The 144,179-nt window shown below is 47.5% G+C and overlaps 1 protein-coding gene across 1 annotated transcript; it reads left to right on the forward strand.

The window, feature by feature from the left end:
* The first annotated feature begins 59,162 nt into the window (after positions 1 to 59,162).
* Positions 59,163 to 106,607, forward strand: LOC149328904 (venom metalloproteinase antarease-like TserMP_B). The gene is made up of 9 exons (XM_089559735.1): positions 59,163 to 59,249; positions 63,476 to 63,547; positions 64,086 to 64,207; positions 68,215 to 68,264; positions 77,001 to 77,109; positions 94,643 to 94,810; positions 100,628 to 100,763; positions 102,611 to 102,742; positions 106,506 to 106,607. The coding sequence occupies exons 1-9, from the start codon at positions 59,163 to 59,165 to the stop codon at positions 106,605 to 106,607; spliced, it is 978 nt and encodes a 325-aa protein (XP_089415861.1).
* Positions 106,608 to 144,179: the final 37,572 nt, after the last annotated feature.

Below are 144,179 nucleotides of genomic sequence, written 5' to 3' on the forward strand. Positions count from 1 at the left end.
AAAAGGTACATAAAGGGTGCAAAAACAGGAAGCTTCATGGTCACAATCACAATCACGAAGGCGAAACCAAAATACCGTTTCGTTTTTTCGTTTTTTGGTATTTTGGTTTCGCCTTCGTGATTGTGATTGTGACCATGAAGTTTCCTGTTTTTGCACCCTTTATGTACCTTTTGCACCCTCAGCACTCTTCAGATGTATCGCCCTCTAAGGTTTATCTTGACCATATCATGTTTGTTTCTTCTTTTTGATTTACTTCACGAGATGGGTATATATGTTATGTGTTCTTCCATTAAAGTTTTAGTTGCGAAAAAAGCGCTCGTGTTGTGTCTTCACTCCTTCTTTGTCCTCGTTTTTGGCGCTAAACTTCATCATGGACACACACAGCAAGTGTTGCACAAAAGTTATGTGTTCGAGAAGAATACTTAGGATTTTTGAAAAGCAAGCCGAGTGATACGGATGCATGCTTAGGTGCTAGAGAGATTACGGGCGGTGACCGGGACCCTATGGGCTGACGACAGCGAGAGCGATGTTACTGCGGCAAAAAGATAAGTAATTTCTGTTAATATTTTTAAAGTAGAGTTTGCTTAGATTTAGGCTAGTTATGGGAAGTGCAGGCAAAAGGGTAAACTTTAGGTCTGGGACCTATGACGGCCGGGTCAATTCTGGCCGCCAGCCTTAGATTTGAGCGCTCATTTGTGAGTTGACTTCTTCATAAATGCAGTTATACCTTTTCTAGGTGATCGGCATTTGCGGTTAGCAGAATTTTATGTGAGCACTTGTTTGTGAGTGTTTTTTTGAGCCTGTATTTATTCTAGAACTTCGCGGTTGCAATAATCCAGTCCTGCTGAGATGGTGAAGCAAGTAAAGGTTATATGCAAGGAGTGCGTGGCGTCAGTAAATTTGAAGAAAACGTGGTTTGATTGGGTACAGGAGGCCGAAGGCTCGAATTTTTATCCGAAAATGTTGCGTATTAGGTACATGCCTGGGCAGGGCTAACAAGCGAGCACAAAACTTTGTGCCTGCTCTATAGAGACAGCTACAGGTAGAGAGGCTATTAGAAGGATTATTAGATGTATGACTCTGCGCACGTGTGCCCATTTTTGTAGGTAGAGAGAGCAGAGAAGGGCGAACTTCAAGAACAGCTTGGTCAGTTGGAAGCGAAAATGGCTGACACCGCCAAAGGAAGCCACGTTGGCGGACATTCTAGCGCCAGCCGCGTCGATATGGCTTGCACTTGCATGGACAGCTATAAAAAATTAAGTCGGGTAGGTTCAGACAGGAACAGCTACGCACAGGTGGCATCTAGGAAGTCTGGAGGCAATGGAAAGAAGGGGCCCAAGCTAAACCCGAAGAATAAGGTTGCCGTCAATGATAAGAGGCAGACAGATAAGGAAGTTAGGAGGGAGGGAGAGAGTACCCTAGTGCTTATCGCTGGTGACTCAAACATGAGGAGCTGCAAAATTGTTATAATGGAGCGTGCAAAGAGTGATAGGCGGGTAGCCCTCCGAGTATTCTGGGCCGCTTAGGTGTCTCAGTGGTTATGGTGCTCGGCTGCTGACCCGAAAGACGCGGGATCGATACCGGCCGCGGCGGTGTAATTCCGATGGAGGGGAAATTCTGGAGGCCCGTGTACTGTAATATTTCAGCGCACGTTAAACAACCCCAGGTGGTAGAAATTTCTGCAGCCAATCAGTACGCCGTCTTTCATAGCTGAGTCGCTTTGGGACGTTAAATCCCATGAACCAACCAACCAGTCGGGGCATTCTCTGGGCAGAGAATAGATGCGGTACTCAGATATACGAAAAGTTAACTTTCTGAGAACAATGCAGGGTCTAATTTAGTAGCAGCAGCGGTGGAGCTAAATGATGTCCTGAATGATGACGCCACGCAAGTAGTGAAAACTTTAGCTAAGAGAGTTGACGATACAAGTGCGATAGCACACCAAGGGCAGATCGTGCTGTGCACTGTGCTGGAGCTGCAAAGTAGGAACGGAGAGGTCGCTAACGACGTTGTGACTCTACATGAAGATATAAGGAAGTTAAACCTGGAGAAAGGCTTTGGAGTGGCAGTCAAAAACAGGGAAGGGCACAAAGCAGGCTTTCGCAGAGACTTTACACCATATGGCACCCATTTTAGTGGACGGGTAGGAGCAGAGATCGGCTGGCGCCTCACAGGCTGGGTGGTAGCTCTTTTAGGGTGTCCACAACGGCTCAGGGCGTAGGAGTAGGTAGAAGAGAAGTAGAAAGCGTAACAATGGCAGCTGATCCCAACAAAATGGCACGAGGAGGCCCAGGAAAAAAACTAGTAAAAAGAAATTTAATGCCAGGATCAGTTACATAAATATGCAAGGGGGTAGAAAGCGAGTGGAATGGCTAGAAATAGAACAGCGGTTAAAGGACGAAAAAGTGGGTGCGTACGCTCTATGCAAAAAAAATATGAGGGATCTAGAAGATTCACCGTTAATTGATGGCGATTTCTGGGAAGGAGCAACAGAATAACAACGGTGAATAAGGAAAGAACGTAGGTATGCTGATACATCAAGGAACAAATTGCCAAAGAATAAAATCTTCATTCAAAAAGCAGATCTGGGTATCAGGTACAATTGCTGGTAAAAGGGGCAAGTGTAGGTGTAGTTTGTTTAGGGACAGGGGAGAAAGGCAGGAAAGAAAACAAAGATCTTATTAAGTGTCTCAATCACGATATAAAGCAGTTTGGAGACGGTGCCGATATTCTTCTGGTGGGTGACATGAATGGCCACATGAAGGATATTTATGGATACACAGATTGTAACGGGAAGTTACTGCTAGACTTCTGTGAGCGACACAAACTAGTTATTCTAAATAGAAAAACTAAATGTGGGTTACAAATCACGTGGAAAATCCGAAGCAGGCCTAATGTTGCTAATGTTGTTGAGACGAAGACGACAACGAAGTTCTGGCTGGGTTCTCGGTGCCGCTAACAGCTGCTCTCTTCGTCTGTGTAACAACTCCTGCCTAATGTTGCAGGGCATCTGTAGCAAGCTCACAATAATGAAAACAGACGAAGAGGTGAAGTACAGCCTGGGAACTGAAGTGATAAAAAACACATTAGTCAGCAGTTGGGAGCCCTGATCAAAAGAGAATTGCAGAAAAGTAAAAAAAGAGCACAAAATTAAACGATGAACAATAGCGCTTTTAGGAGCCGACATAGATGAAACAATGGAGAAACGCCCCATTTAAACATTATATTATAATCAGTTACAACTACTCATCAGTACAAAAATGAAACAAGTAAAAGGAGTAAACCACGGGAGAGGAAAGAGGAAGCCACGAAGCTGGTGGAATATTAAAACTAATGAGTACATCAAACAACGACGTGTGGCTTCTGGATAGCGCCTTGATAGCCCGCCAGAGAACTCATGCCTCACATGTATGCTCCATAACTCTCGACGATGACTACCACCACCAAGGTACCTACCTTCCTAGCCAGTTGGTCTGGCTTCGGCGTCTAGTAAGGAAGCGTGGCTGAAGCCAAAATTCTTGCTAACTGTATTGGTCCCTATGTAATAGTAAAGAGGATCAGTGGCGTGACGAACCAGAATTGGTGACGTCCGCAATCCATGCGGATGACACCCTGTCCCAATCGCGCAGATGCCTCACTCGCCCAGAGGAATACGCCCGCGGTGGGGGAAGGTTTTTGGAGCCCTAAGCAGGACAGCGGACAGGTAGCACAGAAGAGGAAGCTGACGGGTCTTCGCACAATTCGATCATATTGAAGTGGGTAGACGACGACAACGACAATGAGCGATGGAACGAGCGGGAGGAGACGAAGACGACAACGAAGTTCTGGCTGGGTTCTCGGTGCCGCTCACAGCTGCTCTTTTCGTCAGTGTAAATATCTGTAAATATATTTTCCCCGCAATATATTTGGTGGAGGTGCGGATTGCCTTACGCCTACCGACGACGGAGCTCCGCAGCGGTCGTCAGCTGCCTTCGCTAACCATGAACCAAGACGCCTCCCAGCAAACATCAGCACCGGCCATACCATCTCTTGTTCTTTCTCTCCCTCGTGACCCTCTCTCCCTCGGATACACATGTACAAACACGTGAGTACCTACAACCGCTGGGATCCGACCGTTATGCTCGCAAATGTCATCTTCCTCCTAAAAGAGACCGCCTGAGTCTGGTATGATATCCACGAAGATTATTTGACCAGCTGGGACGTGTGCAACCAGAAACTACGTGAACTGCTCGGACGGCCGCTCGGCCTAACGCTTGCCGCCAAGAGGGACCTTGCCTCCCGAGCTCAAACTTCTACGGAGTCGTATGTTCCGTACATTCAGGACGCGTTGGCCCTCTGTCACATGGTTGGCAGTAACATGCCCGAATCTGACAAAGTGAGCCAAGTGTTAAACGGGGTCGCCGACGATGCCTTCAACTTGCTCGCTTACAAGAACTGCACTACAGGAATGTCGACGCTTAGAGGAAGCCAAAAGCAGGCGCATTAGGCATCCGTGTACACGCCTCCCCAACATGACTGCGGCTTCCTCATGTGCAGACCTGTGGCACCGGAAAACTCCAGCGCCTCCAAAAAATGCGACCTGCATCATTCGACGCGAACTCGAAGCTATGTCCCCTACCTCCTGCGCCTACGTGATGGCGACAACCACTTGCCCACCATCTCTCTGGTACAAGCTGTGGTTCGTCAAGAGCTTGCAAACCTTGGTCTCCAGCCCGTCAGCCCCGTACGTCCTTCACCACCACCCGAAATCACTGCGATTGCTTCTGGACAACCTTCGTGCTTCACTCCAAGTCGACGAAACGCTCACCACAGGCGGAAAACTGACGATAGACCCATTTATTTCCTCTGCCACCGCACTGGACACATCTCCCGTCACTGTCGCAATTATTGGTCCCGTCTTAGCACATACACACCTCTAAGCTCTCACTGCGACGACGAAGAGCCCAGCCACTACATGCCCCCTCCAGCCAGCAGAGTGCTACCGTCGACGGCCAGATTCCCCGCTCCAGCCGCTCCCCCTCCCCCCTACGCCAGCAGTCTCGCTCGCCCCAACGCCGTCGCTCCTCTCCTGGTCCCTACGGATGCTCGCCAGCGGAAAACTAGACGCTGCAGTGTCTGGAGGTCATGGTTCAGTACAGCCCCAGTACCGAAATCCTCGTTTAGCTCTTTTCGCACACCAGAATTTGCTCGCCATACATGTCGATGGAGTCTATATGAGAGCCCTGGTCGATACGGGCGCGCATGCATCCATCATGAGTTCAACCCTGCGACGCCACCTCAGAAAAGCACTGACCCCTGCACCAACAGCCGCTCTCCGCGCTGCTGACGGCAGAACACCTCCTCTGGTTGGACTATGCACAGCCCGTGTGACAATATCCGGCTGCCATACATCCGATCTATTCTCTGTTCTGGACCAGTGCCCTCATGAAGTCTTTCTTGGCCTCGACTTCCTGTCTGAGCATTCAGCCCTCATCAACTGCCCCGCCAGTGTTGTTCAGCTTGACCTTCCTCTTCCTGCTTAGTCTCCGTCCCCAGTTATACTTCGTCTTTGTGCTGTCGACTTTGTCCGTCTACCACCTCAAGCCGCAACTTACACTTCTTTCTCATCTGTTCTCCCTGTCCCTGATTGGCGCTACGGAAGGTCGTCCTCACGCGAAACGTTGCGCTTGCGCACACTGTCTTTACTATGCTGGCGAACCGAGCGTTCGTTCCGGTCCAGAAGTTTGGCCTGTCCATCCAACCACTCCCGAAAGGCATCTCACTCGCCACGCTGTGCCCTGATGCCGAATGTGTCATATCAGTGGTGGACAGCTGCCTACCTTCCACTCATCAATGCCGGTTTGCTGCAGCCACATCAACAGAGAAACCAACGGACTGGTAAGCCGACATGATCGCTTCTGACCTACTGCCAATACCAGCTCACGATCTTTGTTGCCTCTTATCATCTTTTCGCGACATCTTCGAATTGGATCCCCGTGTTTTGGCTCGTACCTCTGTGGTGACGCACCGCATAAACACCGGGGATGCTGCTGCTCTCCACAGACGTGCGTACCGAGTGTCCAGCAACGAACACACCATCATAAACCAAGAGGTGGACAAGATCCTCGCAAAAGACATCATCGAGCCCTCGTAAAGCCCTTGGGCTTCAGTCGTTCCGATATAAGAGAAGGTCGGCAGCTGGCGCTTCTGCGTTGATTATCGGCACCTCAACCGCATCACAAAAAAAATACGTATATGCTCTCCCGAGGATCTATGATGCTTTAGATTGCCTCCGCGGCGCGAAATATTTTTCTTCAATTGATCTTCGATCAGGGTACTGAAAAATTGCTGTTGATGAAAAGGACCGTTAAAAAACCCTTTTTGTGACAACTGATGGCTTATACCACTTAAAGTCATTCCGTTCGGACCCTGCAACGCACTGGCTACCTTTGAACGAATGATAGACTGTCTTCTTCGCGGCTTTAAGTGGTCTACCTGCCTCTCTTACGTAGACGATGTTGTGGTGTTCTCGCATACTTTTTCAACGCACCTCGAACGCCTCTCCAGAGTTCTTTCAGTGTTCCGTAACGCCAGACTCCAGCTGAACTCATCGAAATGCAAATTCGGTCGCCGCGAACTAACTATTCTCGGACATATTGTTGACGCTTCTGGTGTACGCCCAGATCCCATAAAAATTCAAGCCTTGAAGTACCTTCCTTCAAAGGTTGTCGAAAGCTGTGCGCAGCTTTGTCCGCTTGTGCTGGTATTTTCGCCGTTTTATCAAGGATTTCGCCGGCATCGCTCGTCTCCTAACCGACCTTCGTATGAACGACAACCCCTTTATCTGGGGCCCTGCTCAAAAGAACTCCTTTTCGTCCCTCGTTCATTTGCTGGCCACTCCGCCAATCTTAGGCCATTTTCTCCCGTCGTCTCCCACAGGGGTTAGCAATGATGGCTCCCAATATGGAATCAGCACCGTGCTTGCCCAACTTCAACAGGGTCAAGATGGAGACATCGGTTGTGCCAGCCGCCTACGTTCCGCCGCACAGCAAAATTACTTCATTACTAAGCGCGAATGTCTCGCCCTTGTGGGGGCAGTAGCTAAATTCAGACCCTACGTGTTCGGCCATTCATTCGTTGTTGTCACTGACCACCACGCTCCAGTGTTGCCACGACACATAAAAAAATAGTAGTAAATTTTTTCGCTGAAAATCAGTTGAAATCAGCAGATTTTTAATTACAGTTTTTGTACTCAGTTTATGAGCCCACGAATTCAGCGCTTATATTAGTACTCTGCTGTTGTATTGTAGCTTCTAAGAAATAGTACAAAAATTGGCCACGAGATTCTTGGCGATACTTTTGAAAAATCCGGGGATCCAGAGAGCCATTGTCGAGCACGAAGTGAAAAACAGTGAAGCCCTCTGACAGCATATTCAAAGGCGTCAGATGGTAGTTAGTACCTGAAATCTTTAGATTATAGTATCTTCCAGACAGGGGTGATTGGGAGATCGCTGGGAGAGGCCTCCGTGCTGCAGTGGACATAAATATAGGTTGATCACGATGATGACGATCCAGAAATAAGAAAACATGAGTCCCTTATAGCTTACGTAAATAAACTTTATTACGCGTGAACAGTCAACTTCAAAATGGCCATGTATATGACTAGATATGCTGTGAAATTCCACAAGTGGCTGTGCCAGCAAAGCCGCATTAAATACACTCATGCTTATCCTTGTGCCAGTCGTCCATTCTCCTTATCAGTGGCCTGCCAATGTTGAAGCTGTGACATGCTGAAGACGTCATCAGGCGTTTCGTGTGCAGAAAGCCACAGATAGTCTCCGTGCTAAGCTTGTTCCGCAGCTTTGTCTTCAGGTTGTTTACAGCAGAAAATGCCCGCTCAACTGCTGCACTGGAATGCGGTAAGCACAGTATAGACCAGATTCTTTTACCCTCACACGCAGGCTGCTGGCGCGCCCCTCCTCTCGACACCAGTCGCCATCTATCGGCGCGCGCGGCCCGATGGACTGCGGGTCGCGCCGGCGCCGCGCGTAGAATGCATGTTTACGTGTTCGCTTCTGTCGTTGTAGTGCTTCGTCATAACGTGTGAGGGTGTGTGCTGTGCGTCAGTACTCACATTTTCCGTCTACCAGATAGTACTCACGTTATCTTGCGCGCAGTTAGTCGTTAACGTGACATCTCCGAGTTTGTTTTTTTTTCCGTTCAATTGGATGTGAGTAAGTGCGGCGAGGCAGTGCGCGTCTGTCTCGTTGTTTGTGCCCACCATGATGATATTGATATTGATGATTAGCGCTCGTGTCCTGTCTTCACCTTTTCTGTGTCTCGTTTTTCGCGCTACGTTTTTCAATGATGATATTCTGCTGGCTCAGTATTCTAAACGCTGGCACCGCAGCGGCGACGCTGCTCCACCGAGCCGCTGGTGCGGCGGCGCTGCTCAGGGAAATTCTGGAATAGTATAGCAAACAGCAAGGATTTTTCCCGCGGAGTAGTCGGCCAGGTAGCGTATGGACTGGAAACTGGCACTTCTAAGCAGATTTCTGCGCTGGCGTGTCGTTTGTTGCCGTCTTTTACCTGCGCTATCATCTATGATAATTTTAGGCACAGGAATGTATATTTATTGATTTGACTCAATGGTGTAGTAACTGGATAGGCGAGCTGCAGACTGAATGTTGTCCCGACGAAGCGCGTGTTTTCGATCACCTCCTTGCGCTGAGCTTCCTATAGTTACCATTAAACACATTTCATGCACAGGACTGTAAGCACGATCGCTACCGATTTCAGTTGCTCTTTCCGCACGCATGTCATAAGAATAAAAGGGGGGGGGGGGGGGTATAGGGTTTACCGTAGTGTCTTTCTGCTTTTGCTATCTACCTTAATCATAGGAAAATATGCGCGATTTTAATACATTCATTCGCACTTAGCCAAACACCTACGTAACGCTGTCACAAGCGGCGAGAGCTACCGAATAAAATGAACGCGACTTCGGACTTCAGAATTCGTGAAAGCTGGTTTCGCTGTTAATATCTATTCAAACTTTGATCATTTGAGCAAAAGTACGTTTTTATGCACCAGGTTGCATAAAACATGACAAATTTGTTTTTTTTTTGTTGGCGCTGCGACTCAGTTAAGCTCACAGCGGTAATTTGTTGATAAACTAGCGCATCACGCATGCGACAAGAAAGCCCTGTTTGTGGGTGGTACTTTATGGCCGAAGGATTAAGAGTGCATGAGAATTGGAACTGCATGCTAGCCGCACACCTAATACTTGATATCGAACAAAAAGTATTTTTTTTTTGCAGTGCAGCACCAAGACGGTAGCGATATAAGCACGAGCGCGTTCTCAGCGTCAGCACAATTCACGTGAATGTCAAACTAAATGTCATTAAAACGCATAATGTGCTCCCTTTGATAACGTTAATACTTCCTGCAACACAGCCACTCTGCGGAAGTATGCTCGGCAATGTTTTTTTAGCACCCGCAGCGCGGCTATATGAAGGCGCGGCCGCGGAGCTGCCGCAGCCCCGCAGTCCCCGAAGAAACGCCCGCACCGCGGCGCACCAGTCGGCGGAAAATGGCCGCGCCCAGGAGCGGCTCTGGATTCTGGTCTATAGCCGTCACAAACTCGGTCAATGCAGGAAAAGCGGCGCTTCCATCACAATGTTTTTGAGAAAACACGACTGCCCAAAACTCGTGCAACGAGGTATCTTCGCTTGTAGGGATATCAGCGTTTCTTAAATATCGCCATTCGGTATCCAAAGATTGCAAGGCTTTGCCGGAGACTAAAAAAAGTAGCAGCTTTTGTTTTTGTTTCAGTAGAAAAGCAAGAAAATCAGTAGATTCAAGTCCTTTATCACTGAATCAGCAGAAAATTTTAAAAATCAGTAGATCTACTGATAAATCAGCAGCCGTGGCATCACTGCCACGCTCTCCGCTGGCTGCATTCACTAAAAGATCCCACCGCTCGCCTTGGTCGCTGGGCTCTGTGCCTCAAAGAAAATTCATACTCCTTCGTGTACAAGTCAGGAAGTCATCACCAGGACACTTACTGTTGATCCCAATACCCTGTGGAGCCACCTGACCTAGAAGACGCTGAGACCCTGCCCTGCTTCTTAGCTATCCCTGATTTCACCGATATTGCCAACGAAGAGCGCTACAACTCATCTTTACGACCTATCATTGATGGTATCCTCTCTGCAAACCGATCTCCATCTCTGAACCTTTATGTGGTCCAGAATGGCATTTTGTATCGCCGCAATCTAAGCTCCGATGATCGTTCGCTGCTACTCGTCATACCCCACGTCTACGCTCTTCTTTCCTTGAAGAATTCCATGATTTCCGACAGCCGGCCACTTTTGCGTGGCCCGTGCGTACGCTCGGGTGCGGCATCGCTTCTTTTGGCCTGGTCTGTATCGTTCCGTCAAGCGTTACATTGCCGCTTGCGACTTGCGTCAACGTCGAAAACGGCCCTCCACTTTTCCTGCCGGTATTCTACAACCCATAGACGTAACTCCAGAACCTTTTCACCGTGTTAGCCTCGACCTTCTTGGCCCTTTTCCCACGTCCCTTTCCGGCAACTAGTGGATCACTGTCGCAACTGATTATACGGCTCGGTACGCCATCACGTGTGCTTTGCCTACCAGCTGCGCGTCCGATGTCGCCGATTTTCTTCTACAAGATGACATTCTTCACCATGGCGTCCCTCGCGAACTGCTCCCCTACCGTGGTCGGTATATTCGGTTTAGAATAGTTCATGACATTTTTCGTTCGTGTTGCACGCAGCACCAGCTCGCGACAGCTTGCCATCCACAAACCAATGGGCTTACGAAAAGTTCAACCGCACGCTCACCGACATGTTATCCATGTACGTCTCGCCAGACCACCGAGACTGGGACGCCGCCTTGCCTTATGTGACGTTTGCGTATAACTCTTGCCTTCATGACATAACAGGCTATTGCCCTTCCTACCTTTTGTTTGGTAGGCATCTCACCTTGCCTTTGGACACACTCATGCTGCCTTCTTCAGTCCGCACCACTGCTTACGCTCTGGACGCCATTGCCCAGGCCACACTGGCGCGCCAACTAGTCCGTAGTCTGCTCCATTGCTCTCAAACTTCCCAGAAGTCCGCTCACGACCCCTGTAACCGGGCAGTCTAATATAACTCAGGATCACGCGTCCTTATCTGGACGCCGTCTTGCAGCATCGGGCTCTCCGGGAAGCTTCTTTTCCACTACCGTGGCCCTTAACGTGTGGTGCGCCGTGTAGCCGACGTGAACTATGAAATTGGTCCCCTTGCGTCCTCGCCATCGTCTTCTGGCCCCACCATCGACATCTTCCACGTATGCCGTCTTAAGCCTTATCACGAAGCTCATATGTCGCAACCTCAACGCCGAGGCGGTGTTTCAGTAGCCAGTGGTCCTGAAGCGGGTAGACGACGACGACAATGAGCGATGGAACGAGTGGGAGGAGACGAAGACGACAACGAACTTCTGACTGTGTTCTCGGTGCCGCTCGCAGTTGTTCCCTTCGCTTGTATAAATATGTGTGAATAATTTTTTCCCGCAACAATGCCATGCGGCATCCATGTTCCTTCCTGCTGGCTGTGTACCGCTGGTCTGCCGATGTCACAAAATTCGGCCCAATTTTGAAAACAAAGAAAGAAAAAACAGCGCCGCGCCGGCGCGAGCCGAACGGGGCAGAAGGAATCCCCAGCGGAGTGAATAGCGTGTGTGCGTGGCTCCCTCTCCCCTCCACCACCGCTCACCGAGACGGCTTGCGCGGAGGAATGAGTCAACCATGCCGAAGATTTCTCTCGAACGTCCGAGTAGTTTCTACTGCTAACCGGGGAAAAGGATGGAGCCTTGCGTGCGTTACATGTCCCCCTCCTGTGCGCTCGGACGTGGGTGAAGGCGCCATGCCAGAACTAGCCCGAACCTTCGAGATGCGGGCCCCGACCTCTGACCAATGGGGACGCGCGGCCGTCGAGAGAAAGGGAGGGTGTCTGCACAGGCGACACAGCGTGTATGTGCGCGCCTACTCTGGCGCGCAGAACAAACAGACGTGGAAGCGAGCCTATAAAGGAAGGGCGTTGACCGCTGTCAGATTAGTCCGGACCGCCGTTTAAGCTTCGGAGAAGCGCGCCCGTTCGACTCCCGGGGAAAACACCACTCGGCCAGCCACGGACGAACGAGGCAACGTGCGCCAGTCTGCGGGACGGCATCGTCGTGGACCTCTGGTCGTCGGACTGTCGCAGTGCCCGGCGAACAAATTGTGTTTGGTTTGTTTACCTCTCTCTCTTGTGTTAGTGCACTTTAGGTGCAATATTGCCTTTGTATTGTATTCTCTCTCGAGTTTAACTTTGCACGAGTTGCATTGTTTTGTTAATCACTTTGTATGTGTTTGTACTAGTGATTGTGAAATCCTCTGTATCGTCTCATTGCTGTATAAACTTTGTTTTGCTTGTGATCCTTTGGCTCCGACCCATGCTCTGGCTTGCGACCGGCGAAAGCTGGGCACCAAACGACCAAAAACCTCTTGTCACTTAGTAGCTGGTCTCCGCTGAGCTTGCCACGCTGAGTCGAGGGCATCTCCTTTGAGTCCGAGACCGCTGCCCCCACACGCTCTAAGGGTGTCTGTGAGCTTCACGCTTAACAGTGCGCGAAGTGTGGGTGACAGGCGAATTGGCAAGAACGGCGCACCACTACGTTCGAGACTAATCTATATATGCCCGCATTTTTTGAAATATTGCCTCAGTGTGTCATAAAAATAAGCTCCTTGTACCACTGACAAGAAAAGTTGCATTACCAGTTATGTAACGGACCTCGGAGTTTTTTGTTTCCAACCATATCAGGCAGTATGTTCACTCTCCCGAACAATTACCCTGCAACCGTATCGAAGCCAAAATGCAAGAGTTCACCGCACATAACATTCAACCCCGTTTGAACTGGGTTAAAGTTTATTTTTTGACTCCCTTTTTTACACATGTACCAGGAGTCGTCTCTATTGAACAGATGTTTTGATTTGAAGGGTGCTTATGATGTATCGCATGCCAGTGCAATGCTTGCCGTATTCTTTATGCATCTTTTATTTGCGGCAATAAAAGAAAAGTAGAAGGCTACAATATATAAAGCCCACTAAAGAGACTCGCTTGACTGGGTAGTGTGCAGATTAAGGCCCTGGAGAGAGGCAGAATGAAAATAGCTTTTCTTTTAGTGGCCATGTTTGATATTCTAGCGGTGGAGTTTAGTACCGGTGAGTTGCTTTATTAGTGCAAATTTTTCTCGTGCTAACTTAGATAAAACGTAAAACGCTCACAAAACAGGCTAGGTCTTCATCTTAGGCAACTTCGGCAGCGTTCTTAAGCGATTTAGACATCACTTGCATCTCAGTAAATGGTAGTTGGCTCTGTTATGTTTAAGGGAAAGTCCAGGTTTCTAAATCTGAAACCATACTCTGAGGGGGGGGGGGGGATCTTTTCCAACCTTTCAAATTTCTGAAAACGCCACCATCATACGCTAAGTCACCGCAAGAACTATGTCCAGACCAGGATTGCTGCCTCTCGCATGTTCCTCCAATCAAGCATTTTAGACCCGCAAACTCCTTAGCTCCACCGCGCCCCTTATTTCCGCCCCCTTCTACGCTGGCCTTCTCCTGGAAATCAAGCCCTTATCCTTGACCATCGGTTGTCTACATTTTCTAGCTAGATTTTCTTTCGCTCGCCTCCGCTTCTTTACCCACACTTTCCCTACCTCTTAACGTTACACCTTTCATTTTGTTTACACAGCTCGCTGCACTGACCTCAATTTCAGTTCAACCCCTTTCATAGCATCTATGTTCAATGCCCCATACGTGAGCACTGGTAAGGAACAGCTGTCATGCACTTTCTTGTTAAGATATATTCGTAAACTGGTTTGGTTTATGGGTTTTAACGTCCCAAAGCAACTCCAGCTATGACAGACGCCGTAGTGAAGGGCTCCGGAAAGTTCGACCACCTGGGTCTTTAACGTGCACTGACATCACACAGTACTCAGGCCTCTAAACTTTCGCCTCGATCGGAATTCAACCTCCATCGAAATACCTTGTAGAAAAAAGACACTAAGCTGACCGATCTACAGTTTTTGACTCCCGGCACGTCCCCTTATTTATGGATTAGGACTACGTTAGTGTACCATTAGATTTTGATACATTTGACGCGATATCTGGCGGTACCTAATTGTCGGAACGAGCTTTGCGCATACCTTCCGCATTCGCAAATCTTTAGTGGCAATTTTATTAACTTGCCTTTACGGAATCTCCAACTCATCTGCAATAAGTGTTTATTAAAGCGCGCACACATTCAACATTAGCGTCTTCGTTAGCATGATGATCATTAGTATCTTATACCATCTTCACATTCATCAGCAAAACCATGATATAATAGTTCATACCCTTCCTTTAGCACCCTGTATGCTTCATCTTCCCAATTAACCTCACTGATCTCTATCAGATCCGATTTATTTCGCGTTAGGTCATCGATACTGATCGCTTGCATTTATCGACCCCCATCTAGTGAAAGTGCCGAATTTATCAAGTTTGAGCGTGATCTTCTTGAATATGCTTGTATCATAAATATCCCTGTTGTTTTGGTTGGAGACTTTAACATTGATCTTTTGACAAACAGCTCCCCGCGACGTCTTTTTTGTGAAGCCATTGATGCATTTCTCTGCACCAATGTTATTCAGTCACCAACAAGAATAACCTTAGAGAGGGACTCATTATTAGATTTATATGCTACAAATCATGAGTTATCAAGAGTGCTATCAGGTGTGCTTACATTTGATTTGAGCGACCATCTGCCTATATTCTGTTTTTTTTCCTCGGGCGATAAAAAAAGGAAGCAAGTACCAACTCCCCATATAGTATATCGCAGTTTCAATCAAGAAAACTTAGCTAGGTTTAGATCCATGATAGAAAGGACTGCCTGGAGCGAAGTTTACAATGAGTTAAATCCTAGTATAGCGTACAATATCTTTCTTCAGTTAGTAAAAAGCAAATATGATACCGCATTTCCTTTGACAGTGGGAAAAACTCACAAAAAGTCTCGAAAGCCGTGGGTTACGAGAGAGTTATATCGACGAATTCAAACCCGTGACAGGCTTTTTGACAAATTCATCCAATCAAAAGATCCAGTCATACTTAAGGAATACAAAAAACTTAGAAATAAGTTAGGCTCTGATATTAAAAAAGCTAAGAAACAGTATTATCAGAATAAATTTTCAGCAGTCTCCAATTGCCCTAAGAAAATATGGGATTGTTTGAGCGACCTCATGGGAAGGGCGACAACCCATATTCCCTGCACATTAACATTCAATGGTGTTGAATACTGTGGCGCTGCTTTGGCAGACAATTTTAATGCTCATTTCCTATCCTCTGGCGAATCATCTCAGAAGCAGGATAGAAATCATGAAATTGCTCAGTATATTGCCTCTCCAATTGGTAGTTCCATATTCTTGAATTCTTGCAGTGAACATGAGTATTCACATTCCTAAGAAGCCTAGACAAATCCAGTGCGGCAGGCGCAGATGAAATTAAGGCTGAGCCTATTATTGCTGTTGCCGATCTAATTAGCTTGCCCTTGCAGCATATATGTAACAACGCGTTAGTTCAAGGTATTTTTCCTGATGGTATGAAAATTACCAGAGTGGTTGTTTTACACAAAGGTGGCCCTTATGACAATATAAACAACTATAGACCTATATCTGTACTCCCTTTGTTTTCTAAACTGCTGGAATATTTGATCAAAATCAGACTGTGTAAGTTCTTTGACGACAGACAAATTTTTGTTAACGAACAGTTCGGATTTCGTGAGAAGAAGTCAACAGAAATGGCATTGCTTAGAATAAAGGAAAAATATTTTCTAATATGGATGACAAACAATTTACAGTTGGACGTTTTTTAGATTTTATGAAGGCATTTGATTCAGTTAAACATGATATTTTATTTAATAAGCTACCGTTTTATGGCATTCGAGGAGTTGCCTTAAATCTGATCCGTACTTATCTTTCCGGTCGCGTGCAGTATACATGTTTGAATGGTCATCAATCACAACCTGGACAATTAATATACGGTGTTCCACAAGGGTCTATTTTGGGTCCAATATTTTTCATTCTTTATATTAATGATATAATAGCCATCCCTCGAACTCCCATAATAATTTTATATGCAGATGATACCAGTGTATTTTTTTCTGGCATGCATCTTAGTAATATTCAGGCTGAGGCAAATGCATGGTTACAAGAATTGTCTTTATGGTTGAATATAAATAAACTAGAGTTAAATGTTAATAAAACAAAGCTTATTGTATTTAAGGCACGTGACAAGCCTGATAACAGTGAAATCAAGCTTACATTCAAAAATAGCGTAATTGAACGTGTTTCTTCCTACAAATTTTTAGGCATAATCTTTGAAGAACACTTGAGTTGGACCCTGCATATTAATAATATTCATGCCAGCATATCAAGGTCATTATGTGTATTATATAAACTTCGAGACCTTGTTCCAAAATGGCTGAAGTGGCAATTATATTATACCCTAATTCAATCACATCTTCATTATTGTTTACTTGTTTGGGGATCTACAACGAAAACTAACCTCACGAGGCTGATAACATTACAGAAAAAAGCAACACGATATGTCGAAAACCTTGCATACAATGATCATACAGGTTTGTACTTCTCTAAGCATTCTATTCTAAAAGTCAATGAATTGTTTGAGTTGAAACTGCTTTCTTGTGTGTTTAACGATTTCAAACATCATCCCACTAAATATGTTCAATTAAACTCTAGTAGTGACGCGCCTTATAAATTAAGACACGTCAGTTACAGAGTACCATTCGTAAGGACTAACTATGGAACCGAAATGCTTTCATATTTAATTCGCAGTCTTCTAAATAAACATACACAGGCCATAGAAATTATTCAGAAATCTGTTTCCCAAAAGTCTTTCAATAGAAATGCTAAAGCTTACCTCCTTTCTCGCCGGAATGATTAAAGGGTTGTTCACGCAGAAATTCTTGATGTCCCTGTGCTTTCGTCAACTCTGTGAATTCTCGTGTTTTTCTTGTTGTGATGTGCCTTGTAATTATTTACTTTAAATATGTCATTGCAAAAGTATGCACCTTCCTCCTACTTTTACCTTGTATAATTATGTTTTTTTTAATGTTCTTGCTTCTTGTATTGTTCTTGCTTGTAATGTAAGTTCTTGCTTCTTTTGCCCCTTGTCCTGAGCATTGTGTCGGGTGCTTGGGCCCCGTCAGGCAGAGTGCATCTGCCTTTTGCCCCTGTATCCGAGACCTTGTTGTCTGAAATGAAGATCTATATCTAGAACGTCACTGCTAGACCAGCCTCACTTGACATGGTTCCAGCGTTAAGCGCTGCCTGGTTCATTTTCTAATAGCTGCCTGTCTAGAACCAGAAATTCTTAGATCCCACCACTACGTCACAAGCATCATCGCCGCCGTGCTTGCTGCACAGCCGGTATGAAAAATGAAAATGGCGGGGGGGGGGGCGGCATTTGCTATTTTCGTACAAGAGGTGGTGGCCAATTGCTTAAAAGGGTGGCCAAATCATGTTCTGGTAAGTGAGAGCGCTGGCGGCTGAGGTCAGTGAGTCAACAAGTGGATTTTTGTTCTTTTTTGTTCATGGGGAATTGTGCATGGTCTCCAGGCACGCAAGTTGAGTGTTCTGCCTCTAGGCTATCAATTAACATTAATCTCCAGTTCTTCCCTATCAAGTTTTCCGAATGCCTAATGTCAATACGGTGTGAAAGTACCACACCGACCACGTCTCCTTACCTGAAACACTTTCTTATCAATATTTAATCACTCCCGTTGTGAAGGACAACGGCCGCTGGGCAACTATTGGTTGCACCCTGGTCACTGAAGGAAACTACAGATCTTTCGAATTATTGAAATGCTTCCTTATATTCAATGGATACTGACCCAGCTGTTTCTCCTAAGAGTTCTCCAATTTATAAAAAATGGCTTGTTGAGTGTGATGAGTGCTCCTTTCGGCATGACGTTCTGAGTAGTGTAACTTGTCAGAAAGAATTTTGATAGATGCTGCTTAGTTGGCTGGTTAAGTGCTATTGAATAGTTAACTTATTTTATTACTTTTGCTTTCATATTTATTGAAAGGCCTGCAGCTATAACAATATCGGTTTTTATAAATTCAACAACGAACTTATCTTCGGTTCTGTGTCACAATAAATTTTGGCTATTTCGATGAGTTACAAGCGCTCAAAGGGATGCCTCCCTTTCAAGCTTTTCATCTGCGCATGTATTTTTGCACAGTGCGTTCAAAATTTGTGGTTCTAAAACACGGAGGGTAAATACTTTTCGAAATTCTCATAACTGATAGGGGCATTACTTACGGTGGGGCACAAGCCTTACAACAAATAGATTTACAGTTAAAAAGTAAGGTATTCAATATTGCATAACCAACCGACTAGTTAGCAGCTCCTAGCAGTATTCTGATGTGCTACACGCTGGCAGTACTGGTCTAGATGGTTTAATGTCCCAAAGCAGCTCAGGTTATGAGGGACGCTGTAGTTAAGGACACCAGAAATTTCTACCACCTGGAGTTTTTAACCTCAGTTCACAGGGGACAGTACAAGGGCCTCTCGAATTTCACCTCCATCGAAATTCTACCGCCGCGGCCGGGATCGAACCCGCTTACATCGGGTCAGCCGAAATTCTATGCCAAAGAAAGAGCTCTTCTAGCTCAATATGCCTATATCCTCTTTCCTGGTGCGTCATACGCCTTTGTTTGTTATATTCTTGGGTGTCTTAATGAAGTTCGGTGCCTGGTTGGTCTGTGGCTCGATTCTATTTACGGAATCAGAGGCGGGACCAAAACCGTAGCACTTTTCCCTTACGAAGAGATTGTCGAAATAAAGCTTAAAGCTGAACATTTGGAGCCGAATGACTTGTATTAATTTTGAGCGAGTGAGTGGAGTGGACTATAAAAAGTCTTCTCTTAAATCAAAGTGCATGTTTTGGAATTTATGACCAAATGCAAGCATGCTTTCATTTACCTTGGCAGGGTCGATTTTGACTATTCTGACCGCTATTTTAGAAAGGCCCAATGAGGTAACCGTCTTCGGTCGCGGTTGGTTGAAGCTATATGTCTAATTAATCTAAACAGAGCGCGATAAATTTTTTGCGATTAGTTTTGTTTTTTCGCAGTGATTTAAGGCAAGAAAAGCAGGTTTTCTGGTGCTTTGTGTTGTTCGCGTCAATACTGGAAGCCTTTTGCTGAAAAATATGCTGTTTAATTTAACTGGTGTCTATCGGACTTGTGTGTCAGGCCGTTCTTAAATCGTGTGATTCAAGAGCATCTACTCGGTTCAAATAGATGGTCAGTAGTGTTTAATATCAAGCTTGGGTTGTTTTCGGTTGGTCAAACTCGCAACGAATGATTGCGTAACAGTCTACTAGTCACTCAAGAGCATCGAGAAAGGAAACAAGTTGGTATGGTTCGAGCCCAGGCTTAGGCTGAACGTCTTTCTAAACCAATTGTATTACCTAAGAAGGTAGATGCGCGGCTAGATCGTAACATGAAACCTGAAGTAGAGCACGTCATTTCATGTCGGAGGGGCACGACACCGCGAAAAGATAACGGCCACTTCGAGCCTCCTTAACAATGCAGGTAAATAACCTGAAAAGTCAGCACATTCTTGTAATCGGTGTTGTGTCCCGACGAGATGACGTCAGTGCGCGGGATAAATACTGCTTGTCCTGTTCATGTGATCGGAGATGTGGTTGAAGGCAGCCGTTTCTGGGCGACTGTATTGTCTGTGCGAAATTTCGCTGGGCTTCTTGATTTGGGGCTACAGATGACTTTTCGGGTGTCCACGAAGTTGAGCCCGGGTAAAGCAGTCTGGACGACGGAGAGAGACCTTGGAAGGGGCACGTACTAGGAAGGGGTAGCTGAACGTATGCTGATTTCGAAGTTAGTTTTTTTGTCCTGTGTCTCTTTCATGTTCTTCTTTCTCGTGCGACGCCCCGCTACAGATTATAACATACTAACTAGCCCAAACTTCCAATTTCCTCAGGGCAATGAGATGTGGAACTGTCTTTGGCAGGCGTTTGGCCACCTACCCAAAATACGTGTTCCAGGCTCCTTTACATAGTTGCGCCCACTTTTCTTGAGGGGGTCGCGTGTACTGTGCGTCGCGTTTTCATCGGCAATTTCGCATCCTTTTCACCGCCCACACTATCGTCGCTGCCTTTACGCGATGGCAACAGAAAAACTGCAAAAGCCGCCTCTTTCGGCGAAACTCGGAATTAGCAAGCGAGTTGAATGATGTTATAAGAAATGCAAAGTCGCCGCAGAGCGTATGATTTGCAAACGCCCCGAGTGCTACTCTCAATAGCAAGTCTGACGTTCTGTCTGAACGGGATAACAATCCCGTCACTCGCAGCGCCAGACGTGTAGGCACTGGTACGTTTGAAAATGTTGTAAGTTGTTCATGGGCGTTCGATCATAAAACATTCCCCTCTCCCGCCCCAAGACTGAGCAGCAAGCAAAGGAATTTGCTTTTGTTCTCAACAGACCCGAATTCCACAGCGGCTCCGGTTGGCTGCCACGCTTTCCAGAACGTCATGAAATTGTCGGTGAGGCAATCACCTGCGGTAGCCCGGCAGCGGGCGTCAGCACCGTGAACAAGTGGATTGAAGAAACTTGGGGCGACATAAGAGCAAAGTAGCAACCGTATAATATTTTAATGCAAAAAAAAACAACTTTAATCAAAGCACCTAGATTATACTGCTTTATTTTGACAAATGCTCTCAAAAAACAGGCAAGCATTTGGTGATTTCTAGTTCCTGACGCCGAAAATGAGCAGAACAAGAATATAAGTGTTGTTCACCATCTGCATGGACGGATAGATGAGGCTTCGACCATTCGGTATCAAAAGAAACAGGCCTATGCGATTGTTGCTGCGCCTAAGTATTCAGTGACATGCAGGTGTAGTTGAAAACCGTGGACCACATGCGAACTTTACCTCAAGTGGCTTAAACCCTTGATCAAATATCGTGTAGGCCAAGATCGAAACCCCTGCCACCTCTAGACAACTGCTTTGCTTTAGCTCTTTTAAAGCTTCCTTTTGCGGCATTTCCCATTTAAAAGGCATGTCCGCCTTGGTAAGTTGGGTGAAAGGCTCAGCGATGCTGAAAAGTTCTTGACGAATCGCCGGTAATAAGCGCACAATCCAAGAAATCTGCGTATAGCTTTCTTGTCATTAGGCTGTGGAAACTCTGCGATCGCAGCCGTCTTCTGAGCGTCTGGGCGAACTCCATCCTTGCTTACGACGTGACCAAGGAACAGCAGCTCCTCGTAGGCGAAGTGGCACTTCTCTGGTTTCAGTGTTAGGCCTGAAGACTTGATTGTTTTCAGCACGGTCCGAAGCCTTCTGAGGTGGTCTTCAAAGCGTGTGAAGAAGACAACAACGTCATCTAAGTAGACTAGACAAATTTGCCACTTCAAGCCTGCGACCACCGTATCCATTACTCGCTGGAACGTCGCTGGGGCAGAGCAGAGGCCGAATGGCATCACCTTGAACTCGAACAGTCCGTGTAGTGTGATGAAAGCAGTCTTTTCGCGATCTCTTTCGTCGACTTAAATTTGCCTGTAGCCGCTCTTCAGGTCCATCGATGAGAAGTACTTAGCGTTGCACAGCCGGTCTAGTGTATCGTCAATGCAGGGGAGGGGGTAGACATCCCTCTTCGTAATGCTGCTCAGGCGGCGGTAATCGACGCAAAAGCGTAGGGTGCCGACTTTCTTTTTCACTAGGACGACTGGTGCTGCCCAGGGGCCCCTCGATGGCTGGATGACGTCGTCACGAAGCATTTCCTCAACTTGCTTGCGGATAGCTTGGCGTTCTAGCGGCGATACGCGGTAGGGGCTCTCTCGCAGTGGTCGGGCGTGTTCGTCTGTGACAATGCGGTGTTTGGCAAGCCGGGTTCGTCGCACATTCGATGGTGATTAGAAGCAATCGCTGTACTTTTGAAGAAGAGCGCGTATTTGGTCTTATCTGCTCCGTGGTAATGCTGGGTTGATATCAAACGTTGGTTGATGGCGTTGGACAGATGGTTCTACGGGTTGGTCGGGTAGGGCAAATATGTCTCTGATGTCTGCCAGCTCGTCGAGGAAAGCGATCGTCGTACCTTTGTTTAGATGCTGGTATTCTTCGGTGAAGTTGGTTAGCAACACCTGGGCTTGGCCATGTCGGATTTCGGCGACTCCCCTTGCGACGCCCAATCCTCGATCCAGGAGTAACTGGGTGTTCCCCTCGATGACGCCTTCGGCATTTTCGATGTCTCCAGTACCTATGCAGGCGAGGACACTTGATCGGGGCGGCACGCTCAATGCTTCGTCGAGGACGTTTAAGGCAACGTGATGAGTCGCGCTCGTCGCAATAGGTATGGCTTTGTCCGTGGAAAGCTTGATCGACTTAGATCGAAGGTCGATGATCGCTCGATGTTCATGCAGGAAGTCCATTCTCAAAATCACGTCTCGCGACCACTGCTGTAGGATCAGGAAGGTTGTCGCATAGGTTCTCCCGTTTACAGTAACTCTCGCGGTGCAGCGTCCTGACGGCGTAATCAGGTTGCCACCTGCGGTGCGGATCAGCGGGGCATCCCAAGTTGTTTTTACCTTCCTGAGTCGGACAGCGAGCGGCCCACTCATGACGGAGTAGTCAGCTCCGGTGTCCACCAAGGTAGTAACCGCGTGATCGTCGACCATAACTTCAAGGTCACTTGTTCGCGTTTTCGTATTGCACGTTGTCTTCGGTGTACGGTCTCGGCTTTGTCGGGCAGTGAGACTGCGGTGGGCGTATTCCAACGTTACTTCTCTGGGCGGTGGTATAAGGTTCAAGTCCGGCCGCGTCGTCGTCGTCGGCGTCGTTCGGTGTAGTCGTCGTAGTTGAGGCATGGTCTTGCGTTTTCGTCGATGGAGGATCTTTGTTCTTGCGCTCAGAAGCAACCTCACCTCCAGAGGCTGCTTTATTTAGTTTAACCTCCGGGTGCTGGGGGAGCGTCCACGCACTGCGTAGGCTCGGCTAGCAGATATATAGCGCGGTGACGATCGCGATGGAGAACGCGATAGGAGGCTCGGCGATGAGTATCCTTCCCGACGCAAAAACTCCTCGATTTCGGCTGGTCGCTGGCCGGGTCGGGGTCGTGGAGCGTCGTAAGAGAACCCTCGGATGCCCAGTCTTCTGTATGGGCAGTGGCGGAGGAGGTGGCCGGCTTCGCCACAGTGGAAGCATAGTGGGCGGCGCTGGTCGGGAGTTCTCCACTCGTCGCATTTCCTCGGCTGTGTGCGACGCTCGTAGGACGGGCGGGTTGGGGCGAGAGGGCGGCGGTTCAGCGCAGCTGGCTGAGGGTGATAGGGGCTTGGGTCCCGTCGTCGAGGTGCAGGACGGCGCACTGCTGCGGCGTAAGTCATGGCTGGGGGCTCCGCAGGCTGCGTGGTGGTCGGCGTCACACCCAAGGCCTGTTGAACCTCGTCCCGAATGACGTCAGTGAGCGATGTAAGCTGCGGCTGCGTTGCTGTTGGCAGCAATCGTCGGAGCTCTTCTCGCACAACTTCACGTATAACCTCCCGCAGGTTATCGCTGTTAGCGGTAGCGGTATCCAGGCTGCTTGCTGACAAAAAGCGCTGCTGGCGGTCAGACTGGCGGCCTCTGGCATCAAGTGTTTTTTCCATGGTAAATACCTCTTCGACGAATTCCACGATGGTTATCGGTGGGTTCCGTACGAGGCCCGCAAAGAGTTGGTCTTTAACTCCTCGCATAAGCAGCTTGACCTTTTCTTCTTCCTTCATGCTTGAGTCGGCACGCCGGAAGAGACGCTTCATCTCCTCAGTGTACACTGCAACGGTCTCGTTTGGGTGTTGTATGCGAGACTGTAGCAGCTGCTGGGCTCTCTCCTTTCTCACGACGTTCGTGAAAGTCTTGAGAAGCTGCTCCTTGAAGGTTTCCCAATCCGTAAGGCTACCTTCCTCATTCTCAAACCTGACTCTTGCTGGTCCCTCCAAGGCAATGAAAACGTATCTAATTTTCATGGCATCGTCCCAGTTGTTAAAGACAGCCGCACGGTCGAACTGAACCAGCCATTCGTCGGGGTCGGCGCCATGCGAAGCGTCGAAGGTTGGTGGCACCCGGGGCTGGTGAAGAACGATTGGAGTCGTCGTCTGGGGCAAGCTAATGGTGGTTGTTGCTGCTGGCTTTCGCTTCCGGGTAGGGTCCGGCAGAGTCCCGAACTCAGGTGCGTCGCCTAGCAGACGTCGGCTTTCGCGGTGGACTGGAGTCAGGTCCTCCGGTGAATGACTCAGAGGGCTGGCGTCACGACTTTCTGGGGGTGTTCGGTACATAGAAGGCTACCCCGCACCTCCAACAAATCTCACGTTGTAGTGACGGCAGTCCAGCGGTCAGGAAGACACCAGAAAGATTTGCAAACGAAGCTCTTTATTTGGGCTGACTTGCGCCCGCAAAAGAACTGAATCACTCGGTGGCGGCTTAAGCAACAAGCGTGCTCGTCAATCTTCGAACTACGAATGTCCGCCGCTCGCGGCATCGCTCAATTTAAAGAAGGCAAGGAAACTTCCAGATAGCAGGACAAGATCATCTACAGTAATCTGGAAAAACCTAGATGCAGCCTTTCATGGCTGTGATCAATCGAGATTAGACTGGTCGCTTCTCGCGTCACGAACAAAAATGATAACAGTCCTTTCCTGCAGCCTTGAGCGTGAACGAACAAACACTACAATGATACGTGGCAATATCTGAGTCGTCAGGTTTACAACCATGAAAAAATTCGTCGAGGACTGTACCGGAAATGATATGCGTGAACAAATTAGCCTAATGCTACAGCCGGCTGCCACTCAGTCCTCAAGCCGCAAATTCCCGTCAGAAGCGGCTCTAAAGTAATTGGTGTCGATCTACTGTCACGACATAGAGTGGTCCAGCAGGCGCAGGACTGTTATAGTAAAACAGTGTCATTGGCCGGACGGTTTTTCTAGCTGGCATTAGCCTCTTTGTTCTCGAGTGGTGTTCGCCTGTATGTAACATCGATAAATGTCGTCGCTGATGAAAAAAACAATGTAACGCGTTTTTGCTTCGTGCGTTATTTTTTTTTCCTCAGAGAAAATCTCGGGCACGTGAGATTGCTGGAACTTCATGAAACTTTCATTTTTTTTTACGTCCCCAGGTGTGCTAGTATATCCGAAGATCCTGGAACCTAGCAGGGACGACAATACTCTACAGATGCATATTCACGACGGCCTGACCCTTAACCTGCAAAAAAGTTCCATCCTTGCGGAAGACTTCTACATCACTTCTTCAACTGGCACCGACTTTGACTCAATAGTCGTGAGTGCGGTTTAACACAGCTACAGCATTCACGTATAAGTTTGAAATAAAAGCCTGGGAGTAATCAGTACTTTTGGCAGAGCAATAGAAAGAGCACATAAAAATATTATATAACACAAATATAGACTCAACATTTTTTTCGCAAATTTTGTTTTCGAATTGGTTGTTTCGCACGTTACAGTGGCAATCATTTATTATAACAATTTTTTAGAGACGATCCGTTTAGGGTTTACGCGGTCGCAGATTTCAATCAAACCGTTAAGTACGTCTGCGCATGTAAGTGAAATTGAAGAAATTTCTTATGCTGCAGTGCTTTTAACGCATTTAAAAATCATACCTTCAATGCGCACGAGCCATGCACTTACACAGGTTTAGAACGTGGAAAAATTAGCACCCTGCATAAAGCGTCTTAGCTCATTTGTTGCAGCAAAAATGAATGCAGTACGATCGTTTAGGTATATTTTTTAACCGTTTTTCAAACGTCAACGCTCCCTCGACAGCAGTACAAGTGAAAAAAATTTCTTTCTCGCTATCTGTTCTGACGTGAAAGCAAAAGCAGCCATTGATGATGATGAGGAGATCATCATCAGCCTTACTAATCCCACTGCAGAGCAAAAAGCTTTCCGATGTGTATTGAAGTAACTCTGTTCTTTGCCAGCTGTGGTCCCTGCAAACTTCTTAATCTCATCTGCCAACCTAACTTGCTGCGGCTCCCTAATACGCTTGCTTTCTCTTTGAATCCTCTCGTTTACCCTCAAAAATCAGCGGTTATCTTCCTTTCGCAATGTATGCCACGCCCAAGCCCTTTTCTTCCTCTTGATTTTGACTAAAACATCATTAACCTGTGTTTTTTCTCTCATCCACTCCCCCGTTTCCGCTCTGTTAACGTTACTCCTTCCATTTTTCTTTCCATAGCTCGCTGCGCTGTCGTTAACTTAAGCTGAACCCTTTCATTGGCTTCCACGCGTCTGCCCAATAGGCTAGTACCGAAGAAATAGAGATGTGCACATTTTTCTCTTGAGTGATATTGGTAAACTGTCATTCATGATCTGAGAAAACTTACCATAACCGCCACCCTCTGGTTAACACTTTAGAATTCCTCTTTATTAATAACTGTATTCTGATTGATGACGAATTGCACACCTAGTTCGCGTCTGTGCACTAATTGACGATAGCCGGCCAATGATAGACTTAAGAATGATTCGACAAACAAGGACTTACAAAATATGGCTCCTGGCATGAATGCCCGAGCTCCATACAATCAATCAGGATTTTGTTTTTACACGCTCGCTTCTTTATTCATTTCATGAATTTTGCACTATTTTATAATCATTTGAAATTGCCGAATATTTTATGGATTGTTTTGTAGGTGCCAGTCATATTTTCAAAACAAATTTTGCACAATCCATGTCATTACTCTGGTGTTTTTCATGTCCACTGGGAAAGACTGTAATTATTGAAACCTCATGTGGCACGTCAGTCTACATGTTTACGCTCAGGTATTACCATTATGATTGTTAATTTCTTTCTGTGCTTTTCTCTGGTGTGCATTTTCGAAACAAATTTTCTGCATGACCTAACCAGCAGATAATTCATCTACAAATATTTATGGTTTGGTTTAGCAGTGTGAAGTGATTCAAAAATATTGGGAAGTATTTAAGGAAAATTGACGGATCGGTTGTTCTTTTTATTGCAATTTCAAGTTGTAACGTGCAATTTGCATTTGGAAGATGAAAAAGGATTTCAGAAGCAAATATACCTAGAGGCGCTTGCAAGCGTTTAACACTAGGCGCATACATGCAACTTGCTGATGTGTGCATCAGAGAAAGCACTCCTTTAATGAACCACAGTTCGCGTTTCTGTTACTTGTTTATGACAGTATTACTTTCTGGAATTCTTTCTGCAAATATATTTTATTTAGAAGCCGCATGGTGGCTCAGTGGATACGGCACTCGCCTGCCGACCCGAAAGACGCAGGTTCGATCTCGGCCGTGGCGGTCGCATTTCAGAAGAGGCGAAATGCCAGAGGCCCATGTAATGTGCGAGCTTTAGTCGCTTTGTGGTGTTAAACCCCCTAAGCCATAAACGACAGATTCATTTGACACTACGTTCTCAGAAATTAATGAGATCAGCGAATGATTGTTAACAAGAACTTCAAATACACACGTCTGGCAAGCAATCATCAGCCCAAAAGCAATGAAATTTTAAAACAAAGCCGTCACATGAAATTTAATCTTGGTAGCCATAATGAATTGTTGTTTAGGCAAAATTAGCAAAGCTGGCATACTGTCGTTGCCTTAAATTATGAAAATAATCTCGGTAAACTGCATCTTCGTCGTAACAATGCTCTCATGAGGCCAACAAGTGCTCCTGAATTCCTAACTTGGACTAGAAAACGGTGCGAAATGTTCATTGGAACATCAGGAGTGAATAGAATGTTCTAATAATGTTAAAAACAGGGGGAAATACAGGACAAAGAAGAGAAACAACCCGCACAGCTGCGTTCTCTGTGCCGAGTTTCACTCTGATTTCGATATTCATCTTGAACCAACTGGCCCAACAATTCTCCCTTTTGAGGTAGAATGTTCTGTTTTAACTACATTTCCAGCGCACATTTTGTTTAATTCGTGCAAGTCTTTGAATGTTGAAAATAAAGTAACCATCTATGAAACGTAATATTGCACGACTTAGAATGACTAATGTTCGCAAATAATGGTGTACTGTACTCAACTGCCACATGAAGTAAGAAAACATTAAGGCCGGAAAGTTGACTCTGCCTTGTGATTGCGAGATGACAGGATTAAACTTTTTAAAAACGTAAGATTGCTACGATGTCAACCGTAAGCTTGGAAGTCACACGGAGACAGGAGTTTTTGTGTTAAAAGTAAAACAGGCCTTTTTTATACTACTTGAAGCAGGAGGAAAATATTTTCAGAGAAATGTGCTTGATGACCAAGTCCGCTTTTGGAGATCCCTTTAATTAAGTTTATTTATGGCTTACTGTTATAAATTTACCACCATTTTTCACTAGCCTCCTCTGTAAAATGGTTGCTTCTAGAATTGTACTGAAAGAAAAGTTTTCACTCGTACTATTTTGCCTTATTCTTTAATAGGTAAATGGAGCACTACTGGAAAAGAACTTATACCATGACAGCGAGCGGAAGGCATCTGTTTATATAAATCCACTGGAAGACGGCTTGGAAATCGTATGTATCTATTCTTCATCAGACGTGCAACATAATTAAACATTACTTTGTCATTTTTGTGGCACTAAGATCATAAGTAGCTTCCTTGCCAGAGATTTCCTTAGCAAAAACATGTCAAACACTCTCGAACAAAAGCTTTGAAAATTGTATTATTTTAAGATATTCTCATGGAAATGTTAAAGGCAATGGTTCATTCTTCTGATATGTAGCGAAATCTTAAAACCGTTTCCATCGATCGCATCGTACAATTAAGGGTGCCGTAGAAAACCGATGGGGAATGCTTTTGATGACAGCAAGAACCGTCATAGAAAAAAGTACAACACTTCTGTGGGGTGATCTACGAATATAATGATTGTTGTGGTGAAATATGATATGAAAAAATAGTGTTCTCAAATGGCTTCCAGCTCAAAAATGCTTTCGACCAGAATCGCGAGGTATGAGAAAAGGTACTTGCGCCTAGAATTGCTATACAAAAGTGCCGAGGGCAATTGGTAGTTTCAGCTGTTTCTGCATTTCGGGCGATTTCAATTCCAAATTTCTACAAAACGCCAAGCGGAAAATACAGAAAAAAACAGAGAGAAAAAACGAGAGCGGAGGCGGATGAACCAGTTCAAGGTTTAAATTCTGCTATGCTAACAACTAATTAGAGCGGCTCATCAAGCGAAGTTTAAGACATACTCCTAGCGCGAACTTCACTAGCTGAAAAAATTGGTTCTGAATGCATGCTAGATGTTTCTGCCCCTTGTTTGTTTTGATTCTAAATTTCCGTACGAAGTTTTTACTCTTTTAGATATTTGTTTTTTGTTGTTGTTGTAAGAAAACAAGATTACTGACATGTATGTAGTCACTCTCCTCATTAAGAAAAGAGCATTAACGTAAACGCCTGCTTACACATTATACAGGGTGTTTCACCTAAGACTTTCTGCAATTTTTAAAAATAAGCTATTTGAATTAGATGCGCGCTTTTTCTGGCATAGCATTGTTAGTGGTGTAGTACATCATAATGCAGCTAAGACGTGCTAACTAGCAGGCTTGTTAACCAATATTTGGTAGTTAACTTTTAAACTATTACGGTTGGGCTCCTTAATTATTGAGAGGCATGTAGCCCACGGTAAGTGATGCCCATATCCGTTTTTAGAATTTCGAGAAAGCGATTATCCTCGGCGCTGTGGCCCAACACATTTTGGCTATTTCGACGAGTTACGTGCACTGGAGAGGTTGCTTTGCCTGCAAGCTTCTCAAACCGCATGTATTCTGGCGCGATGTAGGCGAAATTTGTTGGTCCACAGCGCCGAGGATAATCGCGTTCTCGAAATTCTAAAAACGGATATGGGCATCACTTACCGTGGACTACATGCCCGTCAAAAATTAAGGAGCTCAACGGTAATAGTTTAAAAGTTAACTATTGAATATTGGTTAACAAGCCTGCTAGTTAGCACGTCTTAGCTGCATTATGATGTACTACACCACTGACGATGCTATGCCAGAAAAAGCGCGCATCTAATTCAAATAGCTTATTTTTAAAAATTGCAGAAAGTCTTAGGTGAAACACCCTGTATAGAGGAGAACTTCAGGGACATTCCATTTCTTTATTTTTACTGCTATTTGATAAAGAGTGAAAACAAAAGAACTTTATTTGTTAAACCAGGTTTCTATCGCTAGAATGGGGTCTCCTACTTGTTCACACCAACGCAAAATTTTCCTAATGCCCTTTAGGTGTTCCTCAATGGAACTCTCACCTCCCGAGGTATAGCAGTTGCAACACAGGGACAGATGTTTGAGCAATGAAGTTCACTAGGCTAGCCCTTGTCGAGATGAAAACATCGAAAAGGACCCATGCAGCTAGAGTTCCAAGAAGCTGAAGAAGAAACTTCACTGGGCTATTTGGCAGATGAAGAAAAAAATGTGTACGTTGGCTCAGCCGTACTGAAGAGGCAGTATTTTTATGCCAGTATAGAGGGCAAAATCAAGCGTGCAAACTTAGCAAAGTAATCATCACAAATGGTTCACTCTCGACAGTGCTGTCATGTATTCCTGCAGCACATTATGTGAACAACTAAAAGCGCTCCATTCTGGTTTCAGCGAGGCATTCTTAGCCAGGACATGAGGATTGCTCCCGTTGTTGGTGCCCTGAGATCCGACGAAGGGATTATACAGCACCGACTGGTTAGACTCCGGGAAAGACGAAAAGCTCTCCTCAATCCAAGTAACATTTAAATTTTCTTCAAAGAATTTTCAGCTTGCACGCAAAAATGTGTATATCGCATAAAGCCATTCTTGTTTCAGAACGACTGTGCGTACTTTAGCACACGATAATAAATTTTCAGCCTTCAATTTTGCTGGGAAAGCCCGTGCGCTGCAACCTGTCCCGGTGCCCAAGAGCAAAATGTCTCAAGTTGCGCTGTCTTTTTTCCAATTGTAATGTCAGCAATATCGCTGAGTCTTTGCTTAGGTTATAAGGTCACCCTCCGCTGCACTGGGTCGGGAACCGACAGTTGCCATGCAGAGATAGCATGCTGGCGTCATGTGCGTCTTAGCTGGCCAGGCAATGCGCATGGACGGCTAGTGGCGCCAGAAAGTGGCGATGATAGACAGTACCTGCTACCCTTAAACTAAGCAGTTTAACTCTTTCCCTACCATGGGGAAAATGACCATTTTCTGAAAGTTTCAGTACGTTTTTTTTCTGTAAAAACTACTGAATTCAGTATTGATTGCGATACCTAAAAACAAAGCTGAATAAAGGTGCTTTCTATTAATTTACGTTTAAACAACAAATTGCAGGTTGTAACAAAAATATTTATTTGTAAAAACGAGACTTTAGAAAAAAATTGAACAAAACTTGCAAAAACACGCTTGTATATTAAAAGGAAAATGTTAAAAATTTTCTGAAATATGCAAAATGTTTGTCTACTGGCCACTCTCTGCAAAAAAAAATCATTTCTATCTTGAATAGTACTGTTGCCACAAAAGAATAACTGGAAACCCTATCGTTGTGCATCGGAGCGCGCCCGCCTTTGTTTCAGGCTGGTTTCCATCATCACCGATGTGAAAACTGAATCATCTTCAGCACCTTACAACATTTTCAGGCTCGTTGTTGCACACGACGTCGATTAAATCACTCGCAGACGAAACGGAGTCCTGAGATTTGATATGTCTTAGAGCGCGTGCCGCGCATGCGGAGGCTGCCAAGCGACTTCGATGGCACCGCATCTTCGGTGTGGTTTCAAACAATGCCGTTTTGTAGGGGCAAAAAAAAACTACATCGGAAACAAAACTTCAGTTCTCCGGCTATAATCCATATGCGCATCGTGCCTGTAAGCAACGCGGAAGGCTCCGAAGTCGAGCGGCGAAGGCGTCTTCTGCGGGGTACATGGCAGGCAATGAGCGCAGGTCCGCGTCTTCATTTCTTCGCAGCGCGTTAAAAAGTGCCCCCTCGCGGGACAAAAGAAAACTACATCGGAAACAAAACTTTGGTTCCTGGCCTACAAACTACATCTGCAGCGTGGTCATTAGCAACGTAGAAGATTTTGAAATCGGGGCATGAAATTATGGTTAGCGGGCTAACGATGCTCAATGGGCGCGGTAGGGAAAGAGTTAAATGTGTGTCACCTGCGCTTACCGCAATCTCCATACCTTAAGGTAAAACTGAAGGATTTTAGGTCATCTTATAACATATACCATCGGCGTTTACAGCACTCTGCAACCGCTAGTTTGCAATCGCTAATAGTGCCGGCAGTGTAGAACAAAGCAAGCTGCTTGTACACATGGAACCCCTGATCTCCCAGCGTACGTGCGCTGGAAGTTGACGGCCGCGTTAGCGCCGGTGATAGATGACATGGGCTACGCTAAAATATCTCGTCTCTAACTCTTCGCTGGTACAGCATTCCGGTTATACAGCAGGTCATCAATAATGCTAGCAGGTCATCAATAATGCTAGTCTCACTCTATGAATCAATCTAGGCCAACTAGTACACGTGCTTAGTGCGACATTCTCCTTTAGATGTCTTGCGTTAGTTGTGTTTGGATATCTTCTCCTGTTCTTCTATGGTAGAAAGCAGCCGTTTCCAACCTTTCGAGAGCGTGCCTCCTCCGGTTCCAAACCCACAAATTATGTCAAATCAATTATTCGCATCACTGCAAATTCCTTGCTGATAACCTATTGAGATGGTATGTCGCGATGCGTTGTCTGTACATCACTTTGTCGCCTGTTTGCACATGTATTAAGTGCTGGTCGCCCGCACTGTAATGCGACTTGGGGAGCCGTGGGACTCGCATAAATATATAAATAAATGCACTGGCAAGCGGTGGAGCACTGCTGCCTTCCAACACGTGGACGTACAAGATAATTCTACCAGGCGTATAGATGAGCGATTATAACGATAATGATTTTGGCCATCACACATACTGTCACTGCAGTACACGGCACCAGCTGTGCATTCAGGCAGTCACTTCAAGCGCGCCTGCAGCACCGCAACTTGAATGCTCGGCACTGAACACTCGTGATATGGATGCACCATTTGTTCAAGGAAGACAAGTTACAACCGCTTTATATTTGGATGATAGATGAAAATGTGTTACAAAACACCTTATGTTCAGAATAGCCACAACTTTGAGTCAAAATAGACGGCCGAAACATGTCCAGACTGTCATAAATTATCATCCTGTTGTTGCGACGGATTTCTCCGCAGTATTGTACTATTTTTTCAGAGTTCTGTCGCTACAAAAAGATATTGCATTAGTACAGGAAATTCGTCCATTCCCCAACATATTAGTAAGAAATGGTTGTATCGATAGAAATTTTGGTGTAGTTTTTCGATAGGGCAGCTGAAGTAGTGAATCCTGCCATGGTCCAGGTCTAGTTTGTTTTAAGGTGGCGTCTTTTCTGCAGTCTGTAAAACACGCATGTTCTAGAACCACGAGGTTGCGTTTGTGTAGTAGAGGCATCATGGGTAGAAAGCAATCAAATGCGTCCCTCTGACACTCGAAGGGAGCGCATTCATTGAATCTGGCGGAAAACTGTAGTAGAAAAGTCCTAAAATAATGAAAATTCTCTGGTCTGAAAGAAAAGTTTATGCAACTAAATATTGCCGTGAATCTTTGTAATATTCCTTTGTTCATGTTCGAAGTCACCTGCACGCCTGTTACGGCATTGTAATTAGAGAAACAACCAAATATTTGTAGAAAAGTTGTTGTCACGGCCATGTGCTTCTACGATGTTTGTATTTCCACACGAACTTTCTGTGCCTTATCTCAAGGTCATATCATTCGCTCTACAAACACGCTCGACGTCATACAACCAAAGGTAACCAAAAGACAGAACTTTGATGTCGCCCCCTACCGTCAGAGACCAGCTGCGCACCGAAGCTGTGTGGTACAGCATACTAACAAGTAAAACGGAATACAATAGAGGTGCAAGAGGCTGGGTTTGGACACCCATTCGCCATCAGAGGCTCAGTAAAAAATTGCGCCGCCGGTTAGCACCGTACTTGATTCCGCTTTGGTTTATGTTTGATTCATGCGAGTGAAACGTCCCAATGTGAATCAGGTTATCAGGGACGCCGTAGTGAAGGGATCCGGAAATTTCCCCCCAAGGGTTCTTTAATGCGCACTACATCGCACAGTACACGGGCCCCTAGCATTTCGCTTCCATCAAAACGCAACCGCCGTGGCCGTATCTAACTCGCATCTTTCGAGTCAGCAGCCGAGCATAATAACTAGAGCTACCGCGGTGCCCATCATCCTGCGTGGGGTTGTGGGTTGCGTTGGCTTTTATGGCACCTAGGCAACTAAGGCTGTTATGTGCCATGATAGACTGTGGAAATGTTTGCTGCATATTTCTATAGAAAGGTGAAAAATCACCCGTGGTATAGAGAGCCTGAAAGAATATTTTATACTACCTATAGTGGCGACAAATAATAAAATTTAAAAAATGGCTGCTGCTAAGATGATTTCAGAAGGCCCGGGAACCTCAGCAACGATCCTTGGGTGGGTGAGGATCGTGAGGCTCCCAACAAACCGAATAAAGATATCAGCCTTCTTCGCAAGATTAAGAAATTGGTTGCGGTGTATCATAAAATCAAGCGATGGATTGGGAGTGCATGATAGCGCCTAGACCAAAAAAAGAAACACTACTAAGATGCCATTCCCGACACGATCAGAGGATCTCAGTGATGCCATGCGCTCACAGAAGTGTTACATATCTGCAGCCGAAGGCGCAACTATGGGCGCTAATGAACTCAACTCTAGCTTTTCTGTTTACACCGTATATTTCGGCTATCTTTCGTTTCCTTTAATCCGTACAGCCGAGGCTACTTTAGGAGGTGGGTAACCAGGCGTAGTACTATATTTCTTCTATTTATCACTTTGTTTCTGCTGAGAGAATCGACCCTATTTCTCTGGCGAGTTTTGCAGCCATGGTCAACTGCTCCTGCAGTGTTCAATATTACAGTTCTTCACCGATTTCAAATGGAACGTGGTTGAGAATCGTGGTGGTTCTGTGCTTAATTGACTACTGAGCGAACTAACCACTGTTGCCGAACTGTTTGCGCTGGCTAGCTCAAGATCACCCATTAAACAACGTTCAAGTCTGACGCAACTCTGCCGGTCTACCTTATCGACAGTCATGTGTCGCCAGTCCGTGATATTATTGCTTGCTACAAAGCAGGCGACGAAGTCGCCGGCAGTGGCGTAAGTTGGAGCAGTCACGCTCGAGCTAATTAAATTCCGTCCTATTATTTTGTTTCATCATCATCATCAGCCTGACTACTCCCACTACAGGGCAAAGGCCTCTCCCGTGTCTCTCCAATTAACCCTCTGCTTCACCAGTTGCGTCCACCGTATTCCCACAAACTTCTTAATCTCATCTGCCCACCTAACATTCTGCCGCCCCCTGCTACGCTTGCCTTATCTTGGAATCCACTCCGTTACCCTCAAGGACCAGCGGTTATCTTGCCTTCCCATTGCCTGCCCTGCGCAAGCCTATTTCTTCCTCTTGATTTCTACCAGGATTATTTTGCTTGCCACCGCCTAAAATCTTGCGGGTCGACTGTCCATCTTCATCACAGCCCTAAAGTTTAGACGCCTTTTGTCTGGCTCAGTCAAAGGTTGAGCACTACTGGATCACACCACCCAGCTTCACCTAAGACCGACCTGACCTCAACAAATCTAGCCACTCTTCGCTGCCACACCCCTGCACCGACGATTCGAGACCATGAAGAAGCGAATATCCTACACGGTACATCAGACGGCCTCACCACGAATGGACTGCCGCCACCACACTGCGAAAGCAAAATAGACGGCACCAACCGCTAATGCTTGGCAGAGCATCCATGGGCAATCATCACCTTCGGCGCTTGTCGTCTGCGGGTCATACATCCCCGGGGTCGAGAATATTTGAGATCAGCTCCTCATTCATTGACGTTCTGTTCCCTCCATTCTCTTCTGCCCTTTATTCATGATCTCCATAGTCTCGACATCAATCAGAATCCAAGTCACCAATCGGGACCACTGGTTGCGGCCCCGAGTAATTATACGAGCAAATCTACGACGAAGCAAGCTTTGGCGCGGGGCGGAATGATCGCGTTACGCCCTTTGGTCATTGTGAAACTTTTTGCCCTGACAAGCTCTTGAATATTTTTTCTTTAGTGCCACAAAATAAAATTTATTGCACTTATTCAAGCAATATTCACATAATATTCCTTCTGAATCATGGGCGCACTCGGCATGTTTTATCGATTACAAAGACAAAATATGAAACATTTATTTTGTCTGCGAACAAGGAATCAGCCGAATGGAGCTAGTGTATGAGCTGTTTTACAGGGAAACTGTGCTTCTGTGATCATCGAGAGGTTCTTTATAAAACAGATGACTTTCTACAATTAGAACTTGTCTAGGTTGTCGTGTACGCGCTCATCTTGCAGACAAATGAACAGGACCTTGTAAGCAGCTACCAGAAAAGGTAGGAAGTAAACATGCAGATCACAATGAAAACATGAAGCAAAGGCATGAAAAATATTTTATGGCGAGGTAAAAACTGGTAATTATCTCAATTTCCCATGTTATCGAAATGTTTAAATGTTTAGCGTTATTCCAGTTGTATCTGAACATAATTCCTTGGCTTCGATATGGCAGAAAGTGTTGAAGGGAAAATGCAATTTTTTAGTATGAAACTTGTGCAAAGAATGATTTATCGACACCAATATTTAAAATTATGACCATTTGCTGATATTATGTGTTTCACAAAGCAGAATATTATGTATATCCCCCGCCACTGATATCGGTCTGAGCATTTATTATTATTCACTTTCGTGCACGGGTACACTGCCACAACAAAATAATTTATGTTTTTGCCAGGTTCTGATCCAGAAATCAAAGAGCGCGGACTATCGGAGCAAGAGGACGCTTATGAAGCTTCTGGTAAGGTTCTGAAACGCATGTCGTTGTTGTTACGAAACCCCCATTCAAAAGTAAAACCAGTCAGGTTATCCTATGGAAAACGTGCTGGCCTAGCAAAATTATTTCGACGGTAACATGATTCAACTAAAATTCTCCTTCCTTATATATTTTTAACGTTCGTCCTACTGTGCTGAAGAACATCAACTGCGCTGACTGTAAGCATTTACTATTTGCTGCGCAATACCATCGATTATTCTTCTAGTGAATATACAGGCCTACGCCGGTGGGCTAATAGTTTCCACAAAACTTTTGCCTTTAAATGTACGGTGTGCAGGAAGCTGAAAAAGTTAAAGTGACAAACATGCTTATCTCGGCGTGCTTGCATCAAATCTGCGCGCTATTTTGGTATTTCTACGGAATGCATTATATGCATCTTCGTTGTGACTATCTTCCTAATGCCGCAAATCTTGTGCCACTCAGTGGATAAATGCGCTCGAAATGCTTCGTTATTATACACGGTTTAGACGTTTGTCGATAAAAATTGCTGCTGATGGGGACACTAGCCCCAAAGTGCTTCCAGTATCGATGGCACGGTGTATGAAGGTTTGCACCTGTGCAGACGACGCGTTTCCCGAAGCCATTGAAAAAGCGCTGATTCAAGCAATGCGTGACGCGCTGGTATTTATGAGGCACTATGGCAAGCGCTGCATTTGGCGCGGTGTTTGATTAGGCGCCGGTGCGGGTGACGCGCCAGCATTTTGCCGCTTCTCTTTAAGCACGAAGTGGTCTGACGCTACATTACAGTGTTCCCGGCACAAAAAAAAAGACCCTTGCTTAGCTCAGCTAAGCCTGGATACACAAGGAACAGCGTTATAATGCCGTGGTTATGCCTGATTAACTGCTGTTTAGACAGAGACAGACTAAGATTAGGAAACTCCATAGCTACAGCCTCCAGGTCTCTTCCTTGTCTTCCTTCGGCGTCTTTCAATCGGCGCTGAGCCAGGTGAGCCAGGTAATGCTCTCGCTCTTCGCCACGCCGCGGTGACTCGGTGGTTACAGCGCTCGGCTGCTGACCCGAAAGACGCCGGTTCGATCCCGACTGCGGCGGCTGAATTTCGATGGAGGGGAAATTCCAGAGGCCCGTGTGCTGTGCGATGTCAGTGCACGTTAAAGAACCCCAGATGGTCGAAATTTGCGGAGCCCTCCACTACGCCGTCCCTCATAGCCTGAGTTGCTGTGGGACGTTAAACCCCAATAAACCAATAAACTAACTCCCGCTCTTTGTCAGTCTCTGCCGCCATCTTGGTACCTTTCCGCTCGATTCTATTCGCTAAATCCATCGAATAGTTGGCAATGTCAGCTGGATGATCAGACTCGGCTTGCCGCCTGCGAGAAGAAGACGTCTCCAACCGGCTCTCTTTATCCATACCGAGAAACTGGCAGCTGCGCACGCGAGAGCGCCGCCTTCGCTTTTTCAAACGAACGGAGTCGTGTGGTTAGGCGCGTGACCACAGCTAGCAAGAAGACGGCGGGCGTAGCGGCGGCGGCGGGCACGCGGCTGCAGCTGCGGCGAATCACGTGGTTAGTCACGTGACAGACGCACCCGCCTCCCGTTAACCATGGCTCCTGCAAGGCCAGTAAAGCTTTCGCTTCAAAAGCGTTCGACCAAACCGTGCATAGGCTTACGCATTTTTTTAGGGTGTAAGAATTGCGACCTTATCCACTTCTTTGTTTATAATTAACATCGACCTTCATTTATTTGTTTTCACATGCAGTCCCTTTTGAAACCTAGTCAGCGAAAAATTCGGAGATAATTTCTTGTTACAAGCACGGGATACAGGTTCATTTTTTATAACAAAAGCAGAATGGCACCCCGACCTTCGAAAGGCATGAATTGTTAAAAAAGTTTGGAATTCTTTCGTTACTTCCTATTTTCAATGTTTGGGACACGTACATAAAAAAAGAAACTGGGTTTTAGCATGAAGACTTGTCGTCTCAGAGGCAATTTTCGTTGCTATAAACGAGCTGATGGACAAAAATTTCAATAAAATCGAGGAGGAAAGCATATTCCAGTATTTACTCGTAAAATATGTCAGCGTCACTTTATAGAATACATTTTATTTAATATCGTATAATAGTAGCACCTAATTCACGGAAAAGTGTAACAGTGCCCGCCGAAAATGAAGGTTGAGAACAACTAATAACTTACTAAATCAAGCTCTTGATCATGCTCAAATTACTTTAAAAACTATCATTCTAATCGTTCCTCCAAAGGTATGTTCTCCAGTGAGTGTGTGCGCATCATAATGTATGTATAAAGTTTTAAATAAAATCTTAACATTGCAAGAAGAATGAAAGGAGTCAAGAATTATTACGAAGAAGGCGTGAAATCCTGAGCTGCGGAATATTTTGTTGGTAAACGATGTCTTTTACAGTTAAAAAAATAACCAATTTCATAGAGGAGGAACGCAAAAGGCGCCCATGTTCTGTGCGACATCAGTGCACTTTAAAGATCTCCAAGTGGTCAAAATTATTCCGGAGTCCACCACTACGGCACTTCTTTCTTCCTTTCTTCTCTCACTGCCTCCTTCATTCCTGTGCTAGAATGTCGCTGGCGGTCGAATTGCGATGGAAGCAAAATTCTACAGGCCCGTGTACTATGCGATGTCAGTGCACGTAAAGAACCCCGGGTGGTCGAATTTTCCGGAGCCCTTCACTACCGCGCCGCTCATAGCCTGAGTCGCGTTAGTACGTTAAACACCCATAAACCGCAAAAGCTGTCGACATATTTTTTTTCTCTCGCCACATAATAAAATTTATTGCCCTATTCAAGCAATCTTCACATAATTTCCCGTGGGAAACTTGGCCGTACTCGACGTATTTTAACAATCACAAAGAAAAAAATGAAATATTTATTTTCTCTACGAAGAAGAAATCAGCCGAATGGAGCTGCTGTAAAGCTGTTTTACAGGAAAACTGAGCTTCTGTGATTATCAAGAAGTACTTTTTAAAACTGATGCCTTCATACTATTTGAAAGTCTCTAGGTTGTCGCGTACGTGCTCACCTTGTAGACTCATCAACAGGACCTTGCAAGCAGTTTAAAGAATTCAGAATAAGTAAAAATATCAATCAAATGAAAACATGACGGAAAAATATGAAAAAAAAAACATTTTATAGAGAGCGACAACTATGTAATTATCGAAAGGTCTCAAGTGGTCAAATTTTGTGAATGTTTTTAGAATCATTCCAGGCTCACTTGAATGAAATTCCAACGTTTCAATACAGAAGAAAGTGGCGAAGGCAAAAAACAAAGTTTGTGCTATGAAACTTATTCAAGCAATGATATGTAGATACTAATATTAAAAATTATTACCAGTTACTGATATTATGTGTTTAACAAAGCAGAATTTTATGAATATCCATTGCTGCGAACATCGCTCTGAGCAATCATTATTATTTTCTTTTGAACGCGTACACTACCACAGCAAAATTATTTGTGTTTCTGCCAGGTTCTGATGCAAAAATCGAAGAGCGCTATCTATCGGCGGAAGTGGACGCTCCTGGTAAGGATATGAAAAGCATGTATTTTTTGTTGTTGTGAATCCCTCAGTCAAAATTTAGAGTCTGGTTATCCCATAAAAGACGTCCTCGCCTAGCAAAATAATTTTGATGGTATCATAATTGAACTAAAATTCTGCTTTATTATGTATTTCTAATATTATATATATAATACTATGCTGCACAACATCCACTGCGCTGACCAAAAATTAACTAAATGCTCCGCAGTACGCTAGATTATTCTTCTACTGAATAAACATTGCCGGTGGGCTAATCATTTTCACTCAGATCTTGTCGTTAATTTACTGTCCGCAGGATGCTTACAAAGGTGGTGACGAAAATGATTAGCTTTGTGAGATTGCACCAAAGCTGCGAGTGATTTTGGTGCTTCTACGGAATGCATTATATGCGCCTTCGTTGCGACTATCTTCGTAATAGCAGCAGATCTCGTGCCACTCAGTGGATGAATGCCCTCGAAATGCGTCGTTGTTATACACGTTTTAGACGTTTGTCAGTAAACATGGCTGCTGATGGTGACATTAGCCCCAAAGCGCTTCCGCGATCGATTTCATGATGTGTGAAAAGGTTTGCACCTGTGCACCAGACGCGTCTCCCGAAGCCATTGAAAAAGCTATGATTCAGGCCACGGGTGTCACGGTGGTTTTGATAAGGCAGCATGGAATGCGAAGCATTTAGCGCAGTGTTTGATTTGGCGCCGGGGCAGGTGCCGCGCCGGTTTCGCTGCTTCTCTTCAAGTAGGAAGTGGACTGAGGCTAACTTAAAATATTCCTGGAACAAAAAACATACATGTGGCTTAGCTCAGCTATGCCTTGATGTACAAGCGAAAGCATTATTATGCTGTGGTTATGCTTGATTAACTGTTGTTTAGACAGCGACATAGACTAAGATCAGAATCCACCACAGGTGCAACATCCACGGCTCTTTGATGCTGTCTTTCGGCGTCTTTCAATCGCCGCTGGGTCATGTGATGCTCCCGCTCTTCGTCGGTCTCTGCCGCCATCTTGGCACCTTTCCGCTCCCTTCTATTCGCTAAATCCCTCGCATGGTTGGTAATGTCAGCCGGATGGTGAGACTCCGGATGGTGGTGGAGCCCTTCACTACGGCGCGGCTTATACCTTATGTTGCTTTTGGATGTTAAACACCCATAAACCGTTGAAGCTGTGGATATTTTTTTAAGGCGAAAGCCTTTAATGCCTCACACTATCGTGACCAAGGAATGTTAGCAAATATGGCCGCGTTTCGGCGTCACTACTTGAAAAATAAAAACTGTGTTGAGGCTGGGAATCGAACCAGGGCCTGTAGTGCCGGAGCTCCTATTTCGCTGACAGGCCTGTCTAAACCAGCGCTGCGCGCCCGCCGGCGCTCAAAGCAGGCCAAGACTTTCTCGGACAAGTCGCGACATGCAGCGTGACTCATCCCGCCGCCGCGGCGCCGACACGGACCCTTCCTCCTCTCCTCCTCTCCGTCGGTGCGAACTCCTCCGACGCTCGCCGGCTCTCGACCATTGGTCTAATTTGAACGGTGGCCAGTGATTGGAGGATTTGAACGGCTGGCTGCCGTAACCGTTACCAGCGGGTTTAAAAGCGGAGCCGCGCTGAACCCGAGCAGCAGACGGGCAGCAGAAGAGCCATCACGCCGGAGCTACGCTCGCCGCCGGGGCCGCTCTTCTTCTTTGTGCTAGCCCGTGGTGCTCTTGGCCCTTGTATCATGTAAAACCCCTGTACATACTGTACATAAAGTTCATTTGACTCACCGTCGCCTCGACCGTTTCCTGGCTCGGATGCCCCAGTCCCAACAGTGGTGGCAGCGGTGGGATCGACCGGCGTCAGCTACCTCGGCGCGGTGAGTGCCTGATGTTTTCCCCTCAATTCGCCAGACTGCTCTAGCACACGTGATTGTAGTTTAGAGTAGGGCTGTGTGTTGCACTGGAGAGAGCTTTGCTGTTTCGAGCCAAGTCGGAGCGCTTTGAAACGAAAGCTGGTGCAGAGGGAGTAAACGAGGCGTTTTGGAAAGAATTACTTGCGCGTGTCATACTAGTAGCGCTATAGTAGTGAACGGCAAGGGAATTCTAAGAAAAGGGCAAACTACAAGAGGCTATTGTGAGCGATGGAGAACTTCAAAGTGAAGGAACTCATCGAAATTTGTGGAGTTGGGCATTGATTTGGGCCCCGCAAAACGAAAGCATGCGATTCTTGAGATCATGCGAAAGGAGAATGTAACGGCTGAGGAAGCCAATGAGGCCTGGGAAGAGATCACAGAACACCGTGAGCGCGAGGAGGCAGAAAAACAGAAGCAGCTTCAGAATAAACGACGTGCTCGCGCTAAGAAACTGATGGGCCTGGAGTTTGAAGCACACGAGATCTTTTATGAGAGAGATAGAACATTGTTCGCTCTGCGTAAGACCAACGGTCATCAGCTGAGATACAGGCCGCAGCCCTTCGTGATCGCCGAAGATATGGCGAAATATTTGGCGGAGTTCGAGCGCGTCTGCGAGAGAAAGCGCGTTGAGCGGAATGGTTGGGCACAGAAGTTGGTAGCCCTGCTATCCAGCGAAGCGTATGACGTTGTCAAGCGCGTGTTGGACGACGGCTTGGCGGACTACGATGAGCTGAAAAGCTTCTTACTGGCGAGATATAACGTGTCACCGCTGGACCTTCGCCAAAGGTACCTGCGTGAGAATAGCACCCCATCGTTTATCGATTTTCCGTACCAGTTTAAAGCCGACATTTTAGAGTGGCTCGAAAACGCTGAAGGGTCGGAAGATCGTGACGCAGAGGTAGAGTGCGTAGCTGTAGAGCAGAGCTGCCAGTGCGGCACAGAGGAAGGTAGTCCGTACGTGGCAGATGTAACTGCTGCTGTAACATTGGGAATTGCCCTGCATTCGCCAACTGAGAAAACCTCTACACCATCGGATAAGGTAGTCACAGCATCGGACGATGCACTAACAGAGGTCTCGCCCATTGAGATTGTGGCGGAGTTACCGGAAAGCAAATCTCCTAGCGTGTCGAAAGAAGGAGAAGTTGCCGAACAGGGCAGAGAGGACGTCCGTCTGGACATTAGTGAAAACACTTGCGCCGACGCAAGCGAAGTAGATGAGGACGGCACACCGTGTTGTGCAGCGCGTTCGGCAGACATGCAGAAACCCGAAACTTACGATCAACGGAAGCAGGCGCATGGAGAGTTTGCGGACGCTGAGTTGTGCGTTAGTGTCTCTGGCGAGGAATGCGAAACGAGTCCCGTGCTTTCGCACTGCTCTGAGCTTTGCGACTTTCCAGAAAGCAGCTGCAGTAGCGGGAACACCGCGACTGAGTGAAGAGCCGACCCTCATCCGCAATCGGCTGAAACGCGTCAGGAGCACGACGCGAGCTGCGTGTCAACACTAATGTCAGGAGCAAACACTAGTTCGTCCGCGCCTGTAGAAGCCAAGGTGCTGGACGACAGTGGTGTACAGAACCTCCCAGACGACATGGAGCTGTAGACGTCGTTCCTTCCGAGAAAGATGAGGACGAATGCGCACTCAGTGACGCTGACAAGGAAGAACGCAGTTTGGAGGAGGCTAGTAAAGGCGCCAAAGACAGGCCTGATCTAGGTAGCACATATGAATCAGCTGACAATCAAAGCGGCGTTGTCAGAGAGCAGAAGCTTAGGCGACGGAAGCAGAATGTGATTTCACAGGCGAAAGTGAAAGGAAAGCTCATGATAAAAAGCTGCCACCGGAAAGAAAGGCACCGCCAGTTCAGGAATGTGAGCTATCGCCACAAGGTGATAGCGAAACAAGAGAAACAGTGCTGCCGTCGAAAGGAGAGGAAAGGCAAGCTCAAGAGAGAGAGCTGTCACCGAAAGACGATGGCAGGCAGGCAAAAGAAAGAGTGGTGCCGCCGAAAGATGAAAGGCAGCATAAGAAAGACAGGCGCCGCCGAAAAGAGAGAAAGGGCAAACGCGCGAAAACGGGTTTCCACCATCGGAAGCGCCAGCGTCGCCGGCAAAATGACTTCAGTAAAGTCAGTCACGTTGTCAGCCCTGAAACTAGCGTCAGAACCAGAGCTAAAGAAATGTGCGAGGCATTACTATCGCGCAAAGCGAAGCGCATAAATGTGTCGGGGCACATAGGTCTGGGCAGTAGAATAAACTGCAAAAAGAAATCGTGCAAACATTCGCGCGGAAAAGTGCACCAAGGCACCAAACCGAGATTCAAGAGAGCGCTGCCCGGGAGGCGAAAAATTAAGGAGCGGGACAAGTGTGAATCTTGCCGCCAGCACAGAGAGAGCGAGACGCGCAAAGGCACGTGCTCTCATGCGGGCTCTCGCTTTCCGCTGCATTCACGGGAGAAAAACCGCGCTCCCATAGAAAGCGGCACGCGCGCGGAAAGAAAGCGCGTGTACGGCTCAAAGAGCGAAAGATTGTACGAGGCCGCAGTGACAGGGGCAAGAAAATTGCCAAGAAGAAACCGTCTAAGCGCCCAGCCAAGCACATTTATCGCGATAGAAAGCCGCGATTCGAAATGACGCCACTTAGTAGGCGTGAAATCAAAAGGCCGTGTAGAGGCGAACTACACACCAAGCGGAAAGGCAAACGGATGCGCGAGAAAGTCAAGACTCGTGCAAGGTCTGACTTGCCCCCACGAACAGAGAGAAAGAAAGAACGGTCCCATCGGAAGCGTTGCGCACTCGCTATGGGACGTCGCGACTGGCGCGCGAAGCGCAAAGAAAGGGACAAGTTGCCAGTCTATGAAAGCGAATCGCTCTCGTACTGTAGCTCCCGTAGAAACTGGAAAGACAAGTACAGAGAGAAAGAAAAGCGCGTATACCGCGAAAGAGGCAGAGACATTAGCTACCGCGGTAGTAGAGAGAGAGAGAGAAAAGCGCAGCACAGCGAAAGAGGCAGAGTCACTAGTTTCCGCTGTAGCGGGTGTCGTTTACCGTCCGTTAGAAGCGAGGAAAACGCGAACGTAGACGCACTAAGCCGTGTGTTCTAAGCAAGGCTGCCTTCGCCTCCTCGTGACCTACATTTTGTCTCTTCGCGAACAGCTCTTAAGGTCGCTCGTAGATCGGGGAAAAATTGATATCCTCATTTGTGGCCTCAGCTGAGTGTCTTCTGGCCGAGTGATCTCAAGAGAGCGAATTTATTTTGCATACATTTCATTCCGAGAGTTTCATGTGTTTGACACTTTGTCTGAGTTAATTACTTTGGAGTTCTTGTATCCCACATGTGTCTCTTGTAGAAGAGGGTACAAAAAGGGGACAGAAATATAGCCAGCAGAGTTTTTTTGACTTGAAGTCTGGTGTTTTGACGAGTGACGGAGGGCACTTGCTCGTGTTGGGTGTTGCCTGTTGTCGGTCGGTTCTTGGCAACCTGCAGAACGATCAACGACCGATGTTGAGAAGCAAGCTCTTCCGAAGGACCGAGCGAAGCTGATCCAGTCACCTGGGCGACTAAGCTGCGGAGCAGTGATCCTGTCCTGACGAGCGGGACCCGTTCTCGGAAAGGAGCCTGGAGCTACCTGCGGCTGAACACCGGACGAGAACTTGGAGGAGCCTGGCGTACGAGCGCGCCCCGCATCCGAGCCACGCGGAAGTAGCTCGTCTTCGTGGCGCATTGTCTGGCGGCGGTGGTGCTGTAGTGCCGGAGCTCCTATTTCGCTGGCGGGCCTGTCTAAACCAGCGCTGCGCGCCCGCCGGCGCTCAAAGCAGGCCCAGACTTTCTCGGACAAGTCGCGACATGCAGCGTGACTCATCCCGCCGCCGCGGCGCCGACACGGACCCTTCCTCCTCTCCTCCTCTCCGTCGGTGCGAACTCCTCCGACGCTCGCCGGCTCTCGACCATTGGTCTAATTTGAACGGTGGCCAGTGATTGGAGGATTTGAACGGCTGGCTGCCGTAACCGTTACCAGCGGCTTTAAAAGCGGAGCCGCGCTGAACCCGAGCAGCAGACGGGCAGCAGAAGAGCCATCACGCCGGAGCTACGCTCGCCGCCGGGGCCGCTCTTCTTCTTTGTGCTAGCCCGTGGTGCTCTTGGCCCTTGTATCATGTAAAAGCCCTTGTACATACTGTACATAAAGTTCATTTGACTCACCGTCGCCTCGACCGTTTCCTGGCTCGGATGCCCCAGTCCCAACAGTGGTGGCAGCGGTGGGATGCCCCAGTCCGAACAGGCCTCTGGAATTTGAAGTGGAGACGCTACCACTGCGCCACGAAGGCTCTTGGTTTTAGCATGAATAAAGGTGCATCTAGTGAAAGCATGGGTTTCATAAACAAAATAAAGGAAAAAAATATGAAAAATAGCAAAAAATAAGAAAGTAAAGTAAAAATTAAAAATCAAAAACCAAAATTATAACAATAAAGTGCGCCAGGAAACGCTTTCGCCTTGAGGCACTTTAGAGAGCCAAAGTGCCCCCTGAGTTTTGCTTTTGCCACCACGTAATAAAATTTCTTGCCCTATTCAACAATGTTCACATAATATTCCATTTGAAACTTCTGCATACTCGACATATTTACCAATTCCAAAGACAAAAATAAAATATTTATTTTGTCTACTAAGAATGAATCAGCCGAATGCAGCTGCTTTAAAAGCCGTTTTACAGGAAAACGGAGTTTCTGTGATTATCAGGAAGTTCTTTACAAAACTGATTACTTTATGCAATTGGAAAGTGTCTTGGTTGGCGCGTATGTGCTCATCTTGTACACTCGTCAACCTGACCTTGCAAGCAGTTGCATGAAAAGAGGGGAAGAAAAAATGCAGAACCCAATGAAAACTTGGAGGAAAAACATGAAAAATATATTATAGATGGTGTCAAAGCTGGTATTATCTAAAGGCACCATGTGAGAGAACGTTGTAATTTTTTTAGCATCATTCCAAGTTCATTTGAATATAATTTCTTGGCTTTATTATAGTAGAAAATCTTGAAGGCAAAATGCAATTTTTTTTACGGGAAGCATGTTCAAGGAACGATGTATCCAAAGCAATATTTAAAACCATTATCAGGTGCTGATATTATGTCTTTTGCAAAGCAGAATATGAATATCCCTTGCCGTTTATATAGCTCTGTGCTGTAATTATTATTCATTTTCATGCACTGGTGCACTGCCACGGCAAAATGATTTGTGTTTTTGCCAGGTTATGATCCGGAAATCGAAGAGCGCGGTCTATCGGATGAAGACGATTCTGGTAAGGATCTGAAAAGCATGGTTTTTTGTTAAAAATCCTTCGCTCAAAAGTTAAACGAGTCACGCTGTCCTATAAAAGACGTCCTGGCCTAGCGAAATCATTTCTATGGTATCATAATTAAACTGAAATTCTGCTTCCTTATGTATTTTTAACATTTGTCCTACTGTGCAGAAAAACATCAACTGCGCTGAGTAAAAATTTACTATGTGCTCCGCAATACGCTGTATTATTCTTCTATTCAATAGGCATTGCCTACGGTGGTGGGCTAGTCATTTTCACTCAAATCTTGCCGTTAAATGTACTGACCGCAGGCAGCTCACAAAGTTATCGCGACGATAATAATTAGCTCGGCGAGCTTGCATCAAAGCTCAGCGCGATTTCAGTACTTCTACGGAATGCATTTAATGCATCTTCGTTGTGTCTATCTTCGTAATTGTTACAAATCTCGTGCCACTAATACGATGAATGCCCTCGAAATCGTCGTTGTTATACATGGTTTAGACGTTTGTAACTAAACACGGCTGCTGATGGTGACACTAGCCCCAGAGAGCTACCGGTATCGATGGCGCGGTGTTTGAGAAGGTTTGCACCTGTGCAGACGGCTGGTCTCAAGAAGCAATTGAAAAAGCGCTGATTCAGGCGACGCTCTGGTTTTGGCAAGCGAATCATTTGGCGCAGTATTTGATTAGGTGCCGGGGCAGGTGACGCACCAGCTTTCGCTGCTTCTCTTGAAGCAAGAAGTGGTCCGAGGCTCAATAACAATGTTCCCGGAACAATAAATTGGCTGTGGCTTAGCTCAGCTGTGCCTGGACATGCAAGGGAAAGATTTATTATGTCGTCGTTATGCTTGATTAAGTGCTGTTTAGACCGAGACATAGACCAAGGTCAAAATCCACCGCAGCTGCAGTCGCCACCGCTCTTTTTCTTCTCCTCAGAAAACCGTTCTGGCATTTCATCGTCTTTCAATTGCCGCTGAGCCAGGCGGTGCTCTCGCTCTTCGTCGGTCTCTGCCGCCAGCTTGGCACGTTTCCACTCCCTTCTATTCGCTAAATCTCTCAAACAGTTGGCAGCGTCAGCCAGATTATCAGACTCGTCCCGCCGCCTGCAAGGAGACATCGGCTGCAACAGACTCGCTTCGTCCATAGCGAAAATCTGACAGGCGCGCACGCGAGAGCGGCGCCCTCGCCTTTTCAAGCGAAAGGGGTCACGTGGCTAGTCAAGTGAAAACAGCTGGCAAGACGACGGTGCTCGGAGCGGCGGCGTCGGGCGCGCGGCTGCAGCTGCGGCGAACCACGTGGTTAGTCACGTGACAGACACGCCCCCACCACTCCTCCGCTTGAAAGTGAAATCTGGTCTGCCGGTGGCTTTGACTCCTTATAGGCCTGTAAAGCTTTCGCTTTCTGGCGTTCGGCAAAACATTGTATAGGCTTACGCATTTTAAGGGAGTAAACATGCGACCTTATCCACTCCTTTCTTTTTATCTAGCATAGAACTTCTGTTTATTTGTTTTGATGGGCAGTCCTTTTTTGCGACTTTGCTACCACAGGATTGCAAGACCATTTCTTGCTATAAGGACGGGATACATGATCCTTCCTTACAACAAAAATATAACCACGCACTGACCTTTGTAACGTTTAAAATCTCATAAATGTTAGGACTTTTTTCGTTATTTCCTGTTTTGAAGGTTTGGGACACATGCAAAAAACTGGACTTTAGCATGAAGACTTCTTATCGCAAACGCAAATTTTCATAGCAATAAACTAGCTTACGGGGTAAAAATTTCAGTAAAACCGAGGGGAAAGCTATATGGGGCTATTTACTCGCAAAATGTGTGTCTCTCTCTCTTGATGGATTATATTTTATTAATTATCTCAGAATGCCAGTTATTAGTTCACGAGAAAGTCTAACAGTGTGCGTCGAAAATGAAAGTTTAGAACAAAAATTACTTTAGAGAATCATGCACGTGATAGTGCTCAAACAATTTTAAAGACTGACATTTTAATCCTACTGGAGACATGCTCTCCAGCTAGAGTAAACGCATCTTAAGGCTTGTATAAAGTTGGAAACAAAATCGCAATATGGCAAGCAGAATGAAAGATTAAAGAATTAGTACGAAGAAGTGAAATAATTAGATGAGGAACATTTTGTTAACGCAACTTGTCTTTTATGGTTGAAAATTAACCAGTTTTATCGAGTTACACAAATTGAGTGTGCGCAATGTGTACTGATTTTGCACAAAACAAGGGCGCCTTTGCGTTTCGCCTCAGGTCCGCTCCCGAAATGATGATCCATGATAAAGAAATGCTTCGGCTAACTAAAGGTCCTGTGTGAGTTGCTGCGGTCATGCGACAATAAACCGCGTTAGTGCAGCTTTAGAGAGTAGGTTAAGACAGAAGTGATCTACTTGCAATCGCGTTAGTATACTACATGCCGATGGCTCGCGCTGGTCACCTAGCGCGTGACCACGTCCGAGCAGTGTTCTAGCCGGCATTCCCCTGGTACGCTGCTTTCGCTGCCGTTATCAAGTCATTACTGCAGCGATCACATGGTACAACCCTTGAGCAACAGTTCGGTAATGCACACATGCACTGCACAAGCACGCTTCTACATCACTAGAAGAGAGCGTGCGAAGTTTAAATGGCTAAGAAGGGGCCATAGGGCCTCAAACAGAGTAAACTCTCTGTTTGGGCGCAGAACCTTCTGGAAGTGCAAAGCAGGATAGCGACAGCTGTTCATCCAGGAGTCGGAGGCGCCGCTGGTCGGCGATCGGCTCCGCAGTGCTCACGAGAGGCACGCAACCTCCACTTAGCTGCCTCCAGGAAGTTTTAAGGAAGCGGAGGCAGCCTTACCCCTTCTCCTCTACAATACCACCTCTCCTTCCTCCTTAGCGCCTTCGGCGCATTCTAATGTGGAATAAACGTGGGTTCAATCAATCAATCGAACTGCATGTAGCGCAAAAACATCACTTGTCGACTTTTGAAGGGAGAGTTTTCTAATGAACGCTTCATAATATCGCTGATAAGCCTGAACTGCAATTACTGCATTGCCAGAGAACGGTTTTGGCTTTACAACTTCTTGCTCACGCGGTTATTTTTCGCAGCAGGTAGCTGTAGTTGTAGACGGCGTAGAGAAATGTCCACTTATTTCTATTATTTGTTACGGGTGGGGCCGTTCCGAGTGCAAGCGAGAGGCCTTTTTGCGGTTGTTGTCATTTGTCGTTGTTATATCAGCTGCCTCATAAAAACACAGTGTATAAAGCAACGAATGCGCTCAGTAGGAGCACCGAAAGGTTCCCATGAACATCAAGATAGACAAATTGAAACTGAGGCGGTTATTACGATTTTGCATTTGTGCTAAAAATCGCCATGCTTACACTTGCTGAATGTTTTTATAGCTGATGAAGACAACTCCAGCGAAGGGGCATCGAGAAACCTGACAATTTCAACTGCTGGTGAGTCCCGATTATTACATATTTTATTATTTGTAACATTTTCAGCGACTCGGAGACACATATGCCAAGACCTACGTGGTACTCTTAGCAGCCTCGACAGCTAGTACATTTCTCGTGCTGACTTATTTCCGAATTTCGTGGGCAGGCAAGTACGCACTGCGAAAAAGAGGCGTTCAGTTGCAACGAAAGGAACAAGAGACCTTCAAAGAAAGAACTTTGTTTCTGTTATAGTTTCAGAGCATTCCATCCTATCATGGAATGATTCGCGCAATTTCTCACAGCGACACCGCTTTGTAAGCAGCACTCAACGAGTGACCACGCGTAGGATTCATCCCGCTGTTTCCCAGGGATAACACCGCGGTCACGTTCGTGGGGACGTGGTCATGGGTGAACGAAAGGCCCACTTCAAGATGACAGGATGCGCGATGCATGGCGCCTGGTGTTGCAATAATTTGAAAAGTGTAGGATGTTATGCCGGGAAACCCGCACGGATTCCAAATCTGCAGGCCGCAAACTTTCTGCTGCGAACGTCCCTTTGACAAGCCCTGGTGCTGCGCCGCAAGGCAACGCGCCCTTGACAAGCCACGATGCTGCGCCGTAAGTCAGCGGGGTCTTAAGGAGAAGCATCGGCGAGCAGCGTGCCTGGACACGTCGCTGGGTGCCAGACTACGAGGCGCCGGTTTCCCTTTCCCCGGGGCGTCACCGCGCGCGGCAAAATTTGAAGCGGGTGGCCGGCGCGGTCGCTGGTTGGTCCTTTCGGACTGCCGTCGAGTGCTGCCTTTGGATTGGCCAGTTCTGAGGGGCCACCGTTCCTCAGGCTATAAAAGCCCCACCGCTGCAGCTTGGGAAGTGTGTGAGAGAGTGACCGAGTGACCGAAACACCGTGAGTCGAGTGCTGCTCACGAGTGGAGTCGGATGGTGTGACGCGTTGGTGTTTCGCTGATCGTCGCTGTGCGAGAACAGTCGCGTTGTGTAGCTCTCGGCCCCCGTGCCGATGTTGCACTATGGTATGCCCTGTACATAATGTATAAAGCGTTTTCTTAGTCTCACCGACGCCTGACTCGGAGTCTTCGCTACCGCTAAGAGAGCTGGCAACGCTCAGTCACGAAACGGGTGGCGAGCGCAACGGGACCACCTCTATGGCACAACATTGGATGGAAGCTATGGGATCGACCGACATCAGCTACCTCGGCGCGGTGAGTGACTGAAGTTTTCCTCAAACGCCAGACTTTCTCTAACACAGGTTATAGTAGCTTAGAGAAATTTGGTGTAGCATTGTGTTAACCTTGTGTGTTTCAAGCCTAGGAAGAGTGTTTTGAAAACCAAGGTATGCTGAAGGGGAAAATAAGGCAGTGTGTGAAATGCTTGCGCGTGGCTAACTAGTAGTGATATAATAGTGTACGGCAAGTATTTTCTAAAAGGGCAAACAGCAAGAGGCCATTGTGAACGATGGAGGGTTACAAGGTCAAAGAACTTCTCCAAATTTGTGAGGAGTTGGGCATTGATTTGGGCCCAGCAAAAAGAAAGAATGCGATCCTTGAGGTCATGAGAACCGAGGACGTGACGGCTGAGGAAGCCGAAGAGGCCTGGGCTGATGTCATTGAACGGCGTGAGCGGGAGGAGAAGAGAGAAAAGGAACGTCGCGAGGAGGAGAGGCGGGAGCGCCAGGCGCTTAGAGAGCACGAGGTAAGAATGATGGAGCTGGAGCTCCTCGAAACCTCGCCAGCGCCTATTCTTGCTTCTACGACAGTTCCCTCTAACGGTCCAAGAATAAGCGACCAACTGCCGACCATGGTCGTCGGCGAGGATATGGATAGATACCTCGAGAGAGTTGAGCACGTATGCAAGGGTAATGACATTGAGGCTCTAATCTGCGGCCCAGAACGTGGCTGTGAGTCACATGACGGTGACGCTGAAGTGCCAAGCCAGAGCGCAGCGTTAGTGTAAAGTGCTATGCTACAGAGATTGCCGCTGCGATCCTGAAAGATGAAGGCGTAGCGCCAAGATGTAGGCCACAGGAGAGCGAGCAGCTGTTCTCTGCGGAAATTGAGACAGGTCGCTCTGAGTTCGCGACAGGTAGTGGCGCACCTATAGCGCCAACTGAGAGTTCGATCGTAGGCGAGGAATGCCGCTCAGCGCTGCATCGAGACAAACATCAGCTTAGTGAAGGTCAAACTCCAGCGTCTTGTGACAGACTACCGGAAAACGAGCTATTGTGCTCAAAGGAAATAGCACCGAACGGTTCGTCAGGTGAACCGTCGCCTGGCACTGCTAGAAAAGCGCAGGTTTTGTGGCTGCGCGAGCAAAGTCTTGCTCGGGACGAGTGCATGAATTCTTCAAGACCAGATTTTGCTGGTCAGACGAAGGCTGGTAGCTTGAAGGATGAGGGCACCGAAATAACCAGGGAATCGCGCAACAGATCCGCTAGGGCAGTTCCCAAAAAGCGGCGGCGTAGACGAAAAACCAATGTGAATGGTTGCGCTAAAAAGGGAAAAGTGCGGAAGAAGTTTGTACGATCGAGGGCCGGCAATGTGCGTAAGGGGCCGAAATTGTCACCTTGGAGCCCAAGACTTCGCAGGCGTCGCGTAAAAGGAAAGCCGACTCATCAGGCGCATCCTGGTCTAAAGCGTACTACGCCGCTGTGGAAGAACCGCAGAGGAATTCTATAGGATTCGGGACGGGCGTGATGGACTCCAGAGAAGGGTGCGCGGTCGCCACACAAAAGAGCGTCACAGTGCACGCGCTAGTCAGAAAGGGGAACGACCTGACTGGGACTGAGAAAGGAGGAAGCGCCCCTCTCGCTTTCTGCCTTCCAAGCGCTGCCTAGGCTTTGGACGCATGTCGCGGAGAGGCGTAACTAATCAGCCCCTCAGTTTCTGTGAAGCGTCGGCTGGTCGAGCGGCCGTCCGGCCGCGGCCGCGCATTGCGCGGTTGAAGTTTGTGGATTCTAAGAATACATCTTTCTTGTATTTAGTGTTTGTTTTTTTGGTCATTCACTCAGATGTAAAAGGAAAGATGGAGGCAAACCAAAATTTGAGCTTCGGACTTAGAAACGAGCCGTATTGTTTCTCTAGCCCGATGGGCAGAGTGATTCATGGTTTCGGCGGGTTCGTATTGCCATACCTCGACGATGTTGCCATTTTTTCGGTCCAAATGATTTCAAGGGGACCAATCTGATTTTCATTATTATTGCTGATTATTAAGTTCTCCTGCTATTTTGATGTGTTGATACTTTGCAAAATGGTTGTTTGAACCTTGTGTACCAGATCGTACGCATGCCTCTTGTTGCAGCGGAAAAAAATGGGGACAGCAATTTAGTTAAGTTGATTTGGATTATGGCTTTGTCTGGTGTTTGACGGGAGACAGAGGGCACTTGCTCGTTTTGGGTGCTGCCTTTTGCCGGTCGGTTTTGTAGTCTGCAGAACGACCAACCATGACCGGTGGCGAGAAGCAAGGGGTTGGGAACGAGAGCAGCGAAGCTGATCGAGGTGCCTTGGCGACAACGCTGTGAGAAGAGATCCTGGTCCGGCGAGTGGGACCTGGTGCACGTGAAGTTACCAGAACGTGAACTTGGAAGAGCCTGAGAAGAGGCGCGCCAGGCATCCGAGCCACGTGGAAGCAGCTCGTCTTCCCGGCGCCATATCTGATGGCGGGGGTGCTGTTATGCCGGGAAACCCGCCCGGATTCCAAATCTGCAGGGGCCGCAAAATTTCTGCTGCGAACGTCCCTTTGACAAGCCCTGGTGCTGCGCCGCAAGTCAACGCGCCCTAACGCTCCCTTGACAAGCCACGATGCTGCGCCGTAAGTCAGCGGGGTCTTAACGAGAAGGATCGGCGAGCAGCGTGCCTGGACACGTCGCTGGGTGCCAGACTACGAGGCGCCGGTTTCCCTTTCCCCGGGGCGTCACCGCGCGCGGCAAAATTTGAAGCGGGTGGCCGGCGCGGTCGCTGGTTGGTCCTTTCGGACTGCCGTCGAGTGCCGCCTTTGGATTGGCCAGTTCTGAGGGGCCACCGTTCCTCAGGCTATAAAAGCCCCACCGCTGCAGCTTGGGAAGTGTGTGAGAGAGTGACCGAGTGACCGACCCACCGTGAGTCGAGTGCTGCTCACGAGTGGAGTCGGATGGTGTGACGCGTTGGTGTTTCGCTGATCGTCGCTGTGCGAGAAGAGTCGCGTTGTGTAGCTCTCGGCCCCCGTGCCGATGTTGCACTATGTTATGCCCTGTACATAATGTATAAAGCGTTTTCTTAGTCTCACCGACGCCTGACTCGGAGTCTTCGCTACCGCTAAAGGTGGATTCACACGACGGACCGCTTCACGGACCAATCGGTCACGTGATGTCTGACGCGCGGTTCCCCCCGTCCGCGGCGAGCATTCACACGACGGGAGGAAGCAGCAGACGACAGCGCGGACGAGCCAGTCGGATTGTCGCATTGTCGGCGTAATCGTCTCTGTGCGTATCCCACAGAGCGGGCAAACTTTCCACAAGGGCAAGAAAAAAAAAGGTTGCGTCATCTGTGAACCTAGAACCGTACGAACAAGACGCGCTTTGGCTGTTAGAAAGTTCGCCAAGTGGTTCCATCTTCGCAGCTGTCAACAGGACTATGTAGTTTTTCGCGCTCTCATGTACTTTGGTTCGACCAGAGGCTTGTATTGGATTTTGTAAGCTTGCTCGTTGCCAGACTAAACAGTTTAACCGCTACTGCTTTGAGAGTCACGGCCAAGGATCTCAAGCAATCCGAAGTGTGAAAAGGTCTCTCGGCCATATCACGAATCGCTGCTCGCGAGTGAAGCGGAGCAGCGGGAATCAGTGACGTAGGGTCACGTGATGCCCATCCGCGAGGGCACTTCGCGATTTGGTCCGTCGTGTGAATCCAGCTTAAGAGAGCTGGCAACGCTCAGTCACGAAACGGGTGGCGAGCGCAACGGGACCACCTCTATGGCACAAGGAGCAGACGCGCAGTCGCGGCAAGCAAATCCGCAGGAAAAACCAGGGCGGAAGCTTCTGCTCGTCGTTGCGCTGTACATCGAGGCTTCAAGGGTCAACGCAAACAAGCAACAGGAAGCATATAGGTATAATCCATCTGCTACTCCATTTATCTACTGCACCTTGGGGGATTCCGCTAGACATTTAACGAACACTGTTCCCGCTTCGAGTTATTGATCAATTCGCTCTCGCCCTACCATAACCTTTCCTTCCCGGTTACTCAGTTGGTAGAGCGACTGCTCCGCTGAAGCGGTGGTCCCGTGTTCGAATCCCGGACCAGGACGAATTTTTCTTTAACTGCGACGTTTCTGAGAAAGCTGGTAGCTTTCCTTTGTTGCCGTAATGCTGCACTTGTGTGGACGTCAATGAGTAATTACTTCCTTATTACAAATCTACTCCACCTTGGGGGATTCCCATAGACATTTGACCGAAGCTGACAGTTATGGTGCCAGGTCGAACTGTACCATTGGTTGCAAGGCACCGCTGCCCGTCAGCGACGAATGCGGCGCACGAAGGATTCTCTGAAGGCTTAGGCTGTGTGAATGAGCTCACCACAGCACCTGCAGTGCCGCCTGGTAAGCGCGGAAGCCGTTGGATGCACATGCGCAGGGCCCCAGACTTCGGTCCAGCGAGAGCATTCAAGGACACCAGCGATAATTGGCGTTGATAGACGACGGTAGGGCACGCAAGATCATGCTGCCGCTGGTGTTGCAGGTGAAAAACCCAAGGTTTGCAACGTATCGCAACGTGACCTCTGAATGCGAGCGTGAGAGGCGTGAAAATGTATTCAGCCACGCGAGGTCGATCTGCGATACACTGGTGCTAACAGAGTGCTCAGACCGCTTGTGTCGCGAATCCCGAAGGCCGTTCTAAACGCGTTTGAATTGTGTGCCACGTACAGCAAGTGTGTGGGAAATGGAAAGCTGCATTTCTTCTCTGTCTCCGTCGTCTACGAATCCGCCAAAGCCGCCGCATCTGCCGCCATCAAATACCGTCTTCTTAACAGCGTCTTGGCAGCTTTCTATTACCTGAGCACATCACGCAGCGAAGCGCAGCCTACGCATAAATATCCTTTTTTTTTTAGTGATCAAGGCCAATTATTCAAAGACTGTTCGAAGCCCAGCCTATAAAATGCTTTACTTGATGAACACTCAAGATCACTGACTCTCGCATGGCAGTCATTTTAGTCTGTTTTGTGCGGATATTTTGGGCGCTTTCTAATTTGCCTTACGGCGGCAGTTCTCCGTACTGTTATTTATGGAATCGGCCGATATAGAGGGAGCATAGTGAGTTTTCTTTCTTTCTGCTTAGTAAGGCTGTGTAGCTCGTAAGAGGGGGAAATCTGACTGTGCGGCCTGATCGTGCACCCCCCCCCCCCCCCCCCCCCCCCGCCAACGGATCCGGGCCGGTGTAGTTTCGGCTACGAGGCTTTGTTCCGGTGCAATGCCAGCAGTGGGGATGGGACGGCCGGGACCCATCCTCTGGGGATGCAAAACCCCATGGGAGTGGCAGCGACTCCCAGGCGACTGTGAGGGCCAGTCGCGCGCGTGAGGTCCGATGCATGAGCGGTGGCAGGCCTGGGTTCATACTCAGGATGGACCCGCGAAATCCGGCACGGAAGGCATGTCAAAACATCAAAAGGCTTCAAATACATGCTATCTCCTTCCGCATGCGGGCGCGTGCAAGATAGTGTCCTTTTACGAGTTATACAAAGAATAGGTGGGGGCAACCTGAAAGGAAATAAAAATAATAAGCATCTGCCTGCACCACATACGTACCAAAGGCTTAACCCAATTCGAAAATAAAAGAATAGGCCCGTAGGCAAATTGTATTTTCAGCACCGGTAGGTGGAAAAGTAAAAAGAAAAGGGAAAAGCTGCTATAGCGACCCTCAGCCGGGGGAGCGGGCCCGTGGAGACTCCCCTGATCTGCCCTGGGAAGTAACGGAAGGGGTGGATAAATGGATGGGATGAATGGTTGTAGGGAATGGGTTGGAACAAAGGCTGTGAATGGGGACAGCGAGATATTCTTTTATTTTCGAATTGGGTTAAGTCTGTTGTACGTATGTGGTGCAGGACGAAGCTCATTATTTTTATCTCCTTTTCGGTTGCTCCAACCTATCTTTGCATAACTCGTAAAAGGACATTATCTACCTCAGCTTTATTTTGATGTGTCGGAACGGAGTAAATTTCTGATTTTCCTTGTAAGGCGGCATTTATTTCGAAACGTACGATCCACGCGTTTCCTTAATAAATTCGTCAAATAATGAAAGCTGTCCTTCTTGTTTGAGAGATGCCAGGCGTCAGTTTTAGCCCGGGAACATTTTGCAAGCGATTGAAGTAGAGCTTCTAAAAAATTATTCTACAGCTGCGTTTACCGGCTCATCGTTGGACTCAGCGAGAGCGGCTGTAACTTTGATTTCCCCATGGAGCCCTGCATTCCACCGTGAAGCCACCCTCAGGTGGCATATTCGTCGCCCATCGCGGTTACAGTCTCCTTTCACGGTAGCTGCATTTTGGGTTCTTCCCGCGGCAGCTACCTTCCGGCTGCGCATTCCTGCGCTCTTGCCATAACCTTCAAATCCACTAGGCCACCCGCCACCCTTTATTTCTCTCCTCCTTCTAGAACTTTCCCTCTACTTCCTCTTCTGGAAACTTGGGGAGGAATATTCCCGTCTTTCCCCTGTGCCTCCTGCCATGGTTCGAAGGTGGCAGCCATTAAAGGGATTTTAGTTGAAGTCATTCACCTTAGCGTAATTGTATTCTTAAGATTGAAATAAATTGAAATTTTTTCATGTAATTAGGGTCGTAGAGGTGAGGCACTATATTCCACTGGAGAATTGAGGCCTATATAGCTAAATTACAAGAGCTTTCGCTGTCAAACAAAATGCTACATTCGCATTACGTCTAAATACTCCATTTTTTCAGGTTTCGCGAATAGGACAAGGAAGGAACGGCCAGGAAAGTTCCTCGTAGAAATGTGCATGGTTACAGATGCGGACTACAGTAATGAATTTAATACAACCGAGGACCTTGTTCAATACTTGATTCTCATGTTGAATGCGGTACGTATAGTTCTTTTCTTTCTTTCTCTCTTTCTTTATTTTGAAGTACGCATGTAATTACACAAAGACACTCAAGGATCCTTACCCACAGGCTAGTCGTGGATCCCAAAATGAATACAAATAAGTCTACTGAAGATTCAGGAGAAAACAAAAACACAGATTTTTCGGTGTAGAATGAAACAATTGCAATGCAAAATACAATACAAAATACAGTACAAAATAAAGACTGAAACACTATCGTGTGACATACATATAACCAAAGAAAAAATAAATGTCATTCTGCATTCATATTGCCACCTTCAAAAGATTAGTAGTATTATGCCACGCCACAGACGCATATAGTGTCGCTTCACTGAGACGCTTCTGTTTGAAGGAAAAAATTCGTCAATGCTCTAAATGTATTAGGTGAAGATATGACTGAGCATGGGATAGCATTCCAAATTTTGACACCAGAAAAACGGAGACATCGATGACCATAATGATTGTTAGATATTGGAAGCAAGAACTTTCCATGAGCCGCTGAGCGAGAACTGGACGGAGGAGCCTTGTATGAAACTAAAGGAAAGGTGCTAGGGTTGCAGATAACATTAATTACAAAAAATGCTAAACGATAGTCTCTGAGGTTAGTTTGTGGCATAATGTTATTTTGTTTAAATAAAGGCTGTGATGGGGCTCTAGGTGCAACAAAATTGATCATTCTAAGAGCCTTCTTTGCAGTCTTACTACGGGATCAATATACGATGGATACGTAAGGCCTCAGGCCTCAATACAGTATGCCAGCTGCGACTGAAACAAACTGAAATATAATGTTTTTAGCGTATTAGTCTGAAAATATTTAGATGCTTTCGCTAATGTATAACAAGAGTACGACAGCTTTTTACACAGGGCATCAATGTGCTGTTGCCAGTTGAAATCTTTATCCACGATCACTCCCAAGTATGTGATTGCGTCAACTTGCTCAAACTCATCAGCTCCAATATGCAAGCTGCAGGGTGACATGCACGCAGACTATGCGGTGATTTGAAAGTAATATATTTCGTTTTTTCAGTGTTCAGGGATAGACGGTTAGATTGGAAGCAGGTTTTAATGCATTGAAGCTCCTTATTAAGCACGGTTATACCATCCTCTATAGATTTGGCAGTAACTACCATAGCCGTGTCGTCCGCATACATGATGAGATGTGATTCCTCTGCATATACAGGAAGGTCATTCATGTAAAGAGAAAAAAGAATAGGTCCCAGAACCGAACCTTGTGGAATACCCATGAGCACTGTTACCAAATCTGAAACATTGTCGTCAATTTGGACCCGTTGGGAACGATCGCATAAAAAAAATTCTAAGGAACTGCAACGCCAAACCTCTAAAACCAAGTCTTTCAAGTTTTTTGGACAGAATATCATGGTCCACGGTGTCGAAAGCTCTTTTTATGTCTAGGAACACGCCTACTGATACAAAATGTCTGTTAAGTGCGTCATTTACGACTTCGGATAGGGATAAGATTCTAGTAGTAGTAGATCTTTACTCCTGAAACCATGTTGATCAGTGCTCAGAATGGCACACTTCTTCAAAAAGTTCTTAATACGTTTGGCAAGCAGCTTCTCGAAAAGTGTGTTAAAACAACTTAAGACAGAAATTGGTCGATAATTGCTTAGATTATCAGGGTTACCATTTTTGTATACCGGGACGACTTTTGCTACCTTCAGTGCATCCGGGTATGTGGCGCTATAGAAGGACTTATTGAACAAAGAAACCAAAGTAGGCGCTAGAACTTCAATATTGTTTTTTCAATAACGACACAGGAATTCCATCTAGTCCACGCGCTTTTCCGGTCTCCAGTTGCCTACCAAATGATATAAGTTCATGACAGTTTATGTCATCATATCTGAAGCTGGATTCCTGCCATGGACGAAGAAAAAGAGGCTGCCCGCTTTGCGCTTTGGGGATCACATTATATACTGAGGACTTTGATGGATGTTTTTCTTGTAGACCAAATTATGACCGCCAAATGGAAACAGAACGCTGACTAAAGTCTCCTTACAACTTGAAAAAGCTTGGACCTATTTGCTGTTCTCAAACGAATGCGGATAGGATCATCTAAGGGTATAGCTCATTGGGCAACCGCGAAGTTGAAATTGAAAGTTTATTTAGGAATTCAAACAAAGTTACAAGCGTATACAGAGAAACATGCTGAAAAAAAGATCGCATGAGTGAATTGGAATTGAAGCGCTGGAGAGCGCTTCTAAAGACTTCTTAATGATTGCTTTTTTTATATATAATGTGTTAGTCTTAGGATTCCTGGACCTGTACGCTCTCATAGATCTGCAATTTAAGCGCACTTTTGAATTTAGTGCCTGGCCAGAAACAGGGAGGAAAACAAAACACTTGAAACTGTATTTATAACCTTAACGTGAAGCCCAAGCGAAGATTTTTTGCGCAAATCAACTTTCTACAGTTGGTTGCTCTTCCTTTGAATACAGTGCTGGGCTGTCCAGAACGGGCGCATTGGATGTTTATTGCTGCATTTAGTCGACGTGAGGAAAACAAACTATGCGTGAAAGGACGCCGATTGGTTCTGTGGTGAAAATTTTAGGAACAGGTTGTGTAGTATTCAAGAAGCTAGTCCTATATTTAGATCCATTAGCTAGAGCTTCCTTACCATAAGCATCATTTCATGTTCTATGCACGTCTCCATTGTCTGCATTGCGCTTCTGCATATCAGGCATGTGCCGGCGTGTCTCAGTTGGCAGAGAACGTTGCGTGAATTTAATAGGTCGTGAGTCTGGCTCCTGCCATCGGCATGTGGTTCCTTTCTAATCAGTTATCATTCAGCCAGAAAATAATTACACTACTGATTTCCTTTTGATAAGCGCCACAACGCAAATAAATGACGATTGATTTGCGTAGTTACGCCAAATGCGAACTAGGTGCGCTAGCAGTTGTTCAGTTCTGAAGTTTGGGTCTAGTGTTTTCGGATGGTACTTGTTTGGATAGCGATAATAGGTTAATGTCCTTATATGCCGAATTGGTCATTCTCCTTAGTGCTCACGAGCTAAAAAAAATTAAAACATATTCCATACTTTCCTTTGTTTTTGTGACTGCTGACATCTTTGATATCTATGTCATGCAACCATCTCAATTTTTATATTTGTTTGCTCAATTGCTGATGAGGGCCTCGGTTCTGACGCTCTAGATGCCATACGCAGCATAAGAGCGTTCTCGCAAAACTACTACCCTCACTATTCAATCACGTTCCAAGTTACGCTCGCTGTAAAACTGGGTTGGTTTGGCTTGGCTTGCAGTGGTTTTACGCCCCAAAGCGACTCACGTTATGAGGGACGCCGTAGTGAAGGGCTGCGGAAATTTCGACCACCTGGGGTTCTTAAACGGGCACTGGCATCACACAGTATACTGGACGTACTATATCCCTGCCTGTGGACGAGAGTGGCCCTGATAACTTCTGTCAAGCTCAGGCTATAGTGACCATGAATACCGCGAAAATGGAAGCTTCGGCAGTCGACGCCGTAGCTACGTTGGTACAGCACTGGCTCGGTACGCAAAACTCGAAGCCGTGAATTCGGACCATACCCGGCGGCGTGTCTTTCTTTCTTTTACTCTAACAAATTATCGTTCAGCCATGAATTGATTACATAGCTAATTTCCCATTATTAAGTACCAAAAAATTTAACTATAAGACATCTTTCATGTTTGCTTTCATTTCGGTGACTGTTCACTTCCGTCATATGCATATCACAACGAACACCTCATTTCACTACAACTGCCTTCTTAGAGCAACGTTATTATTCTCGCATATGTCAATGGTGCGAAATCTGCAAGTACAGTACTGCATTGCCGCTAGAATATTGCAAACTCGTATACAGTAAAGGTAAAGGGCATTTACAGAGCAGAATATTTAGGCACCTGTACGCCTTTTACTTTGATCGCGAAAGGAAGTGGCTGATTTATGATCTAGATAAAAGATGTAAATTTACTACTTTAAGTGTTTGTGTGAATATGTGCTTGTCAGTAAGTTTCACAATAACTCCTGAAATACAATTTGCAAGGAACATATTTTGCGAGATGCTGCACCTCCCTGTAAACCTTGAAGTTATTGAGCCGTAGAATATTTTCCACCCTCATCAGTTTAAAAAATTTGCTAATATGTCAATTGATGACTCACAATATCCTTATAAATGAGTAATAAAGCTTCTTATTTCTTGGATTCAAAGGTTGCTCTCAGTTTCATTGATATAACAAGTCCAAAAATACGCTTCCAACTTAACGAAGTATTTACAGATATGGTAAGTACATCCTTCGAAAGCAAAACTACTGTAAACTTTAAAATAGGCCACAGGTAAAATTTTTGTAAAGCTTATTTTTCGATAACTTTTTATAGTCACATATTCTGATTTATTCATTAAGCATGAACAGAGAACGATAAAAATGTAGGCATCCCACCAATAATATAATAGAACTTCCTGCATCGAAAGTGACCAAATGTTTTGTAAATTGCTTGTTATCAGCGCTTTACTGAAAACAGCAAACGTTTATTCAAGTTGCATTACATGTATACATATTCGTTAAATATGATACGTTCACTCATATGTTGAAGTCTGTATTCTAGGCTGAAATCGTAGTGTGAAATTTCTAATCGTCTTATAAGTTTGATCATTTCTCTGATCTTATGAACTTATCGGGCTAATGAAGAACCATCATATTCTATGACCCACACTGAAGGTTAATCGCAGTAGCCTACAAATCGTATATTGCTTACATTTAAATAATGCTTTGCATCTATTTAAAATTTTCACTGATTTTTGATTTTTATGTTTTCCTTAGAGTGATGAAATAATTAACAGCACAGAAGAGGCACCGGACATAGTCGTGACATTAGATATGATGAGAAACCTATCACATCGAGGTGCTTTCAATCGGTGTGACATTGCTTTCTTCCTATCAAGGTAAGGTAGGGATAAAGAACGAATTATGTAGTAACAGTCATAAGTACTTTGGCACAGAAATTTCACCATCCATTTTCGCTTCTCAAGACAGCTGCAGATTTAGTGCACCTTGGCAAAGTCGGGAGCCCTGCGGTTTCAATTGAGTAAAATTAATTTCACCTCTAGTATTATAAAAAGCTGCAAAATATACACGTGACTTCACGACCCGTGATGTTTAGGGAGCCTTTATTCAAAAACCAAAGTTGAGTTGCTCCCATTATGTCAGTGATAGGTGGCGTTGACTTCATGCAAAACATGATAAAGCATTCAACTTGCAATCTTGCCAAACAGATTTTTCATAACAGGCAGTGACCTATGAAATTGCAGGTTGCTGCTGAAATAATTCAAATACGTAAAACCAAAGGAATGTGTGAGAGCAAGTTCTCTGGTAGAGGGGGAGGAATTAAGAAATTTTCAACAAGTCTTTGCGTTTTGATTCATAATTGGAAAATAAGACATGGGAAAATAAAGAAAGCTCTTATATCCAAAATTTTTGCAGGCACACAATTATATAGAAAATGTACTGTCCTCGCAGAAATTGTCTTAATTAGCTACAAAGAAACGTCGGTAGCAAATGTTTTATGGCAGTGATGAGTGAATTAGACGCATTTAAGAAAGGTTTTATTGCTCATTTATTTAATGAACAAAGTGTCTGATTCAGAAGACCAGGAAAGTCTGAGAGAAAATAGGATGAGAAGCAAAGAGGAATTAGAAGTTGTGAGGAAGTCTATTTGGCTGTGTAAATCTTTCAATGCTTAAGCAATCTTTCTTTGTCGGGACATCGGAAAAGAACAACTTGTTAAAGAATAATCGGCAACACTTGACTCTGTTCTCTTAGCTTACGGTTGGTACCTGGAAATGCACTTGAAGTGGTTGCTGTGTATATGGTCTATTCTGCCAGTACTGACTGATAGTGCCAAAAATGAAAGTAAAAAAAAAGGTTGGTTGGTTGGTTTATGGGGTTTAACGTCCCAAAGCGACTAAGGCTATGAGAGACGCCGTAGTGGAGGGCTCCGGAAATTTCGACCACCTGGGGTTCTTTAACGTGCACTGACATCGCACGAGCACCGAAAAGGGCATCGATCTAAATTGAGAGCAGCGCACCAGCTCCTGAAAAGTAACGTCAGAGGTGACTTTCTGAGAGAGCGTGACCAGGAATGAATAAAAAGCAGTTGCCACGACTGTATCGTTTCTAGAGCGAAGTGGAACAAATGAATTTCGCATATATGAATTGTTTGAACAACGTAACCTTGTAATGACCAACAAGGGGAAGCTTTGGGCCAGTTGGTCATTACAAGTTGGAGAGGAGGAATAACCGCGAACTTGACAGGACTGAAGAGCGAGAAGAGGACAGGACGAGGTTACCGCTCGTCCTGTGCTCTTCTCGCTCTTCAGTCCTGTCAAGTTGGCGGTTATTCCTCCTCTCCAATTTGTAATGACCAGTGTGTTAGAGCTGTAGTGGTGTTGACATTGCAACGAAGTGTAGCTAGTAGTGAACGAGGGTAAGGGAGGTAGATGAAATTAGTTAATCTGCTTGAAGCAGGTTGCCCAAGCTTGCAAAGGACCGGATAGAGGAGTTATGGTTTGCCGTTCGATATACCTGCCCAGATGCTGATTATGTAACCGTTTATACCATGATGACTTCCCTATATGCCTGTGGACGTGTTCCAGTCGATGATAAATTTGATAAGATCTACGATAAAGGAGTTGATTCGCAAAGGAGAAAGCAGGAGATAAAGTTGGTCCAAGCATCGTCCTTCCATACAGCTCACTTACCAAATAACTTTCGAATGAATCAATGGAAGTTTCTAAATAAGTCGCTATTGATTCCGTCAGAAGCAATGGATTGCAATGGACGAAGTTTGTGCAAAAAACGACCAGAAACAAAAAATCGCACTAGCTCTAAAAACAAGCACGCTTCTAAATGCACGTCGGGAAGGCGCACATTGAAGGCAAATAAATAGTAGTGAATGATTTAGCGCAAAAAGTTGTATCCACCAGGCACTCTGGCAGTAAACTAAACATACGAAAGAAAACTATCTTTCACTGCAAGTAAAAACAAAACTATCTTGTCTCTAGTAAATTGACACCACGTTTAATACATAACTATAAAAGAGCGAAAACCAAAATTCGTTTTGTAAGGTTTTAGAACTATTTAGAAACAACTGATTTTAGAGCACTTGTCCTCGATACGACGGCTACTAAAAAGCCTACCAGATATGCTGTCATGTGGGTTTCTTTTCTCGACTTTCCCTGATTCACCTAAACCCGTAAGTTAGTGTGTCAAGAAACGAGAACACCATTGCCGCAGCGAGGGGGGGGGCGTCTATTTGAAAAGATTTGGATCCAATTGCTAAGTTCTCGTAATTCCACCGAGTGTTTTAGGAAAAATACCCTAGAAGCGTTCCCAATGTATACTATACGAATCTAACTTAGCATCGCGCTTGCTTTTCTTCGTGTACATTTAGAGATGAGCAGATAATCACCCATACATTAGGAGCAACCTTTATGTTTGGGTTACTACCGCATTTCCTGAGGTGCGACCAATAGAAAGTTCTTAATTTTTTCATAAAGAGAAGCCTCGCGAGAGAGCATAAGTTTTAGCACAGTTTAATGGAGGATTTCAACCGATCGCAGAGGCAATTTCTCTGGCTTTGGTGTTTTGCAGCTTGATAGAATGTGTTGAACTATATTGTGAAAGACGTCTGTAACGACGATATCGCCAAGACCAGTTGTTGGCGAGTTGGTGTTCATGGTGATCCATTATAACAGCTCGACAGCCGGGACAGATAAGAAGGGACACAACACAGCGCTGACTCACAACTAAAACGTTTATTTGTCGCCGGTCATGTATAAATACTGCCCTGGTGGCCGGTAAGGATACAAGCACGCTCAACTTTCGTCAGATTCAAAATCGACAGTACATCAGGCACGTGTCAACAGGCTAGTGTCATATGTGGGAAATAATGTCACTGCTACAGCATGCACAAGTTAACATTCACTATCAAGGTAACGATTTTCCTTACCTGACCGCGCTACAGAGGGAGTACTGATATATTCGCCTGAGGTCCTAGCTATTAGCATTTAGCCGATGTTAAATGTGCTATTTTTGTTGTTAAAAATTCTTTCTTAGCAAGTCACGGATATTTTGAGAGTATTGTTAACGGGTTCGGTACTGTAGAGTGGAACACACCGCGTATATAAGTGTCGGTAAAATCCACTCCGAAAGAAAAGCGGAAGTGTTCGTTAACCAAGAGGTCGACTTCTTTATGAAAAGTAGGCTTGCGGAAATGTTTTGTTTTTCTTCAGGAGAATGTGGCTAGTTTCCTACACTAATGTTCCTTTGCATAGGCATGACAGGCAGCGGTCGCAGCCGCGGCCGGTTAATTTCTTGAGGTGGTTGCATCGCGCATGGAAAAATTTTGCACGCCTCCACTTATAACATAAAAGAACACAACGCGCTTTGCCACTCATCTTAGTATCGCGAACTGTTCCAGGTTTTCTATACAACTTCTTCAGACTTGTTCTGTTGAATGTTTCATTCGAGAGCTTTATTTTGGAATGTCTTAACCGTCAACAGTTTCATTTCCTGATTTAAATGGTTCAATTGAAAAAATATTTGAACTCCATGTTAGCCTTTCTTGGCGTTAAAGATCCCCATTCCCGAGACCTCCCAAAATTATTCCCGAGACCACTACTACGGCACCTCTTTCTCTCTTTCTTCTTTCTCTGCCACCATCCTCCCTTCCCTTACGTTGCAGTTCAGGTGTCCACCGAGATATGAGAGACAGCTACTGCGCAATTTCCTTTTCTCACAAACCAATTAACAATTTGCCAATTTAACGCTTTCACAATTAACTGGGACAAACCGCAGTTGTGTTTTTTTGCGAGACGTTAGAAATCACTTTAAAAGCTGCTGCTAACTTACCTAATGTAATCGTTTGCCAATTTTCTGCCCTCTTCTAAAGGAAAAATTTTGTGACGGATAATAATGGCACGCCAGATCCCAGCGTATCTGGTAAGTTCCAATATTCCACTTATATTTTCAAGGTCACAGGGAAGCCTTCAGAACGCCTCATGCAGACACACCTAAGCACGTCGCAACGCTTCTCGAGCAGTTCGAAATTTATTGCTAACAAACCTAGTTCAGAAACCCTCAAAGCGGGATATGTCTGTATCAAGTACTTAAATTCGGCATGATCGTTCCCAGTGGAGACTTCACATGAGCCAGTGTACTTAACCCCGTCTATTACAGGCAACAAAACCAGCAACAAAAACCAGCACCACCAAACAACTTTGCTTACATAAGCTTTCTTCACGTAAAAAAATAAAAGTTTCATCACGTTTTCGGGGCTATCATTCGGTGGTCCTTTATTTTTATACTGAGCACAATTTGTTGGGCTCCTACCCCAGATACAGATACTTTATATGGATTAAGTCGAAATGCAAAAACAGCCGTGCGCTCTAGGTGTCAGTACACGATATTGCCACCTAGTATTGCCAGGTGGCGCATAGCTGACAACCACGAAGTAGGGCTCACGCTATGAGGGATCTGTCGCCATTGCTGCCTCAGCTTTCCTGACCTTGTCTGCCTTCTCGCTTGCGTGGTATTAAAGCAGCCATCGTCAACAAGCACGCTACAGTCTGGTGGAGTGTGCTGGGTAACCGTTAGCCAATGCAAGAGACCCGTCCAGGTAGCCGTCGCGCCCGCCCTGTATCGCTAGACACCCCGGTACATCGCTTCAGTCGGAGGATCCAGGGACTGTCTCCGGAGCTTGGACCATTAGATAGAGGCGCCATGGCGACTACCGCTCCTCCTCCTCTGCAAATCGCCGCTGCCACGTCCTCCCACTACACCTTGGAGACGCCGCGGGTTCCCAAGACGTTCCATGCGGAACTTTTTGAGGATGTGGAGGACTTGCTCCTTCACTTTGAACGCGTAGCTGCGTTTAACCAGTGGGACGACGGAGCCAAACTCCGCAATGTTTACTTTAGCCTCGAGGATGGTGCTTGCACCTGGTTTGAAAACCGAGAAGACGCTTTAACGTTTTGGCGAGAGTTCCGTCGTTGGGTGCTAGAGGCCTAGACCAGCGTAGATCGTCGCGAACAAGCTGCGCGTGCACACCGGGCAACAGCAGAGCACCGATGCGATGCACGCCGTTACAACCTTCGCCACCGACAGGTTGACTACAACCCCGGTGACCAAATCTGGGTGTGGACTCCTGTCCGTCGCCAAGGCTTGTGTGAGAAACTGCTCTGCCGCTATTTTGGCCCTTACAGAGTGGTACGGTGTGTAAGTGAGGTTTAACTATCAAGTGGCTCCGGACGGTGTTGCGCAACCCCGACACCGACAGCTCAGCTCTGACATTGTGCATGTTGTGCGGCTTAAGGCGTACTATACCCGGCGACGCAGACTTGTTGATGTCTTGGCTCGCTTCAGTAGCGGCACTTTGCTCCTTTTTTCTTTATTTTTTGTATCGTCGACAGCGCTCTTCTTTTTCATAAGGGGGGAATCATGCCACCTAGTATTGCCAGGTGGCGCATAGCTGACGACGACGAAGTAGGGCCCGCGCTGACAGGGATCAAACGCAATTGCTGCCTCAGCTTGCCTGGCATTGTCTGCCTTCCCGTTTGCCTTGTATTAAGACACCCATGAAAGACGAACAAGTCAGTGAGCTGTCGGGCTGTGCCCGCTCGTCTCTGCCAATCTTTGTGAATGTTTTGTGGTCGGTGTTGAACATTTGTGTTCAGATAACCTGCACTGCAACATCCTGGTATGATTCCGGCGGTGAGTGCGGCTCCGCCGGTGCCGCACCCGGTCTCAACACCTGAATGTTCTCCTGGCATTCCGTCAGGCCCAGCTCAGCTGGTCATACCTGCTGTGCAAGCCGTGCCTGCTGCCTCAAACGTGGTGCCCTGCAGCTACTCTTCTGCTCCGGCTGCATCAGGACCAGCATATCCAGACCCTCATGGACATCGCACCCCTGAAGATTCCAACTTAAGACGTTATCTGCCGTTACCTTCAGGTCAGGATGATTTTTCTGATTCGTCAGATTCTTCTACCATCATCTACATGGACACTACTGCGAAGTCCGAAGAAGGGTCTGAGAAATTTATTCATGTGCCTTCAAAGCGTCGTCGCAGCTCAAAGCGATCACTTTTGAGTGTAGACACTCCGAACGTAACTCAAACACCTAGGCACAGCCTTACAGTTGTCATCAAGCCAGTGCATTCTGGACACCGCATTACCCGCTTTAATCCATTGACATTGAGGCAAGGATTTGAATCTATATCTCCAGACGGTGTTCCTCAAGTTCCTCCCAACGAGCGTGTAAACCTTCTGGCAGTTGACACCCGTACAGCGCACGCTACAGAACGCGTTTTGCAAATAACAAGCATAGCTGGAGTTGCCGTTCAAGCCTATGAGCCCGGTCCCAGCAACTAAGGTGTTGGTGTCACCAAAGGTGCGCCCTGGATCTTCCTCAATCTGAGATTTACTCTACGCTGCTACAGAGAGCTCCGATCAAATCTGTTCGCCGGCTTGGCAATTCAGAAAACATCTGGATTGTATTTGCGACAGAATCTGCGCCGCAATACGTTATTCTCGGCTATAAAAGATACCGTGTGTACGAGTACATTCAAAAACCGCGCCAATGCACCAAATGTCAGTGATTCGACCATGTGGCTAGCGCTTATCGACTTGCCCTGCGCTGCTCCCGTTGTGGTGGGAGCCATGGCCGAAATGAATGTCCAAGTGCCGACACCCTTTGTCCAAACTTCGGGAAGCAGCATGAGGCGACGTTTATCCATTTCACTGCCCATCAAAGAGAGAAAATCATCTACAAATACAAGAACTCCAATAATAGAGATTATAAGACAGCAAAATCTGCTTTAATTGAGGAAAATCCGGGCAAGTCGCCTCAGAAGAAAATCATCGCAGGGGAAGAAAGCTCCTCAACAATCGGATAAAGATAAAGCGAATCACCTGCGCATTGAGGACATAGTATAGTTCCCTCCTCTTCCACCGCGCCAAAACGTTGAGCCACCTCTAATAGCGTGTACAAGTCTTAATACTCCACGGCAGCCGCAGTATGCACCCTGGAACCATTCGCGCGAAGGATCTATTCGCCAAAACTCCGACAGTACCAGTTCCCTACTGTGCTCGCTTGTTGAGGCCATCCACGCTTTTCTTACATCACTCTCCCCGCCGGTGGCACAGACCATCCTTACAATACTTGACTTCATTTCACCTCTACTTGCGCAATGGCAGTAGCAGTCAATAGACCAGCTACTCTCCCTAGCGTGCAAAGCATCCGTAACACGGCCACCATCTTTCAATGGAATGCCTTCTGCCTTCGTCCACGATTATATGATTTCCGACAATTTGTCTCAAAGCACCGTTTCCCGATTGCTGCCATTTCGGGATCTCGTCTGCGTACTAGCATTCGTCTTTCAGGCTATATCGTTCACAACTCGATGACCGGCACTGGCATCAGAAGAGTTCTTTTAGCTGTTCAGAAAGACGTCACCTCCATCCCACAACCGATACCTGCCGACTCACGGAATGAATATCTTGCAGCCACCGTCAAGATCATGGATCTGTCCTTCACAGTGATCGTGGAGTACATACCCCCGCGTGTCACATTTGACGTTTACCGCCTTCAAGATGTAGTACGCAGTACTCCTGCACCCCACATCATAACGGGCGATACAATGCATACCATTCTGCTTGGGGAGGCACCAGATCAACAGCCAGAGGACAACAGTTATTTGATTTTGCACAGTCTAACGATTTAACTTTCCTCAACAACGGCCAGGCAACTTTTTATCAAGGTGCAAGGTCCAGTGCCCTTGACATTTCTGATTTCTGCGCATCTGTCGTCTTCAGGAACTTGGAATGTAGACATAGAAACTCATGGCAGCGATCATCTACCTACGTACATTAAGGTTGGTGGTGCTTTTTTAAGTTCCGAGCGGCGTAAGGTACGCTACACGAATTCGGATGTTTTCTCTGACACAGTAGAGAAATTGCAGCTCTCACACCTTGATTATGAAAACTTCATTGATGCTGTAGCACGTGCTAAAACGACCAGCAGTAAAGTTATAACCCTATCAACAGTCTACTCAAATGTAGATGCTGAATATGAGCGACTTCGAGCAATTCGCCGTAGAGCAGAGAGACTAGCACGCACGACCAATAACAGAGAAGACGTCAGCGTTGCTAGGCGCGCACAAAAACATGTTCAGCGCCATTTGGAAAAACTCGCAAGACGGGAATGGCGATCCTTCTGCGCAAAGCTTGATCCCAGAAAGCCTCTTTCGAAGATTTGGAGCATTGTGCGCAGCCTCAGTAGTCAGCCGGCGCCATTAAATCCTTTTGAGTGCGTCGCTGTGAATGCGAATGTTTCTCGTCTCGACGCAGCGGAGGCTTTCTGTTCTGAGATAATTGCTCGTTCAACAGCCGTATCGGTGCCACTACCTCCCCAAAGCTTTATCTCTTCACCTAACACCGCCCTCCTTGACGAACCGTTCACTATGGATGATATTCATGCGGCTCTAGCAACTACCAATAAAAGATCCTGCCTTCGACCAGATGGCATAAGCTACACTACCCTCTCTCACCTGACAACTAGCGCCAAGGTTCAACTCCTCGCAGTTTATAACACCTCCTGGGAGTTCGGCCGCCTTGAAACGTGAAGGAAGCGTGCGCGTGTCATACCTATTCTCAACCCTGGAAAACCATCAACTGACTTAAACGTCTATTGTCCCATAGCCCTTCTTAGTTGCGTCGGGAAGTTGATGGAGAAACCGGTTACTCCCGTTTAACCTGGGACCTGACGAACAGGGGAATTTATCCTCCGACCATGTATGGTTTTCGGAAAGGACGCAGCAGCATTGACAAAGTTATTGCCCTTGCCAATTGTGTCAACGCAGCAAAGCAGTGCGGTCTATGACCATTGCAGTGTTTCTTGACGTGAAGGGAGCCTTTGATAGTGTAACACATGAGGCAATTCACTCTGCTTTACAATCAATTGGCATTACTGGACGAATGTATAACTGACTGCGTGACTATCTTCCCGAAAGATCGATTTTTATGTTAACAAGTGAAGGTGACACAGCTCCGCATCAAATATCTCACGGAGCATCTCAGGGGGGTATACTAAGTCCCACCCTTTTCAATCTCTCACTTGTTGACTTGGAAAAATACTTGCCACCGACAGTTGGAATCTCCCTTTATGCAGTTAACATCTGTATATGGTATTCCGGACGCAATAGGCGCATTGTGCATGCCCGTCTACAGAGGGCAATAGGCTGCATTGAATCATTCTTAAGCAAGCGCGGTCTCGCCATGTCGTCAGATAAAAGCTCAGCAATTGCATTGTCAAGGCGTGATCTTTCGCGCTACGTGCTGAAAGTTCCTGGTACTCCAATACCGTACATCACAAGCCATAAATTTCTGGGGGTAACGTTTGACAGGTCACTGTCATGGTCCCCACATGTGCAAGAGATGAAAGTCAAGCTCTGCTCTTACGCCTCTATTTTTCGTATCCTCTCCACCAGCAGAAAACGCTGTTCTACACCATGATTACTACGACTGCATGGAGCGCTCTGTGAAGGCCTTCTGCGCTACAGTCTCCCAGCTCTGGAGGGTATTTCGCAAACAAATATTAAAATCCTTGAAGCCATGCAAGCTAAAGCCTTGTGAATCTGTCTCCTTCCCACAAACCCCTCCACAATGGGTACTCTAGCTGAGAGCAGACTTCTATCGGCATCAGTGCTCTTTACCCAGGAGCTCCTTCGTGCCCAGGTGCGGTTTGTGGCTCGTGTACCAAACCATCCACTCGCTGAGTATTGCATGGAGGAAATTTTTAACATTCTCTCATCACAGTACCAGCGTCCTGTCACAACCTTCACCGCACCTTGGAGGTAGGCAGCATGGCAAATTAAGATCACAATCCCTGGTATTAAAAGAAACACAAACACCTTCAATCCTGCACTTAAATACTTTGCGCTTGAGCACATTCATAGTTGCTACAAAGCGCACCGCCATATCTACACTGATGGCTCTGTCATGTTCTTATCATCAGCGATTGGCGTCTGGATTCCGTCAACGTGCACCATAATTTCAGCGATACTCAGTCACCGCACCTCGACTACTGCTACCGAGCTGGCTGCTCTGTGTGTTGCATTTACTTACATCGTACAACAACCGCCAACAGCGTGGGTTATCTTCAGTTACTATAGCGCTGCACTAAAGTCGACAAATTCACCAGGAAGCCTTCAGGAGTAGATCGTCGATGACTTGAACAGGTTACACACCGAGGCCTGTGAGTTGCGTCACCGTGTTGTGCTTCAGTGGTTGCCCGCTCACTGCGGCCTCGCAGGCAACGATCGCGCTGATGGTGCAGCAAGATCGGCGCATGGCGACAAATCCTTGTTCCGACCCATACCCTTTTCTCGTAGTGATGGCGCGAGACTTTTCGCTACTAAATCCTGGCAGATGCAACGCTCTTTGTGGTGTGATCCGCGGCGTCAATACAGACCCCTCTTTCGCATCGACCCCGCTTGTGAATTCCGCATGCCACGCAATTTAGATAGACGTGACTGTAATTGCCTGCACCGAATTCGTCTGGACGTTGCCTTTACTAAATTCTATGTTTATAAAAATGGTGTGTCAAGTAGCCCTCTGTGCCCGACATGTGGTGTGCGCGAGAATACTCGAAACTTGATCTGCCACTGCCAAATCTTTAATACTCATCGCAATGCACCGTTAGGTGCTTTAGGACTTCGTCAGGACGACTCCGTGCACCTGGAGCATGTCCTTGGACCCTGGACTGATGCGACTTCGGCTGAGCGAGAGACAAAAGCTTTCTTAGTTTTTCTGAAGGACGCGGGTTTAGTGGACATACTTTGATTGTCATCTATGGGACACGGTTTTAGTGGACATACTTTCATAATCATGTGTGTTTGAGTGCGTGTGTTGAGTATGTTTGATGTCACCTTTTTTTTTCTTTCTCTCTCTCTCTCTCTTTCACCCTCATCTGGAGTAGTATGCCAGGCCTATAACCAGGCAGACCTCTCCATTATTCATTAAATTCTCTCTCTGTCTCTATCGCCAACAAGTACGTTACAATATATAGCGTTAGCTGGCCAGCATTTACCGACGGCCGTCCATGGAAATTACAATGGCACGCGCAATGACGGGATGTTGAACCTCGTATGTGCCCAAATCATCAAATAATCACAGCACGTTAGAATATTTCTGTTAATATTAAGTTGCTACATCCCCTCAAGGGCGAGCAGTCAGATTTCCGCGTACCTGTAGAAGACTGCGCCTCTGTTGACGATTTAAACTTTAAATGTATTGCAGCCCAATACCCCTATAACGAGACTTATGACTCGTAAAAAAGAGACATATTTAAAAACAAGATTGGTTCCCGTAAATAAACGCGAAGAGGGAAGCGTGGACCACTGATTTCTTCGATATTTTTCCCTGTAAATGGATGATTTCACTCAATAATTTCTTTAAACGAAGGGTAGCTGCCGAACATATACTTGATTATTCATCCGCGAGTGCTGGCATTTTGAAAATATACTCTAAGATTGTCTTTTTTCGAATGCTTTGGCTGTTTCCGTTTTACCTATTCCATGAGAGCTCTCGGCTTCACCAATATAATTTTTTATTCTATGCATTCTAAATTGTAATACTACTATTTTAAATTCCCTAAGTGACGTATCGGCATTGGGGAAAGGCATACTGCAGCGCTTTGGGTTATTTTATACCACCTGCGAGTTTTTAGTGCGCACGAACATTGCTTAGAACATGGGTGTCGGAATATTTTGCTTGCATGAAAATACTGCCGCGGTGGCCGGTACTGACGTCGGGTACTGACGTCAGGTTGAGCAGAGCAATACCAAAGCAGTTGAGCCACCGCGGGGGTTTATTCTAAAACGGCGCCAATGCACTACCGATGTTTTGAAGGCTATTTGACGAAGCGCGATTGCAAATGAGACTTCCATTTTTCTCAACGGTTGATATTTTTTACCTTGGCAATTGCGAATAACGAGTCATTAATCAATAACCTAAGAAAGCCACATGCCCAGATGTAAATGGTCGCTGGCACAGTGATACTTTTCATTTGAAAGGTGCTTGAAATGTCCCAGTATTAGTATATTTTCTCGCAGTTGTGACTGCAGTCCGGCGAACAGGAAAACAGCTAGAATCGCTTTTAAACGAAAAACTTTATTTGGGCTGACTTTCGCCCGCAAAGAACTTAATCACTCGATGGCGGCGTAGCACCAAGCGTGGTCGGCGGTCGTCGAACAGAACGCCCGCCGCTCTCGGCCCTGCTGTTTTTAAAGCTGAGAGCAAACATTCGAGATAAAGCTTCGAAAGATACACGAACACTCTGGGACAACGTAGAGTCGGCTCCGCCTCGATGCGATTGATCGAGATAACTCTAGGCGCGTCTTGCTTCGAAAACAAAGTGCCGGCAGCTGTGAAGAATGAACAAGCAAACATTCGCGGCAATATAAATTTAGCCTTTGATCTAGGCCATCACACGAGATATTTCATAGAGATCCCTCCCAAAAACACCTTCACTTTGGTTTGTTTTGGAAAAATGCAGCAGTTATTAGGCTCTGCAGGTTTCTGCTTCAGAATCATTTCGAAAAGCTTAAAGAATACAAGTACTCTATTGTGCAAACACCGAGTGAATTCCATCCATGACGAATATACGGAAACACTTTCCAGGTATCGCTTTTCTTGGTGGAGTATGCACCGAAGCAAAGGTTGGAGTTGGTGAAGACGAGCCTTACGCCTTCGACGGGGTGCACATGATGGCTCACGAGATAGGACATCTGTAAGTTTCAACGGGAGCGCAGGTTGGACAAAAATGCATTTTTCTGTGACGGGCGTAATGCTAAAAGATTGGGTTTATTTTTAATACTCAACTGATTATCTTGTTCTAGAGAACAACACATCTATTTCAAAGCATCAGGGAAGTGGGCGTAATATTATGGAAAAATAATTGTTAGAGATATTCTAGCCACTTCAAATGGTGCAGTTGCTGCGAGTGAGTTGAATGATAAACGCTTTCTGTTCTATCGTATTTTATAGGTCACCTTTCAAAGATAGCAATGGTTTTAGATCTATCGAAAGTAGTTACACGCCTGGTTGGCAATATCCAGTTGTCAAGGCAGGCAGGCGTTCACTAAAGGCGATGCTCTAGTGGTGGGTACAATAAAGAGCAGTATAGGGCAGCGGCTTCCATCTTAACTGTGCTACTTAGTATAGTACGTTGAGTGCTCTTGGCTGTCTCCCTTGCCCTATATAAACATAGCACACAGCATTCCCATTAAGATGTACCTCCCGCCTTTTGTTGCAGCAGCCCTTAGACACCATTGATTTAGCGGCATGTTATTCCCATCCCGAGAACAAGCAGCTCGCGTCTCGTGAACATCAGGTGTGCAATCGGATCGCAAATAGAAAAAGGCATATCTGTGGTACTAAGTGTAAAATAACAATTTTAGAAAATACACAAAAAATAATAGCGTTGAGCATCAGGCCTTTATTCTTCCTGGTCAAAAGAACATGAATCAATACTGCGAAAAGAATGTTGGCAATTCTGTTTTGAAGAATGGAAGAGTACCTGGAAGGGTCCAACTATTTCTTCAAGGAATAGCGTAATTATATGCAGTCAATACATGATACTTCCTCTAAAACAAAATTCCTAATTTAAAAAAGAGCTTGAAAAGGAAGAATAGTTTCCTTGACCTAATGCGTAATACACCGGACAACAGCCTATATATGAGTAATTAATTCGCTCGGGTAATGAACAAACACGCGACTTTGGTTGTAAAACAATAGGAGCATGTTTTTTTCCGTCACTTTAAATATTGTTACGTGGCAGGAGGCGTTCACACCACGTAGAACACTGGTGCACTCACGCTGAACACACAACACAAGCACAGGGCACACCGGATGCCAAAACACAGGCCACTGCACAGGATTTGGAGCCCGAGCACGCGCCATGCGCCCTCTCACTTCGTCTGCCTCATCTTCGCTGAGTCGACCCGTAGCATGACCCCCGGGCGCAAAAGCACCGTCGCGGTGCAGCTCAGCGAGTGAAGTGCACTCGGGGAAGGCAGGCTCAATCTCGTATGTGACGGCTGTGACTTGGCGCAGCACACGATACGGGCCCACATAACGAGAAAGAAGCTTTTCCGAGAGCCCTACACGGCGAGAAGGCACCCAGAGCAACAAGGGACCCAGGCAAGAAGGCACTGTCTAGGTGGCGGTGGTTATAGTGTTCTTGCTGAGAAGCTTGGGAGGCTTGCAAGCGGGAACGGTCGACTTGGCGAGCATGGTCGGCATAGGCAATGGCTTCACGGGCGTATTCAGAAAGTGGGGGAGGATATGTTCGATACAATGTGTCAAGCGGCAGTTGAGGCTCACGGCCGTACAAGAGGTAAAACGGAGAGTAGCCGGCAGTGTCGTGGCGGGATGAGTTATATGCAAACGTAACGTATGGGAGTGCGACGTCCCAGTCTCGGTGATCCGAGGAGACGTACACGGCGAGCATGTCGGTAAGCGTAAGATTGAGTCGCTCAGTGAGGCCATTAGTTTGGGGGTGGTAAGCGGTCGTCAACTTGTGCTTAGTTGAGCACGCGCGAAGAATGTCGTTTCCCACTGCTGAAAGGAAGGTGCGGCCACGGTCAGTGAGCAGTTGGTGGGTGCTCCATGATGAAGAATGACGCCCTGAAGAAGAAAGTCGGCGACATCAGCGGCAGTACACGTGGGGAGCGCACGCGTTATCGTGCACCGGGTGGCATAACCTGTGGCTACTGCAACCAATCTGTTCCCAGAAGTGGACTCAGGAAATGGGCTTAGAAGGTCCAAGCAGACACGGTAGAACGGCTCCGGATGGATGTCAATGGTCTGATGAAATCCAGGGGGAGCAGATGCAGGGCGCTTGCGACGCTGACACTCATCGTAAGCACCAACGTAACGGCGCACTGAACGGTAGAGGCCAGGCCAGAAGAACCGACGACGGATGAGGTCGTACGTGCGAGTAACGCCTAGATGGCCAGCAGTCGGGAGGTCATGGAGGTCGTGGAGAACGACGGTTCGTAAGTGCTTCGGGACGATGAGGAGAAGGTCAGGACCAGTTGGTTGAAGATTCCGGCGGTATAAAATACCATCAATGAGAGCAAAGCGGTTCAATGAAGGGTCGGTTTGGGCGGACGTTAGGCGATCGATGATGGAGAGAAGCTCCGCATCCCGACGCTGTTCTTCGCCGATAGTTGTAAACGGTGATAGAGGGAACAGGTCGATGGCGCTTGCGCTCGTCGCAGTATTAGTGGGGGCAACAGGGTAACGAGAGAGGCAGTCGGCATCATTGTGCAAACGGCCAGACTTGTAGATCACAGCGTAGTCATATTGTCACCGAAGCAACAAGACGATCTTCGAGCACCTCGAATGCCCAAGGCTTGGCAAGTCCCAGCTTAAACAGTACGGCCCCTGTACGGCGCCACTGATTGGTTCGGACGGTGGCATTGCTCCCCCTTTCTGAAGGGCACCGACTCGGTGCCGCAGCAATGAGCAGCACGAAGAGAAGGGACGCTGCATGTGTCCGGCGGCAGGTGTAGACACGCCTGAAGCGCTAGCGGGCGTGGTATGGCTTCATCCGTGCGACATGGACAACTTTGGAGGTCGGCCGTCTGGAGGAGCGAACTGTTTCTTGAGGAAGAACTTCATAGTTCACCTCACTTACTTGGCGGAGTACCTCGTAGGGGCTGAAATATCGGCGCAGAAGCTTTTCGGAGCGTCCACGCATGCGGATTGGGCTCCAAACCCAGACTTGTTCGCCGGGCCGGTAACTAACAGCTCTGTGGCGGAGGTTATACCGGCGAGCGTCGTGGGATTGCTGGTGCCGGATACGCTGTCGAGCGAGTTGGTGGGTGGCCTCGGCGTGACGAACGAAATGGTCAGCATCCACAACAGTTGAGGTAGTACTAGTCGGAAGCAACATTGCTTCCAGCATGGTGGTGGCTTCGCGACCATGCACTAAACGAAATGGAGTGAAACGCGTCGTTTCTTGTAGTGCAGTGTTATAGGCGAAAGTGACGTAAGGGAGTATGGCATCCCAGTTCCGGGGGTCTGCGTCAACATACATGGAGATCATGCCGGCGATCGTCTTGTTGAGCCGTTCGGTGAGTCCGTTCGTTTGAGGGTGGTAAGCGGTTGTTTTTCGGTGACTTGTGCCGCTAAGGCGCATAACCTCCTGTGTGAGGGCCGAGGTGAACGCCGTTCCCCTGTCAGTTATAACGACGATTGAGGCACCATGACGAAGCACAATGTTTTGAACGAAAAAGTTCGCAATTTCGTCAGCGGTACCACGGGGGAGAGCTTTAGTTTCACAGTACCGGATGAGGTAGTCGATGGCCACCACAATGTAGCGGTTACCCAGCGAGGACTGCGGAAAGGGTCCGAGTAAGTCCATGCCGAATTGGTGGGAGGGGACTTTTGGCGGATCAATGGGCTATAGTAATCCGGCTGGCTTAGTCGGTGGCGTCTTGCGACGTTGGCACTAACGCTGTACAACTGCAGCAACCCTGGGCCAGTAGTACTTTTGGCGTATCCGCGCCAAAGTGCGAGAAAAACCCAGGTGACCAGAAGATGAGTCATCATGGCACGCGTGCAGGACTTCTTCGAGCAAAGCCGCAGGTACTACGAGCATATAGACAGCTTCCGTCTGGCGGTAGTTTTTCTTATACAGAACGCAATCGCGCAAACAGAATGACGACAGACCACGTGAGAAGAGTCGCGGGGGCGAATCTGCACTTCCTTCAAGATACTCAATGAGAGGCCGTAGTTCACTATCGTCTCTTTGGTGTTGAGTGAGGACGGACGTGGAGATGGCGCCGAGAATCGTCGTCGGGATCAGCTCGGTTGTCCTCGACAGGGGCACGAGACAGACAGTCGGCATCACTGTGCTTCCTACCGGACTTATAAACGATGGTGACATCGAACTCTTGAAGACGAAGGCTCCAGCGTGCAAGCCGCCCCGAGGGATCTTTCAGGTTCGCTAGCCAACACAGCGAATGGTGATCACTGACAACTCTAAATGGGCGGCCGTTTAAATATGGGCGAAATTTGGTCACTGCAAACACAATTGCCAGGCATCCTTTTTCAGTAGTGGAATAGTTCGCCTCCGAGCGTGACAAGGTGCGGCTTGCGTACGCGACTACGCGTTCGAGACCATCCTGCCACTGCACAAGGACCGCACCGAGGCCGATGTCACCCAGACTTCGCGCACTTTTAGTGGGAAGCTCCCAGACACCCTTAGAGCGTGTGGGGGTAGCGGTCTCGGACTCAAAGGAGATGCCCTCGACTCAGCGTGGCAAGCTCAGCGGAGACCAGCTACCAAGTGACAAGAGGTTTTTGGGCGTTCGGTGCCCAGCTTTCGCTGGTCGCAAGCCAGAGAATGGGTCGGAGCCAAAGGTTCACAAAACAAAACAAAGTTTACACAGCAATTGAGACGATACAGAGGGTTTCACAAACACTAGTACAAAGACAAAGTGATTAGCAACACAATGCAACTCGTGCAAAGTTAACTCGAGAGAGAATACAATACAAAGGCAATATTGCACCTAAAGTGCACTAACACACGAGAGAGAGGTAAACAAACAAAACACAATTTGTTCACCGGGCACTGCGGCAGTCCGACGACCAGAGTTCCGCGACGATGCCGTCCCGCAGACAGGCGAACGTTGCCTCGTTGGTCCGATGCTGGCCGAGTGGTGTTTTCCCCGGGAGTCGAACGGGCGCGCTTCGATGAAGCTTAAACGGCGGTCCGGACTGACTGATAGCGGTCAACGTCCTTCTTTATAGGCTCGCTCTCCCGTCTGTTTGTTGTTCGCGCCCGAGTAGGCGCGCACATACACGCAGCATTGGCAGTGCTGTCTCCCTTTCCTCTTCTCACCGGCCGCGCGTCCCCATTGGTCAGAGGTCGGGCGTCGCATCTCGAAGTTTCGAGCGTGTTCTTGAGCGGCGCCGACGCAGACGGGCGAGGAGGACGTGTCTTAGTGCACGCACGGCTACGCCCTTTCCCCCCCCCCCGTCAGCCGTAGAACCGACTCGTCTGTTCCAGAGAATTCGGCGTGGATGACTCATTCCTTCGGCGCACGCCATGGCGGTGGAGAGAGAGGCACGCGCTCGGCGGGGCTTTCTCTCTCTCCCGTTGGGCTCGCGCCGGCTAGACGCCGTGCGCGCGGCGGTTTTTCTTTGTTTGTTTCTAAAATTCGCCGAATTTTGTGACAGCCGATGTTGCTGGCATCTGTGTGTAGTTCAGTGTCGGCTGACTCGTCGAAGTGGCCAAGGATGGGCGACCTTTGCAGGCGAGTGCGGAGGTCTTCGAAGGCCTGTTGTTGCTCTTGGCCCCAGAAGAACGGTTCGGCATCTTGCGTGAGGCGGATGAGGGGCTCAGCGTTCTCGGAGAAGTTCTGCACAAAACGCCGATAATAGGCGCAAAGACCGTGAAAGCGGCACACACTGCGTTTATCCGTTGGCACGGGAAAAGCAGCGCCAGCGGCCGTCTTATCGGTGTCAGGGCTAACTCCCTTAACGCTCACGATGTGACCCAAAAACTTCAGCTTCTGGAAGGCGAAGTGACTTTTCGGGCTTGATGGAAAGACGGGCTGAACGAATGGCGGCAAACACAGCCCGCAGGCGCCTCAGGTGCTCTGCGAACGTGGCGGTGAAGATGACAACGTCATCCAGGTAGACGAGGCAGGACTGCCATTTTAGATCGGCAAGCACGGTGTCCATCATCCGCTGGAAGGTGGCAGGAGCCGAGCACAGGATGAAAGGGAGCACCCGGAATTCGTACAGACCACCCGGTGTAATAAATGCGGTCTTTTCCCAGTCGCGTTCGTCCACCTCGATTTGCCAATAGCCACTGCGTAGATCTAGTGACGAGAAGTACGTGGCGTGGCGTAGCCGGTCGAGGGAGTCATCAATGCGCGGCAGAGGACAAACGTTTTTTTTTGGTGACTGTTTAGACGCCTGTAATCAACACAGAACCGTAGGGTTCCATACTTCTTCGCCACTAGAACAACAGGCGATGCCCATGGGCTCGTCGATGGCTGTATCCCGTCGTCCTGGAGCATTTCTTGAACTTGTCGGCGAATGGCAGCACGTTCCTTCGAAGAGATTCGATAAGGCGGCTGGCATAACGGTCGCTGGTTTGCGTCAACTATAATGCGATGGTTTGTGAGTGGAGTGTGCCTAACCTTAGAGGTCGAGGCGAAACAGTCGCGGAACGATTCGATAATGCTCTCTAGGCAGCGTTTCTGATTAGACGGGAGGTTCTGGTTCACGTCGGTTTTTATGGGAGTGGTCGGTGCCTCCACTGATGTCGGGATTTCGGACAACGCGTGCTGTCCCGAGAATTTAGCAAGTTGTTCGAAATACGCAAGAGCTGTTTTACCAGGCAAACACTGAGGTTCAGAACCAAAATTGATCACCAGAAGTTCCGCTCGCCCACTGTTCAATTCAATAATTCCACGAGCTACACAGATTTGCCGACCAAGGAGCAGCAAGGTGTTGGTTTCAGCGATGCCACGAGTGCTGGGGCTGTTATCGCACTCTACAGTAACAAACATGCTGGATCTTGACGGGATTAGTACCTGGTCGTCAGAGAGGCATAGTTTAGCCCTGCGTGGCTCGGTATCGTCGTCGACAGGGCCTTGGGTGGAAAACGACACGATTAGATCCTGTAGATTTATAACGGCACCGTACTCTTGAAGAAAATATAAACCGAGTATGAGGTCCTTGGAGCACTCGGGTAACACAGGAAAGCAATCAGGGAAAGTAATTCCGCGGATCTGGATTCGCGAAGTGCAGACACCGATCGGAGTTACGACGTAACCACCAGCTGTCCGGTCCACGGCCCAGACCAAGGGGTCAGTACCTTCCTCGGGGCCGTGGATAACCGACTGCTCATTACAGAAAAATCGGCGCCGGTATCCACCAGTGCAGTAACGTCGTGGTTGTCAGCGGATACCGGAATTTCGGCAGAAAGCAGTCGGTCGCAGCGCGTCGTTGAGGTCGTCGGGTCAGGTCGTCGTCGGTCGGAGCGTCGCGGCGAATCTTCAAATGGAGGCTCTTGACACGGTGCAGTAGCGGCGGCCCCACCCCCGGAGGACGCCGTCTTCAGTTTTCCCCGATGCGGAGACGCACCTCTGAACTGGTCAGAGGACGATGGGCGGCCGTGCGAAGAGAACCGCCTTCGGGATGGCGATCGGGACTGGCGCCGCTGCGGGGTCGAGGACTGCACGTTATCAGCCAGGTACAGCTCATATACCGTGGTCTTTCACCGTAGCGCGGTCGAGGTGCGTCAGGTGAAAACCCCCTTAAACCCATTCTGCGGTAGGGGCACTGGCGGAGGATGTGGCCGGGCTCCCCGCAGTGGTAACAGAGCGGCCGTTTGTTTGTCGTACGCCACACGTGCGCTTTGCTCATGGGGGGCCTGTACTCCTGCGGCACAGATGGTACTGCTGCGCTCGGGTACAGCAGAGATGCAACTGGCATGGGAACGACGGGGGAAAAGGCTTGCCTCGCTGGCCCAGGACTTCGTTGTGCCTCGCTGTACGTCATAACAGAGGGCGCCGGGTGTGGAGCTTAGGGCGGCTGCACAGCTCGTCGAATTTCATCGCGGACCACGTCCGTTACGGCAGCTACACTGGCCTGTGGAGCTTCCAAGCGAAGTTTCGCCAATTCCTCGCGTACAACGCATCTTACAAGCTCCCGAAGCTCCTCGGCGGGCAGCGGCGTAGGCATGTACTGGGAAGCGGTTGCTACAGTAGCCTCACGTCCGTAGTGCGCGCCCCGTTCCTGCAGTGAACGCTCGATACTCGTTGCTTCCCTTGTGAAATCTGCCACTGTTCTTGGCGGGTCACGGACCAGTCCGGCTTACAGCTGCTCTTTTACTCCGCGCATTAGGTGGCGCACCTTCTTGGCCTCTGGCATAGCAGGGTCGGCCCGATTGAACAGTCGCGTCAGGTTCTCGATGAACATCGCGACGCTCTCGTTTGATTACTGTGACCTCGATTGCAGGGCGATTTCAGCCTTTTCTTTTCTTTCGCTGGTGGTAAACGTCGCTAAAAAAAAAACTCCGCGTGTCGATGGAATTGCATAACCAGGCTTGGAGTGCGGCCTGATATCGGTGACCAGAACCGACAACGCACTTCCTCACCAGAACAGGATTTGGCCACCCTGGTGTAGTACTTGGCCACAACCTTCTATGAACAAACCAATTAACCCTCGGCCCTCAGTCCCCAGCGGCTGCGGAGCAACTGACCAAGGCGGCGGTCAGATCTGTGACGCAGCGGAGGGTGCTAAGAATCTCTGGCTCCGGACAGGCCGCCATTGGAAACTGAACCTGGCAACGTTTAACGCAAGAACCTTATCAAGTGAGGCTAGCTTAGCAGTGCTATTGGAGGGATTAGCCGGTATGTAATGGGATGTAACAAGTGAAGGCGGGCTAGTTGGTGGTTGACAATGGAGTGCATATTGCAACCGCGCAAAACGACGAGGGACGCGTCTTGTCCTGTGCTTTCCTCTCTTCGTCCCTCGTCATTTTGCGCGGTTGCAATATGCACTCCATTAAATGGGATGTCATAGGGCTTAGTGAGGTGAGGAGGACACATGAGGCGTATACAGTACTAAAGGGCGGGCATGTACTGTGCTATCGTGGATTAGCAGATAGGCGAGAACTAGGTGTGGGATTCCTCATTAATCAGGATGTAGCTGGCAACATCGAGGAGTTCTACAGTATTAACGAGAGAGTGGCAGCTATCGTAATCAGGTTTAATAAGAGGTACAAGCTGAAGGTGGTGCAGGCCTATGCGCCTACATCAAGCCATGATGACCAGATAGTTGAAAGCTTCTATGAGGATGTGGAATCGGCAATGACCAAAGTAAAATCGCAGTACACTGTACTGATGGGCGACTTTAATGCAAAGGTAGGTAAAAAGCAGGCTGGAGACAAGGCGGTAGGTGACTATGGCATAGGTTCTAGGAACAGTAGGGGAGAGTTATTAGTAGAGTTCGCAGATAGAAATAATTTACAGATTATGAATACCTTCTTCCGCAAACGAGCAAACAGGAAGTGGACGTGGAAGAGCCCCAATGGTGAGACTAAAAATGAAATAGACTTCATACTGTGTGCACACCCTGGCATCGTAGAGGATGTGGAGATCCTCGGTAAGGTCCGTTGTAGCGACCACAGAATGGTAAGGTCTCGTATTAGCAGATTTGAAGAGGAAACGGAGAAAACTGGTGAAGCGAAAGGCTATTAACGAGTTAGCATTAAGAGGGAAGGTAGAGGAATTCAGAATGTCGCTGTAAAACAGATTTTCCGCTTTAACTGAAGAAGACGACTGTAATGTTGAAACAATGAATGATAATCTTACAGCTACTGTTACAGAGTGCGCCGCAGAAGTTGGTGGTAGGATGGTTTGACAGGATACCAGCAAGCTATCTCAGGAGACTAAAGATCTGATTAAGAAACGCCAAACTATGAGGACGTCTAACTCAACAGACAGGATAGAACTAGCAGAACTATCGAAGTTAATAAATAAGCGCATGGTAGCCGACATAAGAAAGTTTAACATGGAGAAAATCGAGCATGCTCTAAGGAACGGAGGTAGCCTAAAATCAGTGAGGAGAAAATTGGGCATAGGTAAAAACCAGATGTATGCGTTAAAAGGCAAACAGGGCAATGTCATCAGGAATATGGATAAGATAGTTGTATTAGCCGAAGAGTTCTACACAAATCTATACAGTAGGAGAATGTAATCATCAAGTTACTGAGGGAAGCAGTCGAGCACAGCAATGGGACATCCTGCCAGTAACGAAAGAGGAAGTAAAGAAAGCCTTAGCCATGCAAAGAGGGAAAGCAGCTGGTGAGGATCAGGTAACAGCAGATTTGTTGAAGGACAGAGGAGAGATTGTGCTACAAAAACTAGCCACCATTTATACGCAATGCCTTGTGACCTCGACAGTACCAGAAGCTTGGAAGAACGCTAACATTATCTTAATTCATAAGAAAGGAGACGTCAAGGACGTGAAGAATTACAGACTAATCAGCTTATTGTCCGTTGCCTACAAGGTATTTACTCAGGTAATCGCTATTAGAACCAGGACAACCTTGGACTTTAGTCAACCAAATGATCAGGCAGGCTTTCGTAAAGGATACTCGACAATAGATCACATTCACACTATCAATCAGGTGATAGAGAAATGCGCAGAATATAACCAACCCCTATATATAGCCTTCATTGATTACTAGAAAGCATATGACTCAGTGGAAACCTCAGCTGTCATGCAGGCATTGCGGAATCAGGGTGTAGAAGAGTGTTATGTGAAAATATTGGAAGATATTTATAACGATTGCACAGCTACTATAGTTCTCCATAAAGTCAGCAATAAAATTCCAATACGGAAAGGTGTCAGGCAGGGAGACACGATCTCGCCAATGCTCTTCACTGCCTGCTTACAGGAGGTATTCCGGGGACTGGAATGGGAACAGTTGGGGATAAGAGTTAATGGAGAATACCTGAGTAATTTACGATTCGCTGATGACATTGCCTTGCTAAGCCACTCAGGACAAGAACTGCAAAGCATGATCAATCAGTTAGACAGACAGAGCAGAAATGTGGGGCTAATAATTAACATGCAGAAAACCAAAGTAATGTTCAACAGCCTAGCAAGGGAACAGCAGTTCGCAATTGGTAGCGAGGTGCTGGAAGAAGTAAGAGAATATGTCTACTTAGGGCAGGCAGTGACCGCAGATCCGGATCATGAGAGGGAAATAACTAGAAGAATAAGAATGCGGTGGAGCGCATATGGCAGGTTCTCTCAGATCATGAATGGTAGCTTACCAATATCCCTGAAGAGAAAAGTATACAACAACTGTATCCTACCGGTACTCACCTATGGGGAAGAAACGTGGAGGCTCACAAAGAGGGTTCAGCTTAAGTTAAGAACAACGCAGCGAGCTATGGAAACGAAAATGATAGGTGTAACGTTAAGAGATCGGAAGAGGGCGGAGTGGGTGAGGGAACAAACGCGGGTTAATGACATCTTAGTTGAAATCAAGAGGAAGAAATGGGCTTGGGCAGGGCATGTAATGCGAAGGCAAGATAACCGCAGGTCCTTAAGGGTAACGGAGTGAATTCCAAGAGAAAGCAAACGTAGCAGGGTACGGCAGAAAGTTAGGTGGGCGGATGAGATTAAGAAGTTTGCGGGGATACAGTGGCGGCAACTGACAAAGGACAGGGTTAATTGGAGAGACATGGAAGAGGCCTTTGCCCTGCAGTGGGTGTAGTCAGGCCGATGATGAAACTTCGCTAGCAGTACTCGTCGAAACACTTCCCAGGTGGTAAAGGAGGCTTCGTGATTTTCGAACCATGTTTTGGATGAATCCTGCAGCACAAAGTAGACGTTGCATAATTGGCGCTCGCCGTCCCATTCGTTGAAGCCCGCCACTCGGTCAAAGCTAGGCAACCAGTCTTCTACGTCCTCGAACCTGTCCCCGTGGAACAGCGGCGGCGACCGAGGTGCGTGAAGGACGAATGGCGGGCATTCCCGGAATGCTGAGTTGTCTGGCTAGCCACGGCTGATGTCATTGCTCTTACCGCTCTTACCGGCGCTGTCAGTTGGCTGAACTCCGGTTGTAGGCCCCGCAGACGGCTGCTCGCTTTGTGGACGGCTGTTGTGTCCACGCTTGGAGAACAGGTGTCGAGAGTGTCCTCGCAATCCAGCACCTCCACCACCTCCACCTCCACGCCCCCCAGCACCTCCACCAAATATATCACCGACAAACGGGTGAAGAAATAGCCCAGGTTATAATTAGACGAGGTGGGCGCGCCAGCCAGCAGGCAGCTCGAGCGAGGAAGAAGACGATCTTCGAACACCTCGAATGCCCAAGGCTTGGCAAGTCCCAGCTTAAACAGTTCGGCCGCGGTACGGCGTCACTGATTGGTTCGGACGGTGGCAACATTCTTGGAGTCGTAGCGGCCAACGACCGAGGCGACCGATAGGATCCTTAGAGAAGAAAGCCAGCACAGTGCGGGATGATCTGTCACAACTGTGAATGGCCTGCCGTATAGGTAGGGTCGAAATTTGCCAACAGCCCAGACGAGGGCGAAGTAGTCTCTTTCGGTAATGGAGTAGTTCTTCTCGGAAGGGGATAGGAGGCGGATAGCATAGGCAATTACACAAAGTGTGCCGGATTGACGCTGGGAAAGGATTGCTCCGATGCTATGGCCACTAGCATCAGTACGGACTTCCGTAGGAGCTGACACATCAAAGTGTGCCAAGACCGGTGCAGTGGTAAGCTTTCTTATAAGGTGGGCAAAGGCTTGTTCTTGGGAGGAGCCCCAGGAAAAACTGACATCCTTTTTAAGATCGGTGAGCGGCTCAGCAATGTCTAAAATCTTGAATGAATCTACGAAAGTAAGAACAAAGACCCAAAAACATTCGGACGTCATTGCTCGAACGGGGTACTGGGAAGTCCTTTACTGCTCGGATCTTGTCTGGATCGGGACGAACCCCCGTAGCATCGACGACATGGCCTAGTATATTGAGCTGACGACGCGCGAAACGGCATTTTGAAGAGTTGAGCTGTAGCGCAGCATGGCTGAAGAGGGAAAGAACTTGTGAGAGGTGGCCCATGTGGGACGAAAACAAGGTAAAAAGCACAATTACATCGTCTAAATCGCACAGGCAAGTGGACCAATTAAATCCTTGGAGCAAGGAGTCTATCATGCGCTCGAAAGTGCTGGGGCGTTACATAAGCGGAAAGGCATAACCTTAAACTGCTATAAACCATCAGGAGTAATAAACTCAGTCTCCTCCCGGTCCTGGTCATCCACAGCAATTTGTAAATAGCCAGATCGTAGGTCTATGGAGGAGAAGAATTTCGCTCCGTAGAAGCAGTCTATGGCATCGTCGATTCGAGGAAGCGGCTCGACATCTTTTTTAGTGATCTTATTCAGGTAACGGTAATCCACACAGAAGCGCCACGAGCCATCTTTCTTCTTGAGCAAGACGACGGGCGAAGCCCAAAGACTGTGAGAGGGCTCAATGATGTTCTTCTCCAGCATTTTTGCCACTTCCGCCTGGATTACCTGTCGTTCTGCATGGGAGACCCGGTATGGTCGGCGGCGGATAGGAGGAGCGTCGCCGGTGTCGATGCGGTGTGTAACGGTAAGAGCTTGGCCGAGGGCGCTGTTATGGTGGTCGAAGATGTCGGAATACGACTCGAGAAGCGCACGCAGCTGGCAAGATTGGGCAGGAGCAAATCGGAAGGCATCATTGCCGTGATCGCGTCAGTTGAAGTAGGATCGTGAACACGGTCTGCAGGAGCTGATGCATGGGCAGTGTCCAATGGGGCAACTTGGCAGGAGCCAATAGGTGAGAACGTTGCCACGCATATGCCAGGTGGAAGGACTTGGGTTGAATAACTGAAATTGATTAACGGTAGTGACACACTGTTTCCCCTGATTGTAGCGACAGTATGGGGCAGTGCAACCTTGCGGTGCATCAAGACATCTCAAATAGGGGCGACTAAGTAGTCACCATCGGCGACTGATGAGGTAAGACGTAGGGTAACGAATAAGGCGGCTAGTGAGCGAACGATCCGGGTGACTGTGTCGGTGATGTTGAGAGGCGAAGTGGGAGGTGGGCTAGTTAGTAGCTGCTGCAAAACACAAGAAGATGTGGCGGCTGTATGGGGAAGTCGTTGAAACTGTCGAAATATGCGCCGGCTTTTTACTTGCTCGAAGAGATGGCATTCCTTAATAAGGACATCCACAGTATCACAGCCTTCGCAGAGAAGCAAATGGAAAGCGTCGTCCGCGATCTGTTTTAGGACGTGGCCCACCTTTTTTGATTCCGACATGGAGTTGTCAACCTGGTGGCATAAGGCAAGGACGTCTTGAATGTAGGTGATGTAACTTTCACTGGAGGACTGAGCACGCGACTCAAGGTGTTTTTGGGCTGCGAGCTTCGAAGCATCTGGAGGTCTGAAGAGAGCGCGAAGCTTTTGTTGGATATGTCCCAACTTGTTAATTCGTCCTCATGGGTGTCGTACCAGTGCCTCGCTGTCCCAGGCAAATAGAAAATGACGTTTGCCAGCATGACGGTGGGGTCCCACCTGTTACGGGTGCTAACACGTTTGTACATCGAGATCCATCTGTCGACGTTTAGTTGAGGCATCGGAAAAGATGTCGGGGTCACGGGGATGACCCATGACCATGAATGTAGTGGCAGTGGGACTTTGCGAGTCGCCGGGCTGCGTCATTGTAGCGGTCCCGGTGTAGCGACCACTAGGAAGCTCCGTGAAGGGGTAAGCCAGAACGAGAGGATGGGGAAAGTCCTCACCTCCACCAAGATGTTACGTGACAGGAGGCGTTCACACCACGTAGAACACTGGTGCACTCACGCTGAACACAACACAAGCACAGGGCGCACCGGATGCCAAAACGCAGGCCACTGCAGAGGATTCGGAGACCGATCACGCGCCAAGCGCCCTCTCACTTCGTCTGCCTCATCTTTGCTGAGTCGACCCGTAGGAATATGCATGGTGTTTTTTGGGCACACAGTCTGCAGTTCATGGTAATGAATGCTAGACGCCGCCGTTTTCTGCATAAAGACAGCTACGCAGTAAATCACACTGTAGTGAATGTCAGCATTGCTGTAGCTCACCCTCTGGACGGAAAAGAATACTGGGGTTACATGAGCAGAACGAGGAGAAGCCAAGCCTGGACGCAAATAGTTTCACCCATTTCATCTCTCTTAATATTGGTTCTGGCAAATTGTGCTTGGGCTTCGCTCTAGATGCTTCAATGCACAGTGAACTGTTTGCTCTCCCGTAGGAAGGAAATATGGGCAGTCCTACAAGGGATACGTGCGAGATTGCGGTAAAAGTTGTTGACTAAGTCTCGAGCAGGGAAGCCGTGGGGAAGAGGGCGTATAGTTTATTCATGGGAGTGAGATTGGGCGAAGTGTGTAATTTTTGTTCCAGCCTACAGCTTTCCTCATTTTTACCGCTACAAAATTTTTCACCCTGTGTAACGAAAAAATAACGAAATTTTCGCAGGCTTTTTTTGCAAAGAAATTTCAATAAAACTTTTTTTTAGGCTAGTTGATGCATTTTCAATTGAAGAAAATGAGCCGGGCCAAACCACGCAGACACAGACAAAGAAAGGAGCTTTTGTCACCGCATGTTCTCCTTTCTTCGTCTCTGTTTGCATGCTGTGGCGCTGCTACTTTTCTTTGATTTTAGAAAGAAAGGACGTTCATAAGCGTATAGACAGAACAGACATAACTGTGTTTAGGCATAAGGCAGCCAACGGAAACAAAGTATACCGTTCAAAACTACAACGCATGAACGAATGCTTGACAAACCAGCGAAAATGTGCCTCCTTGGTGGCAATACCAATGCTGACTCTCTGAGCCCATGCGCCTTAGTTAAGGCATAATTAGCATGCGGCGGCTCCTTCGATGCTCAGGGCAACAAATAGCTGACGACAGCTACCACTGAAAACACTAGGCCACCTTAGCGGTAAGAGTGGGAAGTCCCGGGCTTGGAGTGCCCGTCGTCACACTTGCTGGCACGTACAATGTCGGCAAACAGAGGACTGAGCTAAAAACCGTCATCACCATCATCATCATCATCAGCCTGACTACACCCACAGCAGGGCAAAGGCCACTCCCATGTCTCTCCAATTAACCCTGTCCTTCGTCTGTTGCCGCCACTGTATCCCCGCAAACTTCTTAATCTCATCCGCCCACCTAACTTTCTGCCGTCCCCTGCTACGTTTGCTTTCGCTTGGAATCCACTCCGTTACCCTTAACGACCAGCGGTTATCTTGCCTTCGCATTACATGCCCTGCCCAACCCCATTTCTTCCTCTTGATCTCAACTAAGATGTCATTAACCCGCGTTTGTTTCCTCACCCACTCCGCCCTCTTCCGATCTCTTAACATTACACCTATCATTTTCCTTTCCACAGCTCGCTGCGTTGTTCTTAACTTTAGCTGAACACTGTTTGTTAGCCTCCACGTTTCTCCCCCATAGGTGAGTACCGGTAGGATACACCTGTTGTATACTTTTCTCTTCAGGGATATTGGTAAGCTACCATTCATGATTCGAGAGAACCTGCCATATGCGCTCCACCCCATTCTTATTCTTCTAGTTATTTGCCTCTCATGATCCGGATCTGCGGTCACTACCTGCCATAAGTAGACATATTCTCTTACTACTTCCAGCACCTCACTATCAATTGCGAACTGCTGTTCCCTTGCTAGGCTGTTGAACATTACTTTGGTTTTCTGCATGTTAATTCTTAGCCCCACCGTTCTGCTTTGCCTGTCTAACTGATTGATCATGCTTTGCAGTTCTTGTCCTGAGTGGCTTAGCAAGGCAATGTCATCAGCGAATCTCAAATTGCTCAGGTATTCTCCATTAACTCTTGTCCCCAACTGTTCCCATTCCAGTCTCCGGAATAACCCCCCCCCCCCCCCCCCGGTATTCCGGAGTCCTGGAATACCGGTAGTTTTTTTTAGGTCCTGTAAGCCAATGCTCTTCACTGCATCCTTACAGGAGCTAAAAATAACTACCGATAAACCCTGCTCTCCCAAGAAGCCTACGTAAGATAACGTAATCGAAATGCACCTCTTGAAATCGACTAAGGAGAAGAAGGAATTGATCTGGATGTTAAAGGCGACGCCTCATGGCATCAGTAAAAAATGGCTTGGTTTGATTGAGAGTCCTATCATGAATTGGTATACCTTAGCGAACACCGTTTGCAGCGGCCGCCCTGTTCGCGCCTGGTAAGAAAACAAAAAAATGGTTTGATTTCTAATCGCATTTAGTTCTGTGTTTTATGAAATGCAAAGAAGCACATAAATATTGGTCTCAAGCAGCTACAAATGGCAACCCAAAATCGGGCACTTCAGAGTTTCTGGATGATATTCTCTGTGACTTTTGGTGGATTACAAACCGCCTCCTGGGGCCGGAAACTGCAAAATTGCAGTGACCGCGAATGCTACAAGTGATGCAACTACAGTGATAGCAGGAATAGACTAGTAGGATATATACGCTTACGGCTTTGATTCAGGACCTATTCATGAGGTTTACGGAAATTCAAAACGATGCATACATTATTTCTCGAAAAGTACAGAAAACGCTGAACGCAGCTCTTTGTGTCCGTGCTGTACTGCTACCTTTTGTCGGAGCTCTCACGGGTCATTCATTGACCAGTAGGAGCCGCTAGTTTTGCTTGACTTGTTAAGCGAACAGTTTCCCATCATGTCTTCTAGATTGGGGGCGGATCACGACAATGCCAGCGGAAGCCTTAATATCTTGGGCTACCCGGGAGCGGAACGCTGTTCTTGGAAGGACGGATTCCTAATGTCCTACCACGACCACCCCAGGAATAGATACAGGCTATCAAACTGCTCCAAGGAACAAATACAATTCATGTATAAGTAAGAAATATTTCATTATGTGTTTTTGAACGTTGACAGTTACTGTCTGGATTGAAGTTTGTGCAAAACGGGTCTTCTTCGTTTCATGCCTTGTGCCAGCATGATTTCGCAGTTCCCAATCGAAATTTTCTGATGTATACAGAGCCAACTGTAACCAGATCTAGTGTCGCGTACAGTAGTCAAAATATCTTCTGATGTGTTCTATATGTGGAGGCACAACTCTTTGTTCGGTAGTTCTCTGAGCAGATCTCAGGAGCCTGGTTTAATGTTGCTGTCGACGTGAGTTTCCTTCAGGTGTTTCCACCTTCTTGAAGGCTGCTGTGTGCCTACCACCCATGGCGCTCTAGCCTCTGATTTGTGCTGATCTCTGCACTTCGGTTTCATACGCTTCCGTTACCCGACTTTTTCGAAGTTCGTTGTCCAAAGCGCAGCTGGAGCCAGGTAATCGCTGAACGACAACACAACAGGCATATTCTCAGTACTTTGTACATTTGGCTCGAGAAAAATTAATGAACACTTGTAGAGCAACCCCCCCCCCCCCCCCCCCCCAACAACTCTATCTCAAAAGGAACTGCTGTATGTCTTAGCAACATATTCATCGAACTTAACTTCCAATTTCTAAGGAATCATCTGTATCAGAAGTGTGCAGGTAGTGAGCATTAAATGAGTTTGCGCTCATACACGAAAAAAGGCCGTGCATAAGCAGAAATTCTCTATGAATCTTAAAATACTCGTGCTGGTGCTTTCTCCAGAGGCACGGCACAAAGTCCCAGTCTAAATGTAGAAATCGGCATTAAACCAATGTTTTGCTTAATCTACTACCAAAGGAGGTTGGGTTGATCTCTTAACTACGGGCTGCGCCCCCCCGGTGCCCGTGGTGGTGAATTCAACTGTCCGCTTGTGAAGCATCATGCCGCGCTTGGCGCTTTCTATGTTGCAGTTTTTATAATAGAAGCTCTAGAAGCAAAAATATATATTGAAATTTACCACAGAACAGGCGGGAAGAGCTGCCGTTGATTCGTCTTCTTGGGCGCCGTCCTCAGTCCACGCCGCTGGCGGCCGTGATGCGACAGGCACGACGATTTGCTTATGATGGTTTTATCAGCTGAGCGTCGAACAGCGGAGTCTCCTAAGAAGACGAGGTGTAGTGAAATATGAGGGATGGGCGCAATGTAGACGGGTAAGCCAATTCTGAGCGGTAAAGTGTGCATCGAGGGTGTTCACATCTCTGGCGTCTATCAGAACACCGAAGGGGAAGGAAAGCTGTTTGTGAAAGGGGTTGGGGTAGGGGTGCTCGCCGCTTACGTCCCGCCGTTGCTTCGATGTTGTTTTTAAGTGAGGGAAAGGAGAAAAGGGGGCCGGGCTCTGCTTTGTGCACGTTTGTGTTCTGTGTCTGTAGGTGTAAAGATCTGCAATGCTGCCATCTGCGCTGCTCGCGGTGGGGTGGCCTATTAAGGTGTTGTAACCTCGATCAGCAAAGGATAGCCTGTCCGACGGCACCATCCCAGTTGGTAGGGCTCGGAATGTTGCTGCTCGTCTCAGCACATGAGCGCTCTCGCTGCTAGGGGCTGTAGTGGGGCGGGATGTGCTTTTCGCGAAAGCTCGGGGTGCCATTTGCGTGTAGGTTGAGGTCGTATAGGCTCGCGGGACTGTCGAGTTCTCCTGGTGGGCGCATTGTTGTCTTTAATGGATGGTGTGGAATCGGATGCGCTGAATATACAGGGAGTTTCACGTAACTTGAACCAAACATATAAAAATAGTGGCTCACAAGAGCTGGGCGAAAACAGCGACATATTGCGTCCTGTAATGTGGCGCTCCTCAGAGTATTTTTAAACTCTGCTTAAATAATTAATTTGCTGAGATTAATTATACAAATTTGCTATTAGTCACTTTGAAGTCACGTGCCTTCCCTTAAATTGTAGAAGGGGTTAATAAACAACCGAGCCAGTTTTTTTCAGCAACGTATCTCCTACATGGTCATTTTTTTCGGCGTTTAAAGAAAGCCCGCGAATTATAAAAAAAAAGCCACGTCATTGCCCCCATGCGGTACCATATACCAGCGCTCCCAACCGTGTTTTGAACGAACGAAAGGTGTGCGCTGACCGTGCCCAAGTGAGCGGCCACCGCTCAGTTTGACAGACTACGAAATGATAAAAAAAAACGGAGGCTACCTTGAAATAAGCCGCTACACTGCTTTCACTTTCTTTTTTGTTTTCCTGTGCGATGGTACAACACCAGCTCTGTCTGAATTGGCTGTCAGTGGCCTGCCTAGGACTTATCGCGGATCGGTTGGATCGGTTGGATCGGTTGGATCGGTTGTTTTGTAACCCCCTCTAGAGCTTAATGAAACGCACGCGACCGTTAGCGAATAATAAAATTTTGCGTATCTAATCTTAGCAAACTAGCTAATTAAGCGCAATTTAAAAAAATACTGTGAGGAGAACCACATAATGGAAACAAAATGAATTTTGTTTCAATCAGCTCTGGGGTGCGACTTTTTTTAATCCTTGGTTCAAGTTATATGAAACGCACTGTATATGAAACTACGTAGTATGGCAACATCTTCCACCATACTGCTTCAGCTTTTCCCTCTAAAGGAGCCAGTGGTTCTGGTGGATCCATTGACTTGCATGAGGACTAACCTCAACAGCGGGAATGTCGGGCGATTGCTGGCAACGCAGGCGCAGTAACCTCGTCGGTCGTTTCCTTACTGACAATGCGGAGCCTGAACTTTGTCCCTCTGCGTTCCGCTTCATAGCAGCGACTCCATCTATATTTTGGCTCGGAAGAAAGAGATGGAAAGCAGAGAAGTGCAAGGAGTGCACTCCCTCTCACGACATACCATTCGGGACACTAAATCGAGGAATGGGTTAGTGGATTAGAACGAAGAAAGACTGGCCGGGGCGAAAGAACGGAGTAAGTGATACGCAGAACCCGGCCTAATCAAACAGTGCTGGAAGAATGCTGGAACCCACGAGGGGCGATCGATAGAAGCGGGTAGCTGTGTTTGCCTCGCTGAGGAACTGCACCAGAGCTTGCACTGCATGGCGATAGGGGGCCGGGGTCCTTTAGGGATAAGTAGTCCCTCTGTTGTTACAGAAGGGGACCGAAGCTCTCCCTAACCTTGGCGGAGCGAAACATGTGTACTAAAGATGGACGCAAGCGGAGCAAGTGTTCCATGGTTCTCAGGCTACCGCAATCACTGCGCAGGGCATCACTTTGCCACAATAAGTGACGTTCTGCTGTTCATACAGATCCGAATCGCAGTCCGAGGAGAAGAGTTCGAGAATAAAAACCGAACTCCCAGAGAATGATTGAATGAGGAGGTTTTGCTTCCGCCAATTGAGGCCTCGGATGCCGGAGAGCGATAATGCGGCAAATAGTAAGTCGTGGAGGTTTGTAGGCCGTGACCACATTTGTCAAAGGCAGTCTCGTTGTGTCGGTTCCGGGGTCCCCACCACAGCTGCCGGATTTTGTCTCTACGGGCCAGTTGATTGGCTGCAGGGAGGGGGGCGAGGGCCTCCGCCATCTTGACCTCCTTGCCGGCCCGCGCCAGTTATGATGCCCGCTTTCTAGGAGGCTCACAAGCAATCCCGTCGCAGGTTAAGCTCCACTTACCAATTTTAACGGGTGTGCTTTTAGACACCAGTGTGGTGCGTCCTTGTTCTCAGCAGCTTCCTCTGTACCCCTGTGCTGCTACTGAGCTTCGCAGTGGCGAAAATAGACGCCTGCCAAGGCGCTGGCCAATTTTCCTCCTCTCTGGCAAGTAAAGGTTTCCAGCGGACATTTTTTGTCGCCCGGTTCCGACCCGCGCATTGCCGGCGCACGCCTTTATATGCGGACACACCACGTCTCGCGAGAAGTGGCGTTGTACATGCGCCCAGCCTTCACACCGCCAGCTTAGCGCGAAGTTTTAAATCCGATTTCCCCGTCTACGCTTGAACTCCACAGCCATGCTGTTCAATCGATCTTCCGATTCTGAATTACTTCTTGAAAGGGTTCCGACGGTGGTTTAGTGCACCTCGGCCCTGCGGTGTGTCTGCGACAGCTTTCGGTACTTATTTTGTGGACCTTATACTGTGGTTGTCGCAGTTGTAGTATTCGGCTCCGAAGTGGGAAGTAATCGAGTCTCGCTCTGAGGGCCGCAGCCTGAGTGGAAGTGTCAAGCGTTTTGACGCCTCGGATCTTCTCAAGCTTCTGCTGCTCCAGCTGCATCTCGTGAGTGTTCTGCAGCCAATGGTGCCGAGACCAGTGTCATTCCATCTCCGCAGCCATGGAGCGTAGTGTACTCAGATGGATCGCTTAGATCTATGGCCTATCCTCTCCCCCTTTTCATGTCATGCCTCTTCCCGTCCCTCTCCCACTTCCTCTTTTCTGTTCTTTTCATTCTCCTTCCCCTGCATAGGATCTCTGCGGTGACCAATTTTAAGGAGGCCATTACTGGGCTGCGCGATTCCTGAGTAGCTTCCCGCATCTCAAGCTCATTCAGTAATAATCCGATTTTTTTTTCACAGGCACAAGCGTGTTATGTGCGCCCTTGGCTCGCTTGCCGGCTGCCTCGGGGCTGAAGATCGTAAAGTAGGAGGGAAGACACTGAATTACTACATGATATAAGCGCTGCAAAAGCGGAGTTTGCTATCAAGCCGTTGAACGACTTGGAGCGTCACTGCTAGGGAGCAGAACGTCAGGTTCAGATGGCGGGGGAGTTCGCAACCAGTTATTGTAAAAGCGCAAGATCAATTTTCCCAAATTTGCTTTGAATCTACGTCTTGGCTTGGGTGCTGCAAGCGAGTAGCGGCGGCGGCCATGCGCGCGCAGGGAGAAAAAACTATCTTGTTTTCCTCACATGTTACTGAGTCCTTCACACCGAAATGCGCGCCCTACCAGGCAGCTGAAAGCTGCTAGTAGTTCTATTTTACCTGAACAGATATGTGCAGGAAAAGTAAGCGAAAATGTAAAGTTGGCACCAGGCAGTTTTTTCTCTGGGACGATAAAGCAAATAGTAATAAGGCTAACTTGCAGGTTTGCACACATAATATAACATAACGAATAAAAAAAGAGACGAAATATGATTACTATCAAGTTAGATGTTTTCACAGAGTTCAAATGTGGGCTCATAGCGCAAATTTTTCGACCTATACGAGTCACATACCGAAATGATTTGCCAGCGTTAGTTAAGAAATTTGAGGTATTTGGAATGAAATCGAACCTGTGAACTTTGAGCATCAAGTCAGACACGCGCCACTCGGCTATCTAGTTTATTTAGGGGTGGTATTTAATACAGTGATGACATGTTCTATATATGTGAAATATGCACAAACCATGAAGAGAACAATGGAAAATCAACAGAATGCATTATACACACATCTAAATATCCAAGCGCTAAAAAAGACGCAATGCAGAGCATATCTAGGCACGTTTTTCCGGCTTGCTTTATTTGAGGTTTTGGGAGCCTTGCCCAACAGTGTCCGTATCTCTGAAGTGATACACAAAAAGACCCCAGAATGCAGAAAGGAGGCATTTCCGCTATCTCGTCCTATATTTCGAACTGTGCCTAATTTTCCCTCGAATTTCTCTGCTCACGCCAAATATAGTGCTTTGGTTACTTATGTAAATGGCGCGTGCCCTCAGAAGCCACTGTGTTTTTTTCCTATCGCGAATGAAAAATTGGTGTTTTCGTAGAGATTAACGCAATACATTTGCTAACGTTTGTTAGGCTGTGCTCTGTTACACTGCCTCTTACAATCGCTATTACAACCACTGTTATTGGCACTGATTGTTATGATTAGTTAACAGTGTTTGCCATTCATTTTGCAGAAATATGTCGAGATCTTGCATTGAAGTGAAAGAAAAAGTAAACCATACCAGAGAAATATATCCTGGCCAGAATATGACAAGGAAAAGATTTTGTGAAATGCTCTACAGAGGAACCACCGGCGTAAAGCCACAATCCGTACGTTCTATATGAAACTCTTGCTGTGCCTAACACCATGCTTTTTCTCATGTAACATTCACAATGCCGAAAATTTAAACACAGCTACAGTGCTTTAGGACTTGAGTGAGAGCCTTTTGTAAGATTGAATGTCTTGAAGAAACGTGAAAAAAGGCGATAAGCGAACTGTCGATTTTTAACCTTCCTGTCCTCGTTAAGAGTCCGAAGAAGTTAAGAAAAGTTATGAGACCGGAAGCGGGCAGAAGGAGAGGAGATAGAAGAGGAAAGGCAGGGAAGTTAATCGAAAGCGGGCAGAGTGGCTCAGAGAACGCTTCCTATCAGCTTTCCAATATTCAAACTTTTTTGTCAAAGAAGGTTGGCCATAAAAGGACAGAGTATGATTAAATGGAATATTTCCTGGTTACGTCTCTACTGGCAGCGATCATAGCAGAACACGTTATACTGTCCCGAATTGAGCATCATCGCCCGTCTTTGTGCTGGAGAGCTCGCGCCGAGCCGTACATTGCGCAGCGACGGTCAACTTCAAAAATTTTTCACTTTTTACAAGAAAAACTGTTCTGCTGAAACTACACAGGCTTCATTAATATCAGCAGGGCTATGAAATGAGTGGCATCTCTTATTTTCACATCGCACACCAGTGCGTGCAATCGGCGGCAGGATATAGTGAAAAACGGTGAATTTCTCTTATATTTAATCTGTTTTGGAAATTTGATATGCCCTACATCGGAAGCCAAATTTTTTCTTCTGCGTTGCTCTGCATCTCTTAAATGCCACAAATTGTATTGAAAGCCTGCAAATCATTCTCATTTTTCCAGAAAATGTCAAATATATAGCATCATATTTTAGATATAAAAGAAGTATTCAAAAAGCAACAAAGCGAGAATTATTCCGTGCCTTATTTGGCGCTGCGGTGCAACATGTGTAGGTGTAGGAAATAATATAGCTGCAGCGATGCGTCGAACGCTTCATTTTCTAGAAAATTTTTACTCGTTTATCCCGAAATGCAAAAAAAAATTTCACCAAAAAATTTCAAGAATACCATTCTTTGTAGAGCACAGCCCGATTTGTTTAGCCTAAGTATTATTTTCCAACAAACATCTGAGGTTACTTTTTCTTAAGGATGTTTATAACGTTTCAACTTAGAGCTTGCTTGATAAGTGAATGTTTCAGAGTGAGAAAAATACTCTCTTCAAAAAAAAAGCTAATCTTCGAAGATAATATTTTTTTCCACACATCTGAATCCCAATTCTCTTCAGGCTGTTTATAACGTTTGAACTTACAACTCGCTTCTCAAGCGATTGTTTCAACTTGAGTCCAATACTCTCTTTAATAAACGTATCTGCCTAGATTTCATTTTGCTGCAAACAACTCACCCTACTTTTTTAAAGGCTTTTTATAACATTCGGACTTACAGCTTGCTTCTGAAGCGATTGTTTCAAAGTGTGCAAACTGCTCTCTTTAAAAACGTTTCTGTCTATATATTATTTTTCTGCTACGATTTCAGCCGACTTTTTTCCAAGATTATTTATAACGTTTCAACTCACAGCATACTTCTGAACCGAATGTTTGAAAGTGAGCAAAATACTATCTTTAAAAACTTTTCTTCCTAGATCGAAAAACGCGCTATAAATTCTGTGGCACCATTTCAAAAGCAAACATTTTGTTACTGTAGCGCAAGAAGCGTCTAAAAATAACAAAAAGTAATAAAAAAATATTTGGTAAAACTGTTTTCTTTCCTCTGCGGCACCGCACGCAATATGAATCCATGATAGCCATACATTTTTCCACTGTGTTGTTTCATGTGTAAGGCTGAATCTTCATCATAACTGTTGTTTCGATCCCTACAGAAGCACGACAAACGTCATAAGAGGTGCGAAGTCAAATGCTGTTGGAAGGAGAATTTTTACGACTATGATTATAAAGTTACAAAATGCCAGGTACGATACATGGCGGAAGGACTACAATGTGACATTGAGAAGGTGAGCATTAGTTGATTCCTCTGACATGTATTACTGGCACAGTTATTGGTCAGTCCAATATTTTGAAGAAAATGAAATATATTTATTACTTATTTTCTCTCTGCTCATGCACACAGGCGCCAGCCACTTGAAAGCGAACATTTTCTTATGCAACGCATGTGCATGCGTGACTCTCAATACTACTTTTTCAAAATCCAAGGTCATCGTTGTTTACCCGTGTTCTATCCTATCTCAATATTTTAGTTGTTTTTTATTCGGGGTACGAAATTTCAGACGTTGTCCTTTGCATAATGCAACTGGGGCCGTCAGGTCCAGGTTACCATAGCCAGCTCTTTTCTTTGTCGGTCATGGTAGATTGTCGGGTTTATGAAAGCACGCCACGTCACAAATCCTACTACAGCTCCGCTGAAGGAACTATGGGCTCTGGTGAGGTGTATATTGTGTTAATTGATCACCGGTTGAGACGCAGCCACGGCCCGAAATCGACAATACCTATGTTGAAATCTCAAACGTGAGATCTTAATGAATCTTATCTGATCCTGATGATGATGATGAAATTTTATGACGCAAAGGCATCTGCGGTCAAAGACAGCCATGCTGCAAGGTATTTGCTTCTACTCAGGTTGGGTCAAAGTACATTTCCCAAGCGTTTCACCATGATTAAACAGAGCACCAGGCCAGGGTAAGCTTGTACCCATTGTATCACTGGTGGGCAGCCAGTGGAACTTGGGATCATGCCCCACACCTCCCGCACATCTGATGCCTAAGCTCCGATAACGTATCGGTCAAATGAATAGTCCGCTCTGTGACAACTGCCGCTCGATCGAAACTGTAGAACATATCCTCCTTGAGTATCCTGCGTATGCTAACGAGAGTATGTACTATGAACATTGCATGGAGAATCTCTCCCCAGTGCCTCTAACAAAAGATAGTGTTTTAGATCCCGTAGCCTGTCGTAGGCAACAGAGATAACAAATAAATTTCTTGTTTGAATACTTAAATGACATTGGACACCTTAACAAGCTCTCATTTCACCTTGCACGCTACCATCGTGCATTTTTCACGTAGTAAACTTTGTTAGGCCGTTTATCACATTATGCAGTTCATCACTCGCCGATGCACTTTAGTAAGCATTAAAAACCACATTTTATCTTCTGCACTTTTCATTTCTTTTATTTAACCTTTCGCGCACCAGTCTTTCCTTAAGAAAATATTTAATGACTTTCTTTAGAAAGTCAAGTGACTTTTGAGATTAGGATATTATGCTTTTATCATGACTTTCTGGTGATTTTCCTAATGAATTGCTAATGGCTTTGAAAAACGAATTGGCCACCATGGTTCTACTGTGTTATTAATGTACGCTTTTCTAATGATTTGTTCTTGACTCTCTCATGTCCTACCGGCCGTTGCAAAACCCGATCCAAATAGCGGGATCAGTATCGCAAAATCCTGAAATGTGAGGAAATGTGAAATGTGAGGAAATGTGAGGACGCGTGAGGAAAGGAACTTCGTGAAGTGGGAGGAAACGAGGGATAACATCTCGATACATTTACATGGGGTTCATTTCGAGCATCTGATTCCATAGTGCGCATTTTTCCTCTGCATACGATTAAGAAGTGTTAGACAGGTATATTTATATGCATCCTTGGTGCACCTAAGAGATTCCTGGGTTGTCTAAACTATTCCGGAAGCTACCCATATGGCGTGCATCAAAGCCTACGTATGCCTACGGGGCGTTAGACGCCTCATCCTACAATTTATTCTATATGCATACGATTCCCAGGCTGTGCAGTGCCATGTATGTCTGAAGAAGTGCATGTAAACTTAATATGCAAAGACACCATGGATTTTGACATGCTTCAGCGCTGCTCGTATTGATTTTACGGTGGTAACTGCTCGAGCTCACGTTGTGTGCCATTTCAAGTACGCCGCTAGATAACCTACGCAACAACCCGCTTCATTCTTGTGAAGAGGGATGAAGTTTAAGCGCAAATTTCGGCGAATCCGGTCGTTCATCACGGTGTCACTTTACGAGTAAGCGACGGTTTGCAAGCCCACACACCTTCCAATGGAAAACCTTAGTCACCAAGACTGCCTTTATTCGTCTACATTGCCACCGACGCTTCAGGCAGCGAGAGCATCTGCACTGGAAGTCCTTCGTACCATTGTTCCGTCAAATAGACGATAGCGGCTCATGAGCGTTCTGCTTCTCTAAATGTTTCTGATCTAGATTTTTGTTATCCTCGCCCAGAAGTGGGAGCGTTTGGCTGCACTCGGCGGAGGTGAATAACCAGCGAATTGTAGCTGTACAGCCGCCCTGATTTTTAATAATATAGCGCGAGCGTCGACCGAACTGCTGTTCAGCGCCTTATAACGGCGATAAGCGTGCAACAAGGCGAGAGTTCGCGCACGCGCACGAAGGCAGAGCGTCGTCTGCTACACTGTTCCGAGCACGAGGACACACGCCCTGCCACAATATCAGTTCGCAAGATCCCGCAAAGTCGTAGAGCGCATGCGCATGATTAATATGTCAGACTGCATGAGACGTTATTTCATTCTCTCTTTTATTTGCCTATTTCGGAAGGCCCGCCTGGCGATGCAAAGTTATAATAAGAAAAAATAAAAGGAAATAAATGTAGCAGCACATCGAAACCCTTGCCTGGATTACGATAAACGGGGTTCCAACCAGCTCCTTATTCAGCCTTGCAGTGTCTGGACGGTATAAAAAGGCACGTCTCATGCAGTCTCACATATTAATCATGCGCTTGCGCTCTACGTCTTGGCGGGACCTAGCGAACTGATATTCTGACAGGGCGTATGTCCTCGTGCTCGGAAGAGCGTAGCAGACGACGCTCTGCCTTCATGCGCGTGCGCGAACTCTCGCCTTGTTGCACGCTTATCGCCGTTATACGGCGCTGACCAGCGGTTCGGTCGACGCTCGCGCTATATTATTAAAAATCAGGGCAGCTGTATAGGCTGAGACTCTTATATAGTATTCGTAGCACTGTCAGTCTGTGGGATTTACTTACTAGTTCGTCTCCTGTATATCGAAGAGTTCTTACAAAATAATTGGCTCTCATCCATAACTACGCGTTAACAGAAGTTTAAGCAATGGAAATTTAAGGATATGATTAACGATCTGCTCATTAAATATGCGCTGGAGTTCTCATCGTGAGCCCTCTGCCAATTCTGACTTTAATGCTTCACCTGTTGCTTCTGGAATTATTTTCAAGAACTCACTACAATGCTTTCTCTGCGGCGCCGCTAGCAGAGAAGTCCATTTTGAACATCAGATATAGCCATTTTAGAGGTGCATTTGAACGACATCGGTGCAGGTGATGCATGCCTTGCATGAGCCTCATATGTTCATTCGTTTTCTCTCTATTGCACTCGCCATCCAACACTGTTTTATTTACCTTCCCATATTCTCAGCAGCAGACCACGTCAATACTTGTGACGCCACCCATCCCGCAGGGTTTTAATGATGATTGTGGTTGCCCTCAACCACCAATTCAAACAAATTTTGTTTCCTTGCCGAGGTGCCCATCGCTTTCAATAACAGCACTGCGCCTAAGTAGAAACATTTAAATCAATTCTAGAATACAAACCTGCGCTTCGTATGGCACTCATAGACTGGAATATTTTGACGGTCCTTTATTGTCTGGCTGGCAGATGGCTGTTCTTAAGAATCTAACTGTTAACATATTTCTTTTCTATACATATGAAGTTCCAAAAGCAATGTACTTTTTTTTCTGATCCACAGACATGCAGGCGTGGTGTTTGCGCCAAACATGAATGGAACACAACAGCCCGGCGAATAAAAAAGCTCGAGAGGTTAGGGAAATCCTTCATAGCAGTGCCCTAAAATGGACAACGTTCCTTGGACACTTCAGATACTCCGTCCTATCCTTGTGAAATGCTGTGCACGAACTTGCAAAATGCGCGCAGATGACATCGACCACGGGATGACAGAAGACAACAGTCACAGAAAACAAGGAGCATGGGGGATGTTTTATTGTAATCTGTATCACTGCGAATTTAATAAAAGCAGACGAAAAAGCAACCACATGCCGCCGGTGGGATACGAACTCACGACCTCCGACCCCTCTGATGCTGCCTACGGCATGAAGATTGCCCGATTCAGTGTCATCGGTGAACTATTGAGAAGAAAAGATAATGAAAAGACGTGCTCCTTATAACAAACCAGGAGCTCTTTCGAAGATTCTTTTGTTACTATTTTCTGTATTACCACGAGTGTCACGTGGGACGTGATAGAACGGAAAGGGCGGAAGCTCTGCGACAACCCTGTTATGCTATTCATGGCATTGAAACTGCTAGAAGCGATGCCCTCGTTAAGCTATTGAGCAGGCAAGGGTAGGGAAACTCACTGACGCAGCTTTCACTCTGCGTAAATATGCATAATGATTTGAAAAATGTCTCACTTTGTCTGCATCCCAAAACAAGCAATACACCTGTTTGACAAGCTTCGGCAGAATGCAGGCTTACCCAAGGTACCGCAACGATTGTCAGCTATAAGCCCCGCGGAAAACTTTATTATCAGTGCTCCTCTGAGAAGCGCTCTCTATTCTACCGTGCTATGCGGCCGTTCTAATGTATTCTACAGAAAGTGTAGATGACTCACTATGATGAACGGCACACGAAGCGGCAGCCTCTTGCTTCTGCCGAAATCGCTGCATTCTTATCTCCTGCTTCGCTTCAGAGATCGTTCTGTACGCTACGAGATATATTTCAATAAATAATCGCTAGAATACCAAAGTCGTGGAGAAAATACCACAGTGAGCTGTATTTTGAAAGGGTAAATGTATAAATTAGAAAGGAGTGGCCTAGGCGCAGCCCAATAGCTCGGCGAACGAGGCGCCCATACCGAGAATTTCTCTGTCTCTTTTTCCGTGTGGATTGTAATGACACAAACCTCAAGTGCCTTCCCTGTGCTAAACTGGAACCACCTTAGCTACGCACGAAGGCTTGAACGGAGGAGTACGAACAACCCCTTTCACGAGTCGTAACGCTAGCGTCGGAGACTGTAGTGAGCGGGGAAATTTCAAAGGTTATGTTGGCCAATTTATGGAAAACGCGATGTACGTAGAGAGGAGTTTTTTTAATCTGGTGTGACGAAATGGACACCTTAGAAAAAGCGGGTCTAGAGGGAAGTGAGCTTCTTGTTGCCAAAGGTCGTAAATGACTTCTGGTATAGGTTTGTTACAATGAAAGCGAGTAATTCGAGAGACCAAATAAATAGGGTGTAAGCAAGAGAGTTGGGGTGCGATGCCCCAGCAGCTAGCACCGCCAAAGAAGAGGAAGAAGGAAGCCGACGCCGACGAAGTTCGGGTTTTGCGCTTACGAACTCTGGCCTGCTGAGCAGCACCGCTGAAACAAGGACTGTGGCCGTCCGTACTGACTGTGACTGTGTCGCCCCATTACACTTGGTGGAGGTGCTGCCTGCTCTTCCCCTGGAGCTACGCCACGATGCCCAGGCTACCAGGCTCTACCACGACGTCCCACACCTCGACCCAACCTGCCCAGCCCACTGTCATCTGTTCCGGTGCCGTCCGTCAGCGCGACCCGACGATCTTCAGCGGCACTGACGACACAGACGTCGAAGATTGGCTGGCCTCCTACGATAGCGTGAGCGCATGCAACAAATGGGATGACGTCGTTAAGCTCACGAACGTCATCTTCTACTTGACCGACGTCAAGTGTAATGGGGCGACACCAGTCACAGTCAGTACAGACGGCCACAGTCCTTGTTTCAGCGGTGCTGCTCAGCAGGCCAGCGTTCGGAAGCGCAAAACTCGAACTTTGTCTGCGTCGGCTTCCTTCTTCCTCTTCTTTATCGGTGCTAGCTGCTGGGGCATCAAACCCCAACACTCTTGCTTACAAGGGAAAATAAAAGCTACCTTGAGCTCATAGAAACTCGAGTATCAATGCGGCTACCGGTGTTCTGCTTTCAACTGTCGTCAGAATAAGATGTGAACTCGTTTTCATGGCCACGTGCTGTACCTAAAATACAATTTATTGTGTAAAATACACATCCTGAAACACTAGTTACCTTCTCATTTTAGCTTCATTCTTCGAAGTCCTGCTTAGTTGTGGCCCGCACGTCCTGAAGCCTTTAGTGATGACACTGGCGATGCCTTTTTTTTTCTTTGCATACAAGCAGAACTCTTCTAGCCCTCGATTACCCGGGGGCATAGATATGCTTATTGATGTATTTAACTTTGGGAACGGCACATATACACTGCTCTTCCCAACGGATCTGTTGAGGTGGCGCTAAAATTAGTCTCATCGCAAGAGTGGATGCAAACTAAATGCTTATTATTTCCGGTGCAGCGCTGTATAGAATGGGTGATATATAGTGGTAGACGCATTCTTGGAATGTATCGTGTTTAGGTCATGCCACGCGGAAAAAGAACTAGAACGTAAAGGAAGCATACTAAAAATTCAGGGGGACACTTTGTTGACCTAAAGCGCGGTGAGGCGAAAGCCTTAAGCGCGGCGTTGCTGCTTGTGTTACTGATGTGTTAAGATGTTAAGCTTCGCCTCCAAGAGTGAGCCCGTATACCCTCGTGCCGGGGAACGAACGAGTCAACATGACATCACAGCAGTTACCTGACTCTCAGACTGGACCATTAGGGGCTAATGCAATGATGCTGGGAGGAATTATTCCGCCATTCACCGGGGACGGTACAGGTCCGAGTATCAAGGACTTCCTCCAAATTTTAGAGCAGGTCGGCGCAATGGGAGGATGGCAGGCTAAGCAACTGATCGGTATGGCACGGTGTAAAATGGTCGGTGCTGCTCAGGCATTTGCGTGGAGGGACGAGGAGGTGAGCAACGCCGCCACCTATGAGGCATTCAAAGAACTGGCTCTGAAACGCTTCGACACGGAGCCAGCCAGTCTAAAGCTAGAACGCTTCATGAACACCAGACAAGAGACAGGCGAGGATGCACGTGCTTTCGCGGCTCGTTTGCGGATGTTGGGCACGGACACACTGGGGAATAATGCCACTGAGGACGCCGCAAAAAAGGAAGCGAGAAGCGAAATTCTCAAAGAGCAGCTCCTTTTGCGCTTTCTAATTGGCCTGCTAATGGAGAATACTTGAGTAATTTGCGATTCGCTGATGACATTGCCTTGATAAGCCACTCAGGACAAGAACTGCAAAGCATGATCAATCAGCTAGACAGGCAGAGTAGAACGGTGGGGCTAAAAATTAACATGCAGAAAACCAAAGTAATGTTCAATAGCCTTGCAAGGGAACAGCAGTTCGCAATTGGTAGCGAGGTGCTAGAAGTAGTAAGAGAATATGTCTACTTAGGGCAGGTAGTGACCGCAGATCCGGATCATGAGAGGGAAATAACTAGCAGAATAAGAATGGGGTGGAGCGCGTATGGCAGGTTCTCTCAGGTCATGAATGGTAGCTTACCAATATCCATGAAGAGAAAAGTATATAACAGCTGTATCCTACCGGTACTCACCTATGTGGCAGAAACGTGGAGGCTAACAAAGAGGGTTCAGCTTAAGTTAAGAACAACGCAGCGAGCTATGGAAAGGAAAATGATAGATGTAACGTTAAGAGATCGGAAGAGGGCGGAGTGGGTGAGGGAACAAACGCGGGTTAATGACATCCTAGTTGAAATCATCGAGGAAGAAGTGGGCTTGGGCAGGGCATGTAATGCGAAGGCAAGATAACCGCTGGTCCTTAAGGGTAACGGAGTGGATTCCAAGAGAAAGCAAGCGTAGCAGGGGACGGCAGAAAGTTAGGTGGGCGGATGAGATTAAGAAGTTTGCGGGGATACAGTGGCGGCAACTAGCAAAGGACAGGGTTAATTGGAGAGACATGGGAGAGGCCTTTGCCCTGCAGTGGTTGTAGTCAGGCTGATGATGATGAAATGGCCTGCGCAATCTCTTTAGGCGTTTCACCCTTTCACGCGATCCCAAGACGTTCGAGGAGGCCGTAGACGTAGCAGCTAAAGAGGAGGAGATCGAAAAGGTCACGCGGCCTCGGGGCATGGCTGTCAGACAGGTGGAAACAGACGAAGCAAACGAATTGAGGACGCGACTGGACCGTCTCGAGAGTCTGCTAGAAGAGAATTTAAAGATTGTCGAGCAGCGTGCACAGGACCGGCCTGATGGCAGGCCGCGGCGCTATAACACTGGCCGCTGTTATTCGTGCGGGAAGTCTGGTCACTTCGCCCGTGCATGTAGCTTTCGCCAGGCGCCCAGCAGAAACCCCTGTCCGGAGTGTAGCCCATGCGACCACACTCCGGCTGAGGACAAGGCGTATCCTAAGAGTTCGGGAAACTAGAGGTGGCCTCCGTCGAGAACCATAGCGATAGGGGGCCTTCAACGGCTGTACTAAGTCTACGTGGAGAAACAAGCCCTATTGTGGAGGGCGAATTGGCGGGCGTGAAGGTGCAGTGTATGGTAGATACAGGGTCCAAGGTGAGCCTTTTCAGGTTGGATGCGTTGTCGCGGATAAGCAGTGATTGGGAGCGGGCGTTCGAGAGGCACGAGAGTAGTATGACGCTGGTGGGCATCACTGGGAGCCCGTTACGCACTCTAGACCGATTTCAGATTCCACTGGTGCTTGGCAGACGCGAACTCGTGGCGGGATTCTTTGTGTGCGAGGACGATCTAAAGTTGCCGGTTGACTGCTTGATCGGTCTGGATATCTTAGAGCGGGAGCGGGTGGACCTAATACTAACGCAGGGAGTACTGAGGATGGGGGATGATTGCGTGCCTATAGTCAATTGGTCCCACAAAGAGAGCGCAGTACCCGATCCGGAGGCAATCCATTGTTGGTCGCATTAACCAGGAAGCAACAGTGCCTGCAATGACTGAGTGCGTTCTGTGGTGTAAATCACTGCGAGATCTGCCGTCGGGGGCAACTAAAGTGGTGGAAGTGAACCGCCTCGAAACGAACGGCCTCGTAGGCGCACCGACATTGGTAACATTGCGCAAGGGTGCCTGTGTCCCAGTTAGGGTGGCGAACGTAAACACTGCAAGATATCCCTCTTTGCAAGAACAAAGTCATTGGCACTTTGATTGACGCAGAACTTTCAGAACAGTTCGAAAGGTAGATACGGCTGCCCTCGGGGTAAGCACCGAAAGCTTGCTTGAGATGTTCGACCTATCTCATGTGAACGGAGAACACAGATCCAGAATTGAAGCCCTCATCGCGAGGAATAGCGCAGTGTTTTCGGCACACTGGACCGATCTCGGACACTGTCAGGCCATTAAACACAAGATATACACCGGCGACGCCCCTCCTGTCTACCGCCGGGCATATCGGATCCCCTTTGCTAAGAAGGAAGAAATGGAAACCCAGGTCGGCGACCTCCTGACCGCGGGTGTCATTAAGCATTCAACCTCGCCTTGGGGAGCGCCGGCCTTATTAGTAGAGAAGCCAGACGGCAGCTACCGTTTCGTGGTAGACTACAGAGACCTGAAGAAGGTGACACAAGTAGATCATTACCCCCTGCCAAATATCCACGAAACCCTCTCCCAGCTTCTGAAGCCGGAAGTCAAATACCTGGGACACATTGTCTCAGCTAACGGCGTGCACCCCGACCCCGGAAAGGTAAAGTGCGTGGAGGAATTCCCAACCCCTACCAGTAAAACCGAAGTCCGCCAATTTCTGGGGCTGGTCACTTACTACCGCCGCCACATCGCAGACTTCGCTGAGATAGCTAAACCATTGACAAGGCTAACGAGCAAGGTACCCTTCGAATGGACGCCAGGGGCAGAGGCCGCTTTCAAAGCGTTGAAGAGAAAGCTAACTGAAGCCCCCATTTTGCGGTTCCCTGACTTCGGTCAACCTTTCACACTCGCCACCGATGCTTCTAAGCACGCAGTCGGAGCCATCTTGTCCCAGATCCACGACTTGGTAGAATGCCCGGTCGCTTACGCCAGCAGGAAGCTGAATGCAGCTGAAAAAAAATGCGGCGCAACAGAGCAAGAGTGCCTAGCAGTGGTGTGCGCAGTGCGTCATTTCCGCTGTTACCTATACGGCCGCCATTTCCAGATTGTGACAGATTGCCAGCCATTGAAATGGCTCATGAATGTAAGAGACGCAAGTTCGAGGTTAGCCGTTGGAAGCTGCTCCTGCAGGAGTATGATTTCGAAGTCATCGATCGCGCGGGAAAAACAAACCAAAATGCGGATGCCCTCAGCCGTGCGACAGTAGGGGGCGTGTCTGATCTATTTTCCTTGATCGAGGAAACTATACTTCAGGATGAACAAAGGAAGGACCACTTCTTATTCAAGAAGATAGAGGAGTGCAGCAACTCCGCAGGCAGGATTAGCAGTCGCTACCACACCGACCAGTACGGCACCCTTAGGTTTCGGAACAAGGGAAGCTCAGAGGAAGGTCGCGTTATCATACCGCCGTCAATGAGAGGAGAGATTTTGAGGTTGCACCATGACTAGCCCTGGGCAGGGCACCTTGGCGTTCGAAAGACGCAGGAAAGGCTCGCAAAGAACTACTTCTGGCATGGGATGAAGAAAGACATAGCATGCTATTGCAAGCAGTGTAAATCATGCGCACTTCTCAGAGTTCCCAAAGGCAGGCCAGCAGCGCCGTTGCAGATCTTTCCAGACGTTCACCAGCCGTTTGAGCGAACCGCGGTGGATATTGTGGGGCCCCTACCGTGCACAACCTCTGGCAGGCGGTACATTCTAGTGTTCGTGGACCATCTGACCCGATACGCCGAAACATTCGCTTTAGAGAATCAGGCAGCCGAGACTGTGGCGAGGGCGTTCACCGAGGGGGTAGTATTGCGACATGGAGCACCTAAACGACTGCTAACCGATCAAGGGGCTAACTTCACGGGGCGGCTTATGAAAGACGTGTACGATCTCCTCGGTGTCAAGAAGCTCCAGACGACCGCTTATCACCCAGAGTGCAATGGCGCGGTGGAAAGGCTGAACCAGACCCTAATGCAGATTTTGTCTCACTATGTTGACAATGACCAGCGCGACTGGGACCTCTAGCTTCCTTACGCGACCTTTGCCTACAACTCGGCTGTCTACGAGGGAACGTGAATGAGCCCGTTTTCACTTTTGTATGGCAGGGATCCAGTGATCCCAGGCGCGGCTTGTGAGGGACCAAGGGGCCATTATGGCACGCTGCCGGACTATCGCGAAGAACTTGTACAGAGGCTAAGCGCCACCCACGAGATCGCGTCGAAGGCGCTACGCAGCGCGGCAGAAGCACGCAAAAGACGGCAGGGGGTTGTCAGTAAAAACACTGACATCCAGGTAGGTGATCAAGTTTACCTGCAAGTAAATGTCACCCCACGCGGCCTCTCAAGGAAGCTACATGCGAAATGGACAGGTCCTTTTGAGGTAATCGAAAAATTGTCTGACGTCATGGTTCGCCTCCTGCACACGAGAACGCGCAAAGAAAAAATTGTGCAGGTGAATAAACTCCGTCTGGCCGAGGACAGCGAGATCACTGACATGCAGCAACACTCGCTGCCGGCATCGTCGCCAACAGGGCCGGATGCTCCGCCAGCACCCGCATGCGAGACCCTCGATGCAGGCATCCCACCTGAAGCTTTTCTCGATTTGGAAATTCCAGAGTAGGCAGCTACCATCGATGAACGGGCGCAGGGCCACGATTACGCGTTGCGAAGCCGAGGGCCACTTCGCGTCCCTCCTTATTAAGCTTATCGGCATGACGGGCCGACCGGAAGGCACCTTGCTATGCTACGGGGTACCGTTTTGTAAATACGTACTTCTTGCTCCAGTTTCCAAGTCTGAGAGGCGCTTACATGCCTCCGGACATGCTCTGGTACAGCGCAGGTAACTGCATTGTGATGTGTTCCTGGCTGCTAACTTAATTTCTCGCTAGAGTGGTTTTGCCCCTAGGGAGGCGACGGTCTGCACGAGAGACTGATGTGTGATGTCGACGACCGAACGGCCTCTAAGAATTTTCCAGGTGTGAAGTGTAGTGGTGGTGACGAACGCCCGTTAATAAGTAGGAAGTGCTTGAAAGTAAACAGAATGTGCCTGACTGAATGCTGCCCTTATCAAGAATTTTGCCTCTGGAAAATTCTTCCAAGAAGAGGGGATGTGCGTGCTATGGCTTATGCTTTGTAGCCTTGCCTCCGGCGGCAGTGTTCCGACCCGGCTGGAAAGCACCGTCGATGCCCCTCACGCGCCTGCAGACTCCCCCCCCCCCCCCCCCCCAACACAGGCCAGCTCACCCAACGAAGGGAGCCTGAATGCGCCTCACGAGAATGGGACAGGCGTGACGACTTTGCCGGGGAAGCTGAGTGCGGCGCATTCTCCCGAACAGCGCATTCCAGTGGACCGACGGAAGAAACAGCGAGTGGCGGCGACGGCGGAAGGATGACGGCGCCAACCCACCGCCCGCATGCACCTGAGAGGCCCGCGGCAAGCCAAAGAATTCGCGACTGAAAGGCGCTATGATCCCCCCTTGCCTGCACATGTTTCGGTGGTGTGTGCGCGGTCACGTGCTGAGGGCGGAGCCTATGAAGAGGCTCAAGACTTTAGACTCGACTAGCGACCGGGGGTTCTCTGGCTAGGTGCCTAGGGAAGACGAACTGAACAAAAACCGCAAGCAAGAGGAGCGGAGGGACCAGAGAGAGAGCGAAGAGAGTTCCGTACGGGCGGCCGAGATGGACCCTGAGCTGCTGAGCCCTTCCATGGTCCCGTGGTGGAGCTGATGCCGCCCCTCCACTCCGCAAGAAGCCCCGTCTCGTCACCGGGTGAGCAGATCGCCGACCCCCTTCAGGCAGCCACAGCTGACGATTAAATATTTTCCTTATCAGTCAGTTGTGATGTTGGCTCGTTCACTTCAACCCTCAGCACGAATCCCAGACGGCAACCCACCGGGTTGCGAATTGTGACCCCTCATTAGGGCCCTCACACTGTAACAAATGTGCACAGTTAGTAGCGCCTGCTGCAGATGACCAACATTCCTTTCATAGGCAATGTTTCTTAATGCGACACCATCTGCAGGTTAGAAGGCACGCTGTTTTCTTTGCTAGGTTGATGTGGCAGGTTGCCGGTTCAGTAGCCCCTCGAATTGTTCCGAGCGCAATAGCTTGATTTTGATTAAGCGGTCGTCCGAACATGAGCGCTGAGGGACTTCTTCCTGTATCAGCGATTGGTATAATATTTTTTTGGAAAAGGAAGCGTGCAAGGTTCATCTCTATGTTTTCTTGGCCTAACTTTGTAGCCTCTATTTCGTTTCTTTTACAAGCCACTCTACTCGATCATCTAAAACTAGATTCAAAGCTGCAACTCAAGCTTCACGAATGTAGCTACGCTCCAGAAACAGCTACAATTCTTCGAAAATGAAGTCGGGTCGGTTCTCAGAAGCAACATCTGGTATTCTCTGAATTGCAAAAATTCTTCTCAGCTCCTTCAAGAAAGCAGCAGGGGAGGTGGATGAAACGATGCGCACTACAATCCATCTCGAGCAGCTGTCCATGACGAGAAGAAATGCCTTTCCTTCAAATAGACCAGCCACCTAGTTGTGTAGACTGAACTATGGATTTTTTAGTTCCCAGGAATACACTGCGGAATACACCGTTATTTTCAACATGCACCGTATTGACGGACTCGCTGTTAGAAGTACTTGATCATCCCTGGCCACCAGATGTAGCCTCTTGTGAATTGTGTCATCCGGATTCGCACAGAAGGCGTGAAATTCAGGAAATGTACCACAACTTGCCATAATAGAGGGACTACAGCAACTCAGTTGACCACTGGTCATAATCATTACACCTGGAGCATCACAAACTGTTGGGCATCTAAAACTTAACATCTTCACCACTTATGTCTTGGTTTTTATTAGACATAAAACGCGTTACAGAGATGTCGTTCCCGGCGAAGCGTTCGGTCTCCTGACAAGGGCTGGGAAGGCGCTATCGGAGAATGCAAGCCACAGGCGGAGAGGGGATGCTTGCAGCAAGCGGGATTACCGTGCGTTGCGGGGAATGCCAACGTCTTCTTTCGCAGCGCGCACTCGCGCACCACTGCAACGCATGAACAAGCGCTCTTGAATCGTGGAAGCGGCGACGTCGGCAGCCTCTAGATATAACACACACATTACGCATTCTTAACTCTTGGTAAGCACCGGCGCCGGCTGGGGTCTAGCAGGGGAACGCGGACGCTTCATCGTGCTCATTATTTGTATAGTTGAGAAGTAAAAGCCAACCAACCCGGCAACATATTTTGTTAAACATTCTGGATAGTGCCCTTGCGCATAGACTACAAGCGTTCTCACATTCATGATCCCATTTTGTTTTCTTGAAAATGCAGCGAAAAGATCGTTTTGCTGCTTTTGCGTCCTGAGTAGGGCTGGGGTGTGTGCTGAGTGATAACGTGTAAGCGGCTCCATCGTTTCTCTGCATGCGGGGCCGCTTTGTGAAGCGCTGAACTAGAGGTCATAAGAATGAAATTCATGCCGCAAAATCTGCGCGCTCTCTTCAAATAGGCTGCAAAAAAATGTCTGTATCTCATAAAAAAAATCGCTGTCGCATAGCTTGGTTAAGCCCGGTAATTGCGAAAGCAATATCCGTACCTACGCCATGGTTCAGCTGGTAGTGTAGCTGGTGGTGGTGCTTGTGGTTAGACTTGTGGTGTTACATCGGTTATACAATCCAATCCAATCCGATTCAATTCAATCCAATCCAATCTAATGTTAGGCCGCCGTTCATGTGCACCGCCGTCGCACACGGACGGCGCGAGATGGTCGCCCAGCTCTTCGGCGTGACGTCACAACACCTGTGGCGCTCCTGGCGGAGAGAGCGGGCGTGAGGCCGCCGTTCATGTGCTCCGCCGTCGGACACGGACGGCGCGAGATGGTCGCTCAGCTCTTCGGCGTGACGTCACACAGAGGTTAAGCGAAAGGTCATTTCCTGTGCACCGCCGTTGCACCGCAAAGGCTTGAAACTGAAAGTAGTATTGCTTTCCAATAAGAGACATTGATATAATGGAGTAGATTCCTGCACATGTCCAATATTTGCGCTCAAAATTCTCGAAAATTGAAAAAACTGCACGATACTAATATTTAAATATTGAAGGTAATTGTTCATTTTCTTATATGTTGCAAAATATTTCTTTTATTGCGTTTCCGTTTCTCGCATCGAGCAGTTAAGGCTGCCATAGAAAAGCAAGCTTCCCATTTGGAAGATCGCTCCAGATTTTAGTAGAATTTTTTTGGGAGCAACGATAAATATAGCTTATCGTTTAAGAAGTGGGGGTTACGTAAGCCTCCATCACAATTGCAGATTTTTGCAGACGGACTCAGTGGTGGGGAACGTTTCCGTCTTTTGTTGTACACGATGTCAGCAACAAACCTGCCACATCTGCACTGCCACTGCTCTGTTATGTAAAATGATTTCAGTTAGGAGCATGAACATTCTTAATAGTTTTGCAATGTCACCACATACACTAATCCACTGAAAACAACGACTCCGATAAGTTAATGAAGTGTGTATTATAATGATAGCCCGAGTGTGGAAATTTTTGTTGTTAATTTGAGAACCTAGTGTGTGATCTTCCTATTGCGTTTGTGTCATGAATGTGTTATTGCGTGCAATTCATGTATAATGTATTGGCTTACCATGCAATGTTTTATTTATTTCATTTCCACAATATATATGAAATTTACGTGCATTATTTATAGATAATCAATATATAAAAATAAAACCACCAAAACCACCTTACAATTCGCTCCCTGCGAACGGACGCTACAACTTACATCTTCCTCGTAACATTGCTGTGTGTCTTAAACAAGCGGATGCTTTTTAGTGGCTCCAATCATTTCCAGTCTTAATCCATGATTTAGTCGATAATTGTTTGTGGGCAATAAAGGCCTTTATTTTGGTAGTGCTGCGTTTATTCGTTATCAGTGTACTGGACTGACGTAATCTATTAGAACTTGTACACGAAAGGAAGAAAGGCGAGCGTTAGTATGAATTTGGTAATGAAAAGTCCAGGCCAGACGCACACATTAAATTCTTTGCAGAGTATGACCAATACACAGTGTTAGAGAGAATTACTCTTTACCAGGTGCATAAGGAGGCGTTCCGACCCCGTTTTACAGAGGCCTGCACCGCCGTGTTTTTACCCACAGATTACGACTGAACGTTGCCAGCAGAGCTGATTATGATGAACTGTTTTATATCGCAAATATGGCAGGACCGCAGAGGTGGTACCGAGCTGGTTTCGAAACATGTGACGTTAGTCACTGTGACGCCAAGGAACGACAGACAGAGCACTCTTCCTAAGCTGTGCGACCTTTAGCGCACGTGATCAAATCATCACCTTCTGCTAATTTTGACGCCTCAAGCGATACAATTCTCTCTTCTCCCGCCAGTTTTAACGCATTCGAGTGTTTGATCGAGAGAAGAGTTTGCTACGGGCCGGAATGTTTATTGATAATTTTATGTTTATTTTATCATCGATTGTCAATCTCAGTGCTTTGGCATTTTGGTGACTTTAACATTTGGCATTTGTGTGACTTGAACAGATTGTTGGCTCCAGTTCTCGCGAAGAGACAATAGAAAATTCTTTAAGTAAAACGTCTAGAACTACGTTGCCGGGGATCAGCGCTTCTTTCTCTTTGGTATTTTAAGTCAAGTGAAATGTCACGTAGCACATCGCACATAATTCTATGAGCCGCCGCGGTGGCTCAGTGGTTATAGTGCTCGGCTGCTAACCCGAAAGACGCGGGTTCGATCGCAGCCGCGGCGGAGGAATTTCGATGGAGGTGAAATTCTAGAGGCCCGTGTACTGTACGACGTCAGTGCATGTTAAAGAATCTCCGGTGGTCGAAATTTCCGGAGACCTTCACTACGGCGACTCCGATAGCCTGAGTCCCTTTGGGACGTTAAACCCCAATAACGAAATCAAACCAAACCATAATTCTATGACGGGAACAGATGATATTTACTTATACAAACACGTCGGCGCAGCAACAGTTCCGTTGCTGCGCAGGTCAACGTTGGTCAACACAGGTCAACGCTGGCTCCAGCGTTGTCCTGTGTTCTTCTCCTCGTGTCTCGTTCTTTCACTGGCGAACTAATGTCTGATGTACACCAACTAGCCCACATGGGTACCTTGTTACAGTTTATTTCTTCTTCTGTGGGCAACTTTCTATTTGTTGGGTCTTCCGGTTACCAAATTTTCATGTTTCCAGCGTTGTCCTGTGTTCTTCTTCTTCTCGTGTCTCGGTCTTTCGCTGGTGAAGTTATGTCAGCTATAATGGAGCGTGCAAAGCGCGATAGGTGGGTAGCACTCGGAGTATTCTGGGCCGCCGCGTAGCTCAGTAGTTATGGTGCTCGGCTGCTGACCCGAAAGACGCGGGTTCGATCGCGGCCGCGGCGGAGGAATTTTGATGGAGGTGAAATTCTAGAGGCCCGAGTACTGTACGACGTCAGTGCACGTTAAAGAACCCCAGGTGGTCGAAATTTCAGCAGCCCTTCAGTACGCCGTCTCTCATAGCCTGAGTCGCTTTGGGACGTTAAACCCCAATAACGAAACCAAACCAAACCATAATTCTATGAAGGGAACAGATGATATTTACTTATGCAAACACGCCGGCGCAGCAACAGTTCCGTTGCTGCGCAGGTCAACGTTGGTCAACACAGGTCAACGCTGGCTCCAGCGTTGTCCTGTGTTCTTCTTCTCCTCGTGTCTCGTTCTTTCGCTGGTGAAGTTATGTCTGATGTACACCAACTAGCCCACATAGGTACCTTGTTACAGTTTATTTCTTCTTCTGTGGGCAACTTTCTATTTGTTGGGTCTTCCGGTTACCAAATTTCCATGTGTCCAGCGTTGTCCTGTGTTCTTCTTCTTCTCGTGTCTCGGTCTTTCGCTGGTGAAGTTATGTCAGCTATAATGGAGCGTGCAAAGCGCGATAGGCGGGTAGCACTCGGAGTATTCTGGGCCGTCGCGGTGTCTCAGTAGTTATGGTGCTCAGTTGCTGACCCGAAAGACGCGGGTTCGATCCCGTCCGCGGCGGTGTAATTCCGATGGAGGGGAAATTATGGAGGCCCATGTACTGCGCGATTTCAGGGCACGTTAAAGAACCCCAGGTGGTCGAAATTTCAGCAGCCCTTCAGTACGCCGTCTTTCATAGCCTGAGTCGTTTTGGGGCCTTAAACCCCATGAACCAACTAACCAGTCGGGGTATTCTCAGGCAGGAGAATGGACGTTGTACTCAGATATGCAAAAAGTTAACTTTCTGAGAACGTTGCAGGGCCTAATTTGGTAGTGGTAACGTCGGGGCTAAATTATGTCCTGTATGGTGACGCCGCGCTAGTAGTGGAAACATTAGCTAAGAGAGTTGACGATATAAGGGCGATAGCACACCAAGGGCAGATCGTGCCGTTCGCAGTACCGGAGGTGCAAAGAAGGAACGGAGAGGTTGCTAACGACGTTGTGACTCTCCATGAAGAGATAAGGAAGTTAAGCCTGTAGAAAGGCTTTGAAGTGGCAGACAAAAACAGGGAAGTACGCAAAGCAGGCTTTCGCAGAGGCTTTACACGAAATGGCACCCATTTAAGTGGAAAGTCAGGGGCAGAGATCGGCTGGCGCCTGACAGGGCGGGTGGTATCTTTTTAGGGGTGTCAAGGCGGCTCAGGGCGTAGGGGTAGGTAGAAGAGAAGTAGAAAGTGTAAAAATGGCGGCTCAGCCCAACAAAATGGCACTAGGAGGCCAAGGAAGAAAACTACAAAAAGAAATTTAACGCCAGGATCAGTTACATAAACATGCAAGGGGGTAGAAAGAGAGCGAAATGGTTCGAAATAGAACAGCAGTTAAAGGACGAAGAAGTGGCTGTGTACGCTCTATGTGGCACTTCTCAGAAATCACGTCTGCCAAAATTGTTACCAGGGAGAAATCGCCACCCAGGCACACATCCTCTGGGGTTGCGCGGGAAATCCGCCCCCTCGAACATTACTGCCAGCTCCTTCCGAAGAAGGATGGAACCAACTCCTCAGAAGGCCAGACAAGAGCATCCAACTGGTACTCATTTCGCGGGCCCAGGAAGTCGCCCCACCTGGGGGCCACACCAAGCCCACCTGCCCTAAATCCCGTTTATCTATGGGAATAAAGTTGTTTTTCTCTCTCGAAGATCCACCGTTAACCGATCGCTATTTCCGGGAAGGAGCAGCAGAATAACAGCGGTGAATAAGGGAGGAGGATAGGTATGCTGGTGAATGACAGAACAAATTGGCTAAGAATAATATCATCTTGCAAAGAACATGTCTGGCTATCAGGTACAATTGCCGGTAAAAGGACATGGCTAGGCGCAGTTTGTTTAGGGACAGGCGACAAATGCAGGCAAGAAAACAAGGATCTAGTTAAGTGTCTCATTGATGATATTGCCACGTATCATTGCAGCGTCCGTTCTTTCGCGCAAGGCCGCAGAAAAGGGATGTTATCATTTTTGTTCGTGACGCGAGAAGCGACCGGACTAATCTCGATTGTTCACAGCCATGAACAGCTGCATCTACGTGTTTCTAGTTTACTCTAGACGATCTCCACCTGTTATCTCGAAGTTTCCTTGCCGGCTTTAAATTGAACGATGCCGCGAGCAGGAGGCATTCGTAGATCGACGATTGACGAGCACGCTTGTTGCTTACGCCGCCACCGAGTGATTCAGTTCTTTTGCGGGCGCAAGTCAGCCCTAATAAAAGAGCTTCGTTTGCAAGTATTTCTGGTGTGTTCCTGACCTCTGGACTGCCGTCACTAAAACGTGACATCTGGTGGAGGTGCGGGGTAGCCTTCCATGTACCGGACACTCCCTACAAGCCATGACGCCAGCCCTCTGAGTCATCAACCGCAGGACCTGAGTCCCGTCCACCGCGCTAGCCGACGCCTGCAAGGGGACGCACCAGAGTTCGGGAATCTGCCGGACCCTACCCGGAAGCGGAAGCCAGCCGCAACGTCTACCATGAGCTTGCCCCAGACGACGACTGCAATCATTCTTCACCAGCCCCGGGTGCCACCAACCTTCGACGCTTCGCCTGGCGCCGACCCCGAAGAATGGCTGGAGCAGTTCGACCGTGTGGTTATCTTCAACAACTGGGACGATGCCACGAAACTTAGGTACGTCTTCTTCGCCTTGGAGGGACCAGCAAAAGTATGGTTTGAGAATGAGGAAGCTAACCTCACGAACTGGGAAACCTTCAAGGAGCAGCTTCTAAAGACCTTCACGAACGTCGTGCGAAAGGAGAGAGCCCAGCAGTTGCTACAGTCTCGCATACAACACCCAAACGAGACCGTTGCTGTTCACACTGAGGAAATGAAGCGCCTCTTCCGGCGTGCCGACGCGAGCATGAAGGAAGAAGAGAAGGTGAAGTTGTTGTTGTTGTTGTTGTCCTCTAGATAATGGCGCGTACCCACTGCGGGGGATTGGCCAAGACACAGGCGGCAACTGATAGGTGCACAAAATGTGAAACAAGAAAATAATGGTTGGGAAAAATAAAATAATTTTGATAATAATAGCAAATAGGAAATAAATGAAAGGATCTCAGATGTGTAATTGAAATAGGCTAAACAAATGCTGTGAGATCGGTGACTGAAATAGAGAACGGGGCTAAATATTCCACGATTCAGAAAGCTTTCGTTGCAGAGGAATATTGATCATGAGAAAGAGCAGAGCTTAAGACGGCAGCCGTTTAGTGTCTGTAAGGAAGTTTTGCATGGCGGAGAGCACACTCGAGTTGCTGTGCCCAAGGGAGGAAGCCCCAAGAGACAGAGCAACCCCGGCAGACAGACTTAGACCAAGCTGTCGTAACGGAAGCTCCAGCATTCGGCTCCGTGAAGAGGAGAAACGGCGGCAGGACAACAAGAAATGATCTATCGTTTCGGGTTCTCCGCAGAACGGGCACAATGGGGAGACCGCCAGACCAGATCTATAAAGGTAGAAATTTAAGTGAGGCACGCGACAACGTAGACGCGTGAAGGAAACCTCAAGCTTGCGTGATCGCCATCCTTCACTGCACCACGGGTAAAGGAGATGCCGGAATTCAGGAGAGGAGGTCAGAGCTGATGCTGCGAATTCTTTCAAGAGCAGATACCTGCGAAACCTGGCCGCCGTAATATATGCGCTGGGTGGAAGCACAGAAACGACTGGGCCTTGAAGAGATGCCTTCGCCAGGGTATCGGCAACCTCATTCAAATGAATTCCTCTGTGCCCAGGCACCCAGACCAACCGTAATGAACACACGTGGGATGGAACCAAGCATTTGAGTAACCGAAGTGCCTGAGATGTTGTAGACGCGGTGAGAGAGGAACACAACGATAATGAATCTGTTATAATTATGACAGAAGACAAGGAGCTGTTTAATTTGCGCAACGCTAAGACTACTGCTAGAAATTCGGCCAAATAAATAGGGGTGTAATCGGGAAGGCGGAGTGAGAATGACCAGTCAAGGGAGATGGAGAAAATGCCAACACCAGCCTTTTCTTCACACTGTGAGGCGTCTGTCGCTATGAGCACATGAGATTTAAAGCACAGCAGGTAATCCTGCAATAAACCGCTGAGCAAATGAAAAGGCATTAACTTTGCATGTTTTGGAAAGATGTCGTCGAAGACAATCTGAATAGATGAAGAGTTGGCGTATACCGGACGGATGTCCGCAATGCGGACGTTTAAGGGGTCAAGGAGGGATTGCACAAAACATATCTGAGGGTTACGAAAACGAGACCAGGATTCGTTGAAAAATGGCCGAGGCTGACGAAGGAAGATCAAATTGGAGGCATGAAGCGAAGAATCGCACATTCTTACGAACGTTTTCACCGTTAAGAGCCGAAATCTAGAAGTCAAAGATGGAAGACGCGCTTCCAGGTACAAAACGGAATTCGCCACAAATTTTGGAAGGCCCAAACAAAGGCGCAACGCCTTCCGCTCCCAGAGAATCAAGGGGCGAAGTTTATACGCTGGCGCACCAGATAATAAAACACAGCCGAACTCTAAGACTGGACGCACGTACATTCTATAAATCATAAGAAGTGAGTGTCTTCTCATGCCAGAACGAACACTGCTCAGCCTGCGCAGCATACCGACTGCTCGGACTCCTTTCGCAGTGATCGGCTCGATATGGGCCCCCCAGGAAAGAGAAGGATCATAAATTACTCCGAGGTATTTGACACTTTGCACTTGAGGAATTACATGGTTCTAGTATACAATAGAGATATTAACTGGAGGAGAGAGCGGAAAAACCAATAAAGCACATTTATTGACATTAAGGGACAGATTAATGTCTCCTAACCATTGGTCTAGGACATTCAGGTAGGACTGTAAGGACTGGTACAAAGAGGAAATGTCGTTCTCTGAAACAAAAAAGGTGATGTCATCAGCACACACATAGGTGGACACCTGAGGACTGCAGGGAATACTGCTGAGTAAGACGTTGAAAAGAACAGGGGAGAGGACCACCCCTTGGGGCACTCCTCTCGCTTGTCGAAATTTGCTTGATGAAACACCGTTCTGGAAGCAGTAAAATTCCCTGTCAGCAAGGAATTCATCAACCCAAGCCACAAAGTATCTCGGAAGTCCTACTGCCTGTAGTCTTTGCAAGAGCGTCCTGTGTTCAACGCTGTCATAAGCTTTAGATACATCTAAAGTAACAATCGCTGCGTATTGGTTTCGGCAACGAGCTAACTGCATGCGGCTCTCCAGATCGGTATGGGCACACCATATAGAGCATCCTGGTCGGAAACCAATCTGGCAAGGGTTCAACAACCCAGTCTCTGAAATAACAGACATTATTCTAGCGTGCAACACCCTCTCAATTAACTTAACGAGATTCGAAGTTAATGAAATTGGCCTTATATTGTCTAACACGTAACTATCTCCCTGCTTTTTAAGCACCGGGATAATCTTTGCAAGACGCCACTCATTTGGAATCCGTGGCCCCTTGAGAGAGTAATTTATAAGTGCCAGTAAGTCGTTGGGAGATTCCTCGAACAAAATTTTAATCATAGAAGAAGTCACACCATCAGGGCCAGGGGCCGCGGGTGGAAGGCGGGATACAGTGTTCGAGAGCTCATTGAGGGTGACCTCCTCGAAATCGTCCAAAGTGGCAAGAAATCTCTGAGGAGAAGGAAGAAGAGCCGCAAACCGGCGCTCAAGGCCTCTGCCTATCTCTTCCAGGGACTGTGCAAGTTCAGCCGGAGACTGAACTACGGAGACAGCGTTCATGGTGGACGAGATTAGTTTCCTGGATTTTAGGTAATTGAATAAAGCGCGCCTATTACCAGATTTTGAAAGGAATTCGTAGCGTTCAGTATCGTGCAACTCCTTTGCACGAGATACGGTACGCTTAAACGTAGCTGCAACGAACTTATAATCGATCCAGTTTTTGGGACACTGATTGTGGAGAAGTTTCTTCCAAGCAGCCTTTCGGCGCCTATAATCTCGAGCGCACTCTGCGTTCCACCAAAGGCACGGCGATGTTCCCTTATGTGCCTGAACCAAGAACTCCTATTTTTTACGAGCTCCATCCAAAATTGAACAAATGCGGACGGCATTATCTCCACTGTTGGAATGAGATAATTCCTGAAGGTCTGCTTTGAGGGCATTTTTAAAACTGTCGTGATTTATGAATGTGCGCCGTGTGCTGTTAGGAGAGGTCAACTGGCACATAACTTGGAAGCTGATCGGAAGGTGATCACTATTGGAGGCACAGTCAACTGGCGCCCAGGAGGGCACAGTTATTCCGGGGGAAGAAAATGACAAGTCTAACGCTGAGCGAGACTGACCACGGACAAATGTGGGGAGACCCGAATTTAAATAGATGAGGTTATTTACACAAGCCCAGTCCCATAAGAGCGTACCGCAGCGATCTGTTCGAAACCCCCACGAAACATGATGCGAGTTGAAGTCTCCAACAATTAAAAACTGTTTCCTGCAACTAGATAAAAACGAGTCAAGAGGCCGAAGGTCATGCACACCTGTTGGAAAATATACATTAGCCAGAGTGAGTGGCTGATATCCAGGAATATTGAGATCAAGTGCCTGAATTTCGCACTGTCTGTCCATATATTGAAATGACACAGTTGCCCTGTGGCAAAATTTTGTGGATACGAACAATAGCAACCCACCACCTCTTGAGGGCCGGTCAAGCCTGAAAGAACGATAATTTTGTAAATTGTACCTAGAATCCTTAGTGAGCCATGTTTCCTGAAGAGCAATTAAATCTGGACTTAATTTACTGAATAAACAAACTAAATCTGTTGAAGCGGAAAGAATAGACCGGCAGTTCCAGTGCAGCACCTTCAACGACCCTATGTCGCCGAAAGGGCCGCAGCGGAGACCGCCTGATCCAAAATGCTGCCTTTGGGTGTAGGTCTAGGGTGATTCTTTTTATTCTTCGACTGAGAGCAAGACGGACCAGCACCACCTAATGGAGACGCACTGCGCTTTTGAGCACGCATCTCAGTCTCCATATCAACGCACTCTTCAGATGAGATTTCTGTCTCACTGTGATGTGAATTACTGGTGGTAGGGATAGACGAATGCTGTGATTGAGTCTGACTCAGTGGATTGGAAGTCACGGGCACAGAAGGTTGGGGAGGTGCAATCAATGGAGAAGTGATTGTGCCACAAAGAGGGGCAATAGAGGCTTGCAATAAAGTGGACATTTGAGATGCCATGACCTGCGAAATGCACGCGGACAGATTTTCAACTATGCGATCCATGGCACTTGCCATTGCTTTCTGCACCGCCGCCGCAATCGCCTGCGACAAGGAGGAATCCACAATGGTTGCATGCCGCGCTGCCAAACTTGCATAGCCAGATGTCCTATCTTTGATGACTGCAACTGCCTCACGTCTTGAGCACCTGCGCTTGTCAATCAACTCTAGTACTTGAACTTCCTCAGCCGCGCTGGGCATTCGGTATGGCTTGCTGAGTGTCCACCGCCACACAAACAGCATTTCTCGTGTTGAGAAGAACACCCAGCGGGGTCGTGGCTCTCTCCACACCCACAGCAACGAAAACTCGATTTACAGGCCTTGGCGCTATGGCCAAACCTCCAGCAATTACGGCACTGAAGAGGCCGAGATGTAAATTGATCCACACGGAAAACCAAAGGCCACACCTTAACTTCAGATGGACAGGACAGCCCCGCAAATGTAGCAATAACGGTCTCCGTCGCTATCTTTGTACCATCCACCACACGACTGCATCGGTGAATGGCGATCACGCCAGCCGAAGTGAGCTTTTCTAGTGTCTCAGACGCGCTTAGCCGTGGGTCTACGCCACGGACTAGCCCTTTCGAACACGCCAGATGAGGAGGTATGAATGCGCTCACCGGGTGATTGGCAAACGACGAACACTTGAGTAGGTCGGTTACGCATGCCTGGTCTGGCGATCTGCAAATGATCCCTCCACGGCCGAACTGCCGGACGTCAGTGATCCCCATGTAATGGGGGGAGGTAGATTTAAGAGCAGCCTGAACAGCCTCGGGGTTGTTCAGTTTGATGGAGCCCCCATCCGCGGGGACGAGAGCAACCGGTATACTGCTTGCTCCGCCACGGAAGAAATAATCAAGAGGCAGCTCATCTGGGGAGAGACAAGCTGACCAGGGGGGGTTCCCCTGGCCTGGAGAGTTTGTGGACATCAGTCCACGTTCCCGCGTTCAGTCACACTGGAAAATTGGAAGAGAACACAAGAAATCAAGCAGAAATTCAAGGAATAACTCAGCACCGCCTGGTACTTAGCCGCAACCCAACAGTGCGAAGTCGCAAAAGAGCTAGAGCAGATCCAGGTCGCAGCTTCGCCTTCTTCGAGGGCGTGGTGGGCGAGCTCAAGGTGAAGTTGCTTATGCGAGGAGTTAAAGAGCAACTATTTGCCGGCCTCGTTCGCCACCCACCGAAAACCGTCGCGGAATTCGTAGAAGAGGCATCCACAATGGAGAAAACTCTCGACGCCCGAGTCCGCCAGTATGACCGCCAGCAGCGCTTTTTGTCAGCAAGCTGCATGGACACCGCTAACAACGATAACCTGCGGGAGGTTATCCGTCAAGTTGTTCGAGAGGAGCTCCGACGGTCGCTGCCAACGGCAACGCAGCCGCAACTTTCATCTCGCACTGACGTCATCCGGGACGAAGTTCAACAGGCATTGGGTGTGACGCCGACACCCACGCAGCCTCTGCAGCCCCCAGCCATGACTTACGCCGCAGCTGTGCGCCGTCCTGCACCTCGACGACGGGACCCAAGCCCCTATCGCCCTCAGCCAGCTGCGTTGGACCGCCGCCCACTCGCCCCAACCCGCCCGTCCTACGAGCGACGCGCGCAGCCGAGGAAATGCGACGAGTGGAGAACTCCCGACCAGCGCCGCCCACTATGCTTCCACTGTGGCGAAGCCGGTCACGTCCTCCGGCACTGCCCATACAGAAGACTGGGCATCCGAGGGTTCTCTTACGATGCTCCACGACCCCAACCTGGCCAGCGACCAGCCGAAATCGAGGAGTTTTTACGACGGGAAGAATACTCATCGCCGAGCCGCCTATCACGTTCCCCGTCGCCATCGTCACCGCGCTTTGTTTCTCCTAGCCGAGGTTACGCCGTGCGTGGACGCTCCCCCAGCCCCCGAAGGTTAAACTAAATAAGGCAGCCTCTGCAGGTGAGGTTGCTTCTAAGCGCAATGACAAAGATCCTCCATCGACGAGTACTCAAGACCATGCCTCAACTACGACGACAACACCGACGACGACGCGGCCAGACTTGAAGCTTTTACCGCTGCCCAGTGAAGTAACCTCGCAGTACGCCCACCGCAGCCTTACTACTCGACGAAGCCGAGATCGGACACCGAAGACAACGTACAATACGAGAACGCGAACAAGTGACCTTGAAGTTACGGTCGACGGTCACGCGATTACTGCCTTGGTGGACACGGGAGCTGACTACTGTGTCATGAGTGGCCCACTCGCTGTCCGACTCAGGAAGGTAACAACAACCTGGGATGGCCCGCTGATCCGCACCGCAGGTGGCAACCTGATTACGCCGTCAGGACGCTGCACCGCGAGAGTTACTGTAAATGGGAGAACCTATGCGACAACCTTCCTGATCCTACAGCAATGCTCGAGAGACGGGATTTTGGGAATGGACTTCCTGAACGAACATCGGGCGATCATCGACCTTCGATCTAAGTCGATCAAGCTTTCCACGGAAAAAGCCATACCTGTTGCGACGAGCGCGACTCATCACGTTGCCTTAAACGTCCTCGATGAAGCATTCAGCGTGCCGCCCCGATCAAGTGTTCTCGTCGGCATAGGTACTGGAGACATCGAAAATGCCGATGGCGTTATCGAGGGGAACACCCAGTTACTCCTCGATCGACGATTGGGCGTCGCGAGGGGAGTCGCCGAAATCCGAAATGGCCAAGCCCATGTGTTGCTAACCAACTTCAACGAAGAATACCGGCATCTAAACAAGCGTACGACGATCGCTTTCCTCGATGAGCTGGCAGACATCAGAGACGTATTTGCCCTACCCGACCAACCCGCAGAACTCTCTGACCAAGGCCATTAACCCACGTTCGACATCAACCCGTAGTTAACCCGGAGCAGACAAGACCAAATACGCAGTCTTCTTCAAACGTACACCGATTGCTTCTCATCAGCATCGAATGTGCGACGAACCCGGCTTGCCAAGCACCGCATTGTCACGAAAGAACCCCATGTGGTCGAAATTTCCAAAGCCCTTCACTACGGCGTCCCTCATAGCCTAAGTCGCTTTGGGCCGTTAAACCTCAATAAACCAAACCAAACCAAGCAAAACATATGCATGTTGATAAAATAAATCTTGTATTAAGGACAGTAATTTTTGGGCCCCTAATTAGTTCTTACGAATGGCTTCTTAAAGAAGCCAACTTTAAGATTGTACTGATTATTCTTGCTTGCTAAGTACATGCCAAAAATGCATTTCCATGGTGGTTTATTTTGTTAACGATATAAATACAAAATTAAGATGGCATAATTTGTAAAACTTTAGGAAAACATGCTGACGATAAAACACACATCTTTGGTCATTATGCTGAAGGTTTTCAATGCAATGCACAGCATGGTTCTGCAGTACAACTAGCCTGTCTAAATTTGATTTGGTCATTGGACCCTGTATGACATACGGTAACGCAGATGTGACCAAATTAAACCAAAATAAAGATGGCGCTTTAACCAGGCAGGAATTATGTATCTCATTTTAAAGAAAATGGAAATTTATCTCGACGTCATTGCCAGTAGTTTATTGACCTGAAAGGTTGATTTCATTTTTTTTTACAAAAAAACTCGAAAAAAATTCATAAGTAGAATCATGTTCAATATCCGAGTTCTGAAAAGAGAGGCTTACACTGTAATCATCAAGCTTGTTTCTTGGCTTAAACCTTACGTATTTATTTTTGATGCATTTAGTCGCAACTTATTAGAGTCAAGCCAGTTAGCTTATTAAACCACGAATTTGCTGTGACACTCCTATCATACAATGATCAGCCAGAAAAAAAAATCGTAGCACGGTTGAAATATAGCACATTCATGCAGTGTGTGCAAAATTGGCTCGCGCGAATCACCTGGAAACCAATGAAAGTATTACAACTACCAGCAAAACTTAGCGCCTGTTCATAAGCACCTGGTTAAAAGAAATGAATTAGAACATTGCGTTTAGTAAACGCTAGCATTAACAATGCCGAGGCCACCGTGCAGCGTCATTTTTTGCGCACTGCTCAATTTGTCAGTGATGCGGGTTATATCGAAAACATATGCTATAACATCATCCCACTGCAAGGCAAACAAACACCTCCGGCTTGCCTGTGTCCTTAACCCCGTATTTCACTGCCTCGCTCATAGATAGGCAGTCTGGTATACACCCATGGTTGGCTCGGACCTGGCTGTATACGCATACCTTGTCCTTTCGGAACCCAGGATGAAACTTTGGCGGCCTGTACAGCAGGCCACCGTGGCGGTCCTCACAATAGAGACTACCATGAGATTATATAGAAAACTTGCCCAAAAAATAGCAGACCAATAAATGATTCAACCTTGGAGCCGTAAACGACGGTCTAAATATGTAAATGCATTGCCCGTGCAGTATGCAATGAGTTTACAGCTCTCTAGAGGTTTAGCCGGACACGGAAATATTAAACTCGGTTAGACATAATTTTTCGTTATATCTAAGAAGTTGCAAGCGCCCTAAAGTGACAGCGTAGATGTGTGGTGAAAGGTACGGGTACATCTTGCAAAAAAAAGCGGTCGCACATGATCGATCAAAGTTCTGACAACCCCATTCAACTCAAGAAGCTGGCCTTCAATCAGCACAAGACCGGAGTTTAGAATACCCGTAGGTCCAATCGAGCATGGCGCTCACCATGCTTCATAAAGCGACAGTCGGCTGAAGAAGGTGGTTTTCTCTCAAGACTGATACCGGACGTTAGGTTTCTCGGGTCATTCTACTTCGTGAGTGAAGACCAAGGATTTGGAGATGGCTTAGAGCGAGAGAAACAAAGACGTAAAATGGACACAGGATGAGATCAAACTAGCAACTGAAAGTACTGTGATTTCGAAATCAGTTCTTGTGTCCTGTGTCCCTGTCATGTTCTTGTTTCTCTCGTGCTACGGCCCCCTACAAACTATAACATACCAACTAGCCCAAACTTCCATTTCCTTAAGACAATGATGATCTGGAACTCTCTTTGGCAGCCGCCGAAACAGCTACCCAAAATACGTGTTCTCGGCTCCTTTCCTTAGTTGTGGCCACTTTTGTTATGTGGTTCGCGCGTACTGTGCGTCGCGTTGTCGTCGGCAATTTCTCATGTTCTACGCCGCCTACACTGCCTCTCTGCCTTTGCGCGATGACAGACAGAAAAACCGCAAAAGCTGCCTTCTTCTGCGAAACTGGGAATTACAAGCCAGTTGAACGCTGTTAGAAGAAATGCGAAGTCGCCGCAGCGCGCGTGATTCTGAAACTTGCTGAGTGCCATTCTGACGAGCAAGACTGACGTTCGGTCTGAACCAGAGAACAATCCCGTCACTCGCAGCGCCAGACGTGTAGGCACTATTGCGTTTGAATATGTTGTATTTCTTTCGTGGGCGTTCGATTATGAAACATTCCCCTCTCCCGCTCCAAGACTGAGCAGAAAACATATAAATTTGCTTTTGTTCTCAACAGAGCCGACTTCTACGGCGGCTTCGGTTGAGTGCCGCGATTTAAAGAATGCCATGAAATTGTCGCTGAGGCAATCGCGGGGGGCTGGGGGAGCCCGGCCGTGGGCGTCGAAGCCGTGAGCAATTGGACGAAGAAACTTGGGGCGACATAGAGGAAAGTACCAACCCCATAATATTTTGAGTGCAAAAAAAAAAGAACTTTAATAAAGCCAGCTAGATGAAACTGCCCTATTTGACAAATACATTTAAAAAAGACGCTGGGATTTCGTGATGTCTAGTTCCGCACTCCGAAAAGGAGCAATGCAAGAATATAAGTGTTGTTCGCCACCAGCATAGAGGGATAAAGCTTCGACCATTCGGAATCAGAAGAAACAAGCCTATGCGATTGTTGCTGCACTTAAGGTTTGAATGGCATGCAGGTCTAATTGAAAACCGTGGACGACATGCGAACTTTAGCCCAAGAGGCTTAAACTCTGCAACGAAGACCGGTTAGGCCATGATCTGAACCGCTGCCACCTCTACACAACTGCTTTGCGCAGTGCAACCACACAGGTTTCTGGAACGATTACTTTTGCTTCCTGCCGCCGAACGGTACATCGGTGGTTCAACCACTTGACTCGGTAATAATCCGCGCGATAAAGTTTAGTTACAGAAAACGCCTGACTGAAGGTCTTTTACGTATCCTGAACACAGATCCAGCACTAAAAATCCTACCTTTAGAGATCCGTCTGTGATGAGTGCATTGACGTCAAATATGAAACAATGAAGAATTCTTTCCTACAATCTATATCTTCCCAAAGGGACAATGCAAATTTGTTTTTGCGATTGCCTCGATGATGCCTTCGCTGATCCTGATATTTTACTGAAACAGTTACTGGAATCTCCAGGTGCTATTGTGATAGTTAAACAGATGGTGAACTTTGTTTCTGGGGACAGCTAAGAGACCACGAAGATGCTTGCGGATGTCGCATCGTTGCCGCTGTTGCGACCGACCAATACGACACTCAAGTAACCATACGACACTCAGTTTGCTTATATGCTGATAAACTGGTTGCTTCATACAGAAATACACATTACAACAAACACGTAAGCTTTTTTATTGCGTGCTCTATATATGTGAGTTAAATTGTATGGCGTCTGGCCGGAGCTTCCAGAGCCCGAATAGCAGATATTATTTGTCCAACAGCCAAACAGAGATAGTGTGCGGAAGCCTCAGCACCGCGAATAGGCTAGAAAGCAACCTAACCTGCTACAACCTTCGCAGATATTATGACACCTGGTACACAATCACTGATGCACCATGAAACACTTGCTCACCGTGGTGCGAAGTCAACTGTCACAGTACTATTGTCAATACAACAGCTTCATTAGCTGTATCGTGGTCACCAGTTTCCTTCACAGATTATATACCATTGTCTGCATTGCCAGATAAACGTATATCTGTGGTGGGGCCTTTGGTAAATCAGTTATCTAATTTTACGCCGGTTATTTTGCAACGCTTGGAGGCGTAACCAAGCATATGCGTTTCCGGGCGTGGCTCATGGTCTGCATTGAAATTAGGTGTACCTCTGAACCGACCAAGCTTCTCCACGACTGTTGGAAGCCACAAAAACCAGTGTTGGTGGGAAGAAGCTTCAGGTGTGGGTCACCTTGCTTCAGGAGGCCTATTTCTTGCTAGATATACCAGGCTTCATATCGGCGTACTATTGTCGAGACCTAGTGACACGGAAGTTTAAGCACGAAAGATTCCGGCTTTCTTCAAAATTTTGTTTCTCTTTAGTGCAACCAGAATACAGTATTTCAGTCGCTAATTTTTCAACTATGAAAAAAGTTTTTGGAGGACTGTACCTGAAGCGATATAAAGATATGCTTAACGCTACAGCCGGGTGCTACTCAAGCATCAAGCCGTAAATTCTCATCAGAAGCGGCTCTATATTAATTGGCGTCGATCTACTGCCACGACGTGACGGCTTAGCTGGTGCAGTGCTGTTGCTGTAAGGCGACATCAATGGCCGGACGGCTTTTCTGAGTGGCATTAGCCTCTTTGTTCTCGAGTGGCGTTCGGCTGCATGTGACAGGGATAAATGTTCCTGACAAACAAAAGCTGTGACGAGAGGTGCGTTTATTGCGTGATTTTTTTGCTCAACGAAAAATGCGGGCAAGCGATATTTCTAGAACTGCATAAAAATAACACTTATTTTGTTGCCTACCCAGGTGTGTTAGTGCATCCGAAGATCCTGGAAACTAGCAGGGAAGACAATACTCTACAGATGCACTTTCACGACGGCCTGACCCTTAATCTGGAAAAGAGTTCCATCCTGGCGGAGGATTTCTACATAACTTCATCAACTGGCACAAACTTTGACTCAGTACTCGTGAGTGCGCTTTAATACTACTATTTCAATTATGTACAAGTCTGGAATGAAACGGGCGGATTAAAGAGAACTTTTGGCCGAAGAGTAGCAAGAGCTCATAAAAATATTTTAGAAATAACGAAGATCTGGGGCGCTATGCTGGAAAGCCCGAGTTTGTTGAAACTCGGAATCTTCCCGAGTTCTGGCGACGCCCTCAGATGAGTGAACTAATGGTAGCAAGACAAAATCCCACCCTCGTCACGCCTCCAGCTTCATTGGGTTATCTAGATATATTCCGTGCTTTATCATCACATCGGCGCCACCTCATGGGCTTCTTGGGCGGTCTACAAAGAACGGGTCACGTGAGCCAACCGCCGGGGCACTTTTCATTTGTCTGTCGCTCCACCAAGTGCATTGCCTGTGCAATTCGACAAACGAGGTTTGTTGAATTTTATAATGCACTTAGTACACCTTTATAAGCATTTTATAGTGTAAAGATTTAGATTTAAAGCGTTTTAGAGCGATTCATGCATTATTAAATTTTGCTTTGTACCGCGAGGGAACGCTAGCAACGCTACATCATGTGCAACGCTATGAAGGCTACGGAAGCAGTCCGCAAAAAAAAATAGAGGTGTACAACTGCGCGCTGTTTCGTGGCCGTGTGGTCTAACGCGTCGCTCCGGAGAGTCGACAGGCAATGGGAGTGCGTGGGTTCAAATCCGGCATGGTTGAACTTTTTTTTTTCGCACATTTTTTTTCATCGAAAGTTGAATTTCGCGTGACTTGAATGAGAAAACTCGTTGTGTTCAGAATCGCTTGAATATTATGCCGTGTTCTGAAATGAACAGCATGCATCTGTTCATTTTATGCATACCGCATACACCATACACCATGCATACACCACCTCGATATGGCCTGTTTTCCCGTGTTAAGTGTTAAATTTTGAACATAGTGTTGATTCCCACAGTGACAGAAAATAGTACTGCCTCAAGAGTCAGCTTGTCTAGACGGATTTCCCTGCTCTCCTAGAAGAGCAGAAGCTGCTCAGGCAGGATTTTCATGCAGCCAGGTAAAAAGAGTTCCAACCTGTGGGAGCGTCAAGTAAGAGTGCAGAAAAAGTTGTACAACGCTACGAAAAAATATTTCAAAACAGCAAACAATAAATCAGACACGACAATAAAGAATGCTGACCCCGCAGTGTTTGCGAGAAATGGTTTATTCTGGAAACAGCCAGTGGCATGGATCACAGTGCATACAAATTAAAGGGCACGTGCAGTGGATGTACACCAACACACAATCAGTCAAATGTTCTAAAACTGAAAAAAAAATGTGGAGCCATAGAACAACACTATTTGATAAAACGAAAACCTGACCAATGTACTAACAAAGACCTGACTCAACACAAATTCACACTCAACTGAGCAAGAGCCAGCTTGAAATCATTCACAGCTCCGAAAAATTATCGACAAACCATACAGTACTGGCTACCTCAACACTGGCACTGCATAACATGTCAAAACGACCAGAGATTGACAGTAATGCAAGACAACACCAAGCTTGGAATCCCTTTTCAGGACATGAAGATCAGACACCCATACATACCATTCCCAACCCTCATACACAAAATGAGGCCAATGCCTAGGGGTTTGTGAATGTTCGAACTTTTTGGACAGCGTAATTGAATAAATTTCTGTTCAGTTAGTCGAACGAATCAAACAGTATATGTTCAAAATTGTTTTAAATGAATCCAATTTGCTCTCAAATTTTCAGATACTTTCCAAATAATTGACACAACGCTTCATTAAGCTCCACTGTATTTTTCTGCAATTAATCTTCCAAAAACTGCACACATTGATGACGTGTACCAGTATAGGTATTCTAATTGGAAAAAGTACTATTTGCACTCCCTTACATATTCTACTTCTATACAGACACTATTAACACGACCACCTCACCACCTACACTACAAGTTACTGCCCGATACAATTTGATGCAACGAATTGCAATGATGCAATGATTTGATGGAAATGTTACAATTTCCTCGGTAGATTTATCAACACACACACCCACATGCACACATATTTCACATTTCCGCCCACACACGCACAAAGGTGATCACAGCAAGCCGATGAGTCCTCTCTCTTTCCTCGGTAGCATGTGTATTACACATCAATTGGAAGTCAGACAAGTTCCTCGATGCCACTCAAGTTTTCATCACTGGAATCGGCGCTCGACTCATCAGAGGAAGAGTTGCATGAGTCAGAAATGCTGAAGACAACCGGATCAATTTTAGCGTCAACAATCATATCGCGTTGCCTTGCTTCAGCCTCAACTTGCTCCACATGAACACAACAGTTTTGCCAGTTTTCCTGGCTTACAGACGCCAGTGCTTCCGGCAGGAGCTTTTCCACTTCAACCAAAGTGAAACATTTATTGCGACTTGCGATTATGAATATTGCATAAGAATGCAATCTGCCAAGTGACACAAATGCTACCGTTTAAAAACCCATTAAAATGCATGCATGAGATAGCTGGAAAAATCCATGCACCTATTACGTGCGCAAACATGAGGTAAAACAAAAAATTATCTACACTGTGTGTAAAACTGCTCAGTTACTGATAAACGGAAGCGGTTTTTCAGGTTTAATGCCCTAAAGTAACTCAAGCGATGAGGCATGCCATGGTGAAGGGCTGCCAATAACTTCAACCATATGAGGTTCCTTAACATCCACTGACACTGCACAGTTCACGGACCACTATCACTAATAAATAGGAGAACATTCCATTAACCGTGACATGCATGAAAGCAAAAACAGAGCATTCTTGCAACCATTGTGTTCAGTACATAATGTGCCTTCCTCGTGAAATAGTTGGCCTTCGCCACGTCAGAGCTGGACTTCGAAGGAGCCTTTACGCCAATGTAGGTCCCGTCGACGCATCCCACGACGTCTGTGATGCCGCCGCGCAGAAGGAAACGCTCCTTAACATACGCACGCTCGTCCGCAGCCGTGGGGAACGCGAGCCACCGCTTCTGCACAGCCGCGTCGATAAGCGCGTCGGAGACGACCCTCACACAGCGGCTCACAGTGCTTTGGTGGCGTCCAATAAAGCGGTCTACGCCGACGCTCCCCTGGAAGCTGCCGGTCGCGAACAACCGGAGGGCGCAGAGGACTTGCTCTTCGACCGAAAGCGAATGAGGCCCGCTACGCACTCTCCGCAGGCGTGCGTCGTCGCCTAACTCTTTACACAACCATCGTACCGATGTTTTGGAGAGGCGAAAATGTCGCTGGAATTCGTCGTCGGCCATGGCAGTAAACGGGTCCAGCCGGCCGTACTGACATTTGCCGTCAGAGGAAGCGATGACCCAGGCTGCTGCTGCCGCCGCCATGACAGTCCCGAGATGAATTCGGGGCACTTCACCGTTCACGAGTTTAGCTCCGAGTTCACCTGTCAATCAAAACGATTGGTCACGCCCCGGCGTGCCGTACATAAATTATAGGCGTACGCGCTATGGGTGGGCCACTCCCAACATCCCTGCCGGCTACAGGTATGCTGCGCGGCTGTGCTGATTGCTGACAGACATCTGCGATGTTGACCATCGAAATATAACAGGCAAAACGGACGTCATCGCTGATTAATCTAAGCACATCCGCGAAGGACACGAAACATGGCGACAGCCGCCGATTTCTTCGCTCGCATACCAAGATTGCACAACACGATAGCCTGTTGCAACCACGTAAGACACAGCACAACGCTGACGGCGCGTCACACCTGCTTGCAAGGCGTCAAACACGGACCACGACGACGAAACGGTGCTTGGAGCACGTCGTACTCCAACAAGATGGCATCACAGGTGTTTGGCTTGGCCGTGCTTTCATCGGTGATAAAGACCAGCATCAATGTGTCAAACACATCCGGGATCGACAAACGGTCGCTGCTCTAGACCCAGTGCAATAACGAGCTTGTAATTTCCAACACGCAAGCACTGCGTACTTCACAACCGTGACACCTTTCTCTGTTATAAGTCCGATTCCATTATTACAAACAGGATCCTTCATCTGCCCGAACGATATTATTGCGATGTCACTGCGGTATACAACGGCGATCGACGTTAGTGACAAAACCAGTCCGCAAAACCTTGAAGTGCGCGACGTAAACAAATACTACGCAGATACGCGCGCCACCACCTTCACAGCTTTTAGTCAGCGTCTGATGACATAGGATGAGTTGTGTCGCTGGGTAGCACGCTCTTCGCATCCGCAGTGCACTAAAGAGGCGTCACACACAACAGGCATACGTAATGAATCATTGAATACAGCCAAACAGCAATTTTTTTCTCACAGCGCATCACAGCCGCTCGCACGGCCAATTTCTACCGCCGAGATTAGCCAAGAGCGTACTAAGAGCAATGGTTGGCCATAGCGGGGTGCGGCAGCGGCCGTAGCAGCGGAGAACTCCACCTGAGGTCACTGCAGAGAGCAGCAGTGACGCGGGGGGTGCAGTGCAGTTGTTTTTTTGCTGTTGTGTATTATGCAAGACAGAAGATGCATGACTGTTTTTTTTATATACGAGACAATAAAATACATTATGGCAATGGCCGAAAAATAAGACAGATTCAGCGTGTAATAGTTGCCCAGTCTTTCCAGTCGAAGGCAGCGCTACTGGCGGCGTGTCAGCGCAGGAGCTCTCGTTTTCGGCACGGTGGGCTGCCGCTCTAGTTCGTATGCAAGCCACGTTGCAAGCAATGGCCTCACTATCGCCACTAGCGGCAGAAAGTTTCAAATATTTGTTAATTTCCTAAAGATATGTTTTTCAACAACGCTTTATTGGATTCAGATTTTAAAATAAATTTGGAAATGAACAAAATGTTCATAATATTATTTTTGCCTTTTAACGTATTCGAGAGAATAGAAAGGGTTGATACAAGAGTGCACCCAGTGCGCACTGTTCGTCTTCGGAAATGGAGAGACAGATAGAGCCTGAAAGAGAAGACACGCCCTTGACGCGCCCGAAAAGGCGTGTCAAACAGCTAGCGGCGAGTGTGCAGATAGATAGCAGAGAATTCACGATTTCGCGATTGCTGACATGGCGCTGATAACTTCAGGTAGCGCTGCGGCCTGGTATTGTGCAGTGAATTGTGTTTGAAGAGTGAAACAGGCGCGCAGGGTGCGCTTGTATCGCCTTTACGTGGCTTTATCTCTACATTTTATTGTCCGCTGCCTGCGCACGTTCCGCGCTATCTTCGTTCACTGACTGCCGTCATCGCAAACTCGGATGAAACTCGGGCGAGCGCCAAACTCGGGCCTTCCGGCATAGCGCCCCTGGACAAGAAATTTCACTCCCGAATTCTTCTCCTTATTTTGTTACCCACATTACAGTGCGAATCATATTCAATAAAACTTTTTTCAGACCATGTTTTCAGGTTTCATGCGGGTGTATATTTCAGCCAAATCGTTAAAAACGTGTTCAGTTAACGTGACCACGAAGAAATTCCTCATGCGGCGAGGTTTTTAAAGTATGTAAAAATCTCTACGTCAGTAAGTTTGGTTTGGTTTATGGGGCTTTACGTCCCAAAGCGACTCAGGCTACGAGAGACGCCGTAGTGAAGGGCTCTAAAATTTCGACCTCCTGGGGTTCTTTAATGTGCACTTACATAGTACATGGGCCTCTAGAATTTCTCCTCCAAAGAAATTCGGCCGCCGCGGGCCGGATCGAACCCGCGGGTCAGCAGCCGAGCACCATAACCACTCAGCCACCGCGGCGGCTCTACGTCAGTAAGTATAAGTCATAAACTTGCGCGTGTTCGAACGTGGAAAAAATAAGCAGCCTGTATGAAGCGTCTTAGCGCATTTGTTGCAGTAAAAATGAACGCAGTACGATTGCTTAGGCATATATTTTAGAAACGTTTTTCAAATGTCAACGCTGCTTTGATAACAAGTGAAAAAATTGCTTTCTCCCTATTTGTCCTGACCTCACGGCAAAAGCTGTCAGTGGTGACGAAGATTATCATCATAATCAGCCTGACTACACCAACAGTAGAGCAAAAGCCTCTCCCATGTCGCCCCAAGTAACACTGTCATTTTCAAGCTACGGCTACCGACCCCCTCAAACATCTTAATCTGCCCCGCTCACCTAAATTTCTGCTACGCTTCCTTTCTCTTCGAATCCCCTTCATTACTCATAGGGACGAGCGGTTATCTCGTCTTCGCATTACATGCCCTGCCCCAAGCCCTTTTCGTCGTCTTGATTTCGATTAGAATGTCATTAACATAAACCAGCGTTTGCTCCCTCAGCCACTATGCCCACATGAAGTCTCTTAACGTTACACCTATCATTTTTCTTTCCATAGCTCGCTGCGTAGTCCGTAATTTAAGTTCATCCCTTTTCGTTAGCTTCCACGTTTCTACCTCATAGATTAGTAATGGCAAGGTACAGAAGTTGTATACTTTTTCTTGAGGGATACTGGTAAACTGCCATTCATGCTTGGGGAGAACCTGCCATAGCGGCTACCCTCTCATTAATACTATAAAACTCCACTTTGTTTCCAGCTGTACACTGATTGAAGGGTGCTCACATACATAGGCCTCTTCTGTCCACTAACCTAGTATAGCCTGCCAATGATACACATAAGAATGATTAGGGAAACAATGTCTCAGAAAATACGAACCATTGCTTGATTGCCGCCGCTCCCAATATTCAATCAAGGATTTATTCTTGCACTCCAAGCTCTCTATTCGGTTCATGTGTCTGGACTAAGTTATGCGCAGTGATTTGTCGGATATTGTATGGACTGTGGAACAGCTGCCAGTCATATCTTTCAGAAAAATATCGCACAATCCATGCCAGAGCTTCAGGGCTTTTCGCGTCCTTGGGGTAAGGTTTGGTTTGGTTTATGGGGTTTAACGTCTCAAAGCGACTCAGGCTATGAGAGACGCCGTAGTGAAGCGCTCCAGAAATTTCGACCACGTGGGTTCTATAACGTGCACTGACATCGCACAGTACACGGGCCTCTAGAATTTCTCCTCCCAAGAAATTCCGCCGCCGCGGCCTGGATTGAACCCGCGTTTTTTGGGTCACCAGCCGAGCACCATAACCACTGAGCCACCGCGGCGGCTTCGTTCATTGGATAAGGCTGTAAATATAATGTGGGTTGGGTTGGCACATCATTCTGCATATTTTTGCAAAACTATTACCAGTAATGTTGTTATTTGTCGTTGTTTTTGCGCTCTTCTCTCTTGTGCATTTTCGAAAGGAAACTTCTGGATGGCCAACTCATGGATAATTCATTCCACAAATATTTGTGCCTTGATATTGCAATGTCTAATAATAAAAAGAAATACTGCAGGTTAGATTGGCAAGCCTAAACAACGCAGTGCGCCGCGTCTACAGGTCACGCGTGGCTACCGGCCGCCGCTGCGCGACGACTGAAAGCGTCTTGGAGCGCAGTGTGCCGCGTCTACAGGTCACGCGTGGCTACCGGCCGCCGCTGCGCGACGACTGAAAGCGTCTTGGAACGCAGTGCGCCGCGTCTACAGGTCACGCGTGGCTACCGGCCGCCGCTGCGCGACGACTGAAAGCGTCTTGGAGCGCAGTGTGCCGCGTCTACAGTTCACGCGTGGCTACCGGCCGCCGCTGCGCGACGACTCAAAGCGTCTTCGGTAATTTTTTAGAGCGCAGCTCTTTGGCGTTCGTTCCTGGGTTTCGCGTCGTCGTCGGCGTCGGCCTCGTAACCAGCTCCGCCCCCCTTTCATCCCCCCAGCGCTATCGGCGTCAGCGGCATCAGTCAGTCGCTGCTATCTCTTCCCTCCTCCCTTTATCGTGTTGTCCGCTTGATGCGCGCGCTTCTGCCCCCATCGTTTGCCGCTGGGTGTACACGCCGCCCCCCTTCCCCCTCTTCCTGCGAGTCTCCGGTTGTCAAAGCGCCGGCTCGAACTTAATTCCTTTCTTCGCTCCTCCTCCAATGCAACCCCTGTGCGGTGGCAATCAGAGAGCCAGATCGGTGGCGGCGGATCTGTATATGTGCACCGCCCGAGCCGAAATTGCGAATACGTGTGAAAAATAAAAAAAAAATTCTGTGATAGCGCATACATGTGTTGCTCGATTTCTTTGCCTCAATCTATCGAAAAGGTGAAACAGCTTATTTGCTGCGCTCAAATTTCGCATTAGGAAGTAACGTAATCGTCGGTAATTTTTTTTTATATTTTGTTTTTGATGTTGTTCCAGCTGAGAGAAAGAAAACAATCTACAGCTTGTGTGACGTCACAGCGGCAGCAAACACACACCGTAACTGCAGCCGGGCTCTCTGAAGGAGCGAGTTGGTCGCCCATAATCTACAGCTGGTATGACGTTACAGCGGCAGTAGCGCCACAGGGGCGCGGCGCGGCGTAACTGCAGCCGGGCTATCTGAAGGAACGAGTTGGTCGCCCATATTCATTCCGCTAAAGGTCAAACGTAACTGCGACCGGGTCACGCGAAGACTTGAAAGGGCGAGTAGCATTTCTTTAGCAATAAAAAAAAACGTTTTCACGTGCCGAGTAATGCGGCCGGGTCTTCCTGTGCGCGCTGCATTATTGGGGCGATGCCATCCCCGGACATTTGCCAGGGATGTACCGAGAACGCGTGTTGCTGCGCTGAATGGAACCAAAGTCGAGCCAGCGGCAGGGTGTGGGAGCTTCCTCGTGCACATGATGCGCGAGGCGACAAGAGTGTGCGGCCGCAAGCACTTTCGCCCCTGGCCGGCTCCGAAAAGACTCACAACGGCTCCGTGGAGCTTCGAGTATTCCGAGAGGTCGTGCTCCCGTCACTGCGACATTGAATAGGTTGGGGCAACCGAAAAGGAAATAAAAATAATAGGCCCCTGCCTGCACCGTTTACACACAACAGGCTTAACCCAATTGGAAAATAAAAGA

This window comes from Amblyomma mixtum, chromosome 9 (assembly GCF_055824585.1).
Source record: "Amblyomma mixtum isolate Tamu chromosome 9, ASM5582458v1, whole genome shotgun sequence".
NCBI lineage: Eukaryota > Metazoa > Arthropoda > Arachnida > Ixodida > Ixodidae > Amblyomma > Amblyomma mixtum.

Excerpts from the sequence above, each read along its gene's own strand:
- LOC149328904 (XM_089559735.1), top strand. The coding sequence starts at position 59,163 with ATGTGCATGGTTACAGATGCGGACTACAGTAATGAATTTAATACAACC. Across the intron at positions 64,208-68,214 it reads ATTGCTTTCTTCCTATCAAG|GAAAAATTTTGTGACGGATA; the intron begins GTAAGGTAGGGA and ends CCTCTTCTAAAG. Across the intron at positions 102,743-106,505 it reads TACAATGTGACATTGAGAAG|ACATGCAGGCGTGGTGTTTG; the intron begins GTGAGCATTAGT and ends TCTGATCCACAG.